We start from the raw sequence: 144,179 nt of genomic DNA, 5'->3' as shown, positions 1-144,179 counted from the left end.
TCACCTCCGATTAAGTTAGAAGAACTTAGAAAAGACCTGAGAGACCAGAGCACCACCAGAGGACTCTAGCCCTTCACATCCCGGAGTCTGTACTTCTACCATTACAAGTCACAGAAGCATGCCCACTTTGTAGAGTCAGACAGATACAATGATTCGATCACTGTCATGTGGCGAGAAAGCAGCAGATGCTGTAACATGACCCCAGGGCCTTGATTCCAGGAGCAACTCTTTTGTGCTGCCATTGTGATGCTTTATTCTCCACCAGGCGGTCATTTTCTCACTTCAGTTTTTTTTGTAAAGAAAACACTGTGAAGAAGCAAAGTAAAAAAACTGATTGAATCCTTGGGAGTACAGTGGCAAATAACTTAAAAAAAAAATAAGAAAGAAAGGTGTTTGGAGAAGACGCCCAACTTTTTTTAAATTTTGCTGCACTGGGTCTTAGTAGCAGCATGTGAGAACTTTAGTCACGGCATGGAAACAAACTCTTTAATTCCCTGAGCAGGGATTGAACCCAAGCCCCCTGCACTGGAAGCACAGAGTCTTAACCCTTGGACCACCAAGGAAGTCCCTATGCCCAGGATTTCTGAGAATATTTCTACTGAACACCTTTGTTCCAACGTTATCTTCTTCTGAGAGAGGAGGGGACCTTATTTAAACAGGAATAAACTTTTTTCCTCCAACAAAACTTATCATGCCAGACACTGAATTTATGAAGACAAATAAGCTTGTTTCTGTCCTCAAGGGGCTCATAATCTAAGTGGAGCACTACACATGCAGATAAACTGGTGACGATTCTCGCACCAGTGCTAAGCAGCCCTGCTAGCACCCACAGCACGGTGCTGAATGAGAGGACAGCGGAAGACGTGTGTATGGCACAACGAGAGGAACTCTCCCCCTTTCACCTGGGAGACCCAAGATACAGGTAGCATTAGGACATCTGAACAGAGTTTTGAAGAGCAAGTTATTTCCTGAGGGCTTAGTATGGGCCAGATACCATACTAAGGGACTATCTGGATTATCTAATTAAATTACGGCTACAATTTAGGAGACAGGTAACCAAGTTTTACAAATGAATTCAGATGGTTTAATCTAGGACTCAATCTGCTAAATATTAACACTGTGAGCTACTGACATACACACATGCACAGTAAAACAGATCACCGGATGCAGTCACAGGGATAAAGGGGTGTATAACATCCAAATCTTCTCATTTACACAAAAGGCTATGAAGTCAGGATGCTGCAGGAATTAGCCAAAGGTCACATAACACAGACAAGAGATAATCCTTTCTCCTCTCAAGGGCTCGTCCATCCCTGGTATGATCACGTGCTCCTGGAAATGTTACTCTCTTCATGCCTTTCCCTTTAGCTTTTCCCTTTAGACACTCCATCACCAAAGGCCACCTCAAACCACGTGCCAACTTACCAAAGGGCGAAGTTGTTGAAGGACAAACGGTTGGATGGGGCTGGCCTACATCTAAAACAAGATATTTACTGTAAATACCAGTGTTTCATAAGCAATGATCTGCAAAGGTTGAGAAACAAGTAAAACAGGTTTGCCAACTTTTAAGAACACTGCTTCTCACACACTCAACCTGTTACACACAGAAGTAACTGCAAGGCATGGATTAAACCCCAGATAGCCACAGGACTGGAGAAGAGACTTGCACTCTGTCTACCCAGAGCTCTGCCTCCAGCCCTTACAGCCACAAATCCCTGTATGGTGTGGCAACAGTAGGTTTTCTAGGCACTTGAGTTAGTGTTCCTAACACGAGCCCTGGGACTCTTCTACCTGCCCTGTCTGAGATGCCTGGGATCTGTTCAATCATTTTTTATACACAAGCAAACAGTACGGACTGTTCATTCTGTTTGTTCAGTTTGAAACAAAAACTTTAAATGCCTGTGTGGAAATAAAAAGCTTAACTAACTTCCTTGGGGTCATAATAAAACTCTGCCAAGGGTCACAATAAAACTCTGCCATTCTTATTATGTAAGCAGTTTTAAAAATATACTTTAAAGGTTCAAGGAGGAGGACTGCTGAGACTGTGATTCAAACGCAATGACTTTGCTCATGCTAGTGCACAATTCTCATCTCCTGCTCTGGTTTAGGTTTAACATACAGATGGAGAGAGTGGTTATGCAACATTTCTGGTACCGCTGCATTTACTTCCCACATTAAAGGGAAGATCCAGTTATAAATCCTACTGATTCGAGAACTATAACAATATGAAAACTGACAAGAGCCGGAGTATCAGCAAGCTTATTAATAAGGGCAAAAGTAAACATTTATCTGGAGGCACGGCATACACTGGTTCTGAAAGGTATGAAAATTAGAATCACACATTTAATCACACACTTTACGTGCTCCATTCTAGACTGACCATATACCTGAGGGTCAATCTCGCCCATGTATTTAGTTTTCCAATCTCTACAAATGTCTCAGACCCACAGCCTGCATCTCTGAACCACTTATGTACGGTACCCAGGGTGCTTGCTCTGAGCTCAGGAATCTCCATCACTTTAACTGTTTGTAATTACAAAGCAACTTAACTTTTCTGAGTCCCAGTTTCCTCAACTGTAAAGCACACTAATAACACTTAAAGGGCTGCTGCAAGGCTTAGATGAGAACATTATGCAAGTATCTAATAAAATACTTGTATCATAAAAGGTGTTCCATATACATTATTACTGCCTGATGAATACTCAGTAATAATGAAAGCTGTATTAAAATGAGGGACAAATTGAGGGGAACACCCAAGGTCTGAGGATTGCTGATGCAAAGATAAAGAACTGACAGAACAGACGTTCCTTTTTATGAGAGTTTTTAAAAAACTGATCAGAACAAATGTCTTAGAAGAAATCTTTATGTAACTATAAATAAAATTTGAAACGACTAGAAAATACTCCGTGCATTCCTCAAGATTTGGTCCCCTCTATCTCAGTATATAAAATACTGGCTCATGTAATCAATGACGGTATTTCTTAGCCTTGATGAAATACAGTTTCAAAAGATTAAAGGATAATGTATTCAGCATAATGCATTTATAATACTAAGGGTGCAACGGGCCTTCCTAAGACAACAAAACCCAGAGTTACCAAAGACTACGTAATGGTTTAAAATAAAGTTTTAAAAAACACATGACAGATTAGGAGGAAGTACTTGCAACACATATATAGTAACCCAATCCAAAATATATAGCGTTCCTAGAAAACAATGAGAACAAATGAACAAATCAAAAGAAATGTGGGTTAAGGGGATGAACAATCAAACAAATAAAAATGAAAGAAAGAAAACCAACAGAAATGTGAAAAGATACTAACTTTGCTCTTAGACAAGGGAATGAAAATAAAGAGATATTTTTTTGCGGCCATCAGATCAGCAAAAAAAACGAACAAGAACGGTAATGCCCTGGGGGCAAGCGTGTGAGGGAACAAGCACTAGACTGCCAGCGAAGGGTAACCCGGCACAGACTCCTGGGAGAACAATTCTGCAGTACCTGTAAGTATTTCAAATAGATATGTTCCTTGACACAGCAATTATACCTTTACAAATGGTCTTGCAGAAATAATCACACAAAATATGCATCAAAATATTCTGTATTTTGCAGGACAGCCTACAACAGTGAAGCACTGGAGCAACCTTTGCATTCACCAACAGGTAATCTGGTGTATTTATATACAGAACTAAAAAAAAATACGTGAGACACAGATATGGAAAGTTCTCCAAAGCATGGAAAAAAGTACAAGATACGGTATGATTTCATGGTATAATAAACCCCAAATATATCACCAACGTATGACTGTGTAAAAACACAAGAGCTTGGAAGGATCACCATTATTAATACTGCGGAGTGTAAGAAAAAGGTGGCCAGTGGTATGTGACTGTGAAGAGAATATTTTTATATACTCTTCACATCTAGTCTAAATAATACAGAATGACCACATATTTAGAAAGTTATCTCAGAATGCAGGATTTCCCAGTACCTATTTCCCAAACTCCATTTCTCATTCAAAGTCATATCTTTACTTGAAATAACCCAGTGTTCTGGTTAATATGGTATCTTTATGTGCTACTGACTATGTTACTACAAAATTTTAAACAATGATTATATACATAAATAGAATACCTAAAACAATAATTTTCAGAGATACCTACAGAATAAGGAAAATTTATGTCAATATTAAGACAACTATATACCTTTAGCAACCTTTATACTTCTTCAAAGAAATCTTACAAAACCCTTATTTTTCCAGGGAATTTGAACTCCTATAAAAGTTGCATGAGAACAAGTAGCAAAGAAATTTTTTCAAACTACTTTTAAAAAACAAACAGCCCCAATCCTATATTTAAGTAGCTTTAGACAGCAGGACAAATACTGACCATATAGCTTAACAGTTCTAAAGAACCACTTTGAAATAAGCAAGGAAAAGGTTGGAACTTTTAAAAGCCAGTTATAATTGCATCTGGTTAATCCCAAAAAAGATAGCTAAGTAGATGAACAGGTTCTACTGCTACGATTTTAGTTGATGGAAGAATTTTACTCAGCCTCACAGGAATATTATGCATAAAATTATACAAACATCCTCAGGACAGGTTCTCTTCCATAAAGTTAAAGGAAGTTAAAGCTAATATTAATAAATAATCCTAATTTATATAAATATAAAAATCCTAAAAGTGAAACTGCTATTGGTTTCATAATGCACTGGTAACTTAAAAGTTAAAAACAAAACAAACTAAATCCCACCTTTCATTGAAAGCCAGAAAAAGCCAGAATTTGATACTATCATCTCTATAAGTTTAAAAACAAACAAACCTTAATATCACAAGCCATTAACAACAAAAAGAGATCATTCAATTAATTATAATTGTGCATAATATTTTCCACTGAATAACATCTTACCTTTATCAAAAGGTAAAACTGCTTTTTTAAAAAAACTGAAACGAATAAACTAAAAGGCAAACTCATGTGTATCAGATTCCCCATGATAAGTGACAGTTTTCAACTACTGAAGTCTATAGGAGACATTTGTTTGGAAGCATGAAATCCTACTATTGGGAACTGATGGGATGAGAAAGATGTAATGAAACAGGAAGAAGCTAAATAATTTAAGCCAAATGCATAGCAAATAATCATGAGGAGAGATAACAAATCTTCAAACTTGATAGAAAATAGCTGGAGTTTAATTTCAGAACATGTCAAATATTGTAAAAATCCAACTATATTATGTTCTCTATCAATCAATGAAATGAAAAATGACAACTGGAAAATAATGGGGGAAAATGGGAACATTTTAACATTTATCCAGATTCTGTAACATTTAAAACTTATAAGCACATGTTCATCAGAAAAAATTCTAATAAATGTACAGTTTTCAAAGAAATCAAGGCATGTATTATCTAAAATGTGGGAGACAGCTCAGTATTACAGAATGCTTTATAGTATTAACTAAAACAAGATAAAGTGAAAAAAATTTTTTTGACTCAACTACAACTCAACTTTCACATAGAGCTTTTTCTAAGTGCTGAAGTGAGACACAGCTGATAGCCCAAATGATACTATGATCAGAAAAGTGTGTAATATAAAGATACGAACACAGGACTATTAAACAAAAGAAAAAAAGCAATAAATTAAAAAACTACAAATTAGAAATTTAAGCTATAAGGTGTTTGGAAGCCTAAACCACAATGATATGCTAAATGAATGCTTTTTCATATTGGAGAATATGAAAGAAAAATTTTATATTTTATTCACTGAGGTTCAAAGGTAAATTGATGGGGAACCTCCAAATATGCTTAATCTGAAAACATGAAAAAACACTTTTCATAAAACTACCCTTAGGTTATATGATGCTTCCATAATGCACTGATACTTCTCTTCAAGTATTATAAATTATTAAATAACTTAAGCATTTCACAAGTTTCAAATGAAAATGTGAAACTCACTGAAATATGTTTTATATCCAAGTACATAACAGAATAACTCCCACTTAATAAAAAGAAACTTAAAACACACACACAAAATTTTAGTTTACTGAACAAACAGAATACAATTAGAAAGACAGCACTCACCTGTTCAGGAACAAGTCTCCCTGTCTGGACTTCACATTTTTATTTAACTGTGACTTTTTCATAAACATAGACATCTTCCTGAGTACAGGCATCAAATGTGAACTGTAATTCTGAATGTAGGCATAGATAAATTTATGGATACTTGCCAAGCTGTTAAAACTGTCCTTCAGTACTTCTGACTTGGTGGCTGTTGTTTGTTTTTCACCTATATAGAATATGAATGTATCATCAAAAAATGAAAAGCAGAGGTGATTTCACGGGGCTGAAAAACAAAGTTATAGAAAGTTAATTTTAAGTACAGTGTTTTCAATAAGAGCATGAAATATGAGAGTATCATATAAATCAAACAATATATATCTAGAACTAATTATCAGGTGTTAGCTTATCTTTAAATTATCTATAAATGTTTGGCACAACTATGCTCCAAAAAAAAAGGATGACCAACATGTTTCTGAAATAACAATAATAACAGCTACCATTTACCAGGAGCTTAGTGTGTACCAGGAATTATTACAACACTTGACCGCTATTAACTTATTTATTACGTTAACTCATTTAATCTCATAACAATCCTATTAGGGAGGTACTATTATAATCCCAATTTAGCAGACTGAGGAAATGGAGAAATAATTTTCCCAAAGTAACACACCTAGTATGCAGTAGTACCAGGATATGAGTTCAAGAAGCTGGGCTTCAAAACCCTACCACTAAATCACAGTGATTTCAAACCATTTCCATTAAATTGGAAAGCCGGTATCGTCTTTATTGCTAAAATAAAAATGAGTCTGATCTACTTTAAACAGAACAGCAATTATTCACTGAACACTTAAAATAGGCTATGTACTATTATTAGGCATTCTCACTGGCAGAACAACAGCTAGCCCCTTAGCATTTACCGGGACTTAACGTGATAAGCACTAATGAACCACTCTGCGCTCATCACAGAGGTCGGTCCTTACAACGATCCTGTGAAGTGGATACCATACCTATTTTGCAGATGAGAAAAGCACTGAGGTGTGAAGCAGTGCCTTTCCCTCCTCCAAATCACACAGCAAACTGTCCGGCACAGCCCAGGCGGCTCCAGGGGTCTGTTGTCAGAGCCCCTCTTGTCGGAGCACAGCGCGAGCTCCACAGGGCCGGCACGCCACCACTCCAGTGAGGACATTCCTTTCCCAACCCCTGAGTCTCACGTCATGTTAGAGATACAACAATACAACTGCAAAGATATGACAGTAATGAAAGTTTACAGTAATTACATTAAAAGAAAAAAAAAATCAAGCCTCTGTGTACTATTTTTGCCATATCCTCTATCCGTGTTAATGGCTGACAGTCCAAGTCAGCTGAAGTAAACATCCACCTCCCAGCCGACTCGTGTGTTACAGCTGAGTGTAGGATGTTTACATGAACTGAAAACTTGGTTTAAAGCAGGACTTACACAATCCTTTACCGTATTTGCACCGGTCCTTTCCTTGAGACTCAAATTTAAATTAAGGGATATATGATGAATAATTCATATGATTTTTTTAAAAAGATAACTTTGTAGAATCTGTTGAAAAAAAGAACAGGAGGTACAAAGATTGACATGAATGAGGTAAAAGTCCAGTCAAGAGGTATTTCTGAGACAAGGTTTAGAATCCAGGGGAAAAGGAACAAGTGATGTTCTTCTCATAACTGGTGGTGATATAGCAGACGTCTCATGAATGTTCCAGACCTACATGTGGCTGGGTTTACAGCCTTCCCTTCCAAACAAGCCAGCCTGCGTTTACAGGAACCTGCCTGATGGCCGGGATGGCACATCGGGAACCCATTCTTCCTCAGGAAGGAGCTTCCTGTTTCGAGTCGAAGACAAAGTTAGCAGCACACGTGTGAGGAGCTCAGGGCCCCGCGGCAGCCTCCTTGCCCCCAGCCTCTCCTCATCTCCTCCCCATGCTCCTGCCTCAGGATGTTCACCTCAGGAACACGTCTCCACACTCTAACCCGGGTCCTCCTCCTCCTGCCCAAGTGTTGCTAAGTCGCCTCCCAGGAATCCGTCGTCTCTCTGGATTCCTCTGATTAAGAAAATACTACCACTGATACCTCTATAAAGCACTTTAAGAAGCCCGATCAATACACTTGCCTCAAAGAAGAGAAAAATCCTCAAACTTGGAAGTAAAATTAAATAACAGAATGATTGCCAGCAAACTCTAAAGTAATCTCTGGAATTTCGCGGGCCTTCCAGGACCTTTGTGAACCTCCTGTCTCTACCTGGCCTCCTGTCTCTTCAGGCCACTTTTCCTGATTCAAGATTAAATCAGGAGTTCTGATTAAATTCTCAAGTTCTCAAGATTAAACATACACATTTTTTTTCCTCTACAAATATACTATTTTTTTGCTTCAAGTATTCCACCGCAACACTATTATTTTTCCTTCTGCTTTTCTTTGCAAATATATTCAAACAGGTTTTGTGGGCTAGACAATGAATATGATGCTTTCTCTGGGAGAAAAGTGGGTCCCAGATTTCCCACAAATCTTTTTCAAAACAAATTTTTGGATTACTATATGTTTTTAAGTTAGGGATTGTATGCACATTTCTCTTCAGTTGCTAATTGGGCATGGATACTGAACAGTGAGGGGTTCCCAGGTGGCTCAGTAGTAAAGAACCACCTGTCAATGCAGCAGACACAAGAGACATGAGTTCGATCCCTGGGTCGGGAAGATCCCTTGGTGAAGGAAAGGGTAATCCACTCCAGTCTTCTTGCCTGCCTGGGAAGTCCCATGGACAGAGAGGAGCCTGGTGGGCTATAGTCCATGGGGTCACAAAGAGCCGGACATGACTGAACAACCGCCACCACTGACCCAGGAGACGAACGGAAGATAAGCCATGGTTCTGAAAGCCTAGACTTAGGACAGCAGCATCGGCAGCACGTGGGCATTTAGGAGAAGCAAGCATCACCGCAGACCTAGTGAATGAGAAAGTCTCGCAAGGCCCAGCAATCAGTATTTTAATTAACAATCTCTCCCAAGTAATTCTGATACCTGCTATTATTTGAAAACCAACGCGTTAATAACGGTGTTACCAAACATGCTGGAGAGCCAGAGCAAAGAGCAGTGAACATCAAATTGTCAGGAAGTTTGTAATATGCTAAAGAATGAAGAAAAAAAAAACCCACCCAACATCAAAACACCCACCACACTGTCCACCCGTAAGGAACCAGGCCGGGTAAACTGGCAGAGACAACCTAAAACAGCATAGTTTTGAAAAGTGATTAAGTTTGGACTCACACTTGAAACTTTTTTTCCCCTGAATACCCACCGCAAATAGAGGTACATTCACTCAATGAATAAAGCTTTATCCAGAGGAATGGAGGGAGCCAGTCAGAGTAAAAGGGACTCCGGCACCAAGACCAATGAGGACCTGTCGAACAGCGACCTTCAACAGAGAACATCTGCACACAAATGTGTCTAACTGGAAATGAACCTGCAGACACAATTGTGCAGTTTTGCTTTTAAAAAGTAACCCCTTAGAAATCTCAAAGCAAATGCTAAGGAAAAAAAGCCTGTCATTTTCAGAATACTACTCAGCAACTAAAAATGTTTTACTTTCAATCAAAATATCTTCTTAGGAAAGAATTTCTGAGCTTTCTGGGACCTGTCAATAAAGACCACACACTTCTTCCTCAATACTAAATTAAAATGTGGGGAAACAAGCTGCTATAGGTTTATTAGCAAAAACTAATGCTCAAACATTTTAAAGTATTTGTCCTATACAGTCAATTGCTATATTGGCAGGTCATTTGGGAAGTCTGTGGTTCTTCCAAATTAAAACATAAAGAAGTCATCTGCAGATGACTTTCATAAGGTGGTATTCCAGTACACTAAGGCAAGGGCATCCAGAATTAAAGCTGACATGGCCTCTGATTCACCTCATCAGGGCAGAATAACATGGAACACATGTTATGTAACACAGATTGTACATTAATCCTGCAGCCAGGGGTGAGGGGCTGGGCTGGGCAGAGCGTGACAGCTTTGTGCAAGACACGCATCCTCCTTTTAGCACAGATCTGGGCTATCATTTTAACAAGCCTCTCAAATCCAGCCAGGCAAATTATTAAACTGGGCAGTTTCTATCCATCTTACTGAATCGCAAGGCTGTGTAACACAACTTTTCATAGGAAACAGTGTCACCTTGTCTAACAGAACAACCCTGTTGGCAGAGGACTTGTTCTACCCTTTGAGGGGACATGCCTCGGGCTCTCAGAGCCCAAATGGCCCCATCTGTTTGCTGCTATCTGGACTCTGAGGCCTACATCAGAGGGTCAAGGAGTACATAAGAAACCTGCTTTACTAAGAGTTCAGCAGGAAGGGACACTTGCTGCAAGCAAATCATCAAGCCTGAAAATTATACTTCAAGTTGCAGAGCCACCTGTGTCTGAAGCAGCTCACCACCCTCCTTCCCCTCCTCCACGCTGGCCACATCAGGCTTGTAAACTAGCACTCTGGCGAAGGAGTGTTTAAGAAGTGGGGCTGCTGCAGGAACACAACTGGGCAGCTACAAGATGCCCCAAACTGTCATCTGCTCCTCTGCAGAAAGGACACAGTAGCCCCTGCAGCAAAACAAAACCGCTGGTGCAGCCCGGTGCACGCAAGGTGCCCTACTTGGTGCTGATGGCCAGGAAAACAGATAATTATATGGATACAACGGCCTCACCCTCAGAAGATGTGCACGTAAAAAGTTACCAAGGGCTTTACCTTTTGGTTTAATTATGCACTGAGCCCTATACAGTAATATGTTCAGCAGTTTAATATTAATACATGATAAAAATACTAAAGCTTTCCTGAAGAGAAAGGTTTCAATAAAACAGAAATGTTTTCCAGTGTCTACAAGACAAATAGAGGTAAGAAAGCAAATTTTCAAAACGCGAAGAAAGAGCTGTTGTAAAATTATACATTATCAACAGTCTGCATTGAATGTCGGCTGTGAGAAAAGCCCTGTATTCTTCAGCTCTGTGGGGAAACCCAAAAAAATAGACTCAGTGCATCTGCTCACAAGGCATCAACATGCAAATAAGGAAGAGAAAAGCCAAGTGATGACCTGAGAATACGCAGGAAAACACTCAATGAACTGAGACAAATATAACCAACGGTGAATGCTGTAAAAAGGCTCAGAAGTTTGAGGTCCTGCAAAAGTTTTTAGAGGACAGTTCTGACTAGGGGCTGTGACGTCACTCAGGGTGGAGAACAGGAAGCTGGGGTGGGGGGGTGTTGAGAGGAGAGAGACAGAGTTTATACACACATTTCTTCACTACAGAGAAAACTGAAAATTTCTAGGTTATATACTGCTGGGCGGTAGGGTGGGGCGGTGGTGATAAATTTACTCTCAAGAACGTCTACAGAATTTCTAAAGGAGGAAATCAGTCTTCTGAACTGCTGGGAAGTCAAACTCTAGCCTACTTGGAAAGGCAATAAAGAATGTGAGTTCACTGACAGGGTAAAAACCAGAAATAAGAATCCATAGTGGAAAAAAAAAATTTCTTTTTAACAGAATTCTCTAAGGCCCAGCAGCAGCAGCAGCATCTTAAAGTCTGGAAGCTCGGCTGGCATCTGCTCCAGGATATCCTGTTTTGAAGAGAGCATCCCACACTACTCGGCATGAAACACGCATTCGCACAGAGCGCAGTGAAGGCAGAACCCCAAAGATTCCTGGTGTTCATCCACACACTTTACAGGCACGCCCCCCACCCCCCCCAATTCTACCTCTTAAGATGTAATTACACTGAAATGACGTCTGCGAATAGCCGGTAGCAGCAAACATCTGACTGAAAGCTTAGCTGTGTGGTACAGCTTCCAGTCGGGGATGTTTACAACAACAGACCTTCTGCACAAGTTAACAGAGGGCATCGACACAAGTATTGCTGGTCACCATCTCTAAATGCTTGTTAGGCCTTTTAGTCCTGAACACTATCTGTGACATTTTGGGACAAAAAAATGAAATGATTAATGAAATTCATTAGCAAGAGATAAGTGGTTTATCAACAGCAATTTTTCCTGAATAAATTATTACAAAAGACAATATGCATTGTAAAGTTATCTTGGCAAATTAGTAACATTAAAGATATGACCCAGTTATTCTATACGAAGATACACTTTCTATTTGATATGTGCAAAAAATGAAGTTTTCTCTCCCGTAACCCAGAGTTTCAGAATTAATAATAAACACACCAGAATGGCAATCCGAATAATCAGACAGACCATACATTTGCCTGAAACAGTCTGAAGGCATGCCTGCTGCCCTGATGCTGTCATTAAAAGTGACTCTTCCATTAACAAAAGCATCCTAATCTAGGTCACGAATACAGTGGGTTTCACTGGCAGTGGACCTGTACTAAGACTCTAATGCCTTCTTCGCCTGTGCCCAGCTGAGTTAGGTTAGAGATGCACATACAGGCCATGGAGATAACAAAGCAAGGCAGGTAATAAGCAAACGAACTCCTGACCTCGGCTTTGTTTATAAGCAGTGATAGGCTAAAATCGTTTTGCTACCACACCACTTTCCTGAAAGACAGAAGGAAGATTAGGTGACAAAAAAAATCGGCACGCCACCAAAACCAAGAGTTGCTTTCATCTAAAGTATGTGAAGTTACTGTTTCTTAAAAAAAAAAAAAAAAAAAACCCCAGTTAAAACAATTAGAGTATACAATTAAGTTTCAGTGATTTCCAAGAAATGAACACACACACACAGACAGACACCCTACAGGATAACTACTGAACACATCAATACACACAATTTTGAAAGGCTACTAATTTTCTAATATTAATTAATTTCTTTGAGAAACTATGGAGTAAGTGATTTCGGTCACTGATATTTACTGTGGTAATATTTAATGTTGCTTTCTGCATTTTTTTTTTGCTTTAAATGTCATAAATAACTACCCATTACAGAAACAATGCTAGAAATAATGAGGAAAGTGCATGTGGTCTCTATGGATACAAGATGACCTTCATTGTTTCTGAAGACAAATACTTAAAAAAAAGAACCCAGTGGCTATTTCCAACAAAGGGTATTCAAGCTGTTCTGCAATTGAAAATTTCCAGATTTAAATTAGGAAAAAAAAGTTATTTCATGCCCAGGTAGGCACACAATACTTGACTAATTAGGATGCTGCATACTGAGTTGCAATGAACCAGCAATTGCAAGTCTCTCCTTCAAACAATTTCCCTGTTTTTCTTTTTTAAAGGTTGACAAAAAGACTGACATCTTTATCAGAGCTACTATATTTAATTCTCACATATAATATATAAAATCTTTTCTTCAGGGTTGTTAGGGAATTTTGTCAAATGCTGTAATTTGTTTATGATGTGTTCTTGAAGACAGTTGAAAACTAAACGTATAGAAGTTGAATAATTAAGTATGTTCTAATAAAATCAATTATGAATATTCTATAAAGTATCTAGACACAAATTGTAATTACAATATGTACCCTGTATTTCACAAATGTTCTTTTTGCTCTTGTATTCATCATTAAAAACAGAGTAAGCAGGTTGAATCTAATGAAGGTACAGCTGAGGCTAAAGATGAACACGTTTTGGTGTGCGTAACGACTTACATACTTGACACAAATCTATTTCATATTTGAGAGCGACCGTTCTTACTCCTGGCATTAGTACAAAACAATATGCTTCTTGTTCTATGAGGCTTATTTATGACTTACTCATTATTGCCAATTGCCACTGGGAACAGAGGCTTGAACGTGCTTTCATATGATTTCTCAAGTTAGCCGTATAACTAGAGTCCTGAGGTTATAGTAGAGCAGGTGTCTACAGGTGAGGAAGATGGTACAAACTGGCAGGTGGTCTGACTGTGAGCCTCTCTCAAGGAACCATCTACAAGGTGACCATCTGTGAGGACAGACCAGCCTGGCAAACTGACCACCAGACAACCAGTGAGACGGTGAAGAGCAGAGCGCTGAAAAGCACGGAAATCGTCACCGTGACATCTGATGTCTGCATGGCGTGATCACACCTCCCTGTGGGTTTTCATGGTGAGCTCCGAGGGGCAGGCAGGGTGGGTATCATCATCTCTACTCCACTCAGCTTACATCGGTTCTGCTATAATAATGAATTATGTGTTCTCTGGAAGCAACTACCCATGTCAGATACTTTATGAGATCCAAATGGATTATCAAATGAAAGTTTACCTAGAAAATTTACTATAAAATATGTATGTGTGTGTCTATACAGATACATGTTTGTGTAAAAATGACCTGTTTTGACTTTTTTTTTTTTAACTTTTCCCCCATTTCTGTCACTTCTAACAGGATGGGTTGTTTTTTGGCACTGCGTGATCACTGCTCAGACACACAAACACCATTTGGGGTAGTCAGTGCTTAGGCTTGCAAGGCAGAGAGCCAGTTCCTTTCTCCACAAAGCTTAATGAAACATCATCATATACTCACACGGTATATACATGGCTCAACCCCAAACCAGCAGCATCAGTACTACCCAGGACACTGTAAGAAAAGTAGTTTGCAGGCTTCTACCCCAACCCCATTGGATCAGGAATTAGGGGGAATCAGACGCAGAAATCAGTGTTTTACAAAGCCTTGCAAGTTGTTCTGAGGCACACTAAATTCTCCTAACCACTGATCCAGATGGTACCACAGTTCCAATAACATGGCCAAAGCCCACTGACAACACAGCCCTGTGTTAGGGCTCGTCTGGAACTGACAGGGACTATCAGTTTTAATACCCAGACAGTCCTGGGCAGGCAAGGACTAATCCGTTACCCTAATCGCCATTACAGATCAAAGCCCAAAAAAACTACTCACATAAAAAATGAAAAAAAGGGGGGGAGGGGAAAAAATGGATCAGTGATATTATGGACTGAACACATGTTGCCTTTTGGGTGGAGAAAGAAGGTTACGCTGAAATCCCAGGAAGTGTTAATGGCTAATTTAGTTCACCATTTCAGGGTAACTATGCATTTTCTCCATTACTGTTGTGAACAAAGAAAGCTTTCCATGAGAGGGGTGCCATATATCTACATATAACCACTGAGTTGTTATGTACTTACTCGAAAAAAAAAAAAAAAGCGTGCCCAGGAATGCCTCAAACCTGGAGGCGAGAGACCTGGAGGTCCAGCAGTTAAGACTGTGCGCATCCAATGCAGGCAGTGCACGCTGGCTCCCTGGTCAGGGAACCGAGGTTCCGCACGCCGTGAAGCACAGCAAACAACACAAAAAACCACCTGGGGGGAGGTAGGTAGGGCAGTGTTTTGGACAAAACGATCACTGTATTAAACTATAGGGCAGTCACAAGTTGGTAGTTTTTTAATTTTTAAAAAGTTTTCAAATTTTTCTGGCCGCACCACATGGCATGTAGGATCTCAGTTCCCTGGCCAAGGATCAAATCCGTTCCTCCTGCAGCGGGCGCTCAAATTCCTAATCCGTTCCTCCTGCAGCGGGCGCTCAAATTCCTAACTGCTGGACTACCAGGGAATTCCCTGTATTTTTTTAAAATAAAATTTGCTGACCACTGACAGTGAGCTGATGGCAGGCAGCTTTTTAGAGTCTCATGATTTTTAAGGATCTTTTTAGATTCTCAAAATACCATCCACCGAAGGTCCCAGGTCATAAACGGGGCAAAATCAGGCACCAGTGACACACAGCGCCGACCCGAGCATTTAGACCACTCGAATCAGGATAAGCTGAGCAGGTCTGTGATTCCACAGTGCTCGGGTAAGTGCTGAAAGGCAGAGTCTCTTCAGCCAACAGGATGCAAGAGGCTCCAAACTCTGCTTTATAGACTTAAACACCATGAACTGCACCCAAAACAAAACTAATAACTCGCTCAGTCCACTTAACTCACTTGGAGAGTGCTTTCCATGGTTCATGGATACCATCAGCCAAACTACGACACTGAAAATTTCCCATAATCCTGGATATGAATGCATCATGATGAGGCAGGTCACATTTCAACAAGTCGACTTTATTTTCAAAATCCACACCTGGAAGGAAAATTGCCAACTTTGGCCTCAACTTACAAGCAAAAGGAGATTTCAGCAAATAAGGATCTAAGACCCTAACTGTGAACCTTAGTGACACAGAGTAAATATCCACACACTTATGTATCAGACATTATCGCTACACGTGAAACACAAGTGGATGTCATGCGTCTCACTGTGCGTGTCTTAATGTCAAAGCTGTGTCAATCTTCAGAGATGATCCATGTACATCTATCGAGTTTTAAATACTGTTTTCAATTTTTCAAACTTTTCTAATAATAAATCTACTTAAAGCTCTACTTGAGAAAAAGAATCCTCTTCTAAGAACAAGAGGTATGAATGACTCTCCCAGTCATTATCTTCCATACAGTCTGCTTACATTGTGTCCCTACTCACCTGCTCAGTCAAATCTTTGCACTTCCACTGATATACTGGCTGTGTGACTTTAAGTTTCTTTACTCAGAACCAGTTTTTCAATCTGCAAAACTAGAAAATCCTATGTGAATTAAAAAAAAACCAAAAAACTCTCACAGAATGGTTGTGAAGTTTAAACAAAATTATGTGAGTATGAAAGCATATCTGAAATAACAAAGCACTGTACAGATGCTGACTGCAGTCTCAGGTCTGCACCTACATTTTCTTGCGAACCTTCCTCCCGAGTATGCATCGGAAAGACAGGACAACCATGAGTATCATGGTCTGTGGGAACACGACAGGGTTCTACAGAATTCTCTTTGATGTGACGTTCACTGGCCTGGGCAAAAAATAAAAACAAAAGAGCACCAACAACAGTGGCCTCTCTTTCACACCAAACAGGCTAACTGGGCCCATCCATCGGCAATCCTAAGGACAATACTACTATAAACAATACCCTTAGTTTTCACTTTTAGGTTAGGAAAGACTTCCTAAAGGTATAAAAGATAAGCCTGATTTTAATTATATTTTTCATGTCTAGTGGACTGGTCAGCCCGTGGCTAACCTGGATGCTACTAAATGTGAACAGCACCCACAGAAGCACCGAAATGTATCCTGTGGGAGTGAAGACAGAGGCGACGCCCCTGACTGGCCTTCTGTTAGCCCACCCCTGCTTCTGAGTAGTAGCACCTCTGGCTGAGCTGCTCAGGCCCCTGGATCATAAACCCGCCAGCAGCCCCGGAACCCTCACCCACGGCGGGACGCTCTGCAGCGGGCGGCTATCGTAGCTGTGCAGGTGGCAGGGTACCTCCTCGCCCGCGCGCAGACTTGAGAGTCCCATTACTCAGTCGAGTCCTGCCCATCCGAAAGGTGGAGGGCCCCGACCAGCACCTCTCAACACACCTGTGACCTGTGAGAGGCAAACCCAGGACCTGTTCTGGGGAAGCCCCGGCCTAGTGAGCTCAGGGCACGAGAGGCTGTTTCAGGCACTGATCTAGGTGTGGGGGGAGCGGTGAATAAAGTACCTATTTCCATGGAGCACCACCTCTGAAGCAGGCTACAAGGCTGCATGAAGCATGTTAGGCATTTAAATATGAGCGCAAGCAAGGAGGGGCCAAAGGAGACTTTTAAGACATGAGATTAGATCACTGTTTAAGAACCATCAGACTGCTGCTGATAGGGATGATGACCTGGGGAAGTGGGAAGGATAAGGAACCAGCTGTTAAGACTGCTGCCACAGTCCAGAGAAGTCATGAAGGCCTGTTTCATGATGATGAAAAGAAATAAGTAAAAGGTATAGACATGAGATTGACTTGTAAGTAAAAACCTTCATTGTCTCTTGGAGGCTATGTAACAGATGTTAATGGTTGACTGATAAATCTTGAATGTTTTTGCTTTTTCTTTTGAAATTTTTGGCTGAATCTCTGGTATTTGTTTTCAGAAAATGTTTTTTTTTTTTTTTCCTCTCCCTTAAAAGCAGAGAAAGATATAAATTCCAGGGAAAGATACTAGCTACCAAGATTCTAGTTCATTTTAGTCTGATTCTAGTTTTATAAAGCCTAGTACTGAGTTGTTGGTTGTGTCTTCTGGAAAGAGGAATTTGACAGTTTAAAAAAAAAAAAGGCATGAACATTAAAGAGGGAAAAAAAAACAGCCATTAGCTAATTAATGGAAGGAAGTAGTACATGGGGACAGAACAACTTAAAATTCAAGTCAAGGCCAGTGAGCTATTTGAGACGAAAGTCTGAGGATGAAATGACAGATTCCATTAAAGGTTCAAAAGGAAGACAGTGTGACAAAGTACAGTCAGGGGATGGAAGGAATAACAGCAACAGAATTACCATCGTCCTCACTGTATTCCCAACAGACCTCACGGGCATGAAACCAAAAAGTGCTCCAGGCTGGGAAGCAGATGTAGGTAGGGAACTGAAAAGGGTGTTCAAACAGCCGTCAATCTGAGGCAACAAAAGGAAGTGAAGAGCACTCGAGTCCAAGGGGTCAATCGGGATGTCGCGGGGGAAACGTGTGCAATTTCTCATGAGAAAAATAATAAAGACCTCAACAACCCAATGCTGCCATTCTCAGCTGGGAGCACACACGCACCTCCACGCTGCCGGAATGACGGGCACGGCGACGCAGGCAGCACGCGCGGGCACGCGAGCCTCTCGTCCATCTTCTGCGACGATCGCACACACAGTCTCTGTCTCTCGCTGGGACAAAGGGATCACGTGCGCCCCTGACAGCACCACTCTGAACGTCTTCAACTCCAACCACAGAGCACTCATCGCTTTATAAATATTTTCTGGAGCCGTCTTCTAACAGCCTGCTCTTACGAAGGAAGGACTAGATGATAATTAAGAGCCTGAGCTTTACAGTCAGAACTAGGCCAAGCTTTTAACCTGGTGACTTGACTTTTCTGTGGCTACTCTCCCATCTATAAAATGAGATTTTAAAACACCTATCTGGCAAGGGTTTTCATAAGGGCTGAATAAGCTTACGTAACATTCATCAATGCTGAGCTCTGCGGCAGGTGTAAAATTAGTAAGCAATAAACGGGAGACAAAACGGAGGAGAAAAGATTTTTTACCTCCGCTTAGCGTTCTTTTCCTCCCCTCAACACACAGCTTTCCCCATTTTAAATTCTTTACATTTCACTTTTGGAAATCTTATTTATTCTTTCAGGCCCGGTTCAAATGCCAAACTCTCTAGGAAAACCGGCCACTTAAAATGTATGGCAGAAAAGCATCAACTATTATTGATGGTAAAAAATCTTACCTCATGTTCTAAGTGCTTCACATATATTAACTCATTTAATTCTCCTAGCACCCTGTGAGGGAAGTACTAGTATTATCCCCTTTTTGGAAGGGAGTGTGAGACAGAAAGCAGTCTGCCCAGAGCAACACAGGAGCTCGGGGACTGGCCTTTGGACCCCGAAGCCCGGCTCCAGAGGCGGTTCTCCCCTGTACTACGTGCTGTCTCTGTCATCCAAGGAGGAGGAGTAATCACTGCAGAGACCTTCAGAGCTGACAGCATTAGAGTTGGTATACCTGGAGACTTTTTTTTCTGTACAAGCTAAAATCATTCACTATGAACAGCTTATTCCAGTCATTAAAAATACCCCTATGGCTCAGTTTCTCAATGTGCACAAAATAAAGGAGGACAAACTACTATTCATACACAATTTGGTTTTACGGTTTTTTAGGCTGCTACAGTGGTTTAATCACTAAGTCACATCTGACTCTTGTGACCCCATGGACTATAGCCCATCAGGCTCCTCTGTCCATGGGATTTTCCAGGCAAGAATACTAGAGGGGGTTGCCATTTCCTTCTCCAGGGGATCTTCCCAATCAAGGGATTGAACTCGAGTCTCCTTCACTGCAGGCAGACTCTTTACCATCTGAGCTACCCAACTCGAGTTCCCTTTTTCTCAGTGCACACATCTAAAATTCTAGTTCCCATCTAGGGGACTAGGACCATAATGGAGGAGATGGATAATAGAGATGGATCATTTTATCCCCATATGCCGTATCACCTACTACATTGGACTGTCAAAAATGGCTGTCATCTAACACCTGGTGCAAATACAACATAGTCATCAGGAGTTGATTAATACCCTCGACAACATATACCATATTTGCAGGTTTTGATTTTATACACACACACACACAAATACACACATAGGATGGCAAAGATACTTTTTGTAGATAAAAGATATTGATACTACTCTTCACACTAAGGCAGGCTCAGGGGTATTTTTTTGTTTTCAGTTTTTTTGTCCACGCTGTGTGGCATGTGGGATCCTAGTTCCCTGACCAAGGATCAAACCTGCGCCCCACTGCAGTGGAAGCACAGGGTCTCAACCACTGGACTGCCAATGAAGTCCTGGCTCAGGAGAATGAAACTGAATCTTACCAAAAATAAAGACAAATAAGAACATTCTTTGTGTGGGAGACAAAAAGCTAATATCTTTCCTTTTAAATCAAACTTTCTAACACAGAATCAGAGCCAAGAATAAAACATACCCGCCCAAGGGACAATGTTTAGCTTTTACAGAAAATTATAAGCTCTTGAATGAGAAAGGCTTAACAGCAAACTACTGTTTCTTCACAATCAGAGAAGTGCTGCTTTCTCTACCTGTTCTCTGAGTGCATTTCTGGAGCCTTATTTTAAGACAGAGAACATGGTATAAGATGACAATGAACTTCATGTGCTAGTTTTCTTAGGAAAGGCCACTCTCCCCACATAAAACACAGCAAAAAGGCAAACGAGCCAGAGTAAACCAAAAAAAAGAAAGTCATTGTTTCTGTTTAAGAATTTTTCAAAAATAAAGAACAAAATCTGCATCACTTGAGAGAGGAACTACATCAAGTTCAACTATTCTTAAATTAGTCTCTAAATGGGTTTCTATTTAAAATAAGACAAGCTGTCACCACTGGCTGTGGGTCCATATTGAGGCCTCAGGCTTCTCAAGTGGCAGGGGCAGAGCAGGGCTGTATCAAGACAAGTCTTACTGGTCAGATATGGACTGGTCAGACACAGCCTGACCTCGGAACTCACTACATTTAGCCCTGGGTTATGGATGGGAGGCAAGAAACCAGAAGGTCAAACAGCTAAGGCAATATAATGCACACTATTAAAAGGTGGCCAAAGCACTTCCAGCTCTGCAGGTGAACAGAGTCTGAACCTGGGGTCACACTTCACAGACGAGGCCATCATAACAGGCTACGCTCCCACAGGCTAAGCTTGCCTTCATTGTGCCATGTGACTTGTATGGCAACTGCTTGTTTACTTGTCTGTTTCCCTATTTCCCCACTACAGAATGGCTGTCTGATTCATTCCAGTATCCTTAGTCCAGGGATAAGTGTAAAATACCACAGGTATAAAATAAACGAGCCACAGAGAAGAAGGCAGCAAACATAAAGAAAACTGATGTCTGCGTCTTTACTGGCTCCATATTTTGCCTCAAGAATCTCTCACCTTAGATCAGGGGAGGATAACATAAACCAGGCTTATTTTTTTTTTTTTTATGTTTATGTAATGCGAACCATTTAACCTCTTTGGATGCAAGCTGTCTCTTCTATAAAAGGAAGGGAATCGAGACCAACAAATTATTAAGTTCACTGGTTCCATGATTCTATGAGGGAATCATATTCTAGTAATAAAGATCTGTTGATATTAATATTTGCCGAATGCTTCCATGTGGTCAATAATTATGCTGATATCTGACACCAAGGTTGAGCCCTGACTGCGATGCCAGTCAATTGCCACATGAGCTTGAAAGGGCAAAAAAATCCCCAAAACACTATTTTTGAAAATACACGGAAGTATATAATAAATCTAAGTAAAACTGGGAAGATATAAAACAGAATTTGCTTTAGACAATACACCCTTGGCTTTGACAGGGTCTGGCTGGGATCTTTATATCGGGGAAAACATGTAGTTTAATGTTTCTGAGGCAACTGGAAATCCAAGTCACACTGAAATGTGCAGCAAGCTGGTGCCTCAGGGCTGGGCTCATGTCCCCACAGGCCCAGGGCAACGATGCCCCCTGATCAGGTCACTTCCCTTCCTAGAACCCGTCCAAGGCCTCCCCCCTGTGCTTGGTGTGGAACGCACGTCCCCTCTCTGACTCCCCCGCTCCTCTGCACCAGCTCTCGGGGCTCCTCTCTCTTCCTCCCATCTGCCAATCCTTCCCACTGCAGAGGCTCTGCAATCTCTGCCACACCAGTTGTTACATGGCCCTTCACATGCCTGGTTCCTTCACACCCTCCTCAGACGGGGTCTTGACTCCAACGTCATCTCTGCAGAGAGGTCTTCCTGGCCTGCCCACTTTGACGGGGCTGCCCCCACCGGCCCACGTCACTGCATCTGCCCCGCTGCTCTTCACGGTTCTTATCACGACTTGAAATGATGTCCTCGGCTCGTTCCTTTACTTGCTTATTGTCCGCCTGTCCTGTCAGAGCCTGCCAGGTTGAACCTTCATGAGAGCAGGAACCTTGCTCATCCTTTTACCTCCTATAGTTCTAGAGCATGGAACAGTGTCTGCAAGCTTTTGGTGGAGAATCTGATAAACTTCTTGCAAAATTCATTCTAAAAAATGCAAATAGAAGTATCAAACATTTGCTGAATAAAATGCTAATAGTAATGGGAGCTATTATGTTTAAAAGCACGATTCCAGCCTCTTCACACAAAACTGCTCACTTAACTTCACAATGGCTTGATGAAAATCGATGTTGTTATTCCATTTTACAGATGAGGACCTGAAGCTCAAAAAGTGAATCACAAAGAGAGTGGCATAAAGGTGATGACTAAAATATGAGCCTGAATCTTCTCTCCCAAATTTTGTTTCCTTTCTGGGTATCAGTGCCTCTGCTCTGAAATTTTCTAGGTTCTAGACTCTAAATCCACCTACATTTTTAATCTTTAAAATATTTAAGAAGTGTTATAGTCCTATGATTAAAAAAAATAAAAAGGATGACTCAAATAAGGTAAGACAAGATTATTAAGATGAACTTGCCATTCCTGTCAAGATGATTCCAATAAACAAGAGAAGTGAGAAGTAATGACATTATGAAGTATCTAAAATAATTCCTATTTTTAAAGGATATGTCTAAAAAGATGGAAGGTAATCCTGAACTAGAATGAAAAAACTGACACTTATCTGTTTAAGAGTAGTATAAAGGTAGCCAGTTAAAAAAAACAACAGGGAACTCTCAGGCAGTCCAGTTCTCTGCGCTTTCACTGCAGAGGCTCAGGTTCAATTCCTGGTCGAGGAACGAAGATTCCACAGGTTGTGTGGCATGGCCAAAAAATAAATTTAAAAAAATTTAAAAAACAAAACAAAACAAAACAAAAAACACCAACAGCATGCTAGTGAGCTAGCAACAACCGGAAATTGAATTTAAAAACATATGAATAAAAAATTTATAACAGCATTAAAAATACGAAATATTTAGGGACTGTAGTGGTTAAATTTTGTGTCAGCCTAGCTAGGCTTCGTGCCCAGGTGTTTGGTCAAACACTAGTTTGCTGTGAAAGTATTCCACAAACGTGATTACCATGTACAACTAGCTGATGTTATATGTAAAGGAGATTGCCTTCCACAATGTGGGTGGGCCACATCTAATCAGTTGAAAGCCTTCAAAGCAAAACACTGCTGCTTCCTGGGGAAGAAGGGATTCTGTGTCAAGACAGGGACAGAAATTTTGCCTGAACTCCCAGACTCTGGGCCCGTCCTATAGATGCTGGACTCAGGACTGCAACAGCAAACTCCCCTGCCAGCTGCAGCCTGCTGGCCCATCCCATGGATTTTGGACTTGCCAGCCCCCGCAACCCTGTGATCCAATTTCTTACAATAAACCTCTCTTACTTTCTCAACCTCTTCTTCCCTGTCTCCCCCCTCCCCCCATATTATTCAGCCACTTCACTCTTAGGAATTTACCCGAGAGAAATGAGGACCTATGTCCATACAAAGGTATGCTCATGGATGTTCACAGCAGCTTTATTTGTAAAAGCCAAAAACTAGAATCACCACCCCACTCATCAAGATGTGAACGGATACACAGATTATAGTATGTATCCATCCAATAGAATATTTCTTAGCTAAAAAAGGAATAAACTATTAATACACACTACAAAATGGATACATCTCAAAATAATCATGCTGAGTGAAAGAAGTTAAATTAAAAAAAGAGTGCATCCTGTATTCTAGGACATGCTGACTAAACTAAAGAAAAAGAAAATAAACAGTAGTTGCCTGGGTAATAAAGGGGGGGAGGTTACCAAGGGGGACTAAAAAAACTGAGGGGTGACAAATACGCTCAGTATCTTGACTACAGGTATGGTTTTATGGGTATGCACTGTGTCAAAGCTTATCAAATTATATACTTTTGATATGTGCAGTTAACTGTATAACAATTATATCTCAATACAGTTTTGTTTTTTTTAAGATATTTGTCATAAGTGTTAAAAAATTTTAAACTTAAAAATGCCTTCCTCAGTAAGTCCCTGGCAGTCCAGGTGTTAGGACTTTGTGCTTTCAGTCCTGTGGCCCAGGGTTTGATCCCTGGCTGGGAATCTAAGATCCTGAGGTGGGGTGAGGTGGAGGAAGCCTTCCCAACAAGAAAGAATAACAAAGGCTATCTCCTGACTTGGGGCCAATTATCAACAGATAACCTAAGGAACAGTTTCTATCTTGAGTCAGCCTTCTTAAATAAGAATGACCTTTAATCTAAGAAAGGTAAATAAGGATTAAGGGTGGGGGGGGGGATAAAAAAAAGAATGAAAGAAAAAAATCAAAGCTGAAGATAGGAAGGAGATGGGAACAGAAGAAAGAACTGCTTAAATTCATATTTATAGATTGAGAAAAATTACAGCATAAAACATTAAATATATCTGAAAATTGGGTAATTTCCAAGGAATCACAAATAAGTGCCATGAGAATGGAAGTAGAATCCATGCAAAATCCTAGAACGATTTGTAACAACCTGACTAATAAGGAACTGGCTTCTGAAACACGTGTGTTCACGGTCCTCAGCCCTTGCTCCCTCTCCCTTCTGAGCCCTCCTCCTGGGTTATGGCCCCCCGTCCCTTACACACCCGTGCCCTCTCGACCCGTCCCTTACACACTCACGCCCTCTCAATCCTCGTTCCACTTCTCCTCTCACGCCACAAAAGCGGCTGCAACCTTCTAAGGGGAATCATTAATTCTCTTTGATAATCTGATGAAAGCTACAGCTCAGAACAAGGTATATTTACAGAAAATTTTCCATGTAATTTTTTCAAAGGTTTCAAGAGCTCCCCTGAACCCTGGCCACGCATCCCTCAGCTTCTCAGGTAAGGAAATTCCTCACAGAATCCCAGCCTGGGCTTCCTTTTTAAATGAAAACCCATGCAAAACCAGGTACAGGAGGCTGTAGCAATGGAAAATCTGAATGCTGACCAATAAACTTCCAACAGGACCAAGGGTCTCATGATACTCTCATGGGTGTGTTGGGGAAACAGTTCACCTAGGCAGGTTCTTAGGCTACCTAGGGAATGCTAACTAGTAAGGCTTAGGAAGAAAGTTTCTAGTGATTATTCTGTCAAAGCCCATCCTCTTGAACATTTGTTTTTAAAAAGGTGATTTGAACCAAGACAGAGAAAGCATGCTTATCAAATTTTGGATAGAAGTTGTGACCGTGAGTAGCTGGACCTTAGACTCTGAATTTAAAACATATTGACTGATTCAGCCTAGAGATGAAGCAGTCAGGAAAGATCCTCAGCTTCAAAGACCTTTCCATTCACGTAGTCTCCTCTTCCTCAACTACAGTAACTGATGGAAATTTACTGCACCCGCCAAAACTGCACATTCCTTGAGAACAAGGCTTAAGTCTTATTTATCATCAAACAGCACCTTGAATGTCAGTATCACAGCCTGCTTGGGATACATGATGCTATGCTAACAAACAGCTCCAAAATCATGGTGCCTCCAACACAAGGTTTCATTTCTCAGTTACATTAGATGTCAACCGTGAATTGGCTTCAGCTCTGCTCCATCATTCAGGAATTCTGTCTGAAGTTCCATCATTCTGGGACCAGCCCCAGCTAAGGCAGGCTGGTTCCATGACAGAAGGAAGAGAGCCACTGGCAGAACTGCAAAGCAGAATCTAAAACATCTGCTCAAACATGGGACATGCCACTTCCTTTAACGTTTTATCAGTCTAGGAAAGCCAAGTGTCCAAACCTGATGTCAACAGAGTGGGAAATACAATCCTCTGACAGAGAGGACCCTAGGAGAGAGGCAACACATACTGTGGACGATCCCACAGTCCACCACAGCGCCCTCTGAAGGAGAAGGTGCGCAGGAGCCGGCAGCAACTATTTACACGCAAGCCACAAACCACAGGGCAGAGGCTGTCTCGCTCACAAACGCACCAGCCCCACGCGGAGCTGGCCACATGGCGGAGGACGCGCTAAATGCCAAGTGAACAGTGGTTAAGATGAACAGGGGATCTGGAACCAAAACCCCTGTGACCAAGTACTACACCTGCCAATAACTGACCTAGCAGAAAGCCACTTTTCTCTTCTGATTCTGGGATGGTTGCTGTAAAGATTAAATAAAAATATATGAGAGAGCACCATGAAAATTGTGCTTTTTTATACAAATGCTGTATCTCTAGATAGTCAAATTAAGATAAAATTTGATTTTAAAAAATTCACTTAAACTTTCAGGGTAATGTAATACATCATATCCTGCATTTATTTTCAAAGCATCAACTTGCAAGTAAAGAATGAGAAAAACTAGACTTCAAGCAGTCCACATGAAAAAGAGACAACGTTTTAGTTGACCATAAGCTAAATATGATCAAAGGATAATGCTGCCGCCAAAAAATGTGATACAAATTTCAGGCTGTATTAACAGAAGCACAGTACCCAGATAATAGCTTCATTGTCTTCAGCAATGGGCAGTCCACATCTGAGGCCGTCAGTCAGTTTTGGCCACTGTATTTTGAGAGGTTATTGACAAAAAGACTTTGTCATGAGTTTAGCAATGTGCACGGAGAAAGGTCTGTAAACCATGTCATGTGCATATGGTTGAGAATTAGGGCTTTTTTCCCCCCTTATTCTGGCAACAAGACTCAAGCAGGATTTAACAGTCATTTCCAAGCATTTTAAGAGTTACTGTGTGTAAGAAGAGTTAAGTTTCATGTATATAGTGCCCTAGACAGCCAAAGACAAGTAAGCGAAACTTAAAGAGGGGAAACAAATCAAGTTCAATAAGAAGTTATTTCTAACACTCAGAACCCTAAAACAAGGAAGGGTGGATGACAGCACAGAGATGTTCTTGAGGTGATCCAACTGGGCAGAAGTCACACAAATCTTACTCATTCCACTAGGTAACCTAACAGTTTTGAGGCATTTGAAAATGTCCAAACAGTATTTCTCCTTCCTGATTAAATAATACTATCAATACTACCAACAACAAAGAACAAAAACTGAGGTAAGAAGTAAAACAAGAAGTTCTTTGGCCTGACAAATACAGAAAGGCATGCTGTTGAAGGAAATGAAATTTCAAGGCTAGATAACATTTAAACATGGACAGAGTCTAGGTCTGCACGGAAGAAATATGTTTAGTCAAAACTGTATTTGTTCTAGAAGTTGGTTTTTCTTGTATGACCTCACTCATCAATTGCACAAAGGTGCAAAGGATTCGACAGTCCCTACAAAGGCCCTTGAGCAAAAATTTGCTAATGCTAAACTAGTGTTACTGACTGATTTGTATAAGGATTCAAACTTCCCAAGGCAAACAATCACACGGGATGCCACTGGCATTTAAAATGGTCCCTTGTTAACGTCTTATTTTGTTTCCTTAATCTGTTCAAAACCCAGCACTTGTACAATCTCATTCCCAGCTTTCAACTTCCAAGTACTCTGGTCCCTCTAATAGGTCATAAGTAGTGAAGATAAGTGCTCAACTTATCTTTATATCTTGGCCCCTCACTTTCAAATCACTCACAGTCAGCTCAAAATTATTTGTTAAATTTCTTTCTTTTTAATGAAATATTAAAAAAAAACGAATGAGCTTTTCATTATATTTTAATTGTTACACAAGAGAGGCGGTCACACTAGGCTGTAAGGATACACTGGATATTCTCTTCTTGTTACAGTGAGAAGTGAATAACCACTCTTTACCGAGTGTCTTGGAAGCAGAGCTCTCTCTCCTTGGAACTGCTCTTTGTATCACGAAAGGGCACACTGGACAGGGTTTCGAGGCACACAGGAGTTTCAGGGTACTGACGCAAGTTACTAACATCCCATTTCCTGTCCTCACTACAGGTACATGTGTGAACGCTGAACTTAAAAAATAGGTTCACTGACTTATTAAATTTGTATGTGCCTTTCCGGAATATATGTGTTAGTTGCTCAGTGGTGTTCTACTCTCTGCGACCCCATGGACTGTAGCCCACCAGGCTCCTCTATCCACAGGCTTCCCTGGTGGCTCAGATGGTAAATGAATCTGCCTGCTACGCATGAGACCTGGGTTTGATCCCTGGGTCAGGAGATTGGCTGGAGAAGGGAATGGCTATCCACTCCAATATTCCTGCCTGGAGAATTCCATGGACAGAGGAACAGGCTACAGCCAAGGGGGTCACAAAGAGTCAGACACAACTGAGCAACTAACACCAGTATGCATATATAAAGTCGGATTTTTTTAAAATCTATTCTTCCAAGACAAAAAAGTCAGGGAAAGTGTAAAGGAAAAAAGTTGCATACCTATCCTCTACCAAGAAGGATGAAAGTTTAGGACTTCCTTGGTACAGGTTAAGGCTGGTTTAGGAACCTGTCACTGGATTTCCTACACTTGATGCTCCTCCCCCTCCTCTCTTGTCAGCACCATCAGGAACCACACAGGTCATGGGAACAAAATGCTCTGCTGCAGAAATCAGAAGAACAGTTTCATATCTCACATCAACCAGAGGACAGAAACGGCCTATACTCCACTGGGAAACAGGAGAATGAGGCAGGAAGGAGATAGTGAAAGTCGCTCAGTCTTGTCTGACTCTTTGTGAGCCCATGGACTATACAGTCCACGGAATTCTCTAGGCCAGAATACTGGAGTGGTGGTAGCCTTTTCCTTCTCCAGGGGATCTTCTCAACCCAGGGACTGAACCCAGGTCTCCGGCATTGCAGGCAGATTCTTCACCAGCTGAGCCACAAGGGAAGGCCATAAGGAGATAGAACAGTAACTAACTAAAAGTGCTATTTTTATTTTAGAGACTCATGTATTAAAGAAATTGTCTTTAAATGATGGAAATATGTACACTTTAAAAAACTGCTTAAGAAGCTGCTAGAAATTATAATATGTGTTGAATGTTTTCTGTGTATTGGGCATTCTTCTAACTGCTCGACATACATTAACTTGTGTTCACCCTTCATCACAGCCATATAGGGTATGACTGAAATCCTCATTTTACAGATAAGAAAAAGGAGCCACAGATTAGACAGCTTGCACAAGATCACAAAGCTAGGAAAGGGACTGAGATTCAGGCAGGACAGCTCCAGAGCTCACTCTTACGGATAGGTTTCAGTATGTTAGGGGCTTCCCAAGTAGTGTTAAGAACCCACCTGCCAATGGAGGAGAAGCAGGTTTGATTCCTGGGCCAGAAAGATCCCCTGAAGGAAATGGCAACCCACTCCAGTATTCTTTCCTGAGAAATTCCATGGACAGAGGAACCTCGTGGGCTACATCCATGGGGTCACAAAGAGTCGGACACGACTCAGTGACTGAGCGCACACACACACGCACAACACTATGTTAAATTTTGACATCTGAAGGTCTTTTTGAATCTATTAGCATTAGTCACATAGAAAGAAAGTTTTTCAAGACTGTATGGAATTATTAAAATGCTTCCACAACCAGCTTGCAGGATTAGATGACTGAAGCCAATACATTTAAATCACTTCATTTAAATCACTGGTACCTAATCTAATCTAACTTTCCATTTAATGTATCTTTTGGCTTTGTTATACTTCCTGGTAAGTGCATCTGGGTACTTCTTATACACTTAGCATTGTGCCTGACAAAATGTCACTAAGAGTACTTTTACACAGACTAGATCTGTGATGTTACTCACATGAGTACGCATTACAGTAATTCTTCTACTTCTCAAGTCCTGAATGCAATTATTCAACAGACATTTGAATACTTAATGAACACCAAGCAGTATGGATATGAAGATAAATTAGATGGTTTCTGCTCTTGAGGAAAGCCATAGTTACAAAATAATGAAACCAGTGCTTTGGTGGAGCAATGACCAAGGCTCCAAGGAAACAGAGTTCCTCAGCATGACGAGAATGAGGGTGGCTCCACGTTAAGGCATGGAGATGGAAAGAGCATTGCCTTCTTAGGGAATATCAAGCAATTTAAGTAGCACTACAATGCAAGGTTTCCAAGGAAAGCAAGGGAAACAGTGATAAGAGATGAAGGATGAAGCTGGAGCTAGATAAATAAGTTGTGTAAGTCATAATAAAGACTCAAGCATTGCAAGGGTTTAAGCAGGACACTGATAAGACCAAACACGCTAACAAAAGTGGCTATCACACTTTCTATTTTAAACAATGGTACCCCGATTTCATGAAATCTTATGCAAACGTCCACATTTAAAACAGCAACATAAAACTGCACTGGTTGAAACTGGAATGAATATGCTTAGAATGAACCCTTTACAGAATATAGCTTCAAAACCACTGCTTTTCAGAAGAATTAATATAGCCACACAGATGTGTTTTATTTACTTCATGCCTCTCTTTCCCAATGTGAATCTAACGTCTCAGGTGCCAGTATTCATTCTTACAGTTTCTCTTCAATCATAGAATCTGAGGTTACACAGCCTCAGATATGCATATGACACCACCCTAATGGCAGAAAGTGATGAGGAACTAAAGAGCCTCTTGATGAAGGTGAAAGAGGAGAGTAAAAAAGCTAGCTTAAAACTCAACATTCAAAAAACAAAAATCATGGCATCCGGTACCATCACTTCACGGCAAATAGATGAGAAACAATGGAGACACTGACAGACTTTATTTTCTTGGGCTCCAAAATCACTGCAGACGGTGACTACAGCCAGGAAATTAAAAGATGCTTGGGAAAAAAGCTATGACCAACCTAGACAGCATATTAAAAAGCAGAGACATTACTTTGCCGACCATCATCCCTATAGTCAAAGCTATGGTTTTTCCCGTAGTCATGTATGGATGTGAGAGCTAGGCAGTAAAAAAGGTTGACATCAAAAAAGAATTGATGCCTTCGAACTGTGGTGCTAGAGAAGACTCTTGAGAGTCCTTTGGACAGCAAGAAGATCAAAGCAGTCAATCCTAAAGGAAACCAACCCTGAATATTCATTGGAAAGACTGATGCTGAAGCTGAGGCTCCAACACTTATGGACACCTGATGTGAAAAGTTGACTCATTAGCAAAGACCCTGATGCTGGGAAAGACTGAAGGCAGGAGAAGGGGATGATAGACAACGAGATGGTTGGATGGCATCACTAACTCAACGGACATGAGTTTGGGCAAAACGGCATGCTGTGACCCCCACGCTGGGGACACTACTGAGCAACTGAACAACAACATTAGGCCTTCAAAAGTCAATGGCAAAGTTATAATATAGGAAAAGGAAGATAAAAATGATCAGCTTTTTCATTTATGAGTTAAACTATAATGTAAGTGACTATCCTTTTTAACCTCAAAGTTAGAACTTATGGGTGGACAAATTCTAGTGTATTTATGGCCACAGGATATTGAAAACTGGTACAGTTTTGGAAAATATAGGATATATGATTGTAATTGGTATAATGTAATTTTTTAAAGATTGGTACACTTGTTTTCTTAGTAGTGACTTTGTATCTGAAAATGCTTCCCCATCCATCACTTGAGAATCTGTTCTCCCACCTTTTAAAATGTGGAGCTCCAAGTGAGATCTCTGAAAATGATCTTCAGTGAAACTGCTTATCTTTCTCATGGCCATCTAAAATGTCCCCAGCAATAACATGTAAAACTGACTAATGATATGCATATGCCTCTCCTAGCAATTCACTACTCCTGATTCTTCACAGTGAGATATGCTCATTAAAAAAGCAAGATTACCATCCTACAGAAAAGGTAGTGATTAATTTAACATGTTTTATATCAAAATAATTATATTCGCTTTACACAATTTAATCAAATCCCTACAATCCTCTCTACCCTCTCCTTCCCTGCTGTGGGGAACATAACCACTTAAACAGTCTCGAGAATTTTTAAAGTATCATCCCCTTTATAAATAGACTGATTGAAAACAAATGTTCAAAACAACATTTAACACATATTAAAAGAAAGTTAGAGAATCACCTCACTTTTCTTTATAGGATATGACACTGGGAAGAAACCAACAACCATCCTCTATCTATCTATCGAGCATTAAAAGTTCCCTCCTAGCACCTGGCTCAGAGCCAACCAGTGACAATTAGTAAAAGGAGGAAGAGGGGACGGAAGTTCAGGATACCAATTAACTCTTCCATAAATTATTCGACCAACATGTACAGCACAGTCACTTCGAGCATACGTAAGATATGGTCCTTAAACAGAAATATAAACGTCTTTATAAGATAAACACCCTCTCCATATGATAAACTCAGTCCAAAATCTAGCATTCAATGCGCCATTTCTGGGCACACTCAACACTCCCTAAATTTGCAAAAATAACCAACTATTCTGTTATAAATTTGTTTGGGATGAAGATAACTCTCTTTGTTATAGTAAAATAAATGTTACCGCACGCACTTTAGGGAAACAGTTTAATAAATTACTCACTTATATTTCTTTCAAATATAAAAGCCGGAGAATTTGCAATCATTAACAAAATAACCAAAAAAAAAAAAAAAGCTTTTTACAAAATGAAAACATACTTGAAAGTAATCCTACAAAAAGGTACAAAAAATCCTCACATGTAACTAACAATCAAAACAACACCCAATCTCAAACATTTAACTATATATTCAAGTAGAAAGTTTCAGAGTAAAATTTCCATCTCTTTCCCACTTAAGGGAAGTGTTTTGAAAACTATCCCATAGACAAAATAGATATTTTTTTAGAGACTGTACAATTACTATGTTGATTTCAACAATACATCAAATAAACTTAGAATAAATGCTAATAGTTAGGAATATTAAATTATATAGTGTTTAATTGTCCTTGTATTAATACAAAGAAGTTCATAAATTATCTTAAGATAAATCTGTATTTTTCCCAAGTTTGTGAAAACTGCAAAAACTCTTCTATATAGACTAACTTCTGATTAAACAACATTCAGTAACAGATTCAAACAATCTTTCAGATAGAGGAGCTGGGAGAAAATAGAGGACAGTTTTTACAAAAGAACTTTGATGCTAAAGATAAGATGATCCAACACTAAAAACCAGTGTGACCAGAGGCTTCCCCGGTGATTAGGACTCCAAGCTGTCACTGCGGGGGGCACAGGTTCAATCCCAGGCTAGGGAACTGAGATTCCACATGCCACGTGGTGTGCGAACAAAAAATCAAAATAAAAAACCCAGTGTGACGAGAGTATGCAAAATATAAACACGGAACAGTAAAACCCTTTAAGTAGAATGAGTAAAATGCAATTTATGGGATCATCTATGACTATAAATCTGAACTCAGCCTTTCTTATTTTTAAAATTTTTTCTCCAAATTTCTGCAGATTACAAGGTCTAAAAACTTTAAAAAATCCTATAGACTTAAACATCTTTATTATGGAGAAGGCAATGGCACCCCACTCCAGTACTCTTGCCTGGTAATATTTTATACTTAAGAAGTCTACCAAATATTTAAGAACCCAATTTTATATAAAATATGTTCCACTGATTGTATTTTACAGAAAAGAAAAATTAAATGACATTTTAAAAGTGACATTGGGTTAAATAATGATACTAATAACATAAATCAGCCTGAAGTCCCAATTAAAATTTCTGATCATTACCCCTATTCTCATAGATCTTGGCACAAATATTTTTAAAATGCAGTAGTCTACTTATTTTTTTGCATGTACTTAAAATTTTTTTAAATTACATGCCCTCAATTATGATAAACCCAAGTAATGAAATTTTTACCTATGTTCTAAATTAGCAATCCTTGAGACAGTCCTTTGAGATTAAAAAAGCAAAACAAAATTTGAAAACATTTTTTTTAACATCACAATTTCAATCTTCATTTTTATTCATTTGTTCAGGAGAGGAACTAAGAGCCTATACTAAAAAATTAATGGCATCATTCAAACTGTTCCCTTAATTTTTATAATATTCAATTATGCTAAGAGCAATAAAACTGTGCCCATTATCCCAAAGTTGGGCTCTCAATCTATATTCAGCATGAAAATAGTTTCCTGCTTTCTGTCTAATGCACAAGAACAAGACAAAAAACTATTAAAATGCTCAAAAGATACTCCAACAACACTTATATACTCAACACTTAGCTCTTAACCTTCAAATCCCTTCTCTAGGAATAAGATTTCTCTAAAGCTGGGAAGGGTGAGACTCTTACACAGCCAGGCATGAACAGCATAAAACAAATTTGATTAATTATCCTTAATTAAGTTTGTGTTCAGTTCCTCCCTTTCCCCTTTATCCCAACATAAAGTCTGAGCTAACACATAAGCAAGTTCTACTCATATTAACTCACATTCCTTTTTTTTTTTTTTTTAAATATCATCAAAGCCAAATGATTTTGGAATGAAAACTCCCCAAGGACTTCATTCAGTATCTCCTGGGATTCCAAATAAAACCCAACTGCACTAACAAAAAGAGAGAGAGGAAAAAAAAGCTCCCTTGAAAGTTCCAAGAGTATGCAGTTGTTCTTTTATCAAAATAGATTTTTCACAAGTGACCCAAATAGAATTACAGCTTAGGAAAATCAAACCTTTAATTCTGAAGAATAATTTGCACCTAGAGAAAAATCTCAGGTAATGGTTTTCACTGCATGTGGACTTTAGACCAAATCTATTTATTTGGATTTTGCTGAAGTCTGGGTATAACCACTTGTTGGCCTTTGCTTCAGGACCACCGTCCTAGTGAGAGTATCTTACAACAAGCTGCTTTGATACCTTAGTAACTGAACAACCTTGGGTAGGGTTCCAGACAAACCAGACCATAAAATTTTGGCATTTTAATTAGGTTTCAATGTACTCTGTAAACGGTACAGCACAAATCAAATGGCAATTTTTCCATTCAGTTAAAACCTTACTTAATAGGCAGCATATAAGTGGCACAACTTTGAATTCAGGAAACCCATAAATATTAACTTTGCCCCAAAACACCTTAGGGAAAGGGACAATTCAAGGAACACACTGATAAATCTTATGTCAAAAATCTGTTCTTAAATTGTTGTATGACAACTGACTTTTCAAAAATCAAATCACATTTGGTAAATAACATATAAAAGGGATTATTATTTGAAGGCACCCTTTAGGGAATCCTTTTTGTAAAATTTAGAATTTTCATATAACATAAGTAACCACTACTTGTTTTGTAATCTTACACTTTTAAATATCAAATTTCTTAAAGTTGAGCACAACTGCTTAAATTCTTCCCAGCGTTACTGCGCTTCTCTCTCTTTCCCAAGTTTTAAAAATGTCACCCAAAAAACCAGCTGTTCATCTGTAGTAGAATATACAACACTAGAAAAGTCAAAAAAGAAATTAAGTGATTCTTTAAAATGTGAAATAGAAATGTATGGACTCCCAAAGACAAGTCAATGAACTATTTTGGCAATGATCACAATAAATGCCTGATTAAAATGATTTTTTTTGAAAAATCAAGAAACTCATATCTCAAATCACTTTCCCATGTGCCTTTGTCACCTGGAGGAAACTATTCAAGAACTGTTTATCTCCATGAACACATGACCTCCACGATGGCACCAAGGTCAACGAGACTTACAGGAGGGGGGATATGCTGATTAAGTACTGATTTGCCCAGTTCTACAGTTCCCTTTAGACACAGATAAGGAAGGAAGACAAACAAAAAGTTATTTATATAGTACAGGAAATGATGTTCTAAATCGTAACATTTAAGTACCCCATTACAGGATTGTATACAGACATATGTCAGCAACTGCCATAGGAATAAGGCCTAAAAGGGGCATCAGAGCACAGAATCAGGTACAAAAATAGCTGCAGAGAAAGAATTAAGATGGTACACTGAAAAATCCTCCCTCACATCTTGTACTGAAAACCTTTGGTATCCTGGCTACGGCTACCAGGACTTAATTTCAAAGTGAGAGTTCTCTCTTCATAGAACTTTTTGAAAATGATGAATTAACTAAAGATCCATAAACAACCAAAGCAGCACCCACGTATTAGAAATGCTTAGGTAAGGAGAAAGTTTGTATAACATATGCGGAGCCTGCCAATTAACATGAAATTCACCAGGCGTCCGGGCGTTCCTGATTCTTTACCAAAGACATTTCCTCAACGGTCACAATCCTGCACCTTTCACAAACCAGAAGTTTTCTTGGATGAGATTTAAACTCTAAAATCTTCCCAATTACCCACTTGGTAATCATCTGTTTAAGCTAGACTTCCACTCAAAAAATCTTTATCATGTGAAATTACTATAATGGAAATTTCCGAACAACTTTCCAACATGAAAAGAAATTATCTTACAGCTAGCACCTGATCTTTCGAAAAGTGTGTGGAGAGCAACTCAACTATGGATGATTCGTTCCAACGTCTGGTAAATAGGTTGCATGCATTACAACAGCGGAAAATTAAAGAGGGAAAAAGAAATGAGCAGAAGCAGTGGTTATTCGCAATCAGCAGAGGACTGCACTGATAGCTCGCTTCCAAGTTACTTTCAGGGAAGCTCCTGATTGGTGGGTGGCACGGGGTCAATGTGATTACTTAACCCTGGCAGTTATAACTAAACTCCACTTTGATGGGCTCCAAAGCTTATTACCACAAAAAAAAAAAAAAAAAAAAAGACGGCTGCTGGAGCATATCAAGTACTTCGGTGTCCTGCCTCTCTGTTTTTCTCGCAAAACCCGGAGCCTGACACCTGAAACTCATCAGACAAACACCATTTCGTTTCAGGGCTTTAGGGTTTCGTATTTATTATTTTTAAAGTCCACTGGGCATCGATTCAGTTGGGTGGTGGTGATGGTGTGAAAGATTAACCCAATTCCTGCACATACACACACAGGGAAGAACTCCTGACCATTCAAGCAGTTCCCTCTCTCCCAAGAAACTTTTTTTTTTTAAACATTTAGTCCTAAAATAACCATCAGCAACAAACATCCAACACTGGCATGGCAACGTCCACGCCTCATACCCTAATGCTACCCACAGGCAGGTCTGTTCGTCTCTGGTCCCTGTGCAGGGGTGGTGGGGGGGGGGGGCGTCCCCCTCTTCCTTTAGTCCGGTCCAGCCAGGCTTCCCCCGAGTTTTGCTGTAAAGATCTTCCACTTTCGCTGCCCCGGGGGCAAAATGCAAGGCGCCTCGTCCCCAGGACGGAGTTTCTCCCAACTGCCCGACAAACATTTCCTGAGAGCTCAGAGGACCCCCCGCCCCGCGCGCACCTGGCCCGGCCCCTCGCCCCCTTCCCACACTTCACCCCCCGAGAGGGGCCCACCTGCCCTCCCGCCGCCGGTCCCCACGGCCGGGTCGCCCGACCGACTCCCGCCGGGCGGCGGCACTCCCCCGGCCCCGAGCGCCCGGCGCTCCGCGGCCGACCCCGAAGGGCAGGGACGCCAAACAGGCTCCCCCCCGCAGCCCCCCAACCCCGTGAGAGAGACGCCGACCCCGCGACGCCCCCCAGAGGCCGGGGACCGCGCGCCTGTCAGCACCCCCGGAAGGGGTCAGGCAGCGGGCTGAGCCCGCCGGCTGCCCGGACGGCTCCTGACACCCGCTCTCCCCGCCGCCCGTCCCCCACCGCACTCACCTGGCGGGCTCCGGCCGAGGGACCAGCCGAGGGGGTCGGGGGGCTCTTGGCGTGGAGGCCGCGGGGCCTCCCACCCGCCGGCGCCCGCTCCAGCCGGCGCGCTCCCGGGGCCCGACGCGCGCCCGGAGCGCAGCGGGGAGGAGGGGGCGCGGGGACGCGCGAGCGCCGGGGGAGGGGGCGCGGGGCGCTAAGGGGGGATCGGGGGCGCGGCGGGAGCAGCGGCTCGGCGGCGTCGGCGGCGAGAAAGCCGCCTCGGCCGCGTCCGTCATGGCGCGCGGCGGCGGCTCCCTCCGGCCTCCCGGCTCCCTCGCCTTTAGTTTGACCTTTCCCTCCAGTGTGTCTGACGGAGAGCGGCGGTGCGCGCGCGTGTGTGCCTGTCTCTCTGTGTGTGTGTGCGCGCGCGCGCGCGCGCGCGTGGGGAAGGGGCCGGGTTCGCTCCGCGACGCCTGACGTCACTGCTATGGCAACGGCAGCCCCGCCCCTTGCCTCCGGTTTTTCCAGTCCCGCCCCCCTCCCCCAGTGCACGTTCCGGGGCCTCACGTGCTCACTCACACGCACGCACGCACGCACGCACGCACGCACGCTCGGAACGCGCGCACCCAGATCGTTGGGAGGGGTAGTTGGGAGGTCATCGGGGCCTCCTTGTAGCTTCCCTGAGTTCGACCAATCCGGTGAGGAGAAGCCGTGGGCGGGGCGGGTTCGGCTGCCGGAGCGGCGTGAAAAATTTCCCAAGGCAGAGCGAAAACTCTTCCTGAGCGACTGAGCGTGCCCGGTGGTGAAAGGGGCGCTTAGCCTGGGGGTTTAGGTGGGAGGAGGGGAGGCAGTCCGGTAGTCCAGGAGTGGGGGACCCAGGGAACCAGTATCGGGCTGCTCAACTGATGCCAAGCTGGGACTGCGCAGTGAGAGACTCAAGCAACCCTGGATTGCCATCTGGCCCCCGCGCTGTTGCTGTGTGACCTTGGACGTGTAACTTACACACTCTGAACTGAATGTCTTGAGTCAAATGGGGTTACTGAAATCTACCTTAGTGGTTGTGAGGATTAAAAGAGAGCGTGGAAAACGCCTCACCTTTCATATCGTAGACCCTAAATAGTATGGAGCCCACAACCATGAATGAGGACAGAGGACTCGGAGATGAAGAGATTAAGTGACCTGTTCATTGTCAGGTAGTGGCAGAGACCCAGGTTTCAAGTTCAATACTCTTGGCTACATGGCTTTCCCTCAAGGAGGCAGGGTGGGGGTCGAGGGGAGGTGGACCACTAAGAAAAGCATGTGAAGAACTTCCCTTTGCTCTCTGTGAATCTCTTTTTAATTCACACCAATACCCTTCTCATCTCCCCCCGCTCCGCCCAGCTAAAGTTTAGAACTTTAGAAAAGAGGACTGGACAGCCTTGGTGCAGTTTTTGGAGGGCAGCTTTCTGGCTATGAATTTGCCCAAATAAGCACCAGAATGGTGCTTTCCTCAGTTTCCTTGGGGAGCCTTAGTTTTCCCTAAAGTTGTGGTTAAAATGTAAACACAGTAGCAAGGTCCTCCACAATTTCTGGCTACCAGAGGGAAGATTAACTCAGTTAACCAACATTTACCCTGCATCCACTGAGTAGGCGAGAATGCCTTTCCAGCCCACAAAAGACCTGTGACCTCAGATTTGTGCGGGTACCCTATGATTCAGACACACTGGTGACCTCATCCTTCCATGTGCTTCTAGTCCTTTCTCTGACTTCGCTCTTAATCACTAACTGCCTTGTGGTATTTCTTGAATGCTATAATACTATTTAACTCTAGATTTGCTGTTAAATGTTTAAAAGTATTTGTCTCCCTCCCTGTCTTAGAGTCCTTCCAAAATACCTAAGTCTGATCTGGGTAAAGGACATCATCAGCTTCTCAAACATGCTCTTATACTCCCTACTTTCTGGAACTCAATTCACTGGACCCTTTCAAATTTCAACTAAAACGTACTTCTGTCCAAAAAGTTTTGCTGGATCTACTTAGAATGAAATAGTGCCTCTTTCTGAGCACTTGGTGCGTTCCTTACTTGGGACATTGTTCCTGGTAGACATTGTGTTCTGTGATTTGTGTCCTTCACCTATTGAAAACTTCTCTGGATATCCACATATGAGTTGGCTCTTCCTATTCCTTGCTCTCAGATAGCATCTTATGTTGTAATAAATCATGCCTTACCCATTCCTTTAAGGTTTGATTTATTCACCTTCTCCATCAAATGTAAAACTCTAATGGCAAGAAAGGTTTTTAGTTCCACTTTGCATTTCCAGCATTAACCTCAGAACCATAACTACAGAATGACTAGCTGTTGAATGGCTGAATAGCTCCTTGCCTACTTCATAAAGTTCTTAGGGGCAGCCTTTACTTTGTGTTTATATCTCAGAACCAAATATTTTCTGGGAAGTTATAAATCTTTGACTACTCTAAAATGCACCAGAAATTACATGGTCACACTCATGCAATGAAGGAAGGCTTTGGCAGTAGCAGAAGATACTGAGCAGAGCAAGAAGTAGGAAGTTCACAGACTTCCCTAGTGGTCCAGTGGTTAAGAATTTGCCTGCCAGTCTGGAGGACACGGGTTCGATTCCCGGTATGGGAGGATTTCACATGCTGCAGGGCTGCTAGGCCCATGCACCACAACTACTGAGCCCACGAACCACAGCTACTGAAGCCTGCGCCCTCTAGAGCTTGTGCTGTGAAACAAGAGAAGCCACCACAAGAAGAAGCCTGAGCATCAGAACTAGAGAGTAGCCGCTGCTCATCGCAACTAAAGAAAGCCTGTACGCAGCTAAAATAACTTTAAAAAATAAAACCCCCAAAGAAGAAGTAGGAAATCCAGAAAAGAAGAGGTCGTGATTTCTTACTAACTGCTGCTGCGGACCTAGAAAGATTTTCAAATGTTGTTAAGGATAACAAGCAGATTCCTCCAAGTGATACTGCTCCCATAAAGGAGAAAAGTTATGCAAAGAGGAGTCTTGAAAAAGAGATCAAGCAGTGTTTGCTACTCTGTATGGTAGCGTTTGTTCCTTTGCCTAATCAAAGCCTGGTGGTGTTGCTGTGTGTGGTCCTGATCTCCCTTTGCTGTATTGTTTAACTCCCTCTGTGTGTGTGTGAGTGCATCCCTACCAAGCCTACTCCTCTTATTCCTCACGTCAATGGCACTGCCAGAGTTAGTCGCTCAGTCGTGTCCAACTCTTTGCGACTCCATGGACTGTAGCCCGCCAGGCTCCTCTGTCCATGGAATTCTCCACACAAGAATACTGGATTGCGTTGCCATTTCATTCTCCGGGGGATCTTCCCGACCCTGGGATCAAACCTGGGTCTCCTGCATTACCGTCTGAGCCTCCAGGGAAGCCCAAACACCCAGTGCATGCCAAATTGCTTCCGTAGTGTCTCTTTGTGACCTTAGAGATCGTAACCCGCCAGGGAATCCACTGTCCACGGGGCCTCTCCAGGCAAGAAAATTGGAGTGGGTTGCCACGTCCTCTTCCAGGTGATCTTTCCCCAGGGCATGAACCCACATCTCTTATGTCTCCTGCATTAGCAGGCGGGTTCTTTACCACTAGCACCGCCTGGGAAACATCCAATAGCACAAGCCATTCTGTTTATCCCCACCTCTATCCTGTTAGTCTCTGAATCTCATAAAGTCATCCTTTCCAATGACGGGGATAACCATGAACTGCTCCCCATGCCCTCAGCCTTCACAGGATCCTTCATCTGGACAAAACCCTCCTTAATTGGTGTCTTCACCTCATCTTGACTGGTCCAGCCCAACTTTGACTGTACTCTAGAGTCCAGAGGGACTTTTCTGAAGGGCAGAGAATTGACCATGTCATCAAACAGCTTAATCTTCCACGGCTCCTCTGTTCCTCTTTAGGAAAAACCATCAAACTTCATCCATGTTTTTTTTTTTTTTTTTTTTTTTTAATGCTTCATCCTCAGCCAGTTTCTTCAGCCAGGCTCCCACTACTTTTGCAAGAACTCTTTTGCTCCAGGAATGTTAAATACTTGTAGTTTCTCATACTTACTTTGTTCTGTGCACACGAAGGTTCACCTGCCTAGGATTCTCTGTCCACGCCCTCTCCACCAAGTTAATTGCATTTGTGCTTGCTATGTCTGTGAGGACAGCCATGCTTCATCCCTCTGGCATGGCTCTTATTCAGTGTTACGAGTATACCTTATGTGTTCATGTGTCTTATCTTCACTAGACTGTGAGCTACTTGAGGGCAGGGGTTTTGGTATATTTCATTCCTGTACGTAACTCTAACACCTACCAGGGGGACTTCCCTGGTGGCCCAGTAGCTAAGACTCCCAGCTCTCAATGCAGGCGGCCCAGGTTCAACCCCTGGTAAAGGAGTTAGATCCCACATGCTGTGCAACTAAAAATCCTGCATCCCGCAGTAAAGATCAAAGATCCCTTGTGCCACAACTAAGACCCGGTGCAGCCAAATAAATAAATAACCACATTTAAAAAAAATGTTGGGTTAGGAAAAAGGACGTTGGGTAAGTACCTCATTAGAAAGTGAGGAGAACGTTCAGTTCCTATCTGGAGGGATCTCTTGCTCCAGGCTTTAGAGGCCCCTGGAGGTGGTGTGGGGCTCCCGCAGAGTTGTAAGCACACTCTCTACTGCAGGACACTCCCCTCTCTCTGGGAGAGTCAACATCTTTGACAAGAACATAGACTTGTAGGGAAAGGTGGTGAATGAGAAAGAAGTGGTATTGAGAGGCTGTGACTACCCAGTTAGCCAAGAAGCTCAATCGGTCCTGGTGGTGAACAAGGGGAGCCCGCTGTTGCACCTTCATAACCTGTTCAGGCTGATAGACTGAAGTTACTGTGTGGGTAATGCACACTGCACAACCCTAGGGGAAGCTGTTTCCATGGGTGTCTCTACGAATGACTTCCTCTGTACCGTACTCAACATGTAGCCGTCCTGATTGTGATATATACAAGGCACATCTCTGTCTACTTTGAAAATTTAAAAGGATCCCAAGTATACTTTTGAGAATACAAATAGATAAATATTTATCGAATGCCCACCAGTTTTAATCTCAAAAACTTAAATGACTTTATCTCAAAAACTTAAATGACTTTTACTGTATAGAGTTATTTCTAAGGATCTGTACGTATTTTGAAGTACGTATTAGACTAATAGCATTACTATTCACTTATTAATTCTAATAAGCAACAATTGAGCGGCCAAGTTCCAGGCATGATTCAAGAGGTTGGATTCAACAAATGTGTTGAACAGTAACTATGCTGTTGCTGTTGCTGTTAAGTCGCTTCAGTCGTGTCCGACTGTGCGACCCCATAGACAGCAGCCCACCAGGCTCCGCCGTCCCTGGGATTCTCCAGGCAAGAACTCTGGAGTGGGTTGCCATTTCCTTGTACAATGCATGAAAGTGGAAAGTGAAAGTGAAGTCGCTCAGTCGTGTCCGATCTTCAGCAACCCCATGGACTGCAGCCTTCCAGGCTCCTCCATCCAATGGGATTTTCCAGGCAGGAGTACTGGAGTGGGGTGCCATTGCCTTCTCCGAACAGTAACTATAGGTCTTATAAAAAACTATAAATATTAACTGAGTCCTTCAAAAATAAAGAGTTTATAGGGGTTTCCCTGGTGATCCCTGGTGGTCCAGTGGCTAAGACTCTGAGCTCCCAACGTGCAGAGTTCGATCCCTGATCAGAGAACTAGATCTCACATTCTGCAACTAGAGATCCCGAGGGCTGAAACTAAGACCTGCCAAAGCTAAATAATTAAATAAATAACTAAATAAAAACGTATGCATTTTTCAATTTCTTTATGCCCCTGTACCTATGAAGATAGTCTCCAAATTCTCATTTCTCTTTAGTAGATAAAGACACTCATCTACTAAAACCTTGAAATGACATCTAGCTCTTGCATTTCAAAGAATCCAATATACGAGGATGCCCCAGTGAATGTAAAGCTTTAACATACTTTTTCCCCCCTCCTAGCTCTATCAAGAGAAGGGCCAGAAAGGTTAGTTGGCTTCTTTAAACGTCTCCTGGGAGTACTGGAGAAGCCACCTTTTGTAGAATAAGTTTGTGACTACATTGTCCAGAAAAGAGGGTATAATCAGACTTGATTATACCTGAATCACTCTGTGGAAGAATGCTGATCTTCAACTGCAGACATTTTGGACTGTTAGATGGGCAAGAAATAAATGAAAATGTTGGGGGGGCGGTTGTTTGTTTTAACAGTGAGCTTTATTCTATGGCTTCATTGGAAAAGACCATGTGGCCATATTCACACCCCAAATTTATTGAGCTGCTCATACAAATAACATTACATTCTCCAGAACCCAGTTAAGAATGGCTCTGTATCCTTGCTTCCAAGTTTTTGATGGCCTATGTGTGACTGTCACTGCTAGAAAAAAATCATTATGTTCAATTCCAGAAGCTGATAATTAGGCCACTCAGGAGAAACCAGTAGACACACACATGCGTACATAGTGTCACACACACAGACACACACACGGTACTATGTGGACTTTCAGGTAACTTTTACCGTTTTAACTGTTGTCATTATCCGCATCAGCACTTTTTTTTTAGAGCTATCTTTTAAAATTATTTATTTATTTGTTTTTGGCTGTGCTGGGTCTTCCCTGCTGCAAAGGCTCTCCTCTAGCTGCAGAGAGCTGGGGCTGCTCTCTAGTTGCGGTGCACGGGCTTCTCACGGCAGTGGTTTCTCTGGTTGCAGAGCATGAGCTCTAGGGCGAAGGGGCTTCAGTAGTTTGGGCACGTGGGCTGAGTAGCTGTGACTTCTGGGCTTGCGAGCACAGGCTCAAGCCCAGGTGCACGGACTTAGTTGCTTTGCCACATGTGGAATCTTCCTGGATCAGGGCTCGAACCTGTGTCTCCTGCATTGACAGGCAGATTCTCATCCACTGCGCCACTAGGGAAGTCCCCTTATTATTTTTTTTAAGTCAAGAGGTTTAAAGAAGTCTGAAATAATAATCTTGAGTATTCATAGCAACTCAGGAAGAATGAATGAGGTGACCCCAGGAAGGGAGGGGGGATAGCCTTTTTGTGGATTGTCATCTCGGTCTCTCTGCACTGATTGTCTTGTGACCTCAGGTGGCATGCAGCACTGAACCAGGCTTCTGTGTGTGAATGGCCCTCCAGCTCCTCCAGGACTACTGTGGAGCTAGCTGGAGGCAGGGTTTGCTCCTGAGATTTTGTGTGTGCGTCGTGATGAAAGACTGCAGGAGAGCTGAGTGAACTGTTCATTCTCCCGGGGGGTGGGGCTCAGGGTTCCGCCCCCCATACTTCCCACCCATCCCCCACACCTACCCAGGCCACAATTTTGTCCTGAGACAGGCTGCTCAGTCTTTCTGTTGGACTGGCAATTTGAGGGAAGCTAGGGACCAACAGCCATAATGGACTAAAAACTAGGAAGGTGAGTGTTGTTAAATTACAATAACATTCACGCTTCTAGGGAAGCTGCAAAAGTCATTCCCGTCAGATGTACTCAAAATCAACAGCCAAATTACTCCTGCCAAATGCTCTGAGCTACTGAATAAAGCCCCGTACTATGTAAATGGTAGCTCCAACCCTCTAGTACCATGCCTGAATAGTAATCATGAAAATTCTTATCCTCCGTAATGCATGGTAATGATTATTTATTGATTGACTACCACATGCAACGTTCTCTTGCAAGTGCTTTAGGTGTGCTGGGATACTTGTCTCATAACAACCTTGCAAGGTTATAAGGAGTAGCCAGAAATAAGAATTGTTATCCCATCTGATAGATGGGGAAGGAGAAATTCAGGGCACATAAGCAACTTGCTCAGTGTCACTGCAGTGGTGATATCAATTTGATTAAAGTATATTCTTTGGAAAAAAAAAAACCTCAGGACTTCTCCATGGGACTTGCCTGGTGATACAGTGGATAAGAATCTGCCTGCCAATGCAGGGGCACAGGTTTGATCCCTTATCTGCACAGATCCCTCATGCGGTGGGCAGCTAAGCCTGGACACCACAACAACTGAGCCCGTGCTCTGGAGCCCATGAACCATAACTGCTGAAACCCATGCACCTAGAACCTATGTTCCACAAAGGCGCCACCACAGTGGGAAGTCTCTGCACCTCAATGCAAAGTAGTCCTTGCTCACTGCAACTAAAGAAAGTCTGTGCAGCAATGAAGATCCAGCATGACCAAAAATAAGTAAATAAATAATAATAATAAAACCACGGAAAACTTCTGTTTGTAAAAGTTAATTACAAGCTCAGGGACATTTTAAACAAAGTTTTTACTGGAAAAAAAGTTACGATGGTAAAGATTAAAAATCAAGAGGTAGCTTCATTAAGCGACTCCTATCATGAGTAATTTGGAATGAAAGGGTTTTTGAATGATCTCTACCTTAGTTTCCTTAGAAAAGAGCCAAGTTCTTAATAAGTATGTCTGCAAAAGAGGAGGAACCTGGGGCTGAATCTTATTTATAGAGGCAAAGGGTTATTTTTATTTCAACCTCACAGTCTTACTCTCCTCTTGAATTTGCCAGTTAACGCAGGAATAGCAAATGATGTGGAGATGAAGTCTGAGTTGTCTAGGTCCTACTTGCCCTACTGGAAATCCTTAATTTAGGCTTAAGGCAGGTTTATGCAGGTATATGCTGCCATATAATAGCTCTAGTCCACAGCAGGATTTCATAGTCAAGCTGTGGAACAAGTATAGATAATTTACGTTTAGTATAGTAGTCCTTAGGGCTTCCCAGGTGGCTCAGTGGCAAAGAATCTGCCTGTGAATGCAGGAGACTCTGGAGACAAAGATTTAATTCCTCGGCTGGGAAGATCCCCTGGAGGAAGAAATGACAACCCACTATGTATTCTTGCTGGGAAAATCCCAAGGACAGAGGGGCCTGGTGGGCTATAGTCCATGGGGTTGCAAAGCATCAGACAGGACTGAGCGACGAAGCACACACACTTAACAGGCCTTCAGGATCCCAGGGGACTAGGACTTCCACGGACACCAAAATCCACGAATGCGCGAGTCCCATATATGAAATGGCATATCATTTGCATTTGACCTACACACATACTTTAAATCATCTCTAGATTGCTTGTAATATCTAATACCATGTAAATGCTATGTAAATAGTTGCAAATACAATGTAAATGTTATGTAAATAGTGCAGTGCACGGCAGATTCAACTTTAGCCTTTTGGAGCTTTCTGAAATGTTTTTTTTTTTTTCAAAATATTTTCAACATATGGTTGGTTTAATCCCCGATTCAGAATCTGTGGCTAAGAGGTCTGGAGGTCGATGGTAATTGATTTAATTAAAATGGGGCAAGTTCATAGCCGTGCTACAGCCTGCTCATACTTGTTCACAAAGCTAACTGCACACAACGCTTTCTAATTCTGCATTTAGTGACATCTCATTGGTATTTTGAAATCAGCCATTGCAGAAGTATTTACCTTATGTAAATTGGCAAATGCTATAAATCAGAACTTTTATTCCCCAAGAGGTAGTTGTTAAACATTCACCAGAACACTACTGGGTAGATTGTATCATTTGCTCAAAAATATCTGCTGTCAACTTAGAGAATGAACTTACGGTTGCCTGTATAAACTGCTGTATTTTAAATGGATAACCAACAAGGACCTGCTGTATAGCACAGGGAACTCTGCCCAGTGTTACATGGCACTGTGGCTGGGGAAGGAGTTCTGGGGAGAATGGAGACATGTGTGACTGAGTCCCTTTGCTGTTCACCTGAAACTATCACAGCATTGTTAATCTGTCCTCGATCTTTTCCAGCATTAGGATCTTTTCCAGTGAGTCAGCTCTTCGCATCAGGTGGCCAAAGAATTGGAGCTTTAGCTTCAGAATTAGTCCTTCCAATGAATATTCGGGGTTGATTTCCTTTAGGATTGACCAGTTTGATTAAGTGACAAAGGTTGATTAAAATTCAGCCTTGTACCAAGGACCAATAGAAGGCATGGTCCCTCTATGAAAACCTCTCAGTGGATGAAGGTGGCACCCATTAAATCTTCTCAACTGGACAAAATGACTCCAGGAAAAGAGATTATAAGTGTGGTTCTGCCACTGAAGAAAAATAAACTCAAAATACTTGCAATTAATTCTAGAGAGAATCATAAGTAGAAAAGAACTGGGGATGTGGCCATTGGCACATAACGTTTGATTTGGGATTTTATCATTTGCAACTAAAAGCATTCTCTATAATAAACTGCATTATAGGGTTATTGGCAGGATAAACTGAGATTGTACACATAAAGCATTTAGCAAAGTGGAGTAGTTCTTTGGAAAAATGGGCCAGAGAGCAGATAAGAAATAGCAAGAAATCTCAGTTAAAAGATTCAATGCTGGGATTTCCCTGGCAGTCCAGTGGTTAAGACTCTGCCTTCCAATGCCAAAGGGTGTGGGTTCAGTCCCTGGTCAGGGAACTAAGGCCCCACATTGCTGCAGTGTGCAGTCAAAAATGAAAAGAGATTCAATTTTAATAATTTCACAAATGGAAATGACCCTGTACTGGGTCAGTATAGTAGGATGGAAAGAACTTGGGTTGTAGAATCCTATAGGGTTGAGTTTAAACCTCTGCCACTTGACAAGCTGAATGGCATTGAGCAATTCACATGCAAACAAATTCTGGGCCTTGGTTGTTTCATCTACATAATGGGGATAATATGATTTCCTTGTAATGATTAAAAGAAATAATAAAGCATGAGGCATCATTCTTGGTGTCTAGTACACATTGGGCACCTCTCTCCTCCTAAATCACCTGCTACCAGCACCGAGTTGGTAAGAGGGGTTTACTGATTTCTACCCAAGGTGCTTTCTAATGAATAGTGTATGATTTTCTCAGTACTTGTTGTTTTGCCAGAATTCGAACACAGAAAGAAACTTAATTTGCTTTAGAAGGAAAAAGAATCACAGCTAATAGTGACACCCATCTGTCCTGAGTAGTACGAAGCCCTGACTTGGCGAGACCATCTCTGGCCACAAGAAGTTGTCTATCCCACTCAACTCGCAGTATTCCACGGGTGACCTCTGTTGTCTAAGGATGGTCACTTGCCTACGTCGGTATAATAAACTGAATTAAGGAGTATGTATTCTAGTGTATTCCATGTTTGGGCTGAAGACGTCTCTCCCTTGCTGGCCATGAAGAACAAAGCACGAAGTTTCAGGACGGGTGCCTGGCTGTGTTGGAATTGTGCGGGGAACCAGCCTTAGGCTGAATCCAGACGCTGAGGACAGTAGCACATAGGAATGGAAACAGAGTGTGTCTGTGACGCTGTCTTTGTGCTTGCAATCAGACTGCATCTAGATTCCCGTTCAACTTCTGGCTTTACAGTTACAGGAGGTAATGGGCTTCCTTGTTTTTATGCCAGGCTATCAGTCAGTAGAAACTGATCAGCGAGGAGTGTGCAGCAGCACCAAAGGGTAGGGTCCATGCCAGGGATGCTGAGGGTCACAGACCAGAAGTCTAGCCACCTGGGTTCCGAGCTTGTTCCACCTTGTGCTAGCTGTGTGGCTGTTAGAAAATGACTCAGCCTCTCTCTGCTTCAGTTTCTGCATCTGAGAAGCAATGATAATAATAGATCTTATCTCATAGAGTTCCTGAGAGGATACATTTGCATAACACCCAGTGCCTGGTGCACAGTGAGTTTTAATATAATCTGATGCTTTATCATGATCACCTCCAGATGCAAAGACCGTCTAAGGATCCACAGAGTGATGCTGAACTGGGGCCCCCATTCTCTTCCTTTCTGTTCTTGACTCTACATCTCTTCATGATGTTGGGTTTTGTTCTCATTCCCTTTCCGGATCACCTTTCCTTCTTTTGTCCCTTGCACTAGCTGTAATTGGCATTGATTTATAGCATTATTTGCAGTCTTTCAAAATAAGTAATTTTACATTTCTTCTTTTTAATTTACGAAGTCAAAGATAGAACATTTTATATTTGCTTCAAGAAAAAAAGAACATCTAGATTTGCTTTTTTTATATCCCTATTGCATTCATCTGCTTGGCTTTGGTCCAGCGTTCCACTCTGTCAAAATCGTTTTAAATCTTGACATTGTCAGTTATTGCCTTTGCCGTCTTTCCTGGCTTTACATCACCTGTCTTTTAAGCTTTCACCAAGCCCTTGACAAAACCTGCAATTTAGGACTACTTTATCAGTTATCAGGTTAGGTGTATGTGGTGGGAAACTCTAAATCAGTGCCTCTCAAGCTTTATTGAGTATACGAATTACCTGGAGAGCTTGTCAAAACACAGATTCCCGGGCCCCAGAGCAGCTCTGTACTGGTGACTGAGAATCTGTGTAGAGATAGTGCAGAATAGGGCTGTCCTAAATAGTGATGCTGAAGCTGAAGCTCTAATACTTTGGCCACACAATGCAAAGAGCTGACTCATTGGAAAAGACTCTGATGCTGGGAAAGATTGAAGGCAAAAGGGGAGGGGAGTGGCAGAGGATGAGATGGTTAGACAGTATCACCTACTCAATGGACATGAATTTGAACAAACTCCAGGAAACAGTGAAAGACAGGGAAGCCTGGCATGCTGCAGTCCATGAGGTCACAAAGAGCTGGACATAACTTAGCGACTGAATAACAACAAGTTGTTAATCAAGTTAATGGTTTATTTTGGTGGCTTAATCAAGTTAATGATTTATTTTCTCTTATGTTAAAGAAATTCATAGGCAGCTGATTCGGGGCTGGTACTGTGGTGTCAGAGCCTAGACTCCTTCTGTCTCCTTTCTGCTGTACATGGCATGCAGTTTCCTATTCCAAAATGGTTGCTTGAGCTCCAGCCATTGTGTCCACTTTCAAGTCAGTAGGAATGATGAAGGTGGTGAGTCCACTCTTTTTAAGGATGTGTTCCAGAAGTGCATGGCATTTCCACTTATATCTTTCTTGAGAAGAACTTGGTCATTTAGCCAAATCACACAAGTTAAACTGGGCGTGGAGTTAGCTGTGGGCTCCTGGGCACGAAAGCTTTTTTTGTCTGCTGTTTCTTGTAAGCAAGACTGCAGCCTCCATGTCCTTCCCTGAGTTCCAAACAGCTGCTAATCAAAGGAGGAGGAGCAAAAAAACCACAAGGCAAGATTAAAGGGACCTGAGAAACTCATGGAGATTAGGAGACTGAGGCCCGGCACACACCCTAATTTGTCTAAAATCCCACCCTTGAAGTACTGCTGTAAAAGTCCTCACCGAATCCTCCTGAGTTGGGACACGTAGTTTTTTTTAAGGCAGGAGCCCACTGTGTCCCCTTTTTCTTTGCAAAACAATTGTTGTTCAGTCACTAAATTGTGTCCAACTCTTTGCAACCCCATGGACTGCAGCATGCCAAGCTTCCCTGTCCTTCATTATTTCCCAGAGTTTGCTCAAAGTCATGTGCATTGAGTTGGTGACACCATCCAACCATCTCACCCTCTGTCGTCCCCTTTTCCTCCTGCCCTCAATCTTTCCTAGCGTCAGTAACTTTTCCAATGAGTCCAGCTCTTCATATCAGGTGGCCAAAGTACTGGAGCTTCAGCTTCAGCATCAGTCCTTCCAATGAATATTCAGGGTTGATTTTCTTTAGGATTGACCTGTTTGATCTTCTCGCAGTCCAAGGGACTCTCAAGAGTCTTCTCCAGCACCACAGTTTGAAAGCATCAATTCTTCAGCACTCAGCCTTCTTTAAAGCTCTCCTTTTCTACTCTATCTCTGGGATTTGCTTCGGCACAGGTGCACAGAGAGGCCAAGCTTTCAGTAACGCTTGGGCCCATGAGATTGTGAAGGTCTTATGACCAACCTGTCAAGCACATTCCAACCCCTGCTTGCAGTGGGTCAGCTCCTATTTGAAGGCCAAAGAAAGTCGTGTGACCAAGACCAAGGTAAGCGGCAGACTTGTCCCACAAGGGAGTAAATATTTTGGAATGCATTTTAATCTCCCCCAAGCCCGTAGGCAGATGCACTGGTGTGGAACGAGCACTAAAGTGAGAACCAGGAGTCCTGAGTTCTGGGTCCAGATCTGCTGTTAATGGTTTGTGTGACCTTGGACACACTACTAATCCTTTCCAGATCTCTGAAACCTTTTCAGGCTTTGGGCTTAAGAAGCTATGGCTTGAAAAAACAAGTCACTGCCTCTCAAACTTCTAATCTCCTCTCAATGTAGCTTAGTCTCTTTACTTATTCCAAGCAAAAACACACACTTTAGAGCCCCTTCACCGCTGGACAAGCGGCCAGGATTCTGTTAATGATCAAACTGGAGCAACGCGCAGCTGGTCTCGCTGGTCACCGGAAGCTCAGGAAGAAATGAAGCCACTGGGAAAAACCACTGATGCCGTGACCTTCTGCTCACAGGGCCCCAGTGCAGGCCAAAGACAGGTGAGCTTTAATTTTAGTGATTTATGATAATGCCTCTGAGTGCACGGGTAAACATGCCACGGTTTATTTTGCAGAATTAATGAAGTCTGATTAATCTTTCAGTCCCCAGCAGATTCTGTTCTGAGAAATGAAGCGAGACTGTCAGGCTTTTGTGTGAATTATGGAGGGAGGATTCACAGCCCTTGGAATCATCTGGAATCCTCACAAGGCGATCTTTCAAGTCCGGAGCATCTCCAGGTAGAGGCTTTGCTGTCTTTAGGCTGGATGACTGCCGACTAGGGAGAGACCCTTTGAAGAAGACACTGCAATACACTAACAGCCGCTGCAGTTGAGTGAGCTGTTACCATGTCAGGCTCTCTGCATGGTCCTTTGCATGCAGCATCATCCCAGTTATTATAAAGAGCACCCATTTTATTTCCACATTTTTTTTTAAAGCTTTATTTTAGTTGGAGGATAATTACTTTACAATATTGTGGTGGTTTTTGCCATACATCACTATGAATCGGCCAAGGCATACATGTGTCCCCTCCATCCTGTACCCCCTCCCACCTGCCTCCCCACCACATCCCTCTGGGTATTCATAGAGCACTGGCTCTGGGTTTGCGTCACACATCAAACTCCTGCTGGTTGTCTACTTTACCTACAGTCATGTATGCGTTTCAGTGCTATTCTCTTAAATCATCCCACCCTCTCCTTCTCCCACTGAGTCCAAAAGTCTGTTCTTTATGTGTGTCTCCTTTGCGGCCATGCAAATAAGGTTGTCAGTACCGTCCTTCTAGATTTCACATCAGTTCAGTTCAGTTCAGTCTCTCAGTTGTCCCCGACTTTTTGCGACCCCATGAATCGCAGCACACCAGGCCTCCCTGTCCATCACCAACTCCCAGAGTTCACTCAAACTCATGTGCATTGAGTCGGTGATGCCATCCAGCCATCTCATCTTCTGTCGTCCCCTTCTCCTCCTGCCCCCAATCCCTCCCAGTATCAGAGTCTTTTCCAATGAGTCAACTCTTTGCATGAGGTGGCCAAAGTATTGGAGTTTCAGCTTTAGCATCAGTCCTTCCAAAGAAATCCCAGGGCTGATCTCCTTCAGAATGGACTGGTTGGATCTCCTTGCAGTCCAAGGGACTCTCAAGAGTCTTCTCCAACACCACAGTTCAAAACCATCAATTCTTCGGAGCTCAGCTTTCTTCACAGTCCAGCTCTCACATCCATACATACATGACCACTGGAAAAACCATAGCCTTGACTAGACAGACCTTTGTTGGCAAAGTAATATCTCTGCTTTTCAATATGCTGTCTAGGTTGGTCATAACTTTCCTTCCAAGGAGTAAGCGTCTTTTAATTTCATGGCTGCAGTCACCATCTGCAGTGATTTTGGAGCCCAACAAAGTAAAGTCTGACACTGTTTTCACTGTTTCCCCATCTATCTGCCATGAAGTGATGGGACCAGATGCCATGATCTTCGTTTTCTGAATGTTGAGCTTTAAGCTAACTTTTTCACTCTCCTCTTTCACTTTTATCAAGAGGCTCTTTAGTTCTTCTTCACTTTCTGCCATAAGGGTGGTATCATCTGTATATCTGAGGTTATTGATATTTCTCCTGGCAATCTTGATTCCAGCTTGTGCTTCTTTCAGCCCAGCGTTTCTCATGATGTACTCTGCATATAAGTTAAATAAGCAGGGTGACAATATACGGCCTTGACGGACTCCTTTTCCTATTTGGAACCAGTCTGTTGTTCCATGTCCAGTTCTAACTGTTGCTTCCTGACCTGCATACAGGTTTCTCAAGAGGCAGGTCAGATGGTCTGGTATTCCCATCTCTTTCAGAATGTTCCACAGTTTATCGTGATCCACACAGTCAAAGGCTTTGGCATAGTCAATAAAGCAGAAATAGATGTTTTTCTGGAACTCTCTTGCTTTTTCGATAATCCTGCTGATGTTGGCAATTTGATCTCTGGTTCCTCTGCCTTTTCTAAATCCAGCTTGAACATCTGGAAGTTCACGGTTCATGTACTGCTGAAGCCTGGCTTGGAGAATTTTGAGCATTACTTTACTAGCATGTGAGATGAGTGCAATTGTGTGGTAGTTTGAGCATTCTTTGGCATTGCCTTTCTTTGGGATTGGAATGAAAACTGACCTTTTCCAGTCCTGTGGCCACTACTGAGTTTTCCAAATTTGCTGGCATATTGAGTGCAGTACTTTCACAGCATCATCTTTTAGGATTTGAAATAGCTCAACTGGAATTCCATCACCTCCACTAGCTTTATTCGTAGTGATGCTTTCTAAGGCCCACTTGACTTCACATTCCAGGATGTCTGGCTCTAGGTGAGTGATCACACCATCATGATTATCTGGGTCATGAAGATCTTTTTTGTATAGTTCTTCTGTGTATTCTTGCCACCTCTTCTTAATATCTTCTGCTTCTGTTAGGTCCATACCATTTCTGTCCTTTATCGAGCCCATCTTTGCATGAAATGTTTCCTTGGTATCTCTAATTTTCTTGAAGAGATCTATTCTATTGTCTTCCTCTATTTCTTTGCATTGATCGCTGAGAAAGGCTTTCTTATCTCTCCTTTCTATTCTTTGGAACTCTGCATTCAGATGGGTATATCTTTCCCTTTCTCCTTTGCTTTTCGCTTCTCTTCTTTTCACAGCTATTTGTAAGGCCTCCTCAGACAGCCATTTTGCTTTTTTTCATTTCTTTTCCATGGGGATGGTCTTGATCCCTGTCTCCTGTACAATGTCACGAACCTCTGTCCATAGTTCATCAGGCACTCTGTCTATAAGATCTAGTCCCTTAAATCTATTTCTCACTTCCACTGTATAATCATAAGGGATTTGATTTAGGTCATACCTGAATAGTCTAGTGGTTTTCCCTACTTTCTTCAATTTAAGTGTAAATTTGGCAATAAGGAGTTCATGGTCTGAGCCACAGTCAGCTCCCAGTCTTGTTTTTGCTGACTATATACAGCTTCTCCATCTTTGGCTGCAAAGAATATAATCAATCTGATTTTGGTGTTGACCATCTGGTGATATCCATGTGTAGAGTCTTCTCTTGTGTTGTTGGAAGAGGGTGTTTGCTATGACCAGTTCATTCTCTTGGCAAAACTCTATTAATCTTTGCCCTGCTTCATTCCATATTCCAAGGCCAAATTTGCCTGTTACTCCAGGTGTTTCTTGACTTCCTACTTTTGCATTCCAGTCCCCTATAATGAAAAGGACATCTTTTTTGGGTATTAGTTCTAAAAGGTCTTGTAGGTCTTCATAGAACCATTCAACTTCAGCTTCTTCAGCATTACTGGTGGGGGCATAGGCTTGGATTACCATGATATTGAATGGTTTGCCTTGGAAATGAAAAGAGATCATTCTGTCGTTTTTGAGATTGCATCCAAGTACTGCATTTGGGACTCTTTTGTTGACCATCATGGCCACTCCATTTCTTCTAAGCGATTCCTGCCCACAGTAGTAGATATAATGGTCATCTGAGTTAATTCACCCATTCCAGTCCATTTTCGTTTGCTGATTCCTAGAATGTTGACGTTCACTCTTGCCATCTCCTGTTGACCACTTCCATTTTGCCTTGATTCATGGACCTGAAATTCCAGGTTCCTATGCAATATTGCTCTTTACAGCATCAGACCTTATGTGTTAATATATAATATTTGTCTTTCTCTTTCTGACTTCACTCTGTATAATAGGCTCTAGGTTCATCTACCTCATTAAAACTGACTCAAATGTGTTCCTTTTCATAGCTGAGTAATATTCCATTGTGTATATGTACCACAACTTTCTTATCCATTTATCCGCCAATAGACATCTAGGTTGCTTCCAGGTCCTAGCTATTGTAAATAGAAGAGCTTCCATTTGGATAGATATCAGCTGAAGCCCTGGTCTCACAATTTAAAAGCTGAGTGACTTTGGTTGTGTATCCTGGACACTGTGCCCCTCACCATATCTTCCATCCCCAACTTCTCTGCCTACCTAAGTTCTACCACATGGATCATTCCAGTATGTTGACCTCTCACACTTTAGTGGGAGAGATAAACATGTAAATAGCAAAAGTATATTGAAAATAAGACTCATGAACCCATGGGTGGCTCCGTGCTCCAGGCTGAAGAATTCGATTTATCTATTCTTACAACACTGGGGCTAAACGTCTCTGAAAAGAACTGGAGGTTATGAAGACCCACCTCAGGATTTGTGGTGACTGTTATTGAGATGCGCATGTGAGATGGAGGAGGTTATAACACAGTGGGGAGGGCCTTGTGATAGCAATCAGGAGAGCTGAATTTGAGTCCTGATTCTGTTGAATCAAAGTGTGTGATTTCGGAAAAAGTCATTTTTCAAATCTCAGTTCCCTCACCCATCAAGTGGAGAATGTTAATACCTGACTTTGGCACAGACTTCTTACAGAGATCCTGGGAGGTAAAAGCTGTCAATGATCACCAACTCCATTGTACAGGTGGAGAAACTGAGCACCAAAATGTAAGAGACGGAACAGAGGAAACACGGGCCTCCAACCTCATGTTGCGCCACTGTTCTCTGCGCTCTCTCTGCTCAGTGATGCTGGCGTATGGTCCTTCCCTTAAATAAGCCAAGCTCATTCCCCCTCAGGGCCTTTGCCCTTGCTGTTTCCTCTCCCTAGAATGTTCTTTCCCCAGATCTTCATGTTCTTCAAGGTTGGCCCCTTGCCCCTCAAGTCTCAGCTCAGACATAGCTTGCTCAGCAGATGTCCATAGACACCCATCAGAGGTGTCAAATATCGTATGTTAACACGTACATATGGAATCCTTCTCCCAGGCTCCCTTTAGCATGTTATATTGCTGTATTTTCACATAGCGTTCTCACTTCCTGAGATTATCTTATTTACTTGTTGGCTTGTTTTCCTTTCTTTCTTTTTAAAATTTATTTATTTATTAGGCTTTTCTGGGTCTCAGTTGTGGCATACATGGGTGCATGCTAAGCTGGTCCAGTCATGTCTGACTCTGCAACCCTATCGACTGCAGCCCGCCAGGCTCCTCTGTCCATGAGATTCTCCAGGCAAGAGACCGAAGTGGGTTGCTGTGCCCTCCTCCCTCGATTGAACCTGCATCTCTTATGTCTCCTGCATTGGCAGGTGGGTTCTTTACCACCAGCACCACCTGGGCAGCCCTGTGGCATATGGGTTTGTTTTTTTTTTTTTTTTAAGCAGTGGCATGTAGAATCTTTCATTGTGGCATGTGGGATCTAGTTCCTTAATCAGTGTTGAACCCAGGCCCCCTGCGTTGGGAGCTCAGAGTCTTAGCCACTGGACCACCAGGGAAATCTCCCATTTTTCAATTGTTTTGTTTTTTTCTTTTTGATATTGTTTTTCATCGTTTCCATTCTCAGACATTCATGTGGAGCTTGTTGTACACTGAATGTTTGTATCTCTTCTTAAATTCATAGAAGCCCTAACATCCAGTGTGGCTGTATTTGAACATGGGGACTGTAAGGAAGTAGAAAAGGTTACTTGAGGTCATAAGGATGGGTCCCTGACCCAATAGGATTAATATCCTTTTAAGAAGAGTCCCCAGGACACTGACTCCACCTTCCCAGCCCCCACTCCACCCCTTCTCTCTTTTTGTCTTCACGTGAAGTCACTGCAGGAAAGTGATTCTGTGAAAAGTGAAGTCGCTCAGTTGTGTCCGACTCTTAGCAACCCCATGGACTACAGCCCACCAGGCCCTCCATCCATGGGGTTTTCCAGGCAAGAGTACTGGAGTGGGGTGCCATTGCCAGGAAAGTGACTCTAAAAGCCAGAAAAACAGCTCTCATCAGAAACCCGGACTCCTGAGTCTTCAGAACTGGGAGAAGACGAATGGCTGTTGTTGTTACCACTCAGTCTACGGTATTTTATTATGGAAGCTTTTGCTGCCTAAGACGGAGTGGATTCATACATGCTTCTTGAGTTGAAGTCATAACACACCACAGTCCCTGTAATGGGAGAAGAATGGAGTGGAGGCAGGGTGGGACCATTTCCAAAGGGTGATGGAAAAATGAGCCTAGTCAAAGTTAGTAGGTGTCTAGAAAAGCACAGGGGGTAAACTTATCCGTTTATTATATTCTTTCAAGAGAATTTTTAAATTCTTAAAAATTTTTTACCTTTATTGAAATGTAATTGACATATAAGATTGTGTAAGTTTAAAGTCCTCGGTGTGTTGATTTGACACTCTTATATGTTGAAAATGATTATTCCCCTAGTGTTAGTTAGCACCTCCATCACAGCAGATAATTACTGTTTCCTTTTTGTAATGAGAACATTTAAGATCGCTCTCTGAGCAACTTTCAGGTGTATACTATAGTATTATTAACTGTACGCACCATACTGTACATTACTGTACATTAGTTCCCCAGAACTTATTCATCTTATAACTACAAGTTTGGACTGCTTTGACCAACATCCACCTCCGCCCCGAATCCCTAGTGCCTGGTAATCACAACTCCACTTTCTGTTTCTGTGAGTACAGTTTTTATAGAATCCACAGAAAAGTGATATCGTACAACTTTGTCTTTCTCTGCCTGACTTAGCATAATGCCCTCTACTTCATCTATGTTGTAAAGGCAGGACTTCCTTCTTTCCTGTGGCTGAATCATATTCCATTTTTCTCTATCTCTGCCTCTGTCTGTATCTCCAGTCATCCCCATCGGTATCCACGGGGATGTGGTTCCAGGAGCCCCCATATGTACCAAATCTTAGGATGCTCAAGTCTCATGTCAGCCCTCCGTGTCCATGGTCCTGCATCCATGGATTCAACCAACCATGGATCGTATAGTTTTTGTTGTTGTTTAGTTGCTAAGTCTTTTGAGACCCCATGGACTCCTCTGTCCGTTGGATTCTGCAGGCAAGAAAACGGCAGTGGGTTGCCATTAGTACCGTACACAAAAATGTCTGATGTCTCGTCTCACATATTTTCGCTGTTTCGAGAGATTTGCCCCATCGAATACTTCTTAACTTGAATGACTATTCCCTTCTTGATCATTTAGGTGAAATTGTTTTTCTAGTGACAGTGGCCTTCTATCTTGTACCTCATCTTAGAGACAGGGTAGTTTTTGTTTGTCTCGATGGGGCAAATCTCTCAAACAGCGAAAATACGTAAGACGAGACATCAGACGTTTTTGTGTACAGTAGTCGTGGCAACCCAGTCCAGAATTCTTGCCTGGAGAATCCCATGGATGGAGAAGCCTGTCGAGTTACAGTCCGTGGTTTCAGAAAGAGTCAGACACGACTGGGCGACTAACACACACAATAATGATCTAATGAAACTAATAAAGATCCACTGCTTAAGTTGCCAAAAGAATTGTTGCTCAGCTTCTACAGATATTTAGAGGATGGTCTCAAGAGTGAACAAAATATGGCTTCTTAATGTGTGCAGAAATTTTGCTGAAGGAAAGGAATAAAGTGAATGATCTGGTGGGGAAACGCATTAACTAGCTTTGATTATAATCCATGGTGATGTCCATGGTAGAAAACAGTGATGACTTCTCTAAATAAGGTCTCTCGGTCCGTGACACAGTTCCAGCACTCTTGTCTTTGAAGTCTTCGAAGTACTGGATATTTACTGTTTATGCCATTTCTCTAACAACTTTGCACGTGATCCCCACTCAGAGATGTGGGTTCGAGTCCCAGCTCTGGCACCTAGTAGGCTGAGTCAGTTAGCCACTGTTCACGTCTTGTGATACTTCCTTCTAATCTTTGTCTTATGCATTTTTCATTACTGAGATATTATTGCATAATTTTGCAACCTGCCTTTCTCACCTAAATTAAGCTCTTCGTGTCTCCATTTTACTGAAAGCTCTTTTTTTTTTTTTTAAGATTTTTTTTTTTTGATGTGGACCATTTTTTAAATCTTTATTGAATTTGTTACAATATTGCTTCTTTTTTATGTTCTGTTTTTTTTTTTTTTGGCCCAGAGGCATGTGGGATCTTAGTTCCCTGACCAGGGATCAAAGCTGTACACACTGCACTGGAAAGAGAAGTGGTTCTTAACCACTGGACCACCAGGGAAGTCCCACAAGCTCCTCTTTATGTTTTAATTTCAGTGACTGCTTATGATACATTTGCATAGACATGCCATGATCTTCATGTCTGTGCCTCTGCTATCAGAGCAATTTTGAACAGGAAATGGCATGATTAGATTAATGCTGGTAGCTGTCAAGAGAGTGGTAGCAGGTTGGGAGGGACCAGGGTGACTGAGAGCTACTTTTATTACATGATTATTGTTGGTGGAATCAGAGCAGTTTTGTGCAAGAGGACCCTAAGGATCTTTTAGTCCTATGCCCTCCTTTTATGGTTGAAGAATCAATCAGGGATTCAGACAGGAAGAGTAACTTCACCAGGGTCTCCAGCCTCAGCTGGGGCTCCCTAACACCCAGTCCAGTGCTCTTTCTAGTCCGGTCCAGCCTGGAATCACAGCCAAGTGGTGGCTGAACATCATCTAAAACCCACTCCCAGGGGACTATTTCATTAGCAAATAGAGATCTAGTCTTGAAATATATTTGGTGGTTCATTTTTTTTTTTTTAACAAATTGTCAGTGTGATTAGTAATTACTGGCTGCTGGCTGAAAATAATTTCCTGCCTACCCAAACAAAGCAAATTAAGGAGAACAAATGATGTAACCCTGTTCAGAAAAAAAAAAAAAAAAAAAGCCATTGAAACGTTCCCCAAAGAGAAGAAGCTATTATTATCCCAGACTTATAAATGGGAAGATGAGAATAGGAAGGCTGGACAACTTGTCCAGAGTGATCAGCCCAAATTAGAAGCCAGAGCTCCTGATGGCTACCCAAGGACGAGACCTCAGCTGACAGTCTGGCTTTGTCGGCTACCGGGAAAGCCAAGTTAAACAGGACGTAATTAGGGGCAAAATTCCATGCTTTCTCCTGCTCTGTGACCCCCTGACTGAGAAGTTCTTGCCAAATTTCTTGGCTGCTCTATCAACCTTCTGACCCCCATGCAGTCAGCAGGATGAGGCAGAAACATCGGGGGTGAATAAAACTCTTCCACTGCTCCCTGACCACGGCCCACTGGGCAAGTGGCTTCATCTTTCAGACCTCAGATGGCCCATCTGGAAAGGGGGATAAGAAGTCATTGCCCGCCCAGCTCAGTGATCCAACATGTAAAGTGAGAGTACCTTCCCAAAACGCGTTTGCCTGGCTCCTCGGCTGGCAGGTGATAGAATGCCCATTCGAAAGAGTCTAGGCAGGGACTTCCCTGGTGGTCCAGTGGCTGGGATTCTGCTTTCCCAGTGCAGGGGGCCCAGGTTCGATTCCTGGTCAGGGGACTAGATCCCACATTTGGCAACTAAGAGTTCAGATGCCGCAAATAAAAGGTCCTGCATACTACAACTGAGATCAGAGATCCCACGTGCCGAGACAGAGGCCCAGAGCAGCCAAAGAAAACAGATACTTAAAAGCAAACAAACGAAAACAGAACAAGAAAACCCCAAAACAAAAGAGGTTAGGTAAAGGGAAAATTTACAGCAAGAACTTGGTATCAGCAGTGAGAACCTTTCCCTGCAAAAGTTAGGGTAATAATTGGGACTTCCCTGGCCGGCCAGTGGTTAGGACTTTGCATTTCCAATGCAGGGATGTGGGTTCTATCCCTGGTCAGGGAACCAAGATCCCATGCTGTCTGGCATGGGCAAAACAAATTAGGATAATAATAATAATAGGATTTTCTTCCGGTTCCTACTAGACAGGAAGCTCAAGCCTTGTATAACTTATCTCATTAAATCCTGGTAAACTATGAGATACCACATTTTATCAATCCTACTTGATACTGGAGTCAACCAAAGCCTTATGACCAGGATGCCATCAGATAGAACTGCAAGGCTGGATTCTCAAACCCAAGGCTCCAGGCTTCCACTCTTCTGCTGGGTTTGAGGAATGAGAGACAGGCATTTGTAAAGTGCTCACGTCCTGGCATTGTGACAGTTTTTTGAGAGAGGTATAATTATCCCTGATTGGCAGCTGAGAAAAGCGAAGCTGCCTCCACACGACAAAAGTATGTGTCCCATCTTGGGAGTTTGGATTCAAAGGAGCAGGCGCGTCATGTACGCTGTTCCTTATGGTTTGGGTTCAAACCCAGTCAGCGGGCAAGTGTGTCCGTGACTGAAAGAAAAGCAACTTGACCTTGGTTGACTTACACTGAAGGCCTGCAAGCTGAGGACGGTGGTTTCTTAGGCTTTGAGTTTAACTGTGTGAATTATTAATAAATGGACGTTTTCTGAGCAGTCTCTGTGAGTGAGGCCCTGCACCGCTCAGTCATGTTTGCCTCCTCCTTTAAGACTCACAGCGACTCTGTGGGATGGTGTTATTTCCACTTAATAGATGAGGAAACTGAGGCTCAGGGGGTTTAAGTGACATGTCCTAGATCATGGAGATAATAAACAACAGAGATGGGGGTTGGATCCACAAACGTCAGATTCTGGATTTAAGACACTTTCTATTATTCCTCAGTGGTTTCTTTGGAATCAGCATTGGAAACCTTCTAGGTTCCTGGTTAATAGAACAAAAACAGACCACAGAGATGCTTTATATCCCACTGAATTTCAGAAGATCAGACTGGAAACTTAGTGGTCCTTAAGTTTTGGGGAGGAGTTCCAAAATTCTTTGACATTTTTCTCTGATTTATGATTTATTTATCATTTTCTCTATTTTAATGCACATAGCACAGATACACAGATTCTTGCTCAAAGTCTTGGGGGGAAATTGCCCTTTCCCTCATTTCCTTATGCCTTCACCTCAAGTGTGAATTTAGTATAATGTAAGGAAGTAATATAGTATACTTGCCACTAGAGTATGAGTTCCTGAGTTCCTATCTTAGTCATGGTTCTCCAGAGGAACAACTAATAAGGTGTGTGTGTGTGTCTGTGTGTGTATATATTCATCCATTCATCTATCTATTTCTATCTAGCTGTCTATCTATCCATTCTATTTTTCTGCCTATTTATTTTTCTGGCTTTATCTATCTACTTACCTACCTGCCTACCTGTCTATCTCTCTGGAGGCAGAGAGTTATTTTAATGAATTGGCTCATGTGATTGTGGAGGCTGACAAGACCAAAGCTTGCAGGACAAGCAGGCAGGCTGGAGACCCAAGAAAGAGTCGATACTGTGGCTTGAGGGCAAACGCATCTGGAGGCAGAATTTTCTCTTCTTCCAGGAACCTCAGTCTTTTCTCTGTCTTCAACTGATTGGATGAAGCCCACCCACATTACAGAGGGTCATCGACTTTGTTCAAAGTCTGCTAATTTGAATGGCAAGCACATCTAACAAATACCTTCACAGCAAAACATCTGGGCACTATGGCCAGCCAAGCGGATTCATAAGATTGGCCCAGCCAAGCAGATTCATAAGATTGACCCTCGAAGGTCCTCAAAGCCAACCCTGAATTTCACCTGACTCTGTGTTCCCACAGCTAGACACTGTGCCCTGCACAGTGGGTACTCAGGGCATGCATGTGTATGAATGAGTCAAATTCTAAAGCTCCCAGGATGACCTTGGAGGAAGCAAGGAAAGAGAAAGAATATTATGCTCAGCCCAGAAGAGTGGACGTGAGTCTCAGAAATAACTGGGCATCCTTGAAGAGTTGTGGATTAGGGAGGTGAATGTGGCAGTGACTCGTAGGGACCTTGGCAAAGGTGTGGGCTCCCATGACCTTGCAGGTGTGTCCCATCAGAGCAATCCTGGCAGGGATTCCTGCCCACTGAGACCTGCAGAGCGGGGAGGAGGCTGGACTGGAGCCTGGCTGTCGGGAGGTCTGGTCTTTGTGCCATCTCTGCCACCAACAGGCTGTGTGCCCTTGGCAGATTGCCTCACCTCTCTGGACTCAGCCCTTGCTTCAGTGGTTGGGTCAGCAAGTGGCCATCGGTAGGTAGGATCCAGGCTGCAATGGGGTTAATTGATTCAGGTCAATTTTTAAAAGCAGTTTGTTCCATCCCTGGGTTGGGAAGAGTCCCTGGAGAAGGCAATGGCAACCCACTCCAGTATTCTTGCCTGGGAAATCCCCATGGGCAGAGGAGCCTGGTGGGCTACAGTCCATGGGGTTGCAAAGAGTCGGACACAACTTAGCAACTAAACAAGAAGAAGTAAATGGCCAATATTTAAAAAAAAAAAAAAAAAAGTGGATAGATTTCACACACAAAAAAATGGCTTCTGTGAGAAACTGCAAAGGGCTAACAAGTCTGGGCCTGACTTTACTGGGTGGCCAGGGCAGCCGGCCAAAGCTGATGGGCTCTCTCCTCTGTGGCAGAGAGGCTGCAGGCGGCCACCAGGCAGCCCTGAGCAGCACGGCTGACATTGCTGCTTCTCTATTACCTGCCAGAGTGAGGTAGCTTATGTGCATCTCATAGGCAACACTCCAAGACCCTGAGCAGCCTTGGAGTAGGGTGAGCACTGGGCTGGGGCTGACCCAGGGCGGGGAGAGGGGAGCGAGAAGGACCACCTTCTCCGGTCAGTTGCCGGCTCCCAGCCAGGACAACACTGAATCAGCTTTTCACTCATTTTCTGTCCTAGGAGTTCTTATGGGACATGATTTTAAATATGCATCTTGACACCTTCAAGAGTTTGGGAAGGGACTTCCCTGGTGGTCCAGCGTTTAAGCCTTCACCTTCCAATGCAGGGAGTGTGTGTTTAATCCCTGGTTGGGGAACTAAGATCCCATATGACGTGGGGCCCAAAATCCAAAATACATTGTAACAAGTTCAATAAAGACTTTTTAAGAGAATATATTGTTTAAAAAAGAAGAGTTTGGGAAGATTTTGTTTGTCTCCTGAGATTATTCAAATTTGAGGAAATGTGGACTAGCAGTTCATCCACAAGCTTAGTCACAGCTCTTCACTGTATGAGGATGCCCAGGATGTGGCCTTATTACCTGCTGCAGGTGACCTTCTGAGTCCTCATTCTCCTTCAAAGATCTGTAATTGCTCAGTGAGAAGGACATTTCTGGACTGCTGTCTTTGGTGATGAGTGACAGAAAGCCCACGTGAAACGGATCAGATACAGGGGAAAATGTATTAGAAAGACTTTCACTCATAACCCGAGTACGAACTTTGGGGAAATGTGGGATTATGGCTCTGATCTCAAGGAGTGTAGGCTCAGTCTGAAGGGCAAGGGGAGCCCATGAGAAAGGTAGTTACATTTGATTCCTGCGTGGAAAGCATGTGAGACTTGGAGGCAGACAAACCCGGCTTGTTGTCCACTAGCTTAGCTAGCAGTGTGAAGTCTCAGTGTTTTCATCTTTAAGACAACTTCCTTCCTTGCAGGCCTGTTTTGGGAATTACTTGGCAACCTCCTGGGACACAATAGGAGCTTAAGGTATGCCAGCTGTGGTCGTTATTATTCCACTACCCAGATGGGGAGTCTAGAGGTGCTGAGGGCCCTGTTGTCTGGGGGTCTGGACAGGGTTCAGAAAGGAGATGGGCTTCAGCTGGGTCTTGGGGGGTGGGGAGCCACCTCGGGGGAGAACACAGTGTGTGCAGGGGTAAGGCAGGGGCCAGGTCACTGTGCGTTCGGTGGATAGGGCACACTGGCCTGACTGGAGAGTTGGGTTCACACGGGGGCAGCTGGTTAGAACAACACTTGGCCCTTGTGACAGCTGGTTAGAACTGCCCTGTAATCCTCGCTGAAATACCCTCCCCTTTGCCAAGTGGAAATTGGCATCCTGTGCTCTGGCCGGGGACTCTTTCTCCCTTGCCTGCGTACATGCAGCCTCGGGCAGTGGACCTGATGAATTGTCCTCATTCTCTGCCAAGTATCCAATTAAGAACTGCAAGCCTGGCACTGGCATTTCTGTGGAGCTGGCCTTCGGAGTGCCTCCAGACAGTGGGTCAGCCAGGCTGGAGGAGGGCAATGTTCAGGGTCCATGGGGACCCTCTGAGTTGGAACGGCTGCTGGCCAACTTCTCTCTGTCTCCGTGCGGACTTGAGGGACTGGGGTTTCAGAGCAGGGCTTAGACAGCTTGGGGCCCAGATCATTTTCTGTGGAGGAGCCCAGGAAGCCATGTAATGCCTACCAAGGTCACATCCGGCTGTCATTGCAGGAAACGCTGCAACTTTTCCAACAGGTGGTTGCAGCTCTTGTTTGCAAACTTCCCCGGGGTGGGGTGGGGTGGGGGAGGGGATGAAGGTGGGAGGTTGTGGGGGGCGGGGCTTACTGTCTCCCACGGCTGCCCTTCATTCTGTTGAAAGCCTTAGCAATTTGTGTTTCCTTACACTGAGTTATGAACCAACACCCATTCTTTTCTTGGGCTGATTTCTGTTTCATTTTTATCGCATGGTTACAAGGGTGGATGACATTATCTTAATAGCTCTTAACAGAGTCTAAAATCTAGGAGGAGAGACGTGTAAATAAATGATGTAGTGAAGGGAGAGGGGAAGCAATGAAGGGACTGGGGGGAAGGAGGAGGGGAGGTCCTGGCTGAGAACAGAGCCACGTCCATCTCAAGGCTCCACACTGGACACGTGTCCTCAGGGTCCCTTTGAAGAGAAGCCAAGAGGGAAAAAAAAACACTCCAGTCTTGAGACAGGAGAGCAGGTCTGGTGGAGCTGGCTCTGTAGGATTCCCCCGTAACAACCACCCGTTTGCTTTCTACTCTCTGCCAACAAGGAGTGACTCCCTTGCACTGTGACAGGTCTTCTTTCCCTCCATGGGGTGAATGAGACAGTCCCTGTCCACCAGGAGGTCACAGTCCGGCAGGAAGAGAGATCTGGAAAGGAAAGCAGGCAGATAGGAGGACACGGAGGGATGGGTGTCTACAGGTACCAAGAAAAAGACGAGGGTCTTTACCCACCCTCAAGGGTCTGCCTTTCCCACCTCACCCTCAGTCTGGGCCATCTCCTGTACTTTGCAGATAAGATCAGTGGTTGCTGTTTTTTTTAACTTTCTTGGCTGCACTGCATGGTTTTCCAATACTTGCATTGGAAGTATGGTGTCCAGTGTGAAGTCGTAACCACTGGACCATCAAGGAACTCCCAATCAGTGGACTTCTTATTTAATCTTTCCTGTTTCTTTTTTTTTTTTCCTAAGTTTTATTTTAATTTTAATTGGAGGACAAATACTTTACAATATCGTGTAGGTTTCTGCCTGCCATACTAACCTTTCTTATTTTTGCCTATTCTCGGTCAGTCGTACTTTTACTGAATAGTCATCGCACCGGGGCCTGCACTCAGTCCTTCTCATGGATGATTTCAGTTGACTGCCTACCCTCAGTCCTGTGGGTACCTGCCAGGCACTGCCAGGGGCTGGCATCTGAAGACGTCACGGCTGCACCCCTGAGCCCACTGCGGGACTGGCCCTCACAGCCTCCGTCCCTGTGTCCGGCTGACCACCATCCAGCGCCCCGACCTCCTGCCTCAGCCTCCATCCCTGTGTCCGGCTGACCACCATCCAGCCCCCCAACCTCCTGCCTCAGCCTCTGTCCCTGTGTCCGGCTGACCACCATCCAGCCCCCTGACCTCCTGCCTCAGCCTCCGTCCCTGTGTCCGGCTGACCACCATCCAGCCCCCTGACCTCCTGCCTCAGCCTCCAGCTCGCCGAGCGCACACCCGCCTCGCACAATTGACACCAGCCTTGGTCTGGAATCCCTTTCGAGGACGTTTGTGAGCCTGCCTTGTAATTCAGATCTGAGCTCAAGTTTCTCTTTCTCGGAGAGATACCCCCACCTTCCACCTCCAGGAAACCCAGTCCGTCTGCCTTTCTCTTTCTCTCAAAGGAGAAGAAACCAAGGAAGGGCCCTCTCTGTAAGAGGAGGCTGCTGGAGTCTTTACAACATCCCACACTCAGAAACCCCAGAGTCAGGGATGAAGCCTCCAGAGCCTGAGTCTAAAGGTCCAGTTTTACAGGTGGAATCCTGGTGCAGAGAGGGACGGGGCTCCACTCCCATCCGATAGGGGCTGCCCCTGACAATGGGTTTAATGCCTTTTCTCCACCTTCTAGCACTGAGCATTAATACACTGGCCCTCGGCCCTAAGCCCAGCCTTTTGTTCTCTGCTCTGGGATGCTGGGACTGGGACCCTGAAAGCACATTTCTATCCCCTCCTGCCCCTTCCTGGGAGCTCCAGATTAAGTTCTTCAGCAGCAGGTACCAGAGGGCATTGGTGAAGATACAGGAAGACGGTATCCTTGATCTGTTCCACCTCAAAGCTGTCACGACAGTTGACCCCAGGAGTTACATGGGTTCAGGTGTCAGTTTCCACACCCCAGGGGCAGCCTGAGCGTACCCTCAACAAAGAAAGGCCCCCACCAGCCAGCTGCAGCCCTTTCCTTAGACGCTCGTGTTCCAGCCCCACGGGGCCCCTCCTCGCCCTCCGAGAAGCTTCAAAGGGTTAGTAACCCTGGCCTCCACTTCCATGTCCCAGCTCTGGGTGGGCTGCTTCTGCAGCCTGTGACTTTGTGATGTCTCAGTGTCTTCCACCCCCCACCCCTCCCTTTTTTTTTTTTCAGTTCTCTCATACTTGGCTGATGATTCTTTATACCAGCATCTCCCCATTAAAGTGACTGGTAGAGTGTCTGTCTGCCAATGAGACCCTGAGACATACTACTTTTATTTTATTTCTTTTTTTTATTAGGGTAGAGTTGCTTCTGTCTGGAAAATTCCATGGGCAGAGGAGCCTGGCGGGCTGCAGTCCATGGGGCTGCAAAGAGTCAGATAAGACTGTGCGACTGAACACGTACAGAGTTGCTTGACTATCTTGTGTTAGTCTCTGCTGTGTGTGCTCAGTCGTGTCAGACTCTTTGTGACCCTATGGAGTGTAGCCCACTAGGCTCCTCTGTCCAAGGGATTGGGGATTCCCCAGGCAAGAATACTGGAGTGGGTTGGCCGTGCCTTCCTCCAGAGGATCTTCCTGACCCAGGGATCGAACCTGCCTCCCCTGGGTCTCCTGCATTGGCAGGCAGATTTTTTACCACTGAGCCACCTGGGAAGCCCTAGTTTCTGCTGTACTACTTCTTAATTTCAAGTATCATTGAAAAAGCCCTTTTGCATCCTTTTTCTCCCCTGGTCCTCATTTCCTTCTCATGAAGCAGGACTTGTTCATGTTTCCAGGGAAACTAAGGCCAGGTATCTCAGGCCCCTCAAGTAGTAAGTGGTGGGGCCAGAACTCGACTCCAGGTCCTCTGTCACCAAGGGCACTATAGGTCCTTCTGAAGCCTGGCTGCTTGACCTAGTTACAAGGGAAAAATCCAGGATTCCCACCTTGGCTTGTGAAGCTGAGGTTATTATGTGCCTTGTTCCAGGCATTATAAAACCTGTACATTAGAGCATACACTCCTTGGAAATAAAAAGCCAAGAACTAGAATTTGTTAGTAAGTGCCCATGATAAATTCCAGACTGGAGAAGACATCTTAATAAAATAGGATTATTCTATGAGGCTTACAGTTCTGCAAGGACTTTACTGTGAAAATGATGTACCTTCTTGTTTAATTCTCATTCCTCTCTACATGACATTGTAATGGTTGTATGTTTTCCATCAAGTTATTTTAGCGCTGTGCTTTTCTATATGTCTTGTATTTACAGGAGTTTTGGAGTGCATAAAGAAAATATGGGTTTATCCATAGTATTGTACCAGGGAGCAGAGTTTCTCCCTAGTTGGATAGTCTGTTGAAGTGACTGTAATCTTTACGTTGACTGGCCATTTTAAAAAGTTAGAATAGGGACTTCGCTTGTGGCACAGTGGGTAGGAATCCGCCTGCCAATGCAGGGGACATGGGTTCCACCTCTGGTCCAGGAAGCCCCCATGCTGTGGGAAACTAAAGCCCGTGCACCAGAACTGCTGCATCTGTGCGCTGCAAGTACTGAAGCCCGTGTACCTAGGGCCTGTGCTCTGCGGCGAGAGTAGCCCCCGCTCACCGCAACTAGAGAAAGCCCGTGGGCAGCAGCAAAGACTCAGCACCACCAAAAATAAATAAATGAATAAATTTTCAAAAAGTTAAAATAACGTGGCAAACTTACAGGATATTTACAAGATCCCCAGCACTATTCTAAGTACTTGCTGTATATTTACTTACATAATTTCCATATACATAAAAACCCTAAGATTGTACTGTTATCTCTTCAGCCGATGTCATTAAGCTCAAGGAGGTTGCGTAACTTGTCCAGGGTCACACGGCTGACAGATATGAGAGCTAGGACTTGACCCTGTGATACCTGGCTCCAGAATTCTTGCTCTTATTCATTAGACTGATCCTCCTTTAACTTCACTCTTTTTTCTTTTTTTTTGCATGTGCAATTGCCAGCATAGAAAAGTTACACATACAAACCTGGAAGGCGAGGCTGATCCCAGTTTGTAAAGAGTGCAGTCGCGGTGTTTCCGTGTTGCATTGACAGAGTGCTGCCAGCGTTGGCAGACCCTGCCGGTGCTGGGCAGGGTGGCACACACGGTGTGCCTCATCCCGGTTGTCTGCCTCACGTGGGATCTTAGCGTCCCGACCAGCGATCAAACCCACGCCCCTTGCATTGGAAGTGCGGAGACTTAACCACTGGACCACCAGGGAAGTTCCAGGAATTAGTGTTCAGTGGGAACAGGGTTTCAGTTCTGGAAGATGAACAATGTTCTAGAGGTGGAGGGTGATGACGTTTGCATAGCAATGCGAATGTGCTTGGTAGCACTAAGTCGTATGTTTAAAATGGTAAATTTTATGTTATGCGTCTTTCCCCACAATTTAAGATTATGTCTCACCTGCAAACCTTCCTGTCAAGGGTAAAAAGGCATTGTTTACCTTATGCTCATGGGTTCTGATGGGAGACTATCTGGGTTCAGATCCGGGCTCTAGCTGTGTGATGCAGTGGTTAGCTCTCAGCAATGCCACTTAAGCTCCCTGAGCTGTAGTTGCCACATTTGCAAAAACCAGGATAATAATAGGACCCAGTTTCCAGCATTGTTGGGAGGGTTGAGGGATGGGACACGTGGAAGGTGCTGAGCACTCGTGCCTGGCAAGGAGGAAGCAGCCGGTAAATGTCAGCTGTTGTTGGTACCTGATAAAAGATAGCACCTACCCCAGTGAGCCTAAAAAAACACCCAATACATACTCATCATTATGCGGAACATAAAGAACATAATTAAGAATCTTGGCAACTGAAACACAGCATATGGTTTCATACCTACTGTGTGATCATAAGAACAAACAACTTGTTCTTTTCCCTTTGGGTTAGTATTCAAAATTAAGGGAAAATTGCCCACAATCAAGTCTGGGCATGATGAAAATGGGTCACAGTACAAAGCCTTCCACAGTCAAATGATTCAATTAGTGTGGAAGCGGGCAAGCCCCAGTCCTGGATCCTCTTTCTGGCTCTGTCCAGCTTACAGGCCCTGTTCCCCTCTGAAGCCCCGAGCCCTTCTTGAAGGCCTTGGGATGCGACATCTGACATCGGGGGCTGATTTACCCTCTAGTAGGTCACTGTGCTGCTGACGCAAAGAAGGCCTTTCTGAGCACCCAGAGGATTAGATTCATGTTGTCGTGAGCACTTTCAGGACATAAACGTTCCCTAAATGCTAGGAGATATGTTTACAATTTGAGTATTCAACTGTAAACCCCACCCACAGTGGATTACAAACTGTGGTTGTGTAAGCATGAAGACACCCAGGCTGCCTAAGACCTGAGTGGGTGTGTGCTCAGTTGCGAAGTTGTGTCTGACTCTTCGTGACCTCATGGACTGCAGTACACCTGGCTTCCCTGTCCTTCACTATCTCCCAGAGCTTGCTCAAACTCATGTCCATTGAGTCAGTGATGCCATCCAACCATCTCATCCTCTATCACCCCCTTCTCCTCCTGCCTTCAATCTTTCCAGGCATCAGAGTCTTTTCCAGTGAGTCAGCTCTTCTAATCAGGTGGCCAAAGTATTGGAACTTCAGCTTCAACATCAGTACTTCCAGTGAAAATTCAGGACTGATTTCCTTTAGAATTGACTGGTTTGATCTCCTTGCAGTCCAAAGGACTCTCAAGAGTCTTCTTTAACACCACAATTTGAAAGCATCAATTCTTCTGCACTCAGCCTTCTTTATGGTCCAACTCTCACATCTATACATGAGTACTGGAAAAAATCAAAGATTTGACTACACAGATCTTTGTTGGCAAAGCAGTATCTCTGCTTTTTAATACACTGTCTAGGTTTGTCAGAGCTTTTCTTCCAAGAAACAAGTGTCTTTTAATTTCATGGCAGCAGTTGCTGTCTGCAGCGATTTTGCAGACCTCAGTACCATCCCCTAAGGGAAAAGTGTGTCCATCAGAAGGTTGCCTTGGCTACTGGTTGTGGTGGTGTTTACTCAGCCTTGGAGGTATGGAAAACAGTCGCGGAGCCAAATATTGTCAGGACCAGCCCACCTCTCATCAGGGAAGGAGTCATACCTGGGTCTATTCATTGACCCCTGTCCATGGTGGAGGGGGACATGCTGGACTGTGTAAGTCTGACACCGTTGTGGCTCCACTTCCGTGCTCACCAAACCTCCTTCATAGACCTATATACAGGGAAATAATGTATTGGTTATATGAACTCAAGTATTCTTTTTTTTTTGAAATTAATTTTTATTCGAGTTTATTAATAGTTGCTTTATAATGTTGTGTTAGTTTCTATTGTACAGCAAAGTGAATCAGCTATACATACCAATGTATCCCCTCTTTTTTGGATTTCTTTCCCCTTTTGGTCACCACAAGGCATGGAGTAGAATCCCCTGAGCTACACAGTAGGTTCGCATTAGTTATCTATTCTATATGTAGTAGTCTGTGTGTGTCCGTCCCAATCTCCCAGTCCCTTCCACCCTCGCGTCTCCCCAGCTGACGTCCATACATTCGCTCTCTCTGTCTGTGGCTCTTTCTATTTCGCAAATGACATCATCTGTACCATTTTTCTAGATTATTATTATTTTTCTAGACTGTTGTTAATGCACATACGTGCGTTAATATACGATATTTATTTTTCTCTTTCTGACTTACTTCACTCGATGTGATACTCTCTAGGTCCATCCGCCTCTCTACAAATGACCCAATTTCATCCCGTTTTGTGACTGAGTAATATTCTACTCTATGTACATACCACATCCTCTTTATCCATTCCTCTGTTGATGGACATTTTAGTTGCTTCTCTTGGACTCAAGTATTCCTGTTCTCATGTGTGGTAGGCAGAATAAGGCTCTCCCCCCAAGATATTCATGTTCCAATTCTTAGAACCCGTGACTAAGTTATGTTACATGGCAAATGCAAACTGAGGTTGCAGATGGAGTTAAACTGGTCTTAGAAGAGGGGGATTATCCTGGGTCGTCTGGGTGGGCATGAGATCACAGGGGTCCTTAAAGACCTTAAAGAGGCAGGTGGCAGCAGCCTGAGGTCAGAGTGACGAGATGTGAGGGGGATCCAGCCAGTGCTGCCGGCTTTGCAGATGGAGGCAGAGGGCGGCACGGCAACGAGTGCAGCCGCCTCTAGGAGCTGGAAAAGGCAGGGAAGCAGAGTCTCTCCTGGAGTCTCCGTGGGAACGTAGCCCGCCGACAGCTTGATTTTAGCCCAGTGAGTTGGGGGCCAGACTTCTGGCCTACTGAACTGTAGGATAATAAATTTCTGTTGTTTTAAGCCACTCAATGTGTTACAGCAGCAAGAGGAAACTAATACACCATGGCAGTGATTTCTCGACGTATATGAATAAACTGGCATTTTGATTTATGCTTCCATCTCAGCGTATGTGGTTTAAACTCTCCACGGACTGACAAAAATCAGATTTCTGACTCCACAAAGGTAAGCAGAGTCGGCCCCTGGAAGGCTTCTCCACTAACAGAGAGGAAGATTAATTTTCACTTATTGAGAAGGTCTACGTGTTGAGTGCTTTCAGTATATTTCCTAGAATTCTCTCTACAGCTCTATGACTTAGGTATGCTTATGCCCATTTAATGGGCTGCTCTGGTGGCCCAGCAGTAAAAGAAGCAGCCTGCAGTGCAGGAAACCAGGCGGGAGCTGCAGGTTCCATCCCTGGGTTGGGAAGATCCCCTGGAGAAGGAAATGGCAACCCACTCCAGTATTCTTGCCTGGGAAATTCCACGGATAGAGGAGCCTGGCAGGCTATAGTCCTTGGGGTTGCAAAGAGTCAGACATGACTTAGCAACTAAACAGCAACATGATGAGATAATTGTGGCTCATGCTGGACCAAATAACCTCAAAGGATCTGAATTTACAGATCATTTACTGTCTGAGTGTCCCTAACATACATGCCTCGCTGCAGTGCTGCCCCAGACAGCTCCATGTTTCAGAGAGCAATCCTTCGGGTCATGCCTTCTCAGTAAAGGACGCGGGCAGAAGCAGGACAGCATGAAGTTCCCGTCTTCATGTTCAGCTGGAGCTTTTATGTTCCATCCAGAGAAGGGGGTGGAGTGCATCCCACATATTTTGTTATTTGTAAAATGCTGCCTGAGTAATTCCGAACATTCTGTGCTAACTGTTTTACACACTGCGTACGGTTCATCACACTGTGTGTTCTGTTGTTCTCAACGACTGTTATCGTTATTTAAAAGTCTTTCTTTATCTGGCTGCACTGCGTCTCAGTTGTAGCACTGGGGATCTTCGTTGCTTCGTGTGATTTCCCTGGTTGTAGTAGCTACAGCAAATGGACTTAGCTGCCCTGAGGCGTGTGGGATCTTAGTTCCTCAACCAGGGCTCAAACCAGCATCCCCTGCATTGCAGGTGGATTCTTTACCATTGAGCCGCCAGGGCTGGAATCCATCCCCAAGCGTAGCTTCCAGCACTTGCCCTTCAGGCTGTAACCCAGCCTCTGCATTCCCCACGGCACTCAGTCTGGACCCTGGCTTGGACGAGGAGCCCCAAAGAGCTTCCTGAATGAAGCTGAGGTCGTGCATGAGGGAGAAAAGCGTGAACACCTCTCCTCGTCTTCCTGGGGTTTTGCTGGTAATGGCAGGAAGCGCTCGGCGGGCTTTCATCATCAATACCCAGTTGTGGGTATTCACATCTGGAAGGCTTCCATCACTTGTGTTCTCAAGTTGTTGCAGAGGTGGCTCACAGGTGCCTGGCAGCTTTGTTCCGAATTTTCCATCCAGATAAGCAAGTAAGTGGAGAAGCCCCTGATTCCAGCCAAACTGCAAATTGCTTGTCTCCTTCCCAAAGGAAAGAGAGAAAATGTGTCCCGAGCTGCAGCCCAAGGGAGTCAAGAGCAGGGGCTTTGGGACCAGCACCTTCCTTGAATTCATATTTTCATTTTTCTGTCGGGCTTGAAGAGACCTGGGCTTTATTTCTTTACTTATTTTTTTAAAAAGTCTTTCTATTGTGTATAATTGGTAAGCAGCCACCTTTTTAAAAAAAATTCTTTTATTTATCTTTTTATTTCTGGCCTCATTGCACAGCGTGGCATGTGGGATCTGAAGTTCTCAACCAGGAGTTGAACCCATACCCCCTACATTGGATGCGAAGAGACTTAACCACTGGCCCACCAGGGAAGCCTCCTGGGTTTTATTATTATGTGTCTCAGCAGAGCTTTCAACCTCATCACCTTCCCCACTCATGGTGTGTGTGTGTGTGTGTGTGTGTGTGTGTGTGTTAGTCATTCAGTCGTGTCCGACTTTCTGAGACCCCATGGACCGTAGCCTGCCAGGCTCCTCTGTCCATGGGATTCTCCAGGCCAGAATCCTGGAGTGTGTAACCATTCCCTTCTCCAGGGGATCTTCCCGACCCAGGGATAGAACCTGGGTCTCTCACATTGCAGGCAGATTCTTTACTGTCTGAGCCATCAGGGAAGCCCCCTGCCCACTTATGGTAGGTCCAGCAAATTCAGTTCAGCCCCAGAAGCCCTGACTGTGTGTTCGCCGTGTCTGAACCCTGAGTAGGGCTGTGGGAACACAGAGACAGCCCGGAGCGTCTTCTCCAGGGAGGACAAACTCTGGCCGGTGACCAGCCGGCACGAACAGAAGTGTTTGTTCTCTTCAAGTGGCTGAGCAGGAAAGACTTGCTGGAGAACTCACAAGAAGGGGTGGGAGGCCTGGGTCAGATGTCTCCATGTTACCCCCATCCTTGCTGTTCTCCTGGCTGCACGGACAGAAATCCAGTTGCAGATGTGGAGGCCAGAGCGCGGGGAGGTGGCGGGGTCCCCAGGACCTGGCTTCCAACCCAGTCCTCACCCCTTCTTCTGCCTGTGACCTCGGGTGCTCTCCACAGCGTCTCAGAGCCTCAGCCTTCAGCTGGCTGTGAGCTCAGGGAGACCCCAAGGCTGGGAGGCTCAGGGCAGCATCCTCTGTGCTCCTGCAGGTCAGACAGCCCCATGGAGGTCAGCTTAGGTGCTGCCTCTCTGCCAGCCATCTGCTCGGTTCAAGAAGAACTGGGCTCGGTCACCCCAGGGGAAATGCCTGCATGGATCCTGGAGGAGTAGGGGACGTGTGCCTTGCCCACTTGGCAGGCATGGAGTTGATGGATGACAGGGACCGACCTGTGGGTTTCCCTGCAGGAAGGAGGCTGCCCTTGGGGACAGCCACCCACTCAGCCACTGTTGCACAGCCTTCCAAACTGACCCAGGTCTCCACTTCCAGCACGCCCTCCGGACGAGGGGGTTGGGAAATTCATTTTTGGGGATGCCAAGTCTCTCTCTGGTCCCGGGTTCGGTGATGGTGAGCAGGGAGTCTACCTGGAGGGGGAACAGCTACTGATTCCAGTGGCTTTCATTTCCTTCCTTGTTTCTCTCATTTTATTTTGTTGCAGCAGCGGCTTTCTTTTCGCTACCTCTGAGAAGACCCTCGGGAGAGGCTGGCCTGGGGTCTTCCCAGCAAATGCGCATCTGGCTCCGGGCTGCTGTGATGGATAGAGGCAATTTCCCTGCGAAATCGGCTGCAGTATTGGCAGTTGCACGGGACATCCATTACATTCCTGCGGAGAGAGAGCTTTTCCAGAGCGCCTCAGGATGGAGCGATGCCACTCACAAGGCGGGTGGGGAAGCAGAAATAACCTAAAGGGAAAGGCGTCTATTTTAATTTTTTGCAGAGCTGCGTCTCCTGCATATGGGTCCAGCCCACTCTTGTGAAGCGGCTCCTTTTGGAAAATAAGGGGACTTGCAAACGGCTTTGTTAAAGGTAAGGACGCAAAGAGAAACAGAAGCTCGTGCAAACAGAACCCAGTGCCTCTATGTGCATAGGCAGACCCCTTGATCAAGGAGCCCTTAGTTTTCATCAGAGACCAGAGAGACACCACTGATCAACATGCTGGACGCTGATGCTTTAAAAGCATTAGGTACTTTAAGTTCATCAGAACCTGGTGATGTAGATATTATGATTATCAACCCCATTTGGGGGCTTCCCTGGTGGCTCAGATGGTAAAGAATCTGCCTGCAATGCAGGAGACTGGGGTTTGATCCTGTGGGTTGGGAAGATCCCCTGGAGGAGGGAACAGCTACCCACTCCAGTATTCTTGCCTGGAGAATTCCATAGACAGAGGAGCCTGGCTGGCTAGTCTATGGGGTTGCAAAGAATCGGACACTGAGTGACTGACACTTTCATACTTCTTTCATCTCCATTTTACAGATAAGAAAACTGAGGCACAAGGCAATGAGGTGACTTGCCCAAGGTCATCTCTTAGTAGGAAGAGGAGCCAGATTCCAACCCACGCTCTCTGGAACCTGCATTCACGTTCCTAACGCTCTTTGCTTCTGTCTCTTGTTCATCTTGGGAAGCCAGACAACTCCCAGAGCTGTAAGTGGCACCTTTTCTGGCTCTTAAATCCCAGATCCCTGTTTGGTGAACTTGTACTTTTCTCCACACTCCTTTTTTAAAAAAATTTTTAATTGAAGTGTAATTGATTTACAGTTATACAATCGATTTACAATTTATTGATTTACAATATAGAATTGATTTATAATATATAATTTACAACATATAATTGGTTAGCAATATAATTTTCACTTTTACAATATGCAATAATTATAATTTATAATATATAATTTACATTTTTATATAATTAAAATGATTTACAATATAATTGATTTATAATATATAATTGATTTACAATTATGCAATCAATCCCTGGGTTGGAAAGATCCTCCGGAGAAAGGAAAGGCTCTCCATTTCAGTATTCTGGCTGGAGAATTCCGTGGACTGTATAGTCCATGGGGTCGTGAAGAGTCGGACACGACTGAGTGATTTTCACTTCACTTCATACATCTATAGCCATATGTATTCTTTTTCAGATTCTTTTCCCTTACAGGTTATTATGTAATACTGAGTTGAGTTCCCTGTGCTATATGGTAGGTCCTTGTTGGTTACCTATTTTATACATAATAGTGGGGTATATTTAATGCCAGCCTCCTAATTTATCCCTAAACCTTTCCCCTTTGGTAACCATAAGTTTGCAGGCTCACTTCTTCTTCAGCCTTGACCTTCTTCCTCTGTGTGAACTCACCCCACTCCCGCTGAAGGGCAGGGTCTGCGGTGAGAATGCAAAGCGTCTGGCCCAGGACTAGCTGTGGGCTTCATCGCGGAAGCATGGGCTTGGCATCTGGGAGCTTGCTCTGAGCTGGGCTCTGGGGGTGTCCTGGCCTTTGCATGCACCTGCTCAGTCACTTCAGTTGTGTCCAATCCTTTGCTACCTTTTGGACTGTAGCCCGCTAGGCTCCTCTGTCCGTGGGGATTCTCCAGCCATTTCTTCCTCTGGGGATCTTCCTGACCCAGGGATTGAACCTGCATCTCTTATGCCCCCTGCATTAGCAGGCTATTTCTTTGTCACTGGGAAGCACCTGGCCTTTAGGATCCTGCCGTTTACCTGGGGCATCAGACAATAAGTCAGCACATAGAAACCTGGGTGAGCGCTCTACAGGGAGCTACAGCTGGCTCATGGGCGATGGGTGTGGGTTTTGAGTTGGATAACCAGGTGCGGCGGAGAAGGCAATGGCACCCCACTCCAGTACTCTTGCCTGGAAAATCCCATGGATGGAGGAGCCTGGTAGGCTGCAGTCCATGGGGTCACTAAGAGTTGGACAGGACTGAGCGACTTCACTTTCACTTTTCACTTTCATGCATTAGAGAAGGAAATGGCAACCCACTCCAGTGTTCTTGCCTGGAGAATCCCAGGGATGGGGGAGCCTGGTGGGCTGCTGTCTCTGGGGTCATACAGAGTCGGACACGACTGAAGCGACTTAGCAGCAGCAGCAGCAGCAGCAGCAGCAGCAACCAGGTGTGGCCTTTCCAAGAAGTGACATTGAAACTGAAATCGAGTGGCTTGCAGGGTCTTAGTTCCCGGACCAGAGATTGGGCCTGGGCCCTCAGCAGTGAAAGCCTGGAGTCCTACCCACTGGACCACCAGGGAATTCCCCCAAACTGAGATCTTAAAGTCGAAATGGAGCCAGCCATGGGGTGACCAGAAGGAAGGGCTCCCATAGTCTTTAGGATAGGGCTCACCTGTGAGTGGCTGCAGCCATCCTCATGTTACCTAACGGACCCAATTCCCTCTTTAAGTGAAGTGAAAGTTGCTCAGTCGTGTCCGACTCTGTGACCCATGGACTATGCAGTCCATGTAATTCTCCAGGCCAGAATACTGAAGTGGGTAGCCTATCCCTTCTCCAGGGGATATTCCCAACCCAGGAATCGAACCAGTTGTCTCCAGCATTGCAGGTGGATTCCTTACCTCTGAGCTACCACGGAAGCCCAGTTCCCTCTTTGATCCCCCGCAAATGCCAAAACCATCCCGGGTTTCATCAAGAGACCTATGTTTATTCAACACAATTAGCTCAAGAAAGATAATCCAGGGGACCTAATGCCTTCTTTTCTCTGTGTAGCTACTCGCATTTTCTAAGTTATGTTTTTGATTTCTGTGTGTGTCTAATTTTATTTTCAGTGATTGACCTGGATTTTAGGTTTTAATAGCGTAAATATCAAATTTTGTTAGTTCAGCTGTATAGTTAAGATGCTGTTACTCTGTTGCTCTTAATTAAAGGATACCGTTCAACAACAACAACAGAAAGAAGGAAGGCCTTTCCAGGGAGAGGAACCTGCATGTGGGCCAGAGCCCCACCGTGGGGGCAGGATGGGCGTGTACGGACTGGGGGTGGAGTAGGGGGAGGGGTGGAGAGTGTGGCAGAGATGGGGCGGGGAGATGGGGCTGCAGGGCCTCGAAGGTCACAGCGAGGAGCTGGGATTTCATTTAAGTGCACGAGGAAGCCATGGAGGCCGTGAACACTGCAGGGACTGGGTCAGATAAGATGCTGGCATTTTGCGGACACTGGCCCCTCTGCTAGGGTGCCCGTGGAAGCCTCCCAGGCCAGTAGTGTGGCCCAGTGGTTGGAGCTCGGGTCACACAATGAGAATGGCTATTCCATTCATCCTCCTGTTCATCCGATCGTGGCCCAGCACTTTGCTTGGCACCGAGGATACAGAGTGGCCTGGGGCACACCCTGGCCTCCAGCAGCCCCTGCTATGGGACACAGGGAAGCTGTCAGCCCAGGGCTGGGTGGCAGAGGTTAAAAGTCAGCTTCTGTGAAGGGTACAGGACAGAGGTCTTTCACGAGATGCGCCCAAGACAAACAAGAAACTGAGTAGTTCTCTGTTCAGTTCAGTTCAGTTCAGTCGGTCAGTCGTGTCCGACTCTTTGCGACCCCATGGACTGCAGCATGTCAGGCCTCCCTGTCCTTCACCAACTCCCGGAGTTTACTCAACCTCATGTCCATTGAGTTGGTGATGCCATCCAGTCATCTCATCCTGTCGCCCCCTTCTCCTCCTGCCTTCAATCTTTCCCAGCATCAGGGTCTTTTCCAATGAGTCAGCTCTTCGCATCAGGTGGCCAAAGTTTTGGAGTTTCAGCTTCAGCAACAATCCTTCCAATGAATATTCAGGACTTATTTCCTTTAGGATGGACTGGTTGGATCTCCTTGCAGTCCAAGGGACTCTCAAGAGTCTTCTCCAACTCCACCGTTCAAAAGCATCAATTCTTTGGTGCTCAGCTTTCTTTATAGCCCAACTCTCATATCCATACATGACCACTGGAAAAACCATAGCTTTGACTAGATGGACCTTTGTTGGCAAAGTAATGTTTCTGCTTTTTAATATGCTGTCTAGGTTGGTCATAACTGTTCTTCCAAGGAGCAAGCGCCTTTTAGTTTCATGGCTGCAGTCACCATCTGCAGTGATATTGGAGGCCCCCCGAAGTAAAGTAGTCACTGTTTCCTCATCTATTTGTCATGATGGGACCAGATGTCACGATCTTAGTTTTCTGAATGTTGAGCTTTAAATCAACTTTTTCACTCTCCTCTTTCACTTTCATCAAGAGACTCTTTAGTTCTTCTTCACTTTCTGCCATAAGGGTGGTGTCATCTGCATATCTGAGGTTATTGATATTTCTCCCGGCAATCTTGATTCCAGCTAGTGCTTCATCCTGACCAGCATTTCACATGATGTACTCTGCATTTAAGTTAAATAAGCAGGGTTACACTATACAGCTTTGACATACTCCTTTCCCAATTTGGAACCAGTCTGTTGTTCCATGTCCAGTTCTAACTGTTGCTTCTTGACCTGCAAACAGATTTCTCAGGAGGCAGGTAAGGTGGTCTGGTATTCCCATCTTTTTAAGATTTTTCCACAGTTCGTTGTGATCCACACAGTCAAAGGCTTTGGCATAGTTGGTAAAGCAGAAGTGCATGTTTTTCTGGAATGCTCTTGCTTTTTCGATGATCCAACAGATGTTGGCAATTTGATCTCTGGTTCCTCTGTCTTTTCTAAATCCAGCTTGAACATCTGGAAGTTCACAGTTCATGTACTGTTGAAGCCTGGCTTGAGAATTTTGAATATTACTTTGCTAGCGTGTGAGATGAGTGCAATTGTGTGGTAGTTTGAACATTCTTTGGCATTGCCTTTCTTTGGGATTGGAATGAAAACTGACCTTTTCCGTTCCTGTGGCCCCTGCTGAGTTTTCCAAATTTGCTGGCTATTGAGTGCAGCACTTTCACAGTGTCATCTTTGAGGATTTGAAATAGATCAATTGGAATTTCATCACCTCCACTAGCTTTGTTCGTAGTGATGCTTCCTAAAGCCCACTTGACTTCGCATTCCAGGATGTCTGGCTCTAGGTGAGTGATTACGTCATTGTGGTTATCTGGGTCATGAAAATCTTTTTTTGTATAGTTTTTTTGTGTAGTCTTGCCACCTCTTCTTAATATCTTTTGCTTCTGTTAGGTCCATACCATTTCTGTCCTTTATTGAGCCCATCTTTGCATGAAATGTTCCCTTGGTATCTCTAATTTTCTTGAAGAGATCTCTAGTCTTTCCCATTCTGTTGTTTTCCTCTATTTCTTTGCATTGATCTCTGAGGAAGGCTTTCTTATCTCTCCTTGCTATTCTTTGGAACTCTGCATTCAAATGGGTATATCTTTCCTTTTTTCCTTTGCCTTTCACTTCTCTTCTTTTCTCAGCTATTTGTAAGGCCTCCTCAGACAACCATTTTGCCTTTTTGCATTTCTTTTTCTTGGGGATGGTCTTGATCACTGCCTCTTGTACAATGTCACAAACCTCCGTCCATAGCTCTTCAGGCACTCTGTCTATCAGATCTAGTCCCTTGAATCTCTCTGACTGTTAAGAAACCTTAATTAAAATAACATGAATCCTTAGAATCCAATGGAATCAATACTAACAGAACCATGATGTTTGTCCGATGTTGGGGACTCAGAGAGAAGGTGGTCCTTGGAGATAAGGAGGAGAAAGGGTTGGGGGAGGGCGATCTCAGCAGAAAGAAGAAGGTGCTTGGCCCAGGTGTTCTGGATCCTCCTGGCTTCCCTGGTGGCTCAGCGGTAAAAGAATCTGCCTGCAATGCAGGAGGCACAGGAGATGCAGGTTTGATCCCTGGGTGGGAAGATCCCCTGAGGAAGAAATGGCTACCCAATCAAGTATCTTGCCTGGAGAATCCCATGGACAGAGGAGCCTGGTGGGCTACAATCCATGGGGTCACGCAGAGTCAGACCCGACTAAGCACGCACACACCAGGGAGCACGTTGAGGTCAAATTTGGAAAAAATTCCTAATTATCCCTTCTTACAAATGTTACAGCCTCACATTTCAGCTAACACCTTCTTATGGGGAGGGGCATTAGCAATGCTCAGAACTAGCCAAGTTTTTCCCAGCAGCTGCTGCTAAGTCACTTCAGTCATGTCCGACTCTGTGCGACCCCATAGACGGCAGCCTACCAGGCTCCTCTGTCCATGGGATTTTCCAGGCAAGAGTACTAGCAGCTATAAACTTACAAAGACCTTGCTGACAACTGGACCTGGTAAGGAAAAACCAAAACCAACTTTCTTCCATAAATCCCAACGCATGTTATAGTGCCCTCTGGTGGTGTAAAGTGAAATGACAATACCACTGGTCTCCGAAGAAAACGTCCGATTGTTCTCTACTCTGTTTGCTTAGTAATAAATGTATTTATTGTGCTTCAAACTCATGCACCCAGCACTTGCAGACCTGGCCAGCGTCGTCTCTTTCATGATGTTCTCCTATATTTCCATTGGCAATAACTTCTACTTCAGTTCAGTTCAGTTCAGTTGCTCAGTCATGTCAGACTGTGACCCCATGGACTGCAGCACGCCAGGCTTCCCTGTCCTTCACCAACTCCCAGAGCTTGCTCAAACTCATGTCCATCAAGTCAGTGATGCCATCCAACCATCTCATCCTCTGTCGTCCCCTTCTCCTCTTGCCTTCAATCTTTCCCAGCATCAGGGTCTTTTCCAATGAGTCAGCTCTTTGCATTAGGTGGACAGAGTATTGGAGCTTCAGCTTCAACATCAGTCCTTCCAATGAATATTCAGGACTGATCTCCTTTAGAAAGGACTGGTTGGATCTCCTTGCAGTCCCAGGGACTCTCAAGAGTCTTCTCCAACACCACAGTTCAAAAGCATCAATTCTTTGGCACTCAGCTTTCTTTATAGTACAACTCACATCCATACATGACTAATGGAAAAACCATAGCTTTGACTAGACGAACCTTTGTCAGCAAAGTAATGTCTCTGCTTTTGCCTACCCCGTCCTTATTACTCATCCATGCCTTTTTTACTTACCGGTTGAGAAACTATACACTGGGCTTTTCAACTTGCCCTGCATTTGTACCTGTGAGCCTTTCTTTGTCTTCCCAGCCACAACAGAAGCTTCTGGAAGGTGGAGAATCAAATTGAGTCTCTCTGTGTTTGAGAGAGGGGAAGAACATGAATTAGAACCAAAGCAAAGGTGGCCACTTGTACCTTCAAGAGGGGTGTGTGTGTGACGCTATTTACACAAAAGGGATTAGACACTTCTTTTTTTTACGTATGTTTAATCTAAAATTTTCATTGATGTATAGTTCTCTGCCCCACTCCAGTGGCACATGGGCTGCTGGGTTCCACTGTGACTTAGGGTTGTGGTTGTCAAGCCTGTTGTGGAGCTGGAGAAGAAGGAGGAGAACAAGCAAGTTAAGATGCCACATGGTTTATTTTTAAAAAAAAGAACCAGATTAAGCCTTTTTTTTTTTTCTTAAGCAAATGTTCCCCAGATTGTTGCGTTTCTGGAGGAGTGGATTTTTGGAGGTGCTCCCTCCCCCCTCCACCGTCTCTGCGGACACCATCCTCCCAAGCCATTTCAGGAGCAGTTTATCTAAGTTATTTGCATTGTGCTGGCCCAATCACCGCTTTCTTCTTTCCTCACATACTCAAACGTCCTGCAAGAAACCCCCAGGCCTTCTGCTAGAAGGTTTCTTTGTGTGGAATACAAGGCAAGAAGGGTCCAGGGTTCTGTCTGGGGCAAGAGGATTTAACACAGGGACAAGAAGAAAATAAAAGCCACCCTTCTCCCATTTTTCTGTCTTGTCTCTTCTCTCAAATTCTTGGGGGAGATTGTCCCGATGTGGGGCTCAAAATAATTTCATTTACATTTCAAACAACTCAGAATAAGGCAGATATCTGAGATGTCTCTGAAGAACATTTACTGAGCATATAGTGTGTCCAGGGTTGGGTATCCAGGGATGGATAAAACAGAGTCTGCTCTTGAGTATCTCGGAATTCAGGGGAGATATAAAGATGTATGATTAAGGGAAATGATGCAGGTGCTATGAAAGAGAGAGGCTTCCCTGGTGGCTCAGTTGGTAAAGAATCTGCCTGCAATGCAGGAAGTTGGGGTTCGATCCCTGGGTTAGGAAGATTCCCTGGAGAAGGGAATGGCAACCCACTCCAGGATTCTTGCCTGCAGAATCCCATGGACAGAGGAGCCTGGCAGCTTACAGCCCATGGGGTCGCAGAGGGTTGGACATGACTGAACAACTAACACTTCATATTTCATGTCTATTCCACCAGGTGTTAGGTCCACGGGGTGGGAATTTTTGCCTGTTTTGTTCCCTGATCTATCTCCAGAATTTAGAATCGTGCCAGGGGCATGGTGCAAGCATACTTAGTTATGTCTGACGCTTTGCAACCTCATGGACTGTAGCCTGCCAGGCTCCTCTGTCCATGGAATTTTCCAGGCTAGAATACTGGAGAAGGCTGCCATTTCCTATGCCAGGGGAACTTCTCAATCCAGGTACTGAACCTGCATCTCTTGCGTCTCCTATATTGACAGGCAGATTCTTTACCACTACACCACTTGGGAAACCAGACGCATGGTACCTCTTAGTAAATACTTCTTGGATGAATGAATGGATCACAAATGGGGTGAGAAAGTGGACTGGGAAGTTATCCACCCACCGCAGTGTATCCCTGTCCCCACCAGACTGTCCCTTGACAGCAAAATCATGTTCCATCACCATCTATTTTCCAAACGCCAGAAGATTCTCATAGGTGTAATGGATGCCAGGTCTTCCCAGGGGGCACAGTGGTAAAGAATCCCCCTGCAGTGCAGGTGAAGCAAGAGACGCGGGTTCGATCCCTGGTCCTGGAAGATCCCCTGGAGAAGGAAATGGCAACCCACTCCAGTATTCTGTATACATATATATATATGTTTTGGGGCTTCCCTGGTAGCTCAGCTGGTAAAGAATTCCCCTGCAATGCAGGAGACCTGGGAGACTTGGGTTCAATCCCTGGGTTGGAAAGATCCCCTGGAGAAGGGAATGACAACCCACAGCAGTATTCTTGCCTGGGTCATCCTATGGGCAAAGAAGCCTAGCAGGCTACAGCCCATGGGGCTGCAAAAAGTCATACCCAACTTACTGACTAAACAACAACAAAAATGGATGCCAGTTCAAGGGCGTCTTCTTTGAGGAAGAAGCTTGTGGTGGATTCTTGGAGCAGAAACCGAAAGAAGGGAAGTCAGACTCCAGCTCGGTGGATGTTGATGGAGCGCCTGCTGGTGGAGGCGCTCTGCTTGCTTTGCCCCCTCATCACCTCCTGTCCACCCTTCTTGGTATAGGACCTTTGACCCAGCTCCATCCTGGTACACGTTGTTGGGATATTACAGAGTCAACTCAGTAATTCATACACAGATGATTAATGAAGCACTGTGATGTGTCATGGAGCTAAGGCTTAGGCTTCAAGGACTCACAGGGCAAGTGGTCCCAGTTCTCATGGATTCATAGCCTCATGGGGAGACTAGTGAACATGGACTTAGGGCACAGTGTAGATTTTAAGTGCTGATAATGGTCAGAGAAGGCTTCCTGGAGGGAGCGGCACCTCATCTGGCTCCTAAGGAATGAGTGGAAGTTGGGAGAAGAGGTGGAGAGTGCGAGGATGAGCATTCTAGGCAGAAGGAAGAGAAGATGCAAAGTGCCGACGGCAAGAGAGAAAGAAAAGATACACAGCTCTTATTTCTTTGCTTAAAATCCTTCAGTGACTCCCTGTGTCGTCAAAATCTGGTTCAAAACCTTAAGCGTGTTTCTCGGGGCAGTTCAGTCTAGAGAGGAAATGAGACAGGAACCCAACTCTGAGGATCCAGTCATGTCCTTGTCATTCACCAGCCGGGAAGGTCTCCACCTCCACCGTCCCCACCTTCTGACAGATCTCTGAGCTTGTGTGCTAAGTCGCTTCAGTCGTGTCCGACTCTTCGAGGCTCTGGATCGTAGCCCCTCCGGCTCCTCTGTCCGTGGGATTCTCTAGGCAAGAACACTGGAGTGAGTTGTTATGCCCTCCTCCAGGGGATCCTCCCAATGCAGGGATCGAACCAGTGTCTCTTACGTCTCCTGCATTGGCAGGTGGGTTCTTTACTGCTCTTGCCACCTGGGAAGCTCAGAGGTCCTCCAGAAGCCCTCTATAACCACTGCCTTCCTGCCGTCATCTGTATTCCCTCGTCTTCTACAGAGATTGACGTGAAGAGGGTACACAGACACCTCTCCCAAACAACCCTTTAAGGACAGTGAGGTCCAGGACCGGAAGAGATGCGACACTTTTGCTGATGAGGACAGCCACTGGAGCAGCCTGGCTCCTCACGCCCAATTTCTTCCAGAATCTATCGGGTGTCGGTCCCACTTAGCACAGGCACCACCGTCGTGATCGTTATTATTATTATTGCTGCTATCATTTGGTGGCAGTTTGCTATTACCAGTACTATCAAGATGCCATCTTTGGAGAAGCAACAACTAAATTTCTTCTAGTTTTATTTAAAGATTCATGTTTGCTTAATTGACGTATCACTGATTTACAGTATTAGTTTCTTTTTTTTTTTTACAGTATTAGTTTCAAGTGTATAGCTTAGTGATTTGATTTGATATAGATTATAATCAGTTTAAAGTTACTATGAAACCCTGGCTGTATACCCTGGGCTGTGCATTGTGGTTTTGAATTTTGTATTTAGTTGTTTGAACATCTTAATCTCCTCCTCCCATCTTGCCCCGCCTCCAGCCCTCTCCCCACCAGTAACCCCTAATTTGTTCTATCTGTGAGTCTATTTCTGTTTTGTTTTATATACATATAAATTATATTATATGCCATAATTATAATTGCATTTATATTCTATAAACATACTAACATAATTTCTATGTATATATTTATATGTTTACATATGTTTTTATATACACATAAATTATGTGTATACAATTATATGTAATTACATATGTATACAATAGTATATATGTATGAAAGTGAAAGTTGCTCAGTTGCGTCTGACTCGTAGTGACCGCATAGACTGCATCCCGCCAGGCTCCTCTGTCCATGGGATTCTCCAGGCCAGAATACTGGAGTGGGTAGCCATTCCCTTCTCCAGGGGATCTTCCCAACCCAGGGATTGAACCCAAGCCTCCCAGGTCTCCTGCATTGCAGGGGAATTCTTTACCAGCTGAGCTACTCGGGGAGTCCCCAAACACATATATATGTATACAGAATACTGGAGTGGGGTGCCATTTCCTTCTCCAGGGGATCTTCCCAATCCAGGGATCGAAGATGCATTGCAGACAGACGCATAACCATCTGAGCTACCAGGGAAGCCAAATAATTATATATATGTATATACACATACATATGTATATGGTGGCTCAGACGGTAAAGCATCTATCTACAATGTGGGAGACCCGGGTTCAATCCCTGGGTTGGGAAGATCCCCTGGAGAAGGAAATGGCACCCCACTCCAGTACTCTTGCCTGGAAAATCCCATGGATGGAGGAGCCTGGTAGGCTGCAGTCCATGGAGTCACTACCAGTCAGACATGACTGAGCTTAGGTTGTATTATTTCTAAGCTAAAAGACAAAAAAATATACACATATAAAAATATGTATATGTTTATATATACATGCATATATATAAGTATTTCCCTGGCAACTCAGTTAGTAAAGAATCCTCCTGCAATGCAGGAGACCCTGGTTCAATTCCTGGGAAGGGAAGATGCAGAAGATGCAAAGGACTGAAGGCAAGAGAGAAAGAGAAGATGTTCAACCGTCCTTTCTTGGTTTAAAATCCTTCAGTGATTCCCCTACGAATTAAAAATCTGGTTCAAAAGCTTGAGTGTGTTCCTGGGGCGGTTCACTCTGGAGAGGAAGAAAGACAGGAACCCGGCTATGAATGTCCAGTCATGTCCTTGTCATTTACCAGCCAGGAAGGTCTCCACCTCCACCGTCCCCACCTTGTGACAGATCTCTGAGCTTGTGTGCCAAGTCGCTTCAGTCCTGTCCGACTCTTTGTGATGCTCTGGGCCTGGGTGGGAAGATCCACTGGAGAAGGGATAGGCTACCCACGAGCCATCATTCTCGGGCCTTCTTGGTGGCTCAGCTGGTAAAGAATCCGCCTGCAGTGTGGGAAACCTGGGTTCAATCCCTGGGTTGGGAAGGTTCCCTGGAGAAGGGAATGGCTACCCACTCCAGTATTCTGGCCTGGAGAATTCCATGGACTGTGTATTCCATGGGGTCACAAAGAGTTGGACACGACTGAGCAACTTTCACTTTTCACGCATATATATATATATATATATATACACACACATATAAAATTTTTGTGTATGTATAAATTTTATATATATAGGCTGTGCCACAGGGCTTGTGGGATCTTAGTTCCCCGACTAGAAATTGAACCCACACCCTGTACAGTGAAAGTGTGGAGTCCTAACCACTGGACTGTCAGGGAATTAGTTTTAAAATGGCAATTTTCTCAGTCTCTCTTTATTGCTCTATCCCTTTCTCCCTCCCCCTTATGATTCCCCCCCTTTTTTTAAAATATGGAAAATCTCTAAACCTGTGTGACAGCTGAGAGAGACGTATAATGAACTCCCATGGATCCATCAATCAACCGCACCGATTATCACGATTTTGTCAATCTCATTTATCTGCACTCCATCCCTCTTTGTGTTTTTCACCCCATGCTGGGATATATTAAAGTAAATCCCAGACATCACATTAGTTCATCTACAAGTGACTCAGTATGTATAACAAAGTCTTTAAAAAAATATAATAATGGCACCATCATTACTCCTAACACTTAAAAATGACTCCTTAATATCATCAAATAGACAGGTTTCAAATTTCCCTGATTGACAAAAAACTCTTCACAATCGCTTTGGTTTGAATATGTCCATATATTGTATTTATTTGATGTGTTTCTAAGCTTTATTTAATCTCAGATAATTTCTCTCAGTCTCTCACTCCTTTGCTCTCTCTTACTTGTCAACTTCTTATTAAAGAAACTAGGTCAATTATCTTCTAGATTTTTCCATGTTCTCGATTTGATGGATATAACATATTTCTTTGTCTTCTATATTTACTATAAGCTGGTAATAGAACTAGAAGTGTGATCAGATTCACATTCAACATTACGGTAAGGTAAACTGACAATTTTTTTCACTTTGACCCATCAAGGTTTTGCATAGGGTACAGCATTATGCAGGTTAGGGAACGCAGGCGAAAGGCCCGTTGGGGGCTGCTGCTGAGGTTATTAGGAGGCTGAGTTTTGCATGAGCAGGGGCTAGAGGCTACTCCAGGCTAGTGACGTAGGAAAGGGCCACTGCTTACAGATGCCCTGGGCAGAGGGAGCAGAATTAATGTGCCTTTTCTGTCTCCTCCTTCGTCATGTCTGCTCATGGTCTCCTGCAGACTGCTTGTACTGGGGGAACAGAGGAGCTTAGAACCTGGCACAGAAATCCCCAGCAATAACCAGGCCTTTGAATGATGACAAGTACCCCAGAAGATCTTTTCAATGGAAGATAATAATACACTGACTCAGGAGCACCTGTTCATCATCATTTGCAAAGTTTTCTTTGGCCTTAGACTTTCTCCCACCACAGAACCTGATCTGAGCATGTGTTTGTGTGGTTTCTTTAGAAAAGTGACCCTGTGGAAGCAGAGGGGGAATTTAGAAGAGGGAATCAGGGAAGGAGAGGAAAGAAAGCACGTGCGCAACTGAGCTGGCTGAGGCTGTAGACACCTGGAGCTCAGTTTCGCTGAGGACCCTCAGGAGAACTCTATTGAATGCATTCTGGAATTTTCGCCTGAGAGAATAGAATGAGAGTCTTCATTATCGGCTCTCACCTCCCACACACGAAGGGTCTACACAGGGGACCCCATGTGCATCTTCCAGGTCTGTACACACACAGGATGGCTGACTTCGTCTTCAAATGTGGCCCCACAAGAAGCTGAAAAAGCAATGCTGATACAGAAAATGAGCGTTACATGGTATAGCCAAGGTGAGGTGCTGTCCAGGCAGACCTGTGTGCTGCTGTTTGCTATAGGAACGCCTGGAAAAACAGTGGGTCAATAACAGGCACATAAAAAAGACGCTCAACACTGCTGGTAATTAGAGAAATGCAAATCAGATCAGAACTACCTTGAGGGAATTTCCCTGTGGTCCAGTGGTTAGGACTCTGTGCTTCCCTTGCTGAGGGTCCAGGTTCCATCCTTGGTCAGGAAACTAACCTTTTGAAAGCCACAAGGAAAAAAAAACCTACAATGAGGTACCACGCCCCTCAACCCCACTGGCCAAAATGGTCATCATTAAAAAGTCTACATATAATAAATGCTGGAGAGGATGTGGAGTTAAGGAAATCGCCTGTACAGTTGGTGGGAATGTAAATTGATACAGCCACTGTGGAAAACAACAGGGATTCCCAGGGTGGTGCTAGTGGTAAAGACCCTGCCTGCCAAAGCGGGAAAGGTAAGAGACGTGTGTTCAATCCCTGGGTCGAGAAGATCCTCTGAAGGAAGGCATGACAACCCACTCCAGTATTCTTGCTTGGAGAATCCCATGGACAGAGGGGCTTGGGGGCACTACAGTTCCTGGGGTTACAAGGAGTTGGACAGGACTGAAGCGACTTAGCATGCATGGAAAACAATATGGAGGTTCCTTAGAAAACTAGGAATAAAACTACCATATAATCCCACCGCTGGGCATATATCCTGAGAAAACCACAATTCAAAAAGATACATGTACCCCACTGTTCATTGCAGCACTATTTGCAATAACCAAGACATGGAAGAAACCCAATAAGCTACTGGAAGATGCCTTTGGTGACTGTCCTTGGATGAAACTTTGAAACTGGCTACATAATCATGCATTTAACCAAATCTGTTCCCAGTACTTAGTACTTGTCACCTGGTTAAACAGTGGGTAATAGCTGAATTTTCACTGGATGGATTAATGAATTATTTCAACCTAATTATAATGTTCATAATAAAAGCCAATGTTTGTGTTCTTGGTATCTGTCAGTCACTGATTTATATTAATTCTAACTAGTGCTGTATGTGTGCATATGTGTACATACATACTAGTATGTATGTTCCTCAGTCATGTCTGACTCTTTGTGACCCCTGCCAGGCTCCTCTGTGCATGGAATCTTCCAGGCAAGAATCCTGGAGTGGGTTGCTACTTCCTCCTCCAGAGGATCTTCCTGACCCAGGGACCGAACCCAAGTCTCCTGCATTGCAGGCAGGTTCTTTACTGTCTGCCCACCAGTGCTGTGTAAGGAACTCACAGTCATTACTCCCATTGGACAGATGAGGAAACTGAGGCTCAGAGAGGTCAGGTGATTGTCCTGAGGCTGAAGCCAGCATGTGAACCCAAAGCCTGGGCCCTGAACATCTGGGTGTCCAAACTCTCAATGGGAAGGTCTACAGGTTATATTTCTGTGCACTTTGTCAACTTGTAGAGGTTTGTTTTTGTTTTTGTTTTTTTTTTGCATATGTTTTGGGCCCTCCATAATTTCTCTTCTTTCACTGATGACTTGCATTTAAGTCAATGACATAGTTCCCTAAGGTAGAAAGAGTTACCACTTTGCTCTAAAGCACAAATTTCCAAGTAATCAGGATGGAAGATTCTTGACATCAGGAACTCTTAGTTGGGTTCTTGGAGGAAAAATTCAAGACTGACGTGCATATAGCATGCTGCTACCTACAACACTGGTGCACTTTCTGGGAGCACAATGCACAGACTTCACCAGACTCTAAGTATGTGGATTTAGGAAAGCTAAGAACAACGGCTTCAGACAATTAAAACTGGCTCTGTCAAGAATTATTCTGATGGATATAATTTACTCCCCAGAATTGCCAGAGAGAGAAAATAATTTTGAATATGTGGCAAAAGGGGGGCAGGATTGCTAAAGATGAATTGACCTGATTACAAGCTGCCGGGCTCTGCACCCTCTCTTTTTCTAGCTGCTATCAGATCCTGTTGAATCCTTTGTGTCATATGGCTCTTTCCCCATGAGACAGAGGCAGAGTTCTACTCATAATAGATTCTATGAAGCGTGGCTTGGTGTCGGGCACATAGCAGGAATGTGAATATGTTAGTGAAATTGTTAGATCTGGGAAGCAGCAGGCCTTTCTCTAGCATTCGGTTTCCCATCTAAAATGAGGTCGGTCTCTTGTGCTTTCTGAGTCTCTGCTCATGGGGAGATGAAGGATTCGTCTTCTAGTTCACCACTAGGCGGCGCTATTGGCCCGCGGTTGGATTCCTCCATTGTCTCCATCTGCTCTGTGACAATGCATCATTCAAACGGATGATTGCTACCAACAGTTAGACTTACAATGTAAAATGTCACATAAAAATTATCAATAACAAATGGGGTGGGGCAGGTGATTAGCTGCACCTCGGCTTCCTTGTACCTGATTTTTTTTTTTTTTTTTTTAAATTTTTGGGCAGGAATGGTACCTGCAGGGTCGACATCTCGTTGTCTACTCTCTTAAAAGATTCACAGATTCCTTGTGAAAACCCACAGGTTGCTGCCAAAACTATTTCAAAGGGATATGCCTTCCTTGCTCCATATGCTCATCATGAGGAGGATGGAAAATGATCCTTCTGCAAGCCGCACCTATTTCCAGTCTGGATTTTAGTTTAGCAACATTAGATTGTGTAACTTCTAACAGTCCCCTCTGGAGAGATGTGCAGGAAGTTTTAGTGTGCGCGCAGCAGCAGGAGGCGGTCCCCAGCGAGACTGAGCGGTGGATGAAAGGAGCCTTTGAGTCGGCTTCCAGCATCCTTCCTTCCCCTCTGTGCCCTCGCCCAGACAGCCTGCCTCCCTCTGGGGGCCTTGCTCTGAGCTCTCGCCCCTAGGCGGCAGCATGGCATAACCAGGAGCACTCTGGAGCCTGCGTCTGGGCACTGGGGTTCTAGGGAGCGCTGCTTTTGCCTAGAACTTCTGCTGTGTGATTCGGGGCAAGTTGCTTCCTGTCCTTTAGACACTTTGTTTCCTTGTCTGCAAAATGGAGGGTGAATACCTGCTTTATCCAGTGTGTGAAGGCTCTGCATATAATTGTGATCTGCCCTTGTAGTGGGAGGCATTTAGAGCATTAGAAAAACCCAGGTTCTAGGTCTTAATTTGCTGCGTGGTCTTGGGCAGATCTCTCTGGACCTGAAATTGCTGATCTGTAAAAGACAAGTTTGGAACTGGTGATGCTTTAAACCTTTTCCATTCCAACCTTTTATAAAATCTACTTGTCTTGTGTGTTACACTTTCACAGCCTTGACCTGCAAAGCAACCAGGTAAACTAAAGAATTATGGAAGCAAATACATGAATGGATAATTAAGATGCCTGGCTTATTCCTCTTATATAATTTGGTTTTTACCGGGGGACAAAAATATCCATGATCCTTTCTTTTCCTGGTCTGCTGGTCTTACCATTACAGCTCAGAAACCACCACCCCTGGCCCCCAAGCCTTCTCTAATATCCCTAGGCAATGTGAAGCCTTTTTGATTCTATGAATGCTCATTGCACCTCAAGACACATGTATGTCTTTGAATTGAGTCTTACTTTTTTACTGCTTTTGTAGCTCGGTGTTGCTGTCGTTCAGTTGCTAAGTCGTGTCCGGCTCTTTGTAACCTTAGGGACTGTAGCATGCCAGGCTTCTCTGTCCTCCACTATCTCCCAGGGTTTGCTCAAACTCATGTCCATTGAATCGGTGATGCTATGTAACCATCTCATCCTCTGCTGCCCCCTTCTCCTTTTGCTTTCACTCTTTTCCAGCATCAAGGTCTTTTCCAATGAGTTGGCTCTTTACATCAGGTGGCCAAAGTATTGGAGCTTCAGCTTCAGCATCAGTCCTTCCAGTGAAGACTCAGGACTGATTTCCCTTAGGATTGACTGGTTTGATCTCCTTGCTGTCCAAGGGACTCTCAACAGTCTTCTCCAGCGTCACAATTCAAAAGCATCAACATAGCATATTTTAGATAAAACATTTGATTTTATGATTATGTGTGCATGTCTGTCTCTCTGTCTGTAAAGCAGACATCTGTAACAGGGCTGCCAATAATTTCTGAGCTCTCGACAGATAGCACAGGGTTTGGCACAGGGTAACTGCTTGAGAAGAGATTTGTAGATGAATAAATGAGTGGAGAGAGTAGATGAGAGAGAGAATTGACAAATGAATAAATGAATGAGGTATTTCTAATAATGGGTTTCAGGGTCCCTGGCCATGCTGTGGATGGGGATGGATTTAGGAATCATCTGATGCATTGGGCTGCCTCGTCTACCAAGTCAGGTGAAAATAATCCTTTTTTTCTGCTGCCTGAACAATGGATGTCAAGGTCATACATTTGCAATCCCAGGCTCAGTCTTTTTTTTTTTTGTATTGTGTGTGTTCAAGTATAGAGTTCATGTTCTCTTTTATTTTCCTTGAAGGTTAAACTTTTGCTTTTTTTCATCTATAAAGATGTTTTAAAATCCCATCTTGAAGCTTTAAAGATTTTTCTCGCAGCAGCTAGATCTAGATATATAAAATCCATCCACTTTACAAATGAAAATGATTGATATACATCAAAAAAGTTATCTGCATCGGATAATAAAACCTAGCTCAAGTCTCTCTCTAAAAGCTCACTCCAGGAATTCCACTGAAAAGGCAGGTTCCTTGGAAATTCGGGGGTGGGGATTTTAGGAAAGCGGAGAATCGGTGATGGGGAGTGTTGGCTGCAAAAAAGAAGCACAATGTGAGAGTTGTGGGCCAAGTTTTATTTGGGGCAAAATGAGGACTATAGCCTGGGAGACAGCATCTCAGATAGCCCTGAGAAAGAGCTCCAGAGAGGTAGGCGAAAGGTCAGTGTCGTATATGATTCTATGATCCTGGTGAGGGGGGTACATGCAGCTGAGTACACATTTTGACAGAGGCTCACTGCTCATTGCAAGAAGCAGATGTCACTGTTAATGATTTTAGTGCTTTTTCTGGATATGAGGAGATGCAAAAATTGGGCTCATAAAATCTTCTCCTGAAAATATCCAACTGTCGAGGCAGACCTGTTCTGCCATTTTTCTCAGAGCACAGAGTGCCTCCCTCATTCCTGATCTCCACCCTGAACTCTTTGCAGAGGATGTTGAAGGTCAGCAGCTCCAGCAGTTCATGATTTAATCCTTGTAGAAGTAGATGGCAAGTGCCAATCTGTAGCTGGAAGATGAGAAAGTCATATTTACGTAGAAGACATTCTAAGTACTTTATATAGGATATATCATTTAGCCTCCCTCCTGCAAAGCAGTTAGCATCAGCCTTAGTTTTGCAGGGAGAGAATTTGAGGCTCTGATATCTTTTTAAAATTAAAAAAAAATTTTTAATTATGAAAGTATGACAACACATTTAGAGGAGACTTGGAAAATATAGACTTAGGTTACATATGGTTCCACTATACATTACAATTATTGTTAAAAGTAGATAAATGAAGATTTTATAGTTGGAGTTTCAATATCAAACTCTCAAAAGTTAATAGAATGAATAAACAGACAAGTAGAAGGATATAGTAGACCTGAAAAACACTATGAACCAATTCAACATAATTAAGATTTGTACAATTTTCACACAGCTGCTGCTGCTAAGTTGCTTCGGTCGTGTCGGACTCTGTGCGACCCCTCGGATGGCAGCCCACCAGGCTCCCCCATCCCTGGGATTCTCCAGGCAAGAACACTGGAGTGGGTTGCCATTTCCTTCTCCAATGCATGAAAGTGAAAAGTGAAAGTGAAGTCGCTCAGTCGTGTCCGACTCCTAGCGACTCCATGGACTGCAGCCTACCAGGCTCCTCTGTCCATGGGATTTGCCAGGCAAAAGTACTGGAGTGGGGTGCCATCGCCTTCTCCTTTCACACAGCAGTAGGTTACAAATTCTATTCAGGTTCCCATAGACTGTAAGCTAGAAGACACTGGAACATATCCAGAGACATGAAACAAGGTGCAAAAATTTCATGGTCTAAAGGTATTGAATCTGTCTGCAATGTGGGAGATGTGGGTTCAATCCCTGGGTAGGGAAGATCCCCTGGAGGAGGAAATGGCAACTCACTCCAGTATTCTTGCCTGGGAAATCCCATGGACAAAGGATCCTGGTGGGCTACAGTCCATGGGGTCACAAAGAGTCAGACATGATATTGAAATCATACAGGGTCTGTAATTATACTAGAAATCAATATCCAAAGATTTTTGAAAATAACCCCCATATTTTCAAGAGCAATGTGACATTTACCAAAAGGCTCTGATACCTTAAGCAAAGTGCCCAAAGCTGGAGAGGCAGCTGCTGTTCCTGGACTCCAATCAGATTTCTGAAAGGCAGACCCCTCCTCACTCTGTGTGATCCCATCATTGTGGAACTCTGGGAAGAGACCTCGGCAGGATTTTTATGCAAAAATTGATTTCATCTCACATTTGTAGGTTTCTTTTGATCCCTTCTTGCCCAAGGCTGAGTCTTGGCATAACTTTATCACCCACAGAGGTTAAGAATGAGGGCTGGCAGGCACTGCTTCTTTTCTTCAAAGTTCCAGATATGTTTCTAAGGAGCAGTCGCATTTAAAAACACCTGGGCTATATGAGGATCTTCTACTTTTATCTAGTTTGTTTCATTTTTCCTAGTTCATATTCAGTGCTCCCATTTTATTTAGTTTATATTTTATGATTTATCCATCTCTTCTTCTTTTTGATGTTCTTTCTCAAGCCTAGCTTTTGTGTGTGTGTGTGTGTGTGTGTGTGTGTATATATATATATATATATATATATACACCATATATATATTATATTATATATATAAGTATATATTTTAAATATATAAATTTTTTAGAAAACTTAAGAATTTTTGCCTAACTAAAACATTTATGACATTTTGATTCCACTTGTTTGACTTAGTATGAATAGAATGCTAGATTTCCATTTTTTAAAAATATATATATAACAAGCAACAAAGTTTTACTGTATAGCACAGGGAACTATCATCAATATCTTGTAATAACCTATGATGGAAAATAATCTGAAAAATAGTCTACATCTATATGTAAAACTGAGTCACTTTGCTGTGTACCTGAAACGTTGTAAGTAAACTATACTTCAATAAAAAATATATATTAGGAAAAAAAAAAAAAAGAGTGAGGTCTGGGAAGTCAAGCAGACACGGTTTCAAATCTCATCTCTTGGGACTTCCCTGGTGGTCCAGTGGTTAAGACTCCATGCTCCCAGTGCAGGAGGCAAGGGTTCGCTCCCCGTTTGGGGAGTAAGATCCTGTATGCCTTAAGTTGTGGCCAAAAGATAAAACCCAGCTCTTCTACTTACTAGGTGTATGGTTTGGGACAAATTACTTAACCAATTCTTGATTTCCTTTCCTGCAGACTGAGGATTCTACTGTTGTCTTGGGCTTGCCAGGTGGTACTAGTGGTAAGGAATCCACCTGCCAATGCAGGAGATGCAAGAGATGTAAGTTAGATCCCTGGGTCAGGAAGATTCCCTGGAGGAGGAAATGGCAACCCACTCCAGTATTCTTGCCTGGAGAATCCCATGGACAGAGGAGCCAGGCGGGCTACAGTCTTTGGGGTCACAAAGAGTCAGACACGACTGAGTGACTGAGCACAACGGTGACATGTTGTCTACTTCATAGGGTCATTTTTGAGATCATGTGACACAATGAATGTACTTAGAGGTGCTGAACGTACTTAGAGGTGCACCTGGATAGGTTGGTGCTCAATGTTCACAGGATGAGCCATTGAGAGACTAATGGGTGTATTGTCTTTTCCCCCTTTGCTTTGGGGTGGATTCCTCTCAGCCCCAACTCTAGCCCAAGAGAAAGTCCTCCTCTTCCTCAGTTTATTTTGATCTTCTAGAAATGGCCTTTAATAAGCATTTCCATCGAGGATGGCTATTGCTACGAATGGCGCCTCCTAGGCCAACACAGTGGAGCAGTGTACCGTGGACCACTTGTCCAACAGTTCCCTGGGGCCCTGGCTCTCTCTGGGCGGGGGAGGAGAGTATGCTCCCCTTCCTAAGAGAGAGCGAGAGACTTCATGTCTTAGAGGGATGGGCTTCCCTTGCCCCAGGGTGGAACTGACCAGTGGATGAAGGCTCAGTCCTTTCTTGGAGCTGGGGGCGGAGGCTGAATCTTCAGATGGGAAAGAAACAGGGAAACAGTTCCAGTGAAAGAGCATAGAAATTCCTGGGCCACTGAGAAGAAGGTGAGTGGGTTACCGAGGCAGCGGGACCTGGAGCTGGAGAACAGCTGGGGTGCTGGGCGGACGAGGTGTAGGACTCCTTTAGTGGGGGACGATGGCTAGAAGGCTCCCCATCAGCCTGGCCAATTTGAAAAAAAATTATTTTTTAATTGGAGGACAATGACTCCACAATATTGTGTTGGTACATTGCCATGGGTACACGTATGCCCCCCACCCCTGAACCTACCTCCCACCTCCCGCTCCATCCCGCCCCTTCGAGGTTGTCCCTGAGCACTGGATTTGAGCTCCCTAGTCATACGGCTAACGCCACTGGCTCTCCATTCTATGTATGGTAACATGCATGCTTCCACGCTACTCTCTGCATTCGTCCCACCCTTTCCTTCCCGCCCCCCAACACCCGACCCCAGGTTCCGCAGTCTGTTCCCTGTGTCTGCGTCTTGATTGCTGCCTGCAAATAGGTTCATCAGGACCGTCTCTCTAGATTTCACATATATGCGTTAATATACGATGTTTGTTTTTCTCCTTCTGACTTATTTCACTCTGTACAATACAGCCTGGGCAAGTTTTTCTTAACTTTCTCTCCTTCCCAAGTGGTGGCTCTGCCTTCTGCCGCCGGCTCCCTCCCCTTGTCTTTTGCTGGTGTTTCCTCTACTAAGTACTGTGTCTGTCTTACAGTATTTGCTTCCCAGAGGACCCAAACTAGCACATCCATTGTGATGACTCTGTGGACAATTTCCACCCCTGAGTTAAATGGTGTACTGTATTTTCCTATAGTAAAAAAGCATTCCATGTGTTTTGTTTATTTACCTTTATAAGGAGCTATGACTTACTTTTTTCCAAGGGACCTAACATCACACAGGTCCTCAGTTTATTTTCCTGGACACCTCCCTCCAGGAGCACCCTGGCCCCTCTCTGCTCTGGAGTGAAGGTCCTTTGGGCTAGAATGCTGTTCTCTCTACATCTTTTCTTGGCCTGTGTCAGATCTCCCATCTTCCTCTCGACTTACTTGATTTCCATCTTCCTCTTGGCTGACTTTCATGAATCGCTGAAGCACAACTTCCAGTAACCTCCCAAGAAGGGATACGGAGAAGATAATTTTTGACTCTGCAACTATCTGTAAACGTCTTTATTTAGCTTATTCAGTTGGAAATGGCCTGATGGTGTTCTGATTCCAATTTCCTTGTATAGGACCTCTTTTTTTTTTCTGCTGGAAGTTGCTAGGATCTTATAATAGTGTCTAAGTGTGGGTCCTATTTCCTTTCCTGTGCTGAGCATTTATGGCCCTTTTCCATTTGAAGATTCGAAAGTTCTGAGAACGTGAACAATGCAAAGTCTCTTTCCTAACCCTGTCTGCTGGGCCACACTTTCTTTTCCCAGAGCACTGTTCCCAGTTAGTTGTGTATCTTTTGGAGATCAGCCATGGACATGTGGACAGTCACACTATTAACTTCTCCTCACTCCATTAACAAGTCTTTGAAAACATCCCTTTAAGAGCATCACAGTATTCTAATAAGTGGGTCTACCATAAAATTGATTTAACCAGTTCACTCTTGTGAAATTCTGGGCTTTCCACATGATTCTGGTAGCAAAGAACCCCTGCCAATGCAGGAGACATAAAAGACTCGGGTTTGATGTGTAGGTGGGGAAGATCCCCTGGAGGAGGGCAAGGCAACCCACTCCAGTATTCATGCCTGGAGAATCCCATGGACAGAGGAGCCTGGTGATCAACTGGCCATGAGGTCACAAAGAGTCAGATTCGGATGAAGAGACTTAGCTCTGTGTCCACTTTTATACCGCCAATCGTGATGTGACAAGCATACACATCAGATTATTATATTCTGCTTTCCAAAGTGTGTTCATGTAGAGGATCTCAGTTTTACCTTAGAGTGGAAATAGTTTTATGTGGTTTCATATTCTTTTTTCCCCGTGGACGGTTAGAATGGGACCCCATTTTTACTGGTGATGAAGTGTGAACGCCAGGGAACATTTGGCTGTCCTGTGCCCACACGCTGCATTCAGAAATTCCTTCCCTGCAAATCACTTTTTGCTAAAGGGAGGCTTTCTCACTCATGCCAGATGACATCATCTCCAGGCCCAGCTGTCCACAGACACTCAGAGCTGTGAGATTTGGAAGTCACGATTTCCCAATCCCTCTTCGAGCTTCCAATAACACAAAAATTATACACCTATTTCTTCTTCTTCACAAGTTCTGAATGCTTAGAGAATTCAGACGCTTTCAGAATTCTGCTCTCAGTGAGGTCTGATGCATGAAGGATAAGCACCATCTTATACTGGTTGGAAGGTTTCCCTCTCTAAGGCATTTTCCATCCGGAAGCACATCTGATCTCCCCACCCCCGCTGCAAGTTTTCAGAGCCAGACTTGTGGTTCCTCCTGGTGATTAAATGGTCCCACAGAGGGTCATGCTCACATGGTGACTTCAGGGCAGAGCTGGGTCTTAACCCTGGTTTTCCAAGACAACTTAGAGCTGATTCCACTAGGCAACATCAGTTCAGTCACTCAGTCTTGTCTGACTCTTTACGAACTCATGGATAGCAGCATACCAGGCTTCCCTGTCCATCACCAACCCCCGGAACTTGCTCAAACTCATGTTCATTGAATTGGTGATGCCATCCAACCATTTCATCCTCTGTCGTCCCCTTCTCCTCCTGCCCTCAATCTTTCCCAGCATCAGAGTCTTTTCCAGTGAGTCAGGTCTTTGCATTAGGTGGCCAGAGGATTTGAGTTTCAGCTTCAGCAACAATCCTTCCAATGAATATTCAGGACTGATATCCTTTAGGATGGACTGGTTGAATCTGCTTGCTGTCCAAGGGACTCTCAAGAGTCTTCTCCAACACCACAGTTCAAAAGCATCAATTCTTTGGCACTCAGCTTTCTATATGGTCCAACTCTCACATCCATACATGACTACTGGAAAAACCATAGCTTTGACTAGATGGACCTTTGTTGGTAAAGTAATGTCTTTGCCTTTTAATATGCTGTCTAGGTTGGTCATAATTTTCCTTCCAAGGAGCAAGCGTCTTTTAATTTCATGGCTTCAGTCACCATCTGCCGTGATTTTGAAGCCCCCCAAAATAAAGTCTCTCACTATTTACCATCTATTTGCCATGAAGTGATGGGACCAGATGCCATGATCTTTGTTTTTTGAACGTTGAGTTTTAAGCCAACTGTTTCACTCTCCTCTTTCACTTTCATCAAGAGGCTCCTTATTTCCTCTTTGCTTTCTGCCATAAGGGTGGTGTCATCTGCATATTTGAGGTTATTGATATTTCTCCCCTCAGTCTTGATTCCAGCTTGTGCTTCATCCAATCCAGCATTTCACATAATGTACTCTGTATATAAGTTAAATAAGCAGGGTGGCAATATACAGCCTTGATGTACTCCTTTCCCTATTTGGATCCAGTTTGTTGTTCCACGTCCAGTTCTAACTGTTGCTTCCTGACCTGCATACAGATTTCTCAGGAGGCAGGTCAGGTGGTCTGGTATTCCCATCTCTTGAAGAATGTTTCACAGTTTGCTGTGATCCACACAATCAAAGGCTTTGGCATAGTCAACAAAGCAGAAGTAGAAGTTTCTGGAACTCTCTTCTTTTTCAATGATCCAACGGATGTTGGCAATTTGATCTCTGGTTCCTCTGCTTTTTCTAAATCCAGCTTGAACATCTAGAAGTTCACGGTTCATGTACTGTTGAAGCCTGGCTTGGAGAATTTTGAACATTACTTTGCTAGCGTGTGAGATGTGTACAATTGTGTGGTAGTTTGAACATTCTTTGACATTGCCTTTCTTTGGGATTGGAATGAAAACTGGCCTTTTCTGGTTCTGTGGCCACTGCTGAATTTTCCAAATTTGCTGGCATATTGAGCACTTTCACAATATCATCTTTTAGGATTTGAAATAGCTCAACTGGAATTCCATCACTTCCACTAGCTTTGTTCGTAGTGATGCTTCCTAAGGCCCACTTGACTTTGCATTCCAGGATATCTGGCTGTAGTTGAGTGATCACACCATCGTGGTTATCTGGGTCATGAAGATCTTTTTTGTACAGTTCTTCTGTGTATTCTTGCCACCTCTTCTTAATATCTTCTGCTTCTGTTTGGTCCATACAGTTTCTGTCCTTTATGTGTGCCCATCTTTGCACGAAATGTTTCCTTGGTATCTTTAATTTTCTTGAAGAGATCTCTAGTCTTTCCCATTCTATGGTTTTCCTCTATTTCTTTGCTTTGATCACTGAGGAAGGCTTTATTATCTCTCCTTGCTATTCTTTGGAACTCTGCATTAAAATAGTTATATCTTTCCTTTTCTCCTTTGCTTTTTGCTTCTCTTCTTTTCACAGCTATTTGTAAGGCTTCCCCAGATAGCCATTTTGCTTTTTGGCATTTCTTTTTCTTGGGGATGGTCTTGATCCCTGTCTCCTGTACAGTGTCACAAACCTCCATCCATAGTTCATCAGGCACTCTTATCTATCAGATCTAGGCCCTTAAATCTATTTCTCACTTCCACTGTATAATCCTAAGGGATTTGATTTAGGTCATACCTGAATGGTTGAGTGGTTTTCCCTACTTTCTTCAATTTAAGTCTGAATTTGGCAATAAGGAGTTCATGATCTGAGCCACAGTCAGCTCCTGGTCTTGTTTTTGCTGACTGTATAGAGCTTCTCCATCTTTGGCTGCAAAGAATATAATCAATCTGACTTCGTTATTGCCCATCTGGTGATGTCCATGTATAGAGTCTTCTCTTGTGGCTGTTGGAAGTGAGTGGTTGCTATGACCAGTGCGTTCTCTTGGCAAAACTGTTAGCCTTTGACCTGCTTTATTTTGTATGCCAAGGCTAAATTTTCCTGTTACTCCAGGTGTTTCTTGACTTCCTACTTTTGCATTCCAGTCCCCTATAATGAAAAGGACATCTTTTTGGGGTGTTAGTTCTAGAAGGTCTTGTAGGTCTTCATAGAACTGTTCAACTTCAGCTTCTTCAGCATTACTGGTCAGGGCATAGATTTGGATTACTGTGATATTGAATGGTTTGCCTTGGAAATGAACAGAGATCATTCTGTGTTTTTTGAGATTGCATCCAAGTACTGCATTTGGGACTCTTTTGTTGACCATGAGGGCTACTCCATTTCTTCTAAGGGATTCTTGCCCACAGTAGTAGATGTAATGGTCATCTGAGTTAAATTCACCCATTCCAGTCCATCTTAGTTCACTGATCCTAAAATGTCAGTGTTCATCTCCTGTTTGACCACTTCCAATTTGCCTTGATTCATGGACCTAACATTCCAGGTTCCTATGCAATATTGCTCTTTACAGCATTGGACTTTACTTCCATCACCAGTCACATCCACAGCTGGGTATTGTTTTTGCTTTGGCTCCATCCCTTCATTCTTTCTGGAGTTATTTCTCCACTGTTCTCAAGTAGCATATTGGGTACCTACCAGCCTGGAGAGTTCATCTTTCAGTGTCCTATCTTTTTGCCTTTTCATGCTGTTCATGGGGCTCTCAAGGCAAGAATAGTGAAGTGGTTTGCCATTCCCTTCTCCAGTGGACCACATTCTGTCAGACCTTTCCACCATGACCCGTCCTTCTTGGGTGGCCCTACATGGACTGGCTCATAGTTTAATGGAGTTAGACAAGGCTGTGGTCCATGTGATCAGTTTGGTTAGTTTTCTGTGATTGTGGTTTTCATTCTGTCTGTCCTCTGATGGAGAAGGATAAGAGGCTTATGGAAGCTTCCTGATGGGAGAGACTGACTGAGGGGAAAAAGAAAGCTGGGCACTGAAGAATTGATGCTTTTGAACTGTGGTGTTGGAGAAGACTCTTGAGAGTCCCTTGGACTGCAAGGAGATCCAACCAGTCCATTCTGAAGGAGATCAGCCCTGGGATTTCCCAGGAATGATGCTAAAGCTGAAACTCTAGTACTTTGGCCAGCTCATGCGAAGAGTTGACTCATTGGAAAAGATTCTGATGCTGGGAGGGATTGGGGGCAGGAGGAGAAGGGGATGACAGAGGATGAGATGGGTGGATGGCATCACTGACTTGTTGGACGTGAGTCTGGGTGAACTCCGGGAGTTGGTGATGGACAGGGAGGCCTGGCGTGCTGCGATTCATGGGGTCGCAAAGAGTCGGACACGACTGAGTGACTGAACTGAACTGAACTGACTGAGGGGAGACGGGATCTTGTTCTGATGGGCGGGGCCACACTCAGTAAATCTTTAATTCAATTTTCTGTTGATGGGCGGGGCTGTGTTCCCTCCCTGTTGTTTGACCTGAGGCTAAACTACAGTGGAGGTAATGAAGATAATGGCGACCTCCTTCAAAAGGTCCCATGCATACCCTGCTTCACTCAGTGCCCCCGAGCCTGCAGCAGGCCACTGCCAACCCACACCTCCACCGGTGGGGCATTTTCAGAAAACAGAAAGGACCATCAGAGAATCAGAGCTGCCGATGACAAGATTTAGGAGCTTTGGAGTCAGGAGGACCTGGCTGTGAATCCTGGAAGCTCTCTTATCCTCTCTGTCTCAAATACTCTTCAGCAAAATGGGAATAATGCTACCTAGCTCACCTGTTGTTATTAAGAGCATTAAAACACATACATGAAAATATTGATTGTGGTGTCCACTGTACAGCAAGTTTCCAAGCACATGAATGGAACTGTTACATGAATGATCTGAAATCAAGTGAAGAACTGGAGTCAAAGTCTTAAGAATCATTAACTATCACAGCTAGAGTAGACCTCCCGCATGGCAGGCCAGACCTAGGAGAGGAAGAGGGGCCCCACAGAGGCAAAGACCTCCCGCATGGCAGGCCAGACCTAGGAGAGGAAGAGGGGCCCCACAGAGGCAAAGCCAGGACTAGACCCAAAGAGTCCATCTTCCTGTCCGTTGTTCTTTTTGCCACCCCACAGCTTCTCTAATGATTACCGTCACAGAAGGGATTGTAGGCTCCTGCCCTGCAGCCATTCTACTTCCTCCTCTCAGCAGCAGCACGAGTCCCATTTGAGGAAGTTGCTCCCCCAGGAGGTGAAATGTCAGTGGGAGTGTCAAAGATATGGGCATGGGACTTGGCCAATCACATTTTCTCCCCCAAGACTTTGAGTCTTGAGTGAAAAGATGGGAAGCAGAATATACACAATGCAAAGTGGAGATAGGAACTGGGGAACAGCAAGTGACTGTGGCCAGCTTCTCCTGATGGTGGTACCAGCACCCAAGGTCACTCTCACTGCTGCTTTTCTTGAAGCTGGCTGCTCAGCTTTGCCTTTGGTTGCTGGAGCTACCCTACATCCTTCCACAAGATTCTTTTTGGCTCAGGTTAGCTAGAGCTACTTTCTGTTGCTTGCAACCCACAAAATCTAATCAGAACCATGACCTAAAACTTGCTCTTTAGATGCTAATGAGTGGTTACCATTGCAATTGGATTAACTGCGATTAACAGTGTTTTTAAACAACCAGTGGTTAAAGAGGAAGAGTGAGAAGCTCTGTCAACGGCTCTGAGAGAGGATGGAGAAAACCACCCTTTTTTCTGGACACTCCCAGGTGGACGGACAGGCATGGGCTTGCATCTCACAGCATACTGTGTGGCTTATAATGGGTTGTGTCACTTCTCTGAGCTCAGATTTCCCTATAGGCACACAAGTGCTATGGATCTTCACCAGATATAAACCCAGTGAGAACAGGAGTTTCATCTTATTCTCTGCTGTCTCCCCAGAGAGTAGCACATAACAGTGTCTGGTTCAGGGAAAGGAATCGACACAAGAGAACTTAAGGCATCTGACTCTGACTTTGTCCTGACTTCAGGCTCTGCCCTCATTCATCAGACTCAGTGACTAAACCCAGCCTTCTGTACCCCCCACTTCTCTGGGCTCGCATTCACCCTGGCTTCTCCTGTTTCTGGCCTCTCTCCTGGCTCTGACCTCCGGGATGCAAAGCTCAGCCCATCCATCTCCTGCGAGAGGCAGGAGGACCAGCCAGCCAGAAGGAGGCTGCCTTCCACCTTCCCTCTCCTCAGCCATCTTGGCTCCTTCAGCCAGGCCAGCCTTCCAGCACTAAACAGGCCTCCACCCTAAAAGTTTTTCAGAGAGACGAGAAGCCTGATCTGTGTCAGGGCTGCTGATGTCAGATCAGAGATATGTCGGGCTGGGAACAGACCTTCATCCTGGCTCACAAAGCACAGAGGGCCCTGGGCCCCTGCAGCTGCAATCCCAGGCCTGGGTAGAGAGTGCCCCTCCCTGGACCAGTTCCTTGTCAGCCTCAGACCCAGAAAGGGCGAGTCCAGGGACGAAGGGGAGGAAACAAGCAACTCCCAGCACGCCAGGCAATGTTGTTTCTCAGCATGGGGGAAAAAAATGCCAGTTCAAAGGGCTGCCCCAGTTTCTTGCAACAAGGTTTCCCCTCGGGAGGCAGGAGCCGGCTATGTTGATGGAGCACAGGGGAATGATCAAAAGAGATGTTTTGGAGGCAGAGAGGAGTCAGGCTTTTGATGAAAAACGTTGGTTTCTTCTCCAAAAAAAAGAAATTTGAAATAGAAAAAATATATCAAGATGGCATTGGGATAAATAATTGCTTTTTTTTTTGGTCTACTATATGTCAAGTACTTTTTATACCATTGAAATATAGTGTGAGGTTGAGGGTATCATCTGTGTTTTATAGATGAGGAGACTGAAGCTCAGAGAGCTTGAGGAACGTAATCAAGGTCACACAGCTCTAAGTGATGGAGTCAGGAGTGGGACCCAGGACTTTTCTGAGTTGATTTCTCCCCTGACTATTTCATACTTTCCAGCTGTCAGATTCTTCCTCCATGAGAAGAAAGAGTCACCACTATGCAAACTTAGAATTCATTACTTGGGATATTGTGTCCAAAGCCATTTTATGCTATATCTCAGTGAAGACTGACAACAATCCTGTAAGAAGCTCATTGTTATTTTTCCAGGTTTTTTTTTTTTTTTTGCCAAGGAGGAAACAAACCCATAGACAGTGAGTAACTTGCCACCGTTAGGAAGGTCGGGTGAGGAAGCAGGACTGGGATATGGCTGTGTGATAACGAGCTCAGTGCTTGTCCCTCAACAGTGGGGTCTGGCAAACGGCAGCCCCCAGGCCAGACCTGGTGGATTGCCTCTTATGGTATGAACACTCGTTTCTCCTCTGTTAAAAAAAAATTTTTTTAAGTTGTTTTTACTTTTTAAATATTTATTTATTTTATTTGGCTGTGCCAATTCTTCGTTTTGACATGTGGGCTCTTTACTTGCGGCATGTGAAATCTTAGTTGTGGCATATAAGATCTAGTTCCCTGACCAGGAATTGAACCCAGGCCCCCTGCCTTGGGAGCGCGGAGTCTTAAACAGTGAACCACCAGGGAAGTCGCTGATCTGTGACTATTCACAGGACTATTCATAGGAACCGCTAATCTTGACTGAATGAGTACATGCAAGCTTAAGTTGCTTCAGTCGTGTGGCCCCACAGGCTGTAGGCCTCCAGGCTCCTCTGTCCCTGGGATTCTCCAGGCAAGAATACCTGAGTGGGTTGCCATGCCTTCCTCCAGGGGATTTTCCTGACCCAGGGACTGAACCTGAGTCTCGCGTCTCCTGCACTGGCAGGTAGATTCTTAACCACTAGTGCCGCCTGGGAAGCCCATTGATGCGTACGATGTGCTAAATACTCTTGTAAGAGCTTTCAGTGCAGTAACTGATATTTTCCAAGCAACATTTTCCCCATTTTACACGGAAGTGCAGTAGGAGCCTGTGATTACACAGCCAGGTGTGGTGTCTCAGGCGTTTAACCACCAGACTGTGTTCCTGATTGCTCTGCTTCACCGCCTCCCAGTGGTCTGGAAGGGAATGACGTGTGGTGAGCAGAGTCCAAATGAATCCTGTTTAGAGGCACTTCAACCAGTTCTCTAGTGGCTCAGACTGAAAAGCATCTGCCTGCAATGTGGGAGACCTGGGTTCAATGCCTGGGTCAGAAAGTGGATCCCTTGGAGAAGGAAATGGCAACCCATTCCAGTACTCTTGTCTGGAAAATTCCATGGACTGAGGAGCCTGGTAGGCTATAGTTCACAGGGTTCCAAAGAGTCAGACACGACCGAGCAACTTCACTTTCTTTTTCTGTTCGACCAGTTCTCAGGTACGAGGTGGGTCTTCCCAACCAAAAAAAGCATGTCACTGGAAGCCCAGGCTCAACTGTGTCCCTGAGGGGATGTTCAGGTTGCTGTCCTGCAGTAAAGCAGGGGCGGTTCCCAGGGCCCATGAGGAATGCCTGGGAGATTCCGCTGGGTCTCAAAGACCTTCCAGAAGTATGTATTCAGCGTCCAATGCAGCCGCAGCAGCAGCCTTGCATTTTGCCATCATCCCTTGGCCCCTGTCTATCTCCTTTCTTTTATGACTGCTGAAGATTTTTGCATGAAAACGTGGTTTTCTTGGTCTTCTGAGGGCTTGGTATCCTGCTGTTTATCCTCACCTGAAGCCATAATTCTCCATTTGTGGTTCAATAACTGGCTCCCTGGTGGTTAATTATGGGCCATATGCTCCCGGGGCTGGTGTGCTGGAAAGGCAGACTGGCACGCTTGGATGTCTCCATGCTGTTCCCATTTTTCGGGCTTGCGGGTTCCAAGCTTGTCCTCCACGGTGTCTCCCTGGGGCCTCGAGAGACTCTTTCCCTCCTCAGGTAGTGTTCCGTTTTGCAGATGACCCCAACTGGGCTTAACTGGGCATTCACTCGTCTGCCTGCCAGCATCTCGGGGTTGACCATTTGGCAAAAACCAACCAAAGGGCAGATGATGTCTGCTGTTTAAATCTCCTGCAGGTGAGGTGATGAAGTGGAAAGAGCTTCGAGCCTGGGATTCAGGGAAGTTGAGTTCTGCTCTGAGCTGTGCTGGGAAATTGCTGTTATGACTTTGGAGAAATCTCTTTATCTCTCTGGATCTTAGGTTTTTTCCCTAATGTGAAAGAAGTAGTTTTGGTTGGATCAGTGATTTCTAACCTGATTTCTAGGTGTCTGAAAAAATAGTGGTGGGCATTTTGTTGCTGTTGTTTTAGTCACTCAGTTGTGTCCAACTCTTTGCAACCCCATGGATTGTAACCAGCCAGGCTCCTCTATTCATGATATTCTCCAAGCAAAAATACTGGAGTTGGTTGCCATTTCCTCCTCCAGAGGACCTTCCTGACCCAGGGATTGAACCCTCGTCTCCTGAAAGTCTCCTGCATTGGAGGTGAATTCTTTACTGCTGAGCCACAAAGTGAAAGTGAAAGTCGCTCGGTCGTGTCCAACTCTTCGTGACCTCACGGATAGTCCATGCAATTCTCGAGGCCAGAATACTGGAGTGGGTAGCCATTCCCTTCTCAGAGGATCTTCCCAACCCAGAGATCAAATCCAGGTCTCCCTCATTGCAGGTGGATTCTTTACCAGCTGAGCCACCAGGGAAGCCCAAGAATACTGGAGTGGGTAGCTTATACCTTCAGCGGATCTTCCCGACCCAGGAATCGAAGCCGGGTCTCCTGCATTGCAGGCAGATTGTTCACCGGCAGAGGAGAGCATTAAAACAGCTCTGGACTCCTTCTATTTGCAAACTCTTAGAAGTGATTGTTGCCTAGTCAACCCTGAGTCTTCATCATCAAAGAGGATTTGGTACAAAAGATGCAAACAATGAATGTTTGTTGAAATAATAAGGCCCTTCAGAAAGCCTGACAAAAATTGTCCTTTGGCCCTGATGAAGCTGTGCAGACTAAAAAAAACCTTGGTTTCTTTAGTGGCTAGCATTACGTTACAGATGTAAAATTGTCTCTGCATACCCAACACTGTATAGAAAAGGAAAAGGCAGGAAAGGGATTTCTTATTCTTTTTGCTGTGCCCTGAGGCATGTGGGATCTTAGTTCGCTGACCAGGAATTGAACCTATCTTCCCTGCACTGGAAGTGTGGAGTCTTAACCACTGGATGGCCAGGGAAGTCCCAGGAGAGGAATCTTTGAGAAGGGTGCTGGCTAGTTAAAAGAGTGAAAACCAAGCTCAAAAAAATGATGGAGACCATAGGAGGCAAGGCGTTTGAGAACCCAGGCGAGACTGAGTGTTCAAGATGGGAAGTCCTACTGGGCAGTCATGTGACTGCCCAGCTGCTGGGTGGTGGAGGGGAGTTATCTAGCTTCCCTAGGCTTCCATGGATGTTGTGCATCACCAAGATTATCACACAATTTGGGGATTTCTGCCAAACAGGAAGAAACTTTGGACTTAAAACAATAAAGGACTACTGTGCCTGTTCCTCTGGCCCTGCTGCACTCACCGGCAGCTCTTTTCAGTAGTTTGGCTGGCTTTGGTGAAAGGCAAGGAGAAGACAGACCTACACATGCATTTTGATAGAGAAAAACACCTCTGTGCCTGGAGTCCATGTGAAAGACATTATAACAGGGTTCTTGTAGATGAAGGAGGACCCATCTCTAGTCTACAAAAGCTGAGGTTTTCTACCAAGACAAGTGATGGGGAACCCTCTGAAGAGACGCAGATGCAAATGCCAAGGGAGATTCACATTTCTGTGTCTCTAGTTGTTTAGTGAAAGCTCCGGCAAACTGTCTTGTCTGTTCCCTCTGAGCTCATCACCCCAAGCTGGTTAACTTCACTGGGGTTTTGTGAGATTAAGCGAGATAATAGATTCGAATATCTACAACCCTAAGGTACTCACGGGCTTCTCAGGTGGCGCTAGTGGTAAAGAACCAGCCTGCCAATGGAGGAGGCATAAGAGATGCGGGTTTGATCCCCTGGAGGAGGTCATGGCAACCCACTCCAGTCTTCTTGCCTGGAGAATCCCCATGGACAGAGCAGCCTGGTGGGCTACAGTCCATAGGGTTGAAAAGAGTCGGACAGGACAAGTGACTGAGCACGCATGCAGGGTACTCGCACTTCCAGTGACAATCAACAACACTGTCTGGGCGTTTTCCTGGAGAGTATGGGTGGGCAGCCACGGTGGGAAGCACCTTTGCTTTTCCCGCTCCTTCTCATTAGCTCATATTCTTTGTGCTAATTTTATCTCCATAGTTAACACATGTCACTTGCAGCTGTCCAGTATCTCTTTAATGGCCTCTGTATATCCTAATTATTTTTCACATTTTGACTCCTGCCTTCTCAAGGTAGAATCCAGAAAATTTTCATCCTGAGGCTTGTTTTCAGCCAGTATAGTAGCAGGGGACCGAGGTCCCTATAATTAGATAAACTTGCTTGAGACTTGGAATCAGAGGTGAACCATGTGAGGCTTCAGTCTGCCTGGGGAAGGTCCTCGTCCAGAAGGCGGTGGAGTTGTCTGGTTCTCTGGGGGCAGGGCTGGTAGAATTTCTGTCGTCTAGTCCTGGTCATTACACTTGCTACATAGTGAAAGTTGTGATGTTTTTGTTAGAGAATCCCCACAAGTGTGTCTGCATTTGATAGATTCAGAGTCCATTCTTCACTCTTCTCAGAGATACTTTGAGCTGTGTGTGTTCCTTTCATGCTTACATTCGTCCTTCATTGCTGCTGGTTGTGAGATCAATAAAGATTTTGTCTTTTCATAAGTGGATATTATAGTTCTTGAAAATATGTAGACAAATGAAAATGAATAGAGGAGATATGATGGATAGAAGAAGAGATAAAGAAGAAGAGAGTAAGGACAAGAAGAGAGAGAAAGAAAAAGAGACAGAAAAGGGCCCTGGCGACCTCAGAAACGATCCCCGGTGGGTGAGCGTCTGTGGTGGCCAGCCTCTACCACAGCCTCCTGGAACCCATGTCCTGTGCAGTCCTTTTCTGTGTTGAATCAGGGCTGGCTGGTGTGATCCATTAAATATGGTGGAGGTGACAGTGTGTGATACCCAAGCCTGGGTAATAAAATGCGTTGCACGTTCCGTCTTGGCCTTTTGGATCATTTTCTCTGAAAGAAGCCAGCTGCCATATTGGAAGGACACTCAAGCAGCTCTGTGGAGACCTCACATGAAGAGAAACCAACTTGGCAGTTCCAACTTGCTGGCCACTTGAGTGAACCTCCTTGGAAGTGGATCTCCTGGCCATGGTCCATCACTTAGAAGACTGGAACTCCAGTCAAGGCCCAACAGAGAGCATCCTGTGAGAACATGAGTCAGAACTGCCCAACCAACTTGCTCCTTCATCCTTGGTCTACAGAACTGGGGGAGGTAATGCATGGGTCTTGTTGTTTTAAGCCACTAAACGCCACGTTAGTTGTCATACAGCGTTCAGTCAGTTCAGTTCAGTTCAGCCGCTCAGTGGTGTCTGACTCTTTGCGACCCCATGAATCGCAGCACGCCAGGCCTCCCTGTCCATCACCCACTCCCGGAGTTCACTCAGACTCACGTCCATAGAGTCAGTGATGCCATCCAGCCATCTCATCCTCTGTCATCCCCTTCTCCTCCTGCCCCCAATCCCTCCCAGCATCAGAGTCTTTTCCAATGAATCAACTCTTCGCATGAGGTGGTCAAAGTACTGGAGTTTCAGCTTTAGCATCAGTCCTTCCAAAGAAATCCCAGGGCTGATCTCCTTTAGAATGGACTGGTTGGATCTCCTTGCAGTCCAAGGGACTCTCAAGAGTCTTCTCCAACACCACAGTTCAAAAGCATCAATTCTTCGGTGCTCAGCCTTCTTCACAGTCCAACTCTCACATCCATACATGACCACAGGAAAAACCATAGCCTTGACTAGATGGACCTTTGTTGGCAAAGTAATGTCTCTGCTTTTGAATATGCTATCTAGGTTGGTCATAACTTTCCTTCCAAGGAGTAAGCGTCTTTTAATTTCATGGCTGCAGTCACCATCTGCAGTGATTTTGGAGCCCCCAAAAATAAAGTCTGACACTCTTTCCACTGTTTCCCCATCTATTTCCCATGAAGTGATGGGACCGGATGCCATGATCTTCGTTTTCTGAATGTTGAGCTTTAAGCCAACTTTTTCACTCTCTTCTTTCACTTTCATCAAGAGGCTTTTTAGTTCCTCTTCACTTTCTGCCATAAGGGTGGTGTCATCTGCATATCTGAGGTTATTGATATTTCTCCCGGCAATCTTGATTCCAGCTTGTGCTTCTTCCAGCCCAGCGTTTCTCATGATGTACTCTGCATATGAGTTAAATAAGCAGGGTGACAATATACAGCCTTGATGTACTTCTTTTCCTATTTGGAACCAGTCTGTTGTTCCATGTCCAGTTCCAACTGTTGCTTCCTGACCTGCATACAGATTTTAGACACTTGAAACAGTTCTCCTGCTGTCCTTCCCATTGGGAAAGATGCTCTTGTCTCTGAGGCAGGGGCAGACAGTGGTGATGTTGGAGATGTGTCTTCTTATGGCTGCTGTCATTGTTCTGCTTCATGTGTTGTGCTGTGCTTAGTTGCTCAGTCATGACTGACTCTTTGTGACCCCCTGGACTGGATTCTGCCAGGCTCCTCTGTCCATGAAATTCTCCAGGCAACAATACTGGAGTGGGTTACCATGCCCTCCTCCAGGGAATCTTCCCAACCCAGGGATCAAACCCAGGTCTCCCGCATTGCAGGCAGATTCTTTACTGACTGAGCCACCAGGGAAGCCCATTCTGTTTCATTGGTTCAGTTCAGTTGCTCAATCACGTCCGACTCTTTGCAACCCCATGGACTGCAGCATGCCAAGCTTCCCTGTCCATCACCAACCCCTGGAACTTGCTCAAGCTCATGTCCATCAAGTCTGTGATGCCATCCAGCCATCTCATCCTCTGTCGTCCCCTTCTCCTCCCACCTTCAATCTTTTCCAGCATCAGGGTCTTTTCCAATAAGACAGTTCTTCACATCAGGTGGCCAATGTATTGGAGTTTCAGCTTCAGTATCAGTCCTCCCAATGAATATTCAGGATTGATTTCCTTTAGGATGGACTGGTTGGATCTCCTTACAGTCCAAGGGACTCTCAAGAGTCTTCTCCAACACCACAATTCAAAAGCATCAATTATTCGGAGCTCAGCTTTCTTTATAGTCCAACTTTCACATCCATACATGACTACTGGAAAACCATAGCTTTGACTAGATGGACCTTTGTTGGTAAAGTAATGTCTCGGCTTTTTAATATGCTGTCTAGGTTGGTCATAGCTTTTCTTCCAAGCAGCAAGCATCTTTTAATTTCATGGCAGCAGTTCTGCTTCATAGCAGCGCTCAATTCTTCACTTAGTAGAATTCCTCTTGGGCTCCAGTAGATAATGGAACATTATTTCTGGTTTTCAGTATTATTGTACCTTTAGTTCTCCAGGGTATATTTTCAAAAGTCTTTCAATGGGGGAGGTGAATAAGGATGAATCAAGTGCTGTTATTTTGTAGTTCTCTTAACCAGGAAATCGAAAATTTATAGCTGCCCCTAAATTCTTGATTATGCATCTCATCAGTACACGTTTTTTGACAACATATGTTTCCTACAGGGTGCAGTGGTAAAGAATTTTCCTGTAATATATAGGAGATGTGGGTTTGATCCCTGGGTCAGGAAGATCCCCCGGAGAAGGAAATGGCAAACTACTCCAGTATTTTTGCCTGGAAAATTCCAAGAACAGAGAAGCCTGGTGGACTATTGTTCATGGGGTCACAGAGTAGTACATGACTGAGCGCACAATACTCCAAAATATTTCTTCCTTGTTCCTTCATTTATTTATTAGTTACAAGTGCCATTGTATTGTTTTATCGTATGTTATAAAGCGTACAAAATATACATTTAGAAAATACGAGATAAAAACAAACAGAAATAGGAGTTCTAATATTTTATTTTTCTTTCCTAGTGGTTGTCTTGGTCACTGCTGGTAAGTGTGTCCCTTCTCCCACTTTGGAGACTACTGGTCTCCGATATGGTTAGCTTTTTGCATTTTCGTATTATCTGCATGATTTTTTTAAGGGCAGAGATTGTGCCTTGTTTATGTTTTCCATGATTATAAGATTACTGCTCTATTTGTGCTTCTTACAATACAGAATGAATGAAAGAATGAATACATGAATACATGATTGGATGGAGAAATGACATCTATGTTTCAGTATGATACTAAAAACAAAGAAAACAAAAATTGATATGTTAATTTTAAAAATTTAAAAAGTAATATTAATTAAAAGTGATATGTATATTAAGTAGATGAGACTTAAGCATACACTCAGTGGTTAAGATATTTTTTTAATCTTAAGTTTATTTGTTTTTAATTGGAGGATAATTGCTTCACAGTGTTCTGTTAGTTTCTGCTGCACAACCACGTGAATGAGCTATAAATATACACATATCCTGGGCTTCCCTGGTGGCTGAGAAGTAAAGAGTCTGCCTGCCAGTGCAGGAGATGCAGGTTTGATCCCTGGGTCAGGAAGATCCCCTGGAGAAAGGAATGGCAACCCACTCCAGTGTTCTTGCCTGGAAAACCCCGTGGACAGAGGAGCCTGAAAGGTTACAGTCCACGAGGTCACAAAGAGTTGGACAAAACCGAAGCAACTAGAGAACAATAACATACATATGTCCTCTCCGTCTTGAGCCTCCTTCCCCTCCGCCATCCTGCCCAGTGGTTAGGGTCTAAACCTGGGTGTGCTTGATTCCAAAACTGTGTTCACCACTTAATCTCCCCCTAATTCCAGAGCCCCTCTCTTCCGCAGTCAGAGAATCACCTTCGTACCAGACACACCCCGGGAGGAAAGTTCCTGGATTTATTTCTAAGACAAACAGTGTTCTGTTTTCCCTACCCATCCCAACCCCCACACTGACATCCACAGGCCCCCGAGTCACACCCCCGCACACAACAGTTTTCTCCTTTTCCTTCAAGCTGTCTTCCAGGCCTGGTTCTCTGGCAAATAGCCATCACCCGTGAAGCCCTTTCTAGTGAGTACATATGTGGGGGAGGATTTTCCTTCACTAGCTTGCCTCGCCAGGACACATGCTGTCTGAATTTCTGTCTCCTCGCATTTCCTGGAGTGAGGACTTGGGGCAGACGCAATCATAACCAGCTTGTCGACTCTATTTGTTCAGCTGGGCATCTCTCGACCATGTCAGTCGACCTGGCTCTTTATCCCCATTTAGACTTTGGACAGCCCTAGTGCATTAGACCCAGTGCTGCCATTTCCCTCTGCAGCCCCATTCTCCACGCCACTGGCTCTTCCCGGCCAGGCGTTATGCAAGAAACTGGGAACCCAGAAGAAGGCAAGGAAGGGGCAGTTTTTCTGAGAATATACAGCTTGGTTCTCTCTGTATGTCTTTTTATGTGTGTACGCATGCATGCACTCAACAAGTAATAGAAGGATGCATAGCTGAATTTACAGTCTTAGCTTGCTCTCCGGATTCTTTCATTGTTGCTGCAGCTTGGCCATGACAGCTCAGCTGGGGCCAGTGGGTGGGAGTTCTTGGGGTTATAGGCAATTACTGAATTGGCAAAAAAAATTCAGAAGGTCTTATGGAAAAACCCAAATGAACGTTTTGGCCAACCCATACAATGTAGTATTATAGTCGACCTGCCTTGGTTGCCCTGAACCTTTGAATGCCTTTGGGATGGGTTAGTTTAGACTCCCAAATCTTCGTGGCTTTAAAATAATAAAATTTATTTCTCATTAGTGCTGTGTGTCCATCAGGGGACATCTGGGGGGCGGGGGTCCAAGTCACTCTAGGACTTGGGCTGATAGAGAAGCCACCGTTTGCCAGCGACCCTGGTGGAGGGCGGTGAAAAAACAGGTACATCTTACACAGATCACAGTAAGACATTACCCAGAAGCACACTGGCCTCTTTTCCTGTTCCAGTGGCCAGAGCAAGTTGCATGGGCATGATCGTTTCCAAGGGGGCAAGTAAGTAAGTATTACCATGTGACCAGGAGAGAGAACTACCACTTATGTGAGCATGTATGTGCCAATGACCGTCATCATATACTTTCCTGCTTTTAGAGAATTTTCTAGTTTCTGAATCCTACTTTTCTTTTTTTTTAAAAAAAATTTTATTTATTTATTTTATTTTTGGCTGTGCTGGGTCTTAGTTGCTCTGTGGGCTCTTCTCTCATCATGGTGAGTGGGGGCTGCTCTCTAGCTGTGATGCAGAGGCTTCTGATGGCAGTAGCTTCTCTTGTTGTGAAGCACGGGCTCTAGGGCACACAGCCTTCAGTAGTCACAGCACAGAAGCTCAGTAGTTGCGGCTCCCAGGCTCTAGAGCAACCCCCGGGAGGCGTGGCTCCCAGGCTCAATGGCTGTGGCACACAGGCTTGGTTGCTCTGGGTCTTTGGGATCTTCCAGGATCAGGAATTGAACCCACGTCTCCTGCATTGTCAGGTGGATTCTTTACCACTGAACCACCAGATAATTCTACTTTTCCAGGATAGAAGTTAGAAATTCACTGTGATGGACAGAGTACTGGCCACCCAAAGAGGTCCATGTCCTCCTACCCAGGGCCTGTGAATATATATGAAAGAATTTTGCAGATATGACTACATAAAGGATCTTGAGAAGGGGAGGTGACCTAGGATTATCCAGGTGGCCCAACATCAGCACAAGGACCCTTATAGGGAAAGAGGGAGGCGGGAGAAGCAGAGCCAGGGAAGCAGACATGAGGATGGGCACAGGCTTGCAGTCACTGATGCAGACAGCCTTGGGTCCAAGATGCCTGCAGCTCTCAGGGCTGGGGATGGAGGCTTGTACTGGGGGAGGGTCTGTAGGGTTAGGGTTAGGGTAATGACGTGAGCTGGTCTCTGTAAGAAGGCTGAATTGGGGTGTGAGATAATATAGTCACTTTGTTTTTAATGTTCACATTCAATCATTTTCTTCTGTTCACCTTACCTAAGACTTGTATCGATTATTCAGACATTAACACTACCTACCACCTACCTTTACCACCTACTTCCCTTGTGGCTCAGATGGTAAAAGCGTCTGCCTACAATGCCGGAGACCCGGGTTCGATCCCTGGGTTGGAAAGATCTCCTGGAGAAGGAAATGGCAGCCCACTCCAGTATTCTTGCCTGGGAAATCCCACAGACAGAGTAACCTGGCGGGTTACAGTCCATAGGGTTGCAAAGAGTTGAACATGACCGAGCGACTGAGCAGCAGCGTAACGTATGAGAGATTTGCACTGATACGCTGGCCTCTGATTCACAGCACAGTGCAGAGGTCATCGGAACTGGTGCTGCCCCCGTTTGATGGGCACTGCAGTCTCCTCTATGTAGCACACATGCACAGAATTCCAGCGGGATAGAGCAGTGGGCATTCCCCTCTCCCCCACCATGGATCTTCCTGCTGACGGTATCTATGGGATCCAGGCCGACATGGGGTGGCTCAGCTGGTGGGACTCGTTTACTGTGGATCTGGCTGCAGCTTGAGCTCAGACGTAGGTCCTGGGCTGAAGGAACAGAAGCTCCCCCAGGTCACAGTAGACCACCAGAGCACAGAAGCAAGTCCACTGGAAGCCCAGTTGCGTTTCACATCTCTGCTCCTATCCTGGTGAGTGGTTAAGCCAAAGCTAGGGTGCGCAAGTGGGGAGAGATGCAGAGACTGTTACTGGGGTGTGAAGAATTGGACCTAATTTAATCTGTCACAACAGAGAAGGAAACGTAGGTTTGGGAAAATTAGGGTTGTTTTCCTGGATTTCATAGGACTTATGTCTTGAGTCAAGGCTCCCTCTCCATTCATTACTCTCCACTGTCACCGAGGCAGAGCTCATGAAAAGCTCCAGCAGGTAGCCTTCTGGGCGCGAATGTCTCATTTTGCTCTGACCTTGTCTTTCTATTTCTGGAGGTTCGTCTGTTTTCAAACCACAGTGTTTCAACAACTCAGCTCACCATTTATCCCTCTGGGGAACTCTCTCTTTCCGATCAATTCCACCCCCGTTTCTGGGATGACACGTCTCTCTCCAGATCTTTGTCTACTCATCTGTAAAGAGAGCCAGTTCTCCCTGAACGCAGTGGACTCGGACTCTTTCTGGCAGCAGTTCGCAGGTGACTCCAGTCCCTCCTCTGTGCAGAGCTCCCTTGGCGCTGTCAGAAACACAAACCGTGTCTCAGACACATTCGGAGCAGGGCACTGTCCACAGAGAGAAACTGGTTCAGCTTTGGGGGCCCTGGGTTGCTCGGACCCTGCATGAAGCATTGTGTGGTAGGGGTGGCCCTATAAAGTGCAGGCTTGCTCCTGGTCTGGGGTCCAGAGTTGCTGAAGACTCTGTATGGTGTTAGGCAAGGCGAAGAGATTTGGTAAGTGGGTGGGGGGTGGCATTTCGAGTATCACTGTTACTGGATTTAGTTCATTTCAATAACACTTGTTGAGCCCTAGCAATGCTCCAGGGCTTCCCTGGTGGCTCAATGGTAAAGAATCTGCCTGAGATGCAGGAGACACATGAGACGTGGTTTCGATCCCTGGGTGGGGAAGATCCTCTGGAGGAGGAAATGGCAAGCCACTCCTGTATTCTTGCCTGAAAGATTCTATGGACAGAGGAGCCTGGTGGGCTATAGTCTGTGGGGTTGCAAACAGTCGGATACAACTGAGTGACTGCACACACACACACAGAACAATGCACATTGGGAACTAAGCTACAGACATGCCCAGACACGTACAGAGCCGGCCTCGTGAGGCTTAAGTCCAGCAGGAGAGATGAGGGTATTAAATACACAGCTACGTTCTCTGCTTCAAGCTTGGCAAAGCCCCTGCAAACGATGACAGAAGTGTTGGGGTTATTCTTAACAGCTTTTGGGCTTTGTCTGAAAAGGGCACGTCCTTTTTTCCCATCTTGCTGTGAACAATGAATGGCTGTGTTGTATGGGAACATTTAGTGCCAGCTCCTTGCATTTCCAGAAGGAGAAGGAAAGTCCTACTTTCCAAGAGGGAAAGGTTTGGGAGGAGCACTGCTGATGTTTTTTTCCTCTATGCCTGTGACCCGCTAATTTCTCTGCACAGAAGGAAAGGTGATTCTGACTCAATGAATGAATTTGGAGGTAGGAGCTGGGTAGGAAGCGGAGTTTGTGATGAGTTGTAGGGACTCCAGGGAGAATTAGAGCCCGTTGGGACCTGAAGTTCAAGAAAGGGAAGTGACTCGGCTTCCTCTGTCCTTGTGTGTGGCAGAGACTAGAGGTCTGGATGCAAAGGAAGGAGAGGCTGGTAGCCGGGGACAGTTGGCAGCTGTGGTGATGATGGAGAGACGGTGGGTGGACATGGACCAGCCAGAGTCGAGGAGATGCAGAGACTCTGAGCAGTGATGAGCAGGAACTCAGATATGGTCCAGCCAGGGCCTGAGGGGGGCAGGCTGGAGTGGAGGTTCCATGGCTCAGGGGAACATTTGGAGCATCTGTGGCTTCGAGAGGGGGCCAAGGTCACTCATTTGTGCAGCTGGAGTAGTCATGACCCCGGCTGTGGCTTCTTCCCGAGCAGCTGTGAACACACAGGAAGACTCTAGCACAGAATTTACAAAATGGAAGTCTTCGGGCTGAATCTAGCTTCTCCATGTGTTTCATTGAACCCAGGTAAAACTGAAAGCTGTGAGTTAGCTGAAGGAAACAAGTGCAGGATTATAAGTAGAAATATGGATTTTGATTTATTTTCTTAAAAAGCAAAGACTGGGGCCTCCCTGGATCCCATTCCTGATTGGCCATCATCTTCTGGAGCTGAGTGGGGGTCCCTCCTTTTCACTGGGACCCCCCCAGTTTGCCATAGTCCCCATGGGTCTGTCAGTTTTGCAGACTCACTCAGCTTCTCTTCCAGGTCATCTACCTGATCCTCGGTCATTTGGTTTTACAGCCCCATGTTGCACCTGAGATGCTGGGTTTAGCCTCTCCTGGGTTAGAGATCCTCTTGATATTTTAATGTAAGTTAAAGACCTCTCCAGAGAGACACACCTTGCACTTGAAACTTTTGCATAAAATTAGAGGTGGTTTCCAGAACCCCTAAAGCTGCTGAGAACCTGCTTCCTAGGTTGAAGCACCCTGCTTTGAAAAAATGGATCCTGCAGTCTCTGAAACCTCAGAAGCACTTTACAGTTTACAAAGCACACCTCCTTTCCCGGGAGAGTGGGCAGTGTCCTCAGTCTAGCTTCCCAGGGCCCCTCCTTCCACTCGCTTGCTTTATACCCCTTGTAGGCAGGTGTAGGGGTCCCCCAGCCTCCTTTACAGATGAAGAGTGGGGTCCAGGGATTCTGAGTGATGCCTGCAGAGCCGTGCAGCTGGGAGCTGGAGGGGCTGGCACTCAGCTCCCCCCACCATTCCTGCTTTGGTCTCCCTTTCCTTCCCACTACCTTCCATTTGCCAATCGGTTATAAATAGCTCAAAGAAGATTTTATTTCCAGCTTCGAAGTGACATGTGCTGTCAGCAACACCACAAAACACTTCATTGATGTTTTTAAGGGGGGTAGGGAAGAGGAAATAAAATTGCTTATTTGCCCAAAGCAATGTTCAGTGAAGTGAAATCCATTGACTCCCTGTGGGACTCTCTGCTTCTCCCAAGTGAATGGATTCTCAAATTTGGAACACAGGTGGCCTTCAGGTTGGATGGACATAGCCCGCCTCTCTGATTAATTCGGTGGATGCTGCGCTCCAAGGAGGGCCGGGAGTTGGAAATTCCCCCCTCCCCACCACCTACTTCCTGCCTGGGGAAAACCGCAGGGAGAGGGGAGTGAAGGGGAGGCAGCTCCTAACAGCGATGGGGGCCTTGCCTGGAAGGGGTAAGCAGCGGTTTTTCTGTCTTGCTGCATGTCAGGGTGAAGGCTGGTGGGAGAAAGCGTTCCTCTGAGTCTTCTCAGCACAAGAAGAAATCGCAGCCAAACCTGTGCAATCAAAGAGAAGGGTCTGTGTGAGACGGTGGGGTGATGCTAGGTGATTTTTGATGATATGGCAGGGAATCCAGGAATAAGCAACACGGCTGAGCACCGACATAGAAAAGGGAAAAGGAGTAGCCCAGTATTGTTATTGTGCTGAATATGTTAGCTGCTCAGTTGTTTTCTGACTCTTTGCAGCTCCATGGACTGTAGCCCACCAGGCTCCTCTGTCCATGGAATTCTCCAGGCAAGAATACTGGAGTGGGTTGCTATTCCTTTCTCCAGTGGATCTTCCCAACCCAGGGATCGACCCTGGGTCTCTCGCATTGCAGGTGGATTTTTTTACCATCTGAGCCACCAAGGACCATCCCAGTATCATGAATGGGTTGGCCAAAAAGTGCTTTTGGGTTTTTCTGATGCGATATGTAAGGAGCTCTGAGACATAAGGCCTGGTGCAGAAAGTTGGCAAATGAAGAAGGATGTTTGGGTCTCAAGAACCAAAAAAGCTCTTCCTTGGCCTGAACTAGGGGAAATAGCCAGGAGTCATCCGGTGCTTTACATAGTATGCAGCCCTCGACCTGCCGCTTCAAGACTATGAGATGAAAATCACTCCTGCTGCACGCATTTGGTGGCTGAGAGAATCCGGATGTGAGAGCCTCCCTTGTTTACTTGAGGCCACACAGCTGTGGTGCGTGGCAGAGCCTAGCAGTTTGGCCCCAGAGTTTATCTCTTTAACCTTTTTGCTTTCTTGCCTCAGCAAGCTGAGCTTGAAATAGAGAAAGCTCCCATCCCTGGAGGAAAAGAAACCCGGGAGAGAGAAAGAGGCAGAGAGAGGCTGTGGGTTGCAGTGTTTGGCTCCAAGTGGGCTCAGGTCGCCTGTCTGAGAAAGAGAGACCAACTGCTAGAAAGAGGAAGCGGCGATGAGAGCCCTGCTGAGAGCTGACCCTGGCTCTGACCCCTCTGGACTCTCTAAAAGCAGAGAAATGAGAGCTGATTTATGTCCTGACCCTTTAACACTACTCTGAAAGCAGGTGGTGACCTTATTTATCTTATTCACGGCTGTGTCCCCACTGGTTTCTCTCGGGTGCTCAGAAAAGCCTTGTGGAATTAACGTGGAAAGTGACTGGCCTGGTGTCAGACACCATCATTTAAACTTAGGTCTCTTTGCCCTGAGATGAAGCTGGATGTTCTCATTTCCCTGCATTCCGGACAGGGAGAATGAATGGAATTTAGGTTCTCGTGTCTGGGTGGAGCAGCACGCCGGGAAACAGCCCTGCTGCACCCATCAAGGCTGGGGGAGAAGCTCACAGCATTTACTATTCAATTCAACTCAGTGTGCATCTCTTTGGCTCTGATCGTGTACCCAGCATTGTATCTGGTGTCCCAATAACACTAAAGGAACAGAAGACAGGCATCATCTCAGCCTTTGGGAAGCTTCTTCTACAGACACGGAGATGAAGTGAACATCTCAAAGCATCTTACTCTTTCTCTTCCAGTGTGAAGTGAGGAGCTTGTTTTTATCACATGTATCCTCTTACTACATGGTAAGCGCCTCTCAAAGATAAGACTTTAGGTGCAGTTAATTTATTAGGGATGTGGTCCCAGGAAGCACTGGCATGAGAGTGGGAAGGGCCCTGGGGAGGAAGGAAAGTCACAAAAAGTGTTTTCACTGGGGACCTCTGAGAGATGGTTTCAGACACACCCCAGAACCGTCCCTCTGCAGATCAAGGAGACTGGGGTCTTCATCTGCTGTCTCCCTCCCTGGTTGGTCCTTGATAACTCCTGGACACTGAGTCCCTGGCACGTCTAGACTTCCTCTTGGCCAGAGCACATCCTTAGGTAGAGAGATGAAGGGAACACGGGGTGGGTGCGTGGGGACAGTTAACAGGAGGCCCCCCGGTAGACTGAGGGGATTGCAAGCAGGGACCATTTAGACAGGAATAGTTAGCTCTAGGTCCCGAGCGTCTGACGCACAGACTCCTGCATAGAGAGTGCTCAGCGTGTATCCATGGATGAACTCAAAACCACCCATGTAAGCGGGAATGAGAGATGAAAGACAAAAGCAAAGTGGCAGCATTTTGGTATGCTAAGAGCCCTAATGTGCTTTGTTAAACGACCCCAAACTTTTAGGGTACCAGAGGGGGCAGCCTATTTGGAAGCCTCACAGCTGGGGTTCCTGTTGGATATTCGCCCATGGCTGGTTTGGCCACATCAGTGACTGTGAAACCAGCTTCCACCTGACAGGTGCTTGATTTAATAACCACCCCCCCACCTCCACCCCGGCCCAGCCTCGTATCAGCCCTGACATGCCCAGGGAATAAGACGGCAAATTAGAGAGATGGAAACTCCACTTCACTGCAAGCCAAGATTTAGATGGTCCTCGTAGCCCCTTATTTATGAAGTTTGGGTTTCCCTTTCACCTTTCAGTGAGATTGGGATGGCTTGCTGGCCCTAAATAGTAATGAATTTGGGGCTGTGTTCTGCCTCCTGGCATGAAGTGCTTAATGAATGTTCCCATCTTTCTACAGGGAAATCTCTCTCTCTGCTAATTGCTGTCATCATCCATCAAGATCACCAACAGAGCAGCATTCCAGCCAGAGAGGCCTTGGGGCCCAGGTGAGCTCCAGGACCAGGAAGCCAGGGGCCCATATGGGGCTGCACCTGCTGGGCATCTCCATCAGGAGGCGCCAAGGAGGCACACGCAGTCGGAGTCCGGACCAGCCTCTCAGGCTGTGTACCTTGGAGTCATTGGCCCTGGGACTACCAAGCCACCTACCTTGGGGACCTGGGGGTGGCGGAGCTATGTGGTGCAGGATGCCTTCAACATTTTAATCAGACCAGCCCCCCTTTATCTCTTTTATACCTCAAATCAGATTTTGTCAAAGAAGTCCTACTAATTTGAAAAGAAAGATTTGAAAACCACAGATCTAGTCCAACTATTAGCTTTAACAGGTGAACTGACACAGTCTGGAGGCCAGGCGAGGAGTGTGCTACAGGTCAAAGAGAAAGTCAGGTTCAGACCTGGGACACGAGCCCAGGTCTCCTGATTGCAAAGACAGCATTTCTGGGTTTTTATTTGTTTTTAATTCTCTACTTCCCACCTCCATCTGTTTTATACATTAATGAATGTGCAAGAACCCGCCCCGAGTGTCTACCTTGGAGGCTGTAAGAGAGAAAGAGTAGGGGGATTGAGCATCCAGAGGGCAGGGAAGGTCACACATGCTGGCACTGGTTGGGAACTTCACAGACTTACTCTTATTCATGGATTTATTTTATTATTGGAGCATGATTGCTTTACAAAATTGTGTTAGTTTCTGCTGTACAAAGAAGTGAATCAGTAGTATGCATATATACATTCTCCTCCCTCTTGGATCTTCCTCCCCCCATCCCACCCCTCTAGGTCATCACAGAGCACCGAGCTGAGCTCTCTGTGTTACGGCAGCTTCCCACCAGCTCTCTGTTTTACACACGGTAATGTATGTATGTCAGTGCTATTCTCTTAATTCATCCTACCCTCTCCTTTTCATTCCTTTGTATGTAGGTCCACACAGAAGTCTACAGTGCCATAAATGCATTCAAGACATGGACATTGCTAGGATGATAATGCAAAGATGCGGTATATTATATATAAAAAAAGATACGTTATATTCATAGTTACCCAGAGGTGAAAAACAGTTTTTGTATAAGCAAGTACATCTCTCGCCAAAGAATACTCAAGACACCTTTTACTTGATAAATGTGTATTTTGTGAAGTTTTTCAGAGTCAGCGTATTAGAACTAGATGGATCCTATCTAAGCCTTATCTTAAAGATGGAGAACCTAAGCTATGCTGCTAATAAAGATCAATGCCGGAACACCAAAAGAAAAAAAGAAGAAGATCATGCTGTCTGGCCACCACTGCCCATCCTTCTAGAATGCCCATGAGGTGACCCAGCACCCAAATGGCATCAGTTAGAAGCAGTTAGGTTGGGAATCCTTGCTGCGTCCGCTTCTATACTTTCTTCATTTCCTATTTCAATGGACGATGCTTCCTGCTTCCATCAAAGGGAACTCACACTTGTGGTCTTCATTACAGGTTCATCTTCTACTGGGATGATTTGTGCTCTAAAATCTCCCGCCTTTACCATGGACCCAGTAGCTTCAGGTATTTGCCTCTGCTCTCATCATAGGGTCTTGTCTTCAATGTCCCACTCTGATTTCTGCTACTACCATTTGGGCTGAATATGACCCCCAGCCACTCCACGACAGCCACTGCTTTGTCAGGTCATCATCAACTTCCAAGCTGGTGAGTTCCAGGGCCTCTTCCATGTCATCAAGTCTATTTTCCAGTCATGTGGCCGGTCCCTTTGGCTTCTTGAAGCCAAAGTTTTGCCAGCTGGTTTTGGCTTTTCTCCCACCGCTCTCTCCAGCGCCCACTCCCGCCTCCCAGCCTGTCTTCACAAAGTCTTCTCTGCTGCTCTGGGTCCAAATGTTGGATCAGCTGTGGGTCCCCTTTTCTTCTTTACCTGCACACTCTCCTTAGGTGACCTCAGCCACTTCCGTGGCTTTAAATACCTTCTTCATGATAATGACTTCCAATTTTCCAATTCCAACTCCAGCACTAACACCCTAAAGCTGCAGACTCATATATCCTGCTAACTTGACATTTCCACTTAGGTGACTAATGGGTATATCAATACATTAAAAAAAAAAAAAAAAGGCTTAATTTTCTCACCTTACCGCCAAAGTTGTTCCTCCCTTACTGTTCACCATCTTGGTAAATGTCACCACTTTTTCCCCAGTGGTTCAAATTCAAGCCTGGGAACCATCTTTAATTCATCTAAGCATTTCACCCGAACATTCAGCCCATAAGTGAGCCTTGTGGGGGCTCTTCTTAAGAGAGACTCTGGATCTGTTCACCTCTCTCCATCTCCCCTGCTGCTCTGAGTGCCCCCAACTCCACCATTTCTTCCTTTAGCATTAGTAACAGTCTCCTAACTGTTCTCTGTGCTACCTGTATTGCTTCTTAGAATTTTGTCTTTATATAGAACACTGAGTGTTCTTTGAAAATTGTAAATCAGATCTCATCACTTATCTACCCAAGGACCTTCAAAAATTCCCACTTGCATTTAAATTTAAACTATTTGCCATGCCTAGCAAGTTGTTATGTGAGCTGGCCCCATCTAGTTTTTTTTTCTTTTTTTGTAGGCAAAGGAGTTCATTTTATTTTTTAATATTTATTTTTTTGGCTGTACCAGGTCTTAGCTGCAGCTTGCAGGATCTTTTTTGCAGCTGAAGAATGCTGGATCTTTGGTTGTGGCATTCAGACACTTAGTTGTGGCATGTGGGATCTAGTTCCTTGACCAGGGATTGAACCTGGCCCCCATGCATCGGGAGCTAAGTGTCTTAGCCACTGGACTGCCAGGGAAATCTCCCTCCAATCCCCTAATCCTACCTTTGACCTCATCTCATACTGCACCTGACTTCTCTGAGTATATTTGCCCCCTCTGGTGTTTTTCCTTCCTTCTCTTCTTCCTCTCCTTCCTTTCCTTCCCTCCTTCTTTCCTTTCCTCTTCCCTCCCTCCTCTAAACATCAAGTCCATTTCTTCCTGACAGCCTGTGTTGATTTTCTCTTGCCCCGTAATAAATGGGCACAGGCTTATACATTAGCACATATAGTTGGCTGCTCTCTTCTTCTCAATTTGTCATGGGGCGTCAGCCATCTCGGGGGTGTGGGGTGGGGAACAGGGGACAGCTTAACAAAAGGACCTGAGAGGGAGCAGAATAAAGCCATCCAGACCCTTTTTCCTTGCAGCAGAAGTCACATTCCATGACTAATCAGGAGCCGGAAGTCCTGAGGCTGCAGAGGACAAAAGGAAATATAAATGTTACGTAAGGATAATAGCACCGATCTGAAAGCTCCGTGGTGAGGAGTCGCTTTTACCCTGTAATTGGCACCAGGCTGGGTCAGTGCCGGGGGCAGGGAGTCACCTTGGAGGGCCTGATGGAGGAGGGACGTGATGGCCCTGGGGGTCCTTGCATGTGGGTCAGTCTGCAACAGGACACAGGGCCGACTTTTGCTGCCGGCAGAGCTTCATGTTGCCTGCCTGCCGGACAAGAGATAGCATGGATGTGAGGAGGGGGTGGGGAGGGTGACCGGCCCCCACCTGGTGCCCTCTGTGGTCAGGTCACCCAGTTCTCAGCACCAGTCACGCTGGACAACTGGCAGTCTTGCGATAAGACCAGCTTTTGCTGACCACTGATCTGGAAAATATTTTTTCTTCCCTTCTCTGCGGATAAGGCCCATGGATTCTTTCAGCCTCAACCCAGATAATATATCTTTCAGAAAGCGTTCTCTGATTTCTCTCCTCCAGATTTGGAGAAGCATCTCTGTACACCCCCTCAGCATCCAGAGCTTCCTTCTCTCTTGTGAAAACTTTCAGTTTTGGAGCTGAAAACAAAAAGTGCACTCAGAAGAGATCTGCAGAGTCGGGCCACACAGACAGACCCTGGTCTCCTCTGGGTGGGTCAGAAAATTGAGAAGGAGATACACGCTTTACTCCCCTTATAGGTGTGAGGTGCAAAATGTTGAATAAATGTAAAGACACACAGACCTAGATGGTGGGGAAGAATGTTGGAGTCATGGCTCTCTTATTTCTGCTTCTGCACATGTACCCGGGCAAAGTGATTAATCTGAGTCACAGTTCCTCATCTGTAAAGTGAGGACAAACACGTGTACCTGCCTGGGATGCTGTGAGCATTAAATCAGATTAAGAGCTGTGTAAAATGATGTTTAAACTTTGGGTGTCCCTGTTTTCTAAATAGAGGACATCCTGTGATGCTGGTGACTGTTTCTGGGGGAGCTTCTGGGTGAAGGGATGTATCCTGATTTGCTGTTTAGTTGCTCAATCGTGTCTGACTCCTTGCCAACCCATGGACTGTAGCCTGCCAGGCTCCTGTGTCCATGGGATTCTCCAGGCAAGAACACTGGAGAGGTTGCCATTTCCTTCTCTAGTCCTGATTTGGGGGAGACTCAAACGCAGTCCGTGGGGTCGCTAAGAGTCAGGCACAACTGAGTGACTTCACTTTCACTTTTCACTTTCATGCATTGGAGAAGGAAATGGCAACCCACTTCAGTATTCTTGTCTGGAGAATCCCAGGGACAGGGGAGCCTGGTGGGCTGCCGTCTCTGGGGTCGCACAGAGTCGGACATGACTGAAGCGACTTAGTAGCAGTAGCAGCAAGCAAGCACAGGGTAGTGGTGAAAAGAGATGTAGAACAGCTCCTGTGTTCCAGAGGCTATTATTTTGTTGCATTGTCTCGATAATCCTACGGTTATTACTGCTTCTATTTTGTAGATTTTGTTACTGTGGCTTAACGTGTTCTGGGTGTGTTCCCTCTTCTCCTGGGACTGAACAGGCTGGACTGGTTCCATGGGTCCCTTGCCTTTTGGCTTCTGGTTGGGTGTGTTGGTGAGGAGGCACAGGGCAGTGGGAGGTGGGAAGAGAGGAAGCTTCTATTGTTTTTGCTGCAGTTGGCTGCATCCCTCTACTGAAGGCTGCATCCCTCTACTGAAGGCTGCATCCCTCTATTGAAGGCTGCATCCCTCTACCGAAGGCTGCAACTCCTGTCCATGCAGAGGCTCTTTCCTTCCACTCATCAGACTTTGGGCTGCTCAGGGTTGCTTCCTGTTATTGGTCCTTTAGCTTTTCTCAAATCCTGCCCTTCCTTTCTGAATAGTTCTCTGCTAAACTCCACCACCAGTTCTCATTCTGAGTGGCTACTTGTTCCCTGCCAGGATGTAGAAACCAAGTAACTGGCCCAAGGTCACATGTCTAGAAGTGATGGGGCCGGAATTGAAGTTCAGTCTCACTTGAAGCTCTTTCCATGACATTGTGGGACTCGTGTCTGTGCTCTGCTGGACAGCCATCAGAGGACTGATTAGCCAGAGAAGGCTGCCATCCCCAAGGGTCTCCTATTCTTGCCTGCATCTGACATGCTCTTAGGTGAAATCAGAGCGGGAAAAGTTGTCGTTTAGGGGAAAACAGAGAGAGCCTCAGTGGGACCGTGTGACAGATGGCCTGCCACTCAGAGCCTGTCGTGTGTTGTCTGTTAAGTCCACTCCATCCTCAGAAGGCTGCTGAGTGCTGAGATGGGCATTCCCAGGGGTGTACCCAGGGTCGGCCTGATGTGCGCATCATCTGTTGCAATAGACAGAGGACCCTCACAACCAGCTGATCTTTACAGTGATAGCCCTGCAGTCAGTGCAGGACACCCCCTGCCCACTTTGCCTCCCCCTGCCCACATTGCCTCCCCTGCCCACCTTGCCTCCCTACCTCCGCTGGCTGTCCTGGGCTGAGGTATTACCAACAGGCAGAGCTCTGGCTGAGGGAGCTCGGCCTGAGCAGGAAGGCGCAGGGAAGGACAGGAGGGGCTGTGCTAAGCATCTGCTGGGCACTCTTGGGGTTCCTGCCCAAGGTCTCTTGGAGGTTCAGGACCCTCAGGGGCAGGCAGAACAGATCAGGAAAGCCCCAGAGGAAGAATAGGGGCCTGGGTGCCTATGTGAACAGATGCCTTTGCGCTTCAGGGATGATTCCCTGGAGACACAGAGGAGAACAGGGATATTAAGGGCTTTGGGGGAAGCTACCACCACCTGGCAATATTGGCGAAAATATATCTAGTTTTCTCAGGACAGTTTTTCTTCCCACTTTGAAAGAAACTGGCTTTGATATAAAGCATAAAGTGAGTTTATGTGTATACACAGGGAGGAGATGCAGAGAGGCAGGGGGAGGGGAAAATGGATGGAGAAAGTGGAGATGCTGAGACTGGGAAAGCACAGAGGGAGAGACAGGAAGCTGACTGCCCCATCGGGGATGCAGAAGATTCTGTGCTGGGAGCCTGAGGATTCGTGCTGAGCTGAGTGCCCTAAGATCCCGGCTGATGGTCCATGGGGCAGGGGGAAGCCTCGTAGAGGGGCAGGTAAGCCCAGCTCAAGGCGAATTCACTGCTCTCAGCCTCTCCTTTCAATTTATTGAAAGAAAGGGGAGAACCTAGAAGATCTGAGTATTGACAAGATTACCTTCATGCTAAAACAAAAATTGATTTGTGAATTTAATTTCTTTAAGCAGTTCAGCAAGTGTTATAATGCAAAATTATTTTTTAAAGACGCTTATTCTTTTACTGGGTTTCAGCCAATGAAACTGAAGTAGGAAATGGCAACTTACTCCAATATTCTTGCCTGGAGAATTCCATGACAGAGGAATCTGGTGGGCTACAATCCATGGGGTCGCAAAGAGCTGGACATGACTGAGCACACACACACACACACACACACACACACACACTCACACAGCACAGCACAGGATTCACTCGAAAAGCACAGGACTCACACATGACAAGGCAGAGTCAGGTGTCACATGCCACCTTGTCGGCCCCTGCGTGAGGAGCCACCCAGGGGACTAGACCCAGCCTGAAGCCCGGGTGCTGCCACACAGGCCAGGTGACTTTGAGCTAGTTGCTCAGCTTCTCTTAACTCTCTTTGTCCCAGACACTGGGCATCATACGTGGACACGTTGGGGTGCTGCTGTGAGGAAGGGTTGAGATGGCACCTCAAACGCAAGGGGGGCTCGGGACAGACAGGACACAGATCTGTGTCCCACCTTCTTTGAGGCAGTGCTCAGAGGTGTGGTGCTCCACCTGTGATCGGAGGGGGTGCTCTGTGGATCCTTTTGTCTAGGAGGGAAGGTTTGAGGAGTACAGGCTTTGGGGGTGAAGGCAGTGAGGCTGGAAAAGAAGGGCCTGGTAGGAGCTGGTGACACCTTGCATTTTTCTCCTGACTGGCGCTACGCACAGGGCACTGGACCCAGTTATCCCGAAAGCCTGAGCACCCCCGGGCGCATCCCAGGCGTAGGGGTCAATGGATGTCCTTTCTGTTCCTCCTGTTTGAGTCAAGTCTGCGCTTTGTGCAACCGGAGTTCTTATCATTTAGAAATGATGAGAGACCAGGAGAGGGTGTGAGATGTCTCTGTGATGAGGGGAACACACGAGGTGAGGGACTGGATGATCTGGAATGCGCATGAGAGAACCTGTGGAGGAATGGTAGAGAGAGGAAGTGCTTCTGGGAAGTTGGAGTGGGTTTCCAATCTTCTTTAGCCCTAGCTGGGGTTCTTTGAGGAAGTCATTGTGAGAGCAGAGCCTCAGTGTCCTCATTTGTCTGATGGAGGCGATATTGAAAAACGCATACAGTCTGAGGGTCAGAGGAGATACTATGCGTTTCGGCCTCCCCACTGCTGTGCCCGTCCGCAGGCTAGCACGGACTCGCAGGGCTTCTGGCCACTGTGATTTGCCTCCATGCGATATTTGTTGGTTTCATTTCATTTTCCTCAATTGTCAGAATGGTGACTAACACTTTACACACTGTGGTTTTACTCACCTCCAGGTTGTATCATCCAAGTTATCCTTGTTTTCCTTCAGTGCATCTTCCTCTGGGTTCAGGTGGCTGCCGTGTTTGGAAAGTGGCCAGGGAGATGTGGAACTCATGTTTTGAAATCATTTTATCTCCTTGCAACTTTGTGCACATTTAACTCCGTTTAATTATTTCAACAACGCTTTGAGGCTGGGGTTGCCATTTCCAGTTTTAGACGGGAAACTGAGTTTGTGCGAGGTTCATTGGCTAGCTTTGGGTCATGCAGCTGGCAAGCGGTGGAAGCCTCAACACAAAGCCAGAATGGCAGCGTAGTGAAGCCCAACCTCCCAGCTGGGAGTGAGGGTGGGTGGGGTTGGCTCCACCTGTGGCTTCAGGCAAGGAGAGGCCCTGACCTGGGGTGGTGCTGGGGGAGCTGGGAGTGAGACGCTGGGCCTCTCTCTTCCCTCACCAGCATCCTTGGGCTGGTGTCTCGATGCCATGTTTGCGTGGACCTTCCTCCTCCTTCCTCACCTCCACCCATCTCTCTCCTGCGCCTTCCCTGAGGTGGTGGCACTGGCCCCATCTCCGGCTAATTAAGACTTCCTTTTCTTGATTTCAACACCGGCAAAGCCACCTCCTCTTCCTCCCACCTCTCCGAGGGCTCCTCAGAAGCAGTTGAGCTGACAGCTCAGAAGAGAAGGCAGCTCAAACAGCAGCAGACTTTCTGCACCAGCTCCCTGAGGGAGCCTGGAGCAGGGGAGCCATCTCTTCCTGTGGGAACTCCAAACACTCCCAGTTGTGTTCTGTTTTTAAAGAAAAGGGTTTAAATAAGCCCCCCCACATCCTCTTATTAATGGAATAAAATTATAAGTGGATATACTTCCCTGGGGGGCTATGTTGGTGGAGTCTTTCCTGCACTACTCATATTGGTATCATTTTTCTAGACTGGGAAACTGCCTCTCTCTATATATACATATATATATATGTATATAAATATATCTAACATATATATGATTAAATGGAAAAATGAAAATGTTAGTCACTCAGTCATATCTCTTTGTGACCCCATGGACTGTAGCCTGCCAGGCTCCTCTGTCCATGGAATTCTTCAGGCAACAACACTGGAGTGGGTAACCATTCCCTTCTCCAGGAGATCTTTCTGACCCAGGGACTGAACCAGATCTCCTGCTTTGCAGGTAGATTCTTTACCGTCTGAGGCACCAGGGAGGCCCATGTGTGTGTGTGTGCGTGTGTGTGTGTGTGTGTGTGTGTGTGTGTAGTATCACCAACTACGCACTGGGCATTGTGCCAGATATTAGGGTCATGAAGGTGAATAAGATTCAATTCCTGCCTTTAAGGAGGTCATGGCTCATGGCGGGTGACATGAGAGACGGTAGGTAGTGAAGGATGTAGGTTGATTAAAAAATTTTTAATTGGGGTGAAAAAGACATAACACACACCTTATCATCTAAACCATTTTAGAGTGTACAGTGCAGCAGTCTTACATATATTCACGTGGTTGCATAGTGATGCTCTAGAACTTTTTCATCTTGCAACACTGCAACTCTACCTGTTAAATTATGACTTCTCAGAGCCCTCTTCCCCCAGTCCCTGGCAACCACCATTCTAATGTCTGAGTCTATGGGTTTGACTCCTTTAGAAACCTTGTCAAAGTGGAATCAACAGTATTTGTCCTTTTTATTTGACTTGTTTCACTTGCTATAATTCAAAATTCACCCATGTTGTAGCACAAGACAGGATTTCCTTCCTTTTTAAGGATGAACAATATCCCACCAAATGTATATACCAGTTTTTCATTCATCCATCCATCCTTCCATCCAGAAATAGAAACTATTTTTATCTTCATTTTTCAGATGAGGGCCCTGACTCAGACAGAGGATAAGGATAAATAAAAAATAATTTGCCCAAAGGAAGGGGCTGGATTTGAACCCATGAGGACAGGTTTTATGTTCATTTTGTCTACCCTGATTTTCCTGGAGCTATGTAGAAAAATATATGGCACATATAAAGAATCTGACAAATACCAGATAGTTAATTGAAGACCAAGGTAAAACCTAATCAGATTTAGGGCTGGTGGGTGTAGCACGCAAAGGACTTTTGGGGTCCAGGGGGGCTCCTCCTTGCCTGGTGATGAAGGTGTTCGTAGTGCCATCCGTTGAGGCAGAGTAGTAGAAGGAAGGAGAAATCTGAGGGGCAGATAAGGAACTCACTGTTAGACATTTTGATTTAAAGATGTCTGTGGACCACCTGTGTGGAGACGTTCAGCAAATTATTGAGTAAATAAAGAAAAATGAGGTACAGTTTTCTCCCTTCAGGATGCTCACAGAAGTATCAGAGAGATAATCAGAATTCAGTGCACAATAAAGCTGGGAAGAGAAGAGGAGGAAGGATGAGAGCAGGTAGAACAAGCCTCGTCTTTTGTATAATCTTTTATCATCCGAACTCGACGCTCTTTCACGGTGTTGGGAAAGAAGTGGAGTCATCGATCAGACTTGGGGAAGTTATTCTGGTCTTGACACTTAAGCAGCGGGGTGTCTGGAAGTGAATCTATTCTGGTTAATAGTTCTTCCCAATTGTTCTCCCAATTAGGTGATGTTTCAGCTCTCTGTCATCCTGGATTTTCCTATATTTTTTGAAATGAAGCCTGTTTATAATAAGCTGCTTTCCTTAGTTCACCTCCCTCCTAGTTGATGTCCACGTGATTTTGGAGGTCAGGTGTCCAGTTAAGATGGATACGAGGGTCGACCCGAGGTGTGCATTGAGACGCCTTTGTGCCTCAGTGGTCTTTTAGGGTCCCATGGTTAGGCAATAGCTGTCGCAAGAAATTTCGAGCTCCTAAGAGAAGAAAGGCCTTTGAGGATAAACACTTCTGAAATGAGGGTGAAGACTGCGGTGGAGTGTTTATTGCTTCTATCATTTCTGACCATATTCTCCTCCATCCTTGTCCAGGGAGGTAGGTTTCTATGATGGAGATTCTGAAAGTGGGTGAGGACTAGGCTTGCGGGAGTCATATTTCTGCCTTTTTTTGGTCCCTTACCTCTAGAAAGATCGAAAATTCTCCCAAATTACCCCAAATACTGACGAGTATTTACCTTCCTGCATCATCCTTAGAATCTGAGGCAAATGCAGTCATAGGGGATAACACTTCCACCACTGTACACGGTTCCCGTTTTGGTCGCTTTGCAAACTTCTGGGATCTCAACTGCTGTTTATCTCATTTTACTGAGAAAGAAATTGGATATTCACAGTGATAAGACTTCTCCAAGATGATACCACTGGTAGAGGCAGAATCAGAACTGGTTTCTAGATTTCTTGATTCTTGGTCCAAAGCTTGTTGCTCTCACACCCTAGTGCTGGGGATAGGGGGTGGGGGTCATTGACAAAGCCCTGCCTCCCCTTCATGTCTTCATCTTTCTCCTTCCTTGACTTTAGTGGCTTATTAAGCTGAGTAGACAGGGCAAGTGTCTGACACTCAGTGCGGTGCATGAAAATCATAGGGATCTCTTCCCATGAACTCACAAAAATCCACTTGACGTGAAGATGAGCCTGACATGTGGGTGGGTGACATGATCACACCTGACAAGGCACATTTGGCTGATGCCCTGATAAGCAAGTGGGAAGGCGGCAAAGAGACTGCTGCAAAGGAAGACAGAAGACCCAAGCCCCGGGCTTGCTTCTTCCTCCTTGTAACTCTATTTGTGAGCCAGGGGACTTCCATGGGGATCAGTGTCCTTGTCTGTCAATTAGGAAAGGCACCCTGCCTGCCCCTGTAAGGCGGGAAGAACCGGGTGATCTGTCAGCCTCCATACAACTCCAAAGCAGTGCTGTAATTATCCCAGTGCACTTGAACCTGAAGCCTGATATATAATTGCTTCTCTCTCTCTATGAAATATGATGAGACACTTGCTCGTTTCTTTCCCCTGCTAGGGAACAGCCGTTATCTTAGGGGGCATTTGGTTTGGTTTTTAATCACGCACAGGTGTTGTAAGATTCCGGCAGAATAGTACCTCTTTAGGTGCCCCTTCACAACCTCTGCATGTAGAGACGAAGATAAGATTATTTACACCCCATTCCATTATTCACAGCCTCTTGGAATGTAGCATTAAATAATTCAGAGACCATACAAGCTTGGGGATTGATGGTGAGGCTGATGGTTTTTGCAGATACAGCAGGCAGCAGCTGTAGAAAAGTCCAGCTTCTGGTGCAAATGCACGTGAGGACAATTACCGGGTAACCACGTACTTGTCAGGACCTTGGAGTGATGCCTTCTAGCTCGTCTAAAAATGACTCCAGATCAGAGAGGGTGGAGAGCCTTGTCTCTGGTACGAAATGCCCACCATTCAGCCACCTTCTCATCTGAAACTCCTTGAGGGCCTTAGAATTACACCCCTCCACCCCAACCCGGCATAGATCCAGCCCCACAGTAAGTGCTTGATGAATTTTGAAACAGTAAACGGTCTTCATTTCTCAGCTGCCTGTTGTCTCTGCTACGACAGATTCAGAGCAAGTAAAGCCATTGGGTATTGGGAGACTGTGTCCCAGTTCTGCTTACTAGCCTGGTGATTTTACAAACAATAGGGGGCTATAGAGAAAGAAGAGGTAGTGGTTTAGTTGCTGACTCATGTCTGACTCTTGTGATCCCATGGATTGTAGCCTGCCAGCCTCCTCTGTCCTCTGCCAGGGCATTTTCCAGGCAAGAATACTGGCGTGGGTTGCCATTTCCTTCTCCAGGGGATCTTCCTGACCCAGGGATCAAACCTGGGTCTCCTGCATGGCAGGAAAATTCTTTACCAACTGAGTCACCAGGGAAGCCCTGAGATAAGAGGAGAGAGAGGACATGGAAACTGAACCGGGAGAAGTTGAGAGCTGGGAGGATGCAAAGAGGGTAGAGCTTCAAGTGGTAAGTGTGGTGGGTGTGACATCAAGCAGCATGGCATTTGAGGAGAAAGAGTCTTGGGAAGCAACCACCGGGTCTGACCTGGTAAATGAAGCTTCTTTCTGTGGAACTACACCAAGGCAGGCACGTGGGCAGCAGGCTGGTTCAGACCCAGTTGGCCACTTAGATGTCTGGCCTCTTGCTCCCGGCAATTGGCTCCTGAGTTCCCAGCCCGAACCGCTGAGTTTTAGACCAGCGAGATGGCTTCTGATACCTACTCCTGGCCCTGCCTACCACGCTCAGACAGGCCAGCTCTCCTCTGGACCCCAGAGCTCTGGTCCAGTCTCTGCTGACCTCTGAATTGGCTCTTGATTTCAGAGCTGCTGGCAGGATAGGAGGAACTGTTTCCTTGTCAGCCTCCTAGCCCCACGGAATCTTCCACAGACAGGATGGTTTCAGGGTTCAGATGAACATTTCTGGTGACCTCTCAAAGGGAAATTGAGGCAAATCCTTAGTGTGCTAGATGTGAAGTAATTAGAAGCACAACAATCAGCAAGCTTAGGTTGCAAGTGGAAGACATTTGGTGAAGGAGCAGGGTCCCAGATGACACGCGGGAGTTGTCAGAACTCTCCTCGCAGGGAAGCAGGACCGCAGCCCTGATGGCTGTGTGTGGGCAGTGGTCAGGGCAGGCCTGTGCTTTCCTGCAGCCATAAGGAATTCGAGCATCATGGCTAGGATCAAGAGGTGAGACATAAAGGAGCAGTTTGGAGGTACAAACACCTAGGAATTGGGCTGAGGGGCTAGAAGTGGGTTCTGTCATTAGCAACAGGTAGGACTGAGCTGTGATGGAGGCATTTAGAAAAAGGTGGAAGGAAAGACCCTCTGAGGCTGGTTCGGCAGAGAGAGGGACTTTTCAGAGAGTGTTGCTGCCTTGCTGGAATGGGAGGAGGGGGATGGGGAACACGTTTGGACAGGTAGGACCTGAAGTTGTGGGTTGAGGGACTGGGCTGAGACAAAAGAAGGAAAATCTTTTCCTGGCACAATCTCAGAGAGCAAGTTCCCTGGAGATAAGAGTGATTTTGGGATCAGGAAAGGCTTGACTATGTGGGGTCACTTGGCGATATGGGCTCATGAAGAAGCTGGGGAGCTAACATCGCTCACCTGGATTCGCACATCAGTGGAGTTCCTGTGATGCTTCAGGCACTTGCCATCAGCTCTTTTCCTCCTCAGAACAACACTATGCTGTGGGGAAGGCATTGCTCATCCCCATTTTGGAGAAGAAGTCATGGAGGTTCAGAGAGGTTAATTTACATCCCCAGCTGCAAGTGACTGAGATGGGATTCTAATCTCAGCCTTTCTGTTTATGATGACCATGACCTTTCTATTTTGTCTGTGGTAAGGCAAGTGGGCACATCGAGATCATGATTTATGATAAACCCCATTTAAGAACATGGTCTAGCTTCTGAACAATAAGAATCATGACAGTTATAAGCGCATTCATCAATTCTGGCTTTCCACTGCTTGCCATTTACTGTTTCACCAGATTCTGATCTTTATACCATTAATTACCACAGGATGTTTGGTGTGGATACTACTGTCCTGTTAGGTGAAAATAAAATTGATCAGAGAGGCCCAGGACCCCCTGGGAAGTCAGTCCCCTGGTTGTGGCTGGAAACAGATTTCTTCCATATTTTCATTCAGGCCTCTTTGGTCCTCATCCTGCTTTGTGTACATTGTTGGGTTTCCTATGCAAACAAGGGACTGATTGAAAGAGTGACTCAGTGATGGTGTGTGACCTGATGTCTCTCCCAGCTCAGGCCTTGCAGTGCAAGGCGGGTGCTGTCATCTGCCTGCATGGGCCCAGAAGACAGGAATGACAACAGGTAGAAGGCCTACTATGTCAGATCTAGAACAGACGTTATCTCATTTAGTTCTCAAAAAAAAAAAAAAAAAAAAAAGGAAACAAATGTGAGAGGTAGATCTTGCTAATAGACCTATTTAAAAATATTTAGTTTTTTATTTTGCTACATCAGCTCTTAGTTGTGGCTCTTGGGACCTTTAGTCGTGGGCTCTGGAGCACAGGGGCTCAGCAGTTGCAGAGGGCTCTGTGGCATGTGGGATCTTAGTTCCCCAACCAGGGATCGAACTCCTGTCTCCTGCACTGGCAGGTGGATTCTTAACCACTGGACCACCAGGGATGCCCTAGACCCAGTTTACAGGTGAGGAAAAGTGTGTCCTGTGAACGGTGGCACCTGATCTTGTCTGAATCTAAAGCCTCCTCTCTTTCCATGGCCTCCTGATTCTGAGCAGGCTCCTTCCAAATGCTCCCAGGCACTGGACGGGGTCTGCTTTCAATCACCTGGATGAGAATTGAACTACCACCCTCCTGGTTCTCAGAATCCTGCTTCCTCTGACTGAATGCTTATCAAATTGATCGTAATGGTTGATTTCATTGCTTTTCCTTCTTGCTAGATTGTAGATTCTATGAGGCAGGAAGAAGTTCATTTTGCTGACCGTGAATTCCATGTGTCTGGTGCATTACCGGTCCCCAATAAATACGCATTGAATGGATAAATCCCATTTACAGCCAGGGGATCTCCACTCCCAGGATGGTAATAAAAAGCAAAGTTGGGATTCAAATCCATTCTCTGCTTCTGAGTTGGCTCACGTTTCACTTTTTAGAGATTTAGAGATGGGTGGTGGTGGTGGTGGTGTGTGTGTGGCGGGGGAGGATGAAGCCAAGGTGGGGAATAAATAATTAAATTAAAACGTCTCAGGGAGACTTTGTCAGTTCGTGTGTGAAGGCGTCTCTCCTGTGCTGACGAGGAGAATTTCCAGCAGTGCTGCTGTGCAGGTGGATATGCAATTCCCAGCCTGTGTGCAGGAGAGGGGAAGCCGGTGATGTGAAACATCACAGCCACTGGTGCTATCTGACACCTGTTTGCCTAAATGCCTGCTCTCCATAGATAGTAGGCTGCACGAGTTTGCTGGAAACTGGTCATCTCGGGCCACACTGGAGTTGGGAAAGCCAGAACGCCAGAGATCCAGATCTAGCCCCTGATTCAAAAGTTGCCTTGTATTGCCTGGACTTTTGTGGTTAGTTATTAACCACCCACCTCACATGGGTGGCAGGTGCATGCCTTGGACTGAATCCTGTCTCTCCTGCTTTATGACCCAGGTTAGGTAACTAATAGCCTTCTGATTGGACTCTGGTTGGCAAGTTGGGGATAGGAAGGATACCCTCTGTAAAGTTCTGATAGGAAAATTAAATTAAATGATAAACGCAGAGTACTCACCCAAGTGCTTGGCTCTTTCCAAGACCTGACTTCAAGGGCTTTGGGATATTTTTAAGGTTCAGATGAAATAATGAATTGAAAACACTTTGCAGAAATTCATAGGTGCTGCAGCTCACCCTGTGCATCAGAGGGCCTGTCATCAATTACACAGGCCCACCCCCATCCCCAGAGGATTTTTGTAAGTATAACCATACATTACTTGCCTTCTTTGCTCATAATGACAACCTAATACCTTGCCTCTTTGGGAAACTCCTGCTCATCCTTCGACGCCCGTAAATGCCACCTCTTCTGTGCAGCCTTCCGTGGTTTCCCAGGTGCTGCTAGTTGCTCAGTCCTCTGCTTCCACAGAGCCTGATATAGATGTTCAGACTCATATGTGTTGTATTTTCCTATAAAGAGCTGGTTTGGTGTCAGCTTCTCTACCCCTTGACTCTAAGTTCAGAGGACACAGCTGCTTGTATATGTATGTATGTGCACGCTCAGCGGTGTCCAACTGTGTGCTGCCCCATTGACTGTAGCCTGCCAGGCTCCCTTGTTCATGGAATTTCCCAGGCAAGAATACTGGGGCGGGTTGCTATTTCCTACTCCAGGCGATCCTCCTGACCCAGGGATTGAACCGGAGTCTCTTGCATCTCCTGCATTGGCAGGCAGATTTTTTACCACTAGCACCATCTGGGATGCCCTCAGGTGGCTCCTTGAGGTCTTATCAGTTAGCCCTGCTCAAGTCTGGAGCCCACACGGGGGCTGGCACATGGCCGGTCTGAAATCTACCCATCCACGCTGTCTTGAACTGAAGGTCTGGTGATTCACAGGAGACAAGAAATCATTTGGGAAATTCGAAAAGGGTTATCAGATCCTTTGCAAGCCTTGATACAGAAATAACTGGGCTATGTATAGAGATTTAAATTACTGGCTTTCTTCAGTTTTTTAGAAAACCTTTTAATAATCGAAGAAAAGTCACCAGCGGGTTGTGTGGATGTATGCAATTTTTTTTCCTCCAAGAATTTGTTTTCTGCCTCATTAATAGAAACTGTCTCACACAAGGCAAGAAGAATCTATTCCTCTCATTTGTTACGAAGGACAGTTAAGAAATGACGGTGCTTTATTTTTTCATGGATGCGGAGTAGATAATTGCTTAAAGCTGAATTTTGGACCGCTAATAATCCAGTTAGGGTCTGGGGCATGATTGTTTCTGTGTAACCTGAGGCCTTTTACTCTCTGTGGTTCTGACTTTCGAAGCTGGTTATCTTGGCAACAGCGTGTCTTTCTGGGGGAGAAAGAAGGGCAGCCCTTTGGGGATATTCTCTGCTCAACAGGTAAGAGGTAACACCTGAGGAAACAGAGCAGCAAGGGTGGGCATTATTAGAATAATGATTGAGACTTTATGAATATGCAGATACATCAGTGTCTGAAAGAGAATGAAGTCGCTATGAACCTTGACATGAGTCCAGGGTTTCTTTCCTCCCGTTGCTTATCTTATGGTCAGAAAGCAAATCATCTCTTTTCTGTCTTGTTCTCTGGCCAAATCACCCGGCCAGAGTGGAGGCTGAATGATCTGAGTTTTGCTGCTGCTGTGTTGAATTTGTATCTTCCTTTTCCAGTCCATTCCAGGCAATGAAAGGAGAAGCAGCAAAGGGCAGTGGAGGAGTCCCGAACTGGGTCACAGGACACGGGGATTCCGGCCCTGGTGGTGATGGGCCACTGCATTCACCTCATAAAGCTCAGGGTCCTTGGCTGGGATGGGAGGGAGATGGGTTAGATTCAAGGGTCGTGAACCATTGGCCTAAGGGACAAATCTAGCCCTCAGAAATATCTGCTTGGTCTATATGGTCTCTAAAATAATCCAAGTTAATTTCCAGAATTTAAAACTCAGAATAGGCTTTTTACGAGCACTCCAGTGTTCACTCAGCACTATTCACAATAGCCAGGACATGAAGCAGTCTAAGTGTGCATTGACAGAGGGGCGGATAAAGATGTGGTAACACATATATACAGCAGAATATTACTCAACCATAAAGAAGAAAGAAATAACGCCGTTTGCAGCAACATGGATGGTCCTAGAGATGGTCACACTGAGTGACATGAGTCAGAGAAGGACAAATATCATATGATACCACTTATACGTGAAATCGAAAAAAATGGTACAAATAAATTTATTACAAAACAGAAATAGAATTACAGATGTAGACAATCTTATGGATAACAGCAGGGGAAAGGAGGGATAAATTGGGAGACTGGGATTAACATATACACACTGTTCTGTGCTGTGCTTAGTCGCTCAGTCGTGTCTGACTCTTTGCAACCCTGTGGACTGTAGCCCTCCAGGTTCCTCTGTCCATGGGATTCTCCAGGCAAGAATACTGGAGTGGGCTGCCATGTCCTCCTCCAGGGGATCTTTCTAACCCAGGGATCCCCACTTGCAGG

General features: G+C 44.9%; 2 long non-coding RNA genes and 2 other non-coding genes across 6 annotated transcripts; 2 read left to right on the top strand and 2 right to left on the bottom strand.

The window, feature by feature from the left end:
* Positions 1-7,399: 7,399 nt before the first annotated feature.
* Positions 7,400-7,487, bottom strand: MIR30B (microRNA mir-30b). Its single transcript, NR_030911.1, has one exon. It is a non-coding gene; the product is annotated as a microRNA mir-30b (primary transcript).
* A 4,359-nt stretch (positions 7,488-11,846) lies between these two features.
* Positions 11,847-11,916, bottom strand: MIR30D (microRNA mir-30d). The gene has a single exon (NR_030885.1). It is a non-coding gene; the product is annotated as a microRNA mir-30d (primary transcript).
* Positions 11,917-50,708: 38,792 nt separating this feature from the next.
* Positions 50,709-57,847, top strand: LOC112449601 (uncharacterized). Its single transcript, XR_003038198.2, has 3 exons — positions 50,709-52,264; positions 52,367-52,501; positions 57,184-57,847. It is a non-coding gene; the product is annotated as an uncharacterized lncRNA (long non-coding RNA).
* An 8,561-nt stretch (positions 57,848-66,408) lies between these two features.
* On the top strand, positions 66,409-129,789 carry LOC101903327 (uncharacterized). 3 transcript variants are annotated; one of them, XR_009490442.1, is made up of 6 exons: positions 66,409-75,319; positions 76,960-77,327; positions 77,775-77,942; positions 124,675-124,722; positions 125,707-125,794; positions 126,579-129,789. It is a non-coding gene; the product is annotated as an uncharacterized lncRNA (long non-coding RNA). The 3 variants fall into 3 exon arrangements; XR_009490443.1 differs by having other exon boundaries at positions 125,707-127,322; positions 128,973-129,789; XR_003038197.2 differs by having other exon boundaries at positions 125,707-129,789.
* The last annotated feature ends 14,390 nt before the right edge of the window (positions 129,790-144,179 follow it).

Source organism: Bos taurus, chromosome 14 (assembly GCF_002263795.3).
Source record: "Bos taurus isolate L1 Dominette 01449 registration number 42190680 breed Hereford chromosome 14, ARS-UCD2.0, whole genome shotgun sequence".
Taxonomy (NCBI): domain Eukaryota; kingdom Metazoa; phylum Chordata; class Mammalia; order Artiodactyla; family Bovidae; genus Bos; species Bos taurus.
The sequence above is the reverse complement of the archived record's forward strand: the minus strand, read 5'-3'. Positions and strand labels throughout refer to the sequence as shown.